The 144,179-nt window shown below is 46.9% G+C and overlaps 1 protein-coding gene across 1 annotated transcript; it reads left to right on the top strand.

Moving 5' to 3' along the window:
- The first annotated feature begins 36,354 nt into the window (after positions 1–36,354).
- Positions 36,355–137,788, top strand: NAGLU (N-acetyl-alpha-glucosaminidase). The gene is made up of 6 exons (XM_078645378.1): positions 36,355–36,888; positions 111,037–111,184; positions 112,777–112,923; positions 117,180–117,265; positions 135,419–135,675; positions 136,440–137,788. Exons 1-6 carry the CDS (start codon positions 36,476–36,478, stop codon positions 137,651–137,653), a joined length of 2,265 nt encoding a protein of 754 aa, XP_078501504.1. The 5' UTR covers positions 36,355–36,475; the 3' UTR covers positions 137,654–137,788.
- Positions 137,789–144,179: the final 6,391 nt, after the last annotated feature.

Below are 144,179 nucleotides of genomic sequence, written 5' to 3'. Positions count from 1 at the left end.
CCACTACAAAAAAATCGGTAAACAACCTTTACAACGCAGTCATTACATCGCACTACATTTACATAGCAGTCATTACATCGCAACATCCTTTACATCTCATGTCATTACAACGCAGCCATTACACTGCATGTCACTACAACGCATGTCATTACAATGCATGTCACTACAACGCAAGCATTACATCGCAAGTCATTACAACGCATACAATTACAATGCATAGTACCCTTACACTATCCGACACTTACCCTACTGTTGCACTCACTGGAGTTAGAATAGTAATTGTTACCCCTACACTATCCAAAACTTACCCTACTGTTGCACTCACTGGAGTTAGAATAGTAATTTTTACCCCTACACTTAACAACACTTACCCTACAGTTGCACTCACTGGAGTTAGAATATTAAATATTACCCCTATACTATCCAACACTTACCTTAAATGCAATGTAATGGTGTGCATTGTAATGGTATGCGCTGGAAAGGTATAATGCGATGTAATGGAATGCGTTGTAAAGGTAGTTTCTGAAAATGCGATGTAATGGCATTCTATGTAAAAGAATGCTTTGTAAAGGATGTTGCGATGTAAAAACTGCATTGTAAAGGCATGCATTGTAATGTCATACATTCCAAAAATCTTCAAAGAGGACTGAGTAGTTTGGATTTTGTCAGTACATGAATGACACTTCACATTGTATTTAAAGAACATTATTTTCTCTGCTTAGCACACTATTATATGTTGTACTTTATAATGAAGTTAAAGTGTGTTTGACAAACATATATGCACTGATGACAAGATGACAAGTCAGTGTAACAACAAGCCCTCCGATCTTCACACTCAGTTGCTGCTGGATGAATAATGTTCCTGCTGTTAGTGAGCGACGACGCTTTCAGGGTCGGCGAAGATGCGACCCGATTCACCGGTCACGATGCGTGGTGTGGTCAGGCTTGGCACCTGTGTCTCTCTCTGGCTGGGATGTCTAGCATGCACGCACTTATGGGGTGGGCACAGCGGTGTGTGAGTGTGCCTTTGGCTGTGGTTTTTGTGGGTCGACAGTCTAGTTCGCTTCCTGGGGGCTGGGTCATGCCTCACAGTAGCCCTTCAGTGTCGAGAGATCATCTTAAGGCACATTGTATCTGCTAGTCTTGCCCGGCAGGACCGGAATGGCTGTAGCGGGCACCGGGCAATTCCCCAGTGGGCCGTAGGGCTGGTTTTATGCCTGTGGGGGCCGGGTTTGTCTCACTGGGGGCTGGTTTTGCAGCAATGCTGAAATATCGTCCCCTGTGACAAAAGCGGGAGCAGTGCTTCTTGCTAGCAACTCCCCTGCTCCCAGGACCGGTCTTTCAGCAATCTGATTGCTGTTCCCAGTCTGGCCTGGCACCGCACAGTATAGCCTTGGCCTGTGAATAGGCTGACGGGTGCGGATCACAGGTGCCAAGGCATAGCCACAGCACTTGGGCCAGGTAAGTAAACAATGGCACCTGGGGCAGGGCAGGTAGTGACTGCTGCTCACAATGCTCTGTTAGAGTGCAGGCCTCTGCAGAGCCAGTTCATTTAAGTGCCACAGCCTTATGTTGTTTCTCTAACAAGGACCATCACCGTCCTGTTATGTTGTCCTTCTAGGTGTGGTGATTAGCCTTCGGTAAGTGGGGCCTTTGTGTATTGTGGCTGACAGTCCTACATTTTACATATATTTTATGAAATTGCATCTCCCATCCTGCTACCCGCAAATAGTCACTGCAGGATGCCAGATGTCCTGCATGTTGGCTCCCTGCCACTTTTAACTTCCTCAAAAATAACCAACTTTAATTCTTTCAGCCCATTATGAGCTGTAAAAGAGGTAGCTGTAGGAGGCTGTGGGGAGGAGGTGCAGCACAGGAAAGGTTCTGTACCTTACAGCTTCAGGACCAGAGCCAGCTTTAGAGAAGTGAAACCAGCCACATGTCGATAGACAGCCATCAATGTGTGAATGAAAACCAAGGCGGGGGTTTATCCCATAACATTTATTTCTTACTCTAGACCTGTTTCAAAGTGCTGACATGAGGCATGATCAGAGTATGACCTGCTCAGGATCAAACAGTTTGGTAGAGTAATAGACCTGGGATTATTGCACACTGCAACTTGCTACAAAAGCTACACATTCAACAACACTTTGCATTTAAATACTCTCAGTCGTGCCAACAGGGGCTGTGGAATAAGTGTAGACGTGATTGCTTAAGAGTACAGAGTTAGTCCAAATAGGAGACTGGGATTAGAAGCCACATGTTCCTGGTTCTACATTTCTAACTATTCCACAAGACCACAACTTGGATGGCAGTGATCATGATGACATGGAATGGAGGCTGCCCTTAACCGGGAAATGTCACTGTGCTTTGGGCCTTGTTTGTCTTTAGAATACAGTGTTTAGTTACATCATATTTAGACTAACAAGTGGTAAAGCTGGAGATTATATGTCAAGTATCCTAGTTTTGTGGCTAAAAAATACCCAATGCACCAGGCCCTGTGGACACTTGGCTTTATTCACAGGAAATACTGATATTTACCATTGGTGTTTCAAAAGTGTAAGATTATTTCATTTCATTTGAATATCACAGTGGTTCATTTTCTAAACCGCTCTCTCAACGTTGCAATATTGAGCAGTCAAGGCTCACTGCAAGAGGATGCAAAGGGGTTCGAACTCGAGTACAGAATGACTAGTAAGCACTCTTGATAAGCTCACTGTCCAGCTAAGTTATATCTTTTATGATGAACTGATTACGAGGAGGGTAATTTAGAATGAAACAACAAGAATGTGCTATGTGGCTCATAGTCCCCCAACTCCCCCACACATGTCTTCAGGTGTCTTTGTGCACAATGTCTCTTGGCTTGTCCTGCGAAATGCTAAAGAAAAGTTGGCCACCCTAAAGCTCATGCCCAGGCTGCATAATGTGGCTGGAGGCAGGTGTAACTCCAGATGGTGATCGCACCTTAAGTGTAACGAGGCATTTCCACTTGGGCAGGCAGGACAGGCCTTGGGAATTGGGACCGGCGTGGCCCTCTTGAGCAGCAGCAGGCACTTTAGAAGCGGTGCCATTGCAGGGGAAGGTGTGCCGACCGGGCACTGGCACTCCCTGAATCAGGGAGAGAGAGAGAGGCTGCTGCCACCTCTTGAGGAATATGACACGTTACATTGCATGCTTTTTTAACGCATGCCATTACAAAGCGGTAATTACAACAGCCGCATTGTAACAACGCATGCCATTACAACACAAGTCGGAACAACGACTTGCTCTGGGGGTGCGCTGGATGTTGGAATAGTATAATTTACTATTGCAACTCCAGTCTGTGCAACAGTAGGGAAGGTGTTGGATTCAACACCTTCTGACGCCTAGAGCAAGTCGTTGTTCAGACTTGCGTTGTAATGGTATGCGTTGTAACAACGCGGTCGTTGTAACGACCACATTGTAATGGAGTGCGTTATTCGTGGTAAACGATGTTTACCCCTCTCCAGGCGATGCTACAGCAACAATGCCGCAAAGGTGGTAGTCTGGCAGCAAATCTGTAATTATCTATCTTTTTATTCTTGTCCTGGAGCATTTCATCTTCCTATTCAGTAAGGAAGCTAGTGTGTCATGGGCCCAAGTGCAAGGAAGGAAACTGACCCCTGACCACTCTTTGAGCTGTGAAATGCAACAACAATCAGGGTTCAGTGGGCTCCTCAGGCCTCTGGCCTTCGGTGCCGCTGCACCAATGGAGGTATGTCTATATTCCTACACTGCTATGAGAGAGCAGATCCCTCAAGAGGCAATAAGCCAGTCAGCCTCAATGTTGTAACCCTCCATTACCTCTTCTTTTAAGTTTGAAGGTTAAAGTTAATTAACATTTGATATATAATATTCACTGAGATTACGATGAAATAAAACAATGCAATAGAAGAGAAATAGTTAAATATCCCATAAATATTAGGTAGATGTACTATCATTGCTAAAACATGACATACAAATATAAATTAAAATCCTGTTCTATTTCAATAGTACATTTATTTATTTTACATTTTAAAAAGTTTTTTATATAGCGCAAACATGACCCAAGAGGGTATCAGAGCGCTTTACAAATAGTCATGAATAAATCTAAGGAGACAAGTAAGGCAAAAAGAAAAAACATAATTAAAAAGAAATCATGGGGGTTTGGGTACCGTGTCAATCTGGGGGTTATGTGCATTAGCATATGTGTGTTGACGTGTCCAGAAAAGTTGTCACAGGTCTCCAAAGGAGATTTTTTTTATAGCAAGAGATATTGGATTACTGTATGCTCTGTTTAGTTTGTGTTTATAACAAACAACATACCACCATGCTTAAAAAGATATATTGGAAGAGTCTTTCCATGGCTTGGTAATCTGCTGAAAGTCGACTGCAAGAAGCAAATCCATGATATCAAGCTTATTAGGATGTGAAGACCAATCCTCTGAGAGACTGCCCAAAAATATTTTTGTTAAAAATAAAATATATTGGTTTCCAGACTTGCAACCAAAATCTATATGTAGGTGGGCACTCAAACAACATATGTTTAAGGGTAGAGGGTGAGAAGTTACAAGACCAACAAGAGGAGGGGATTGTTGAATTTATTTTGTATTAAGTGTTTGGGGTATTTAATATTCTGTTATATATGATGAATAAAGTTAGAAAATTATTACCTGCCCTACAAGATTGAATTTGAATTTAAAATTATTTGTAAGAGCGCGCGTATACCAGCGGTTTCTTGGCGCTACAACTAACGAACTACCGGGGGGAAGAAGGAGGGAGGGGGCCGTGAGGGATTATTCAAAGGACTTCTTGAATAGGTGGGCCTTGAGTTGTTTCCGGAATTGAGGATGCAAAGTGAGGGATCGAATTTCCAGAGGAAGAGAATTCCACAATGACGGGGCCAGAGTGGCAAATTTAGAGCCTCCCCACTTCTTTCTTCGGAAACGTGGAATCCTAAGGAGGGCCTGGGAGGACGAACGGAGCTCTCTACACGGAACATAATGGGTAATCTCAGAAGAGATAAAAGCTGGGGCTGAACCTAGCAAGGAAGGTGATGGAAGCGATCTTAAATTGGACCCGGGCTCGTACAGGCAGCCAGTGTAGAGATTTCAGAAGGGGGGTGGAGTGGTGAAATTTCGGGAGATTAAAGACCAGGCGGGCCGCCTGGTTCTGTATAAGTTGGAGACGCCGTAAACTATATGTAGGAATACCCGCATATAGGGCGTTACCATAGTCCAGGCGGGACACCACCATGGCCAGGATGATGAGTTTGAGGGCAGAAAAGGAAAAAAAATGGGACACCCTGCGTATAGTACGCAGTGCGAGAAAAGAAGCAGAAACCACAGAGCTTTATGTATTTAAGTCAAATCTCTGTAACCTCTTCTGATCTTTTCAAAACTGATAAATAGCAGCTGCAGACTTTAAAACGCATGTGCGACGTTACACTGATCCTGGGCTTTACATAACATGGAAAACAGCAACTGGACTCCTCCAGCAGCCTGCCCTCTCCCCTAAGGACCACATTATCATTGCCACCCACTCCGACGGTGGTCCCATCAGCCTGCCCTGCCCCCAGCCATTTAAATTAATGGAGTTCTGTCAACTCCTCTCTAAGCCATTACAAAAGGAGCCCCAAATGCAGCCCTATAGACACCACTCTAATTCAACATGCCCTCCACTCTGACATCACTGCAGAGCTTTTGCCTTGAGGGGGAAAAAGATCTGGCTGGCGCAGCAGATGTGTAGCAGGCCCTCTCCAAAGTGAACCCCTCCCCACCAGGTAAAAAACACAGATTCGGTTCACTTTAACACCGAGCAGAAAGTTGGTATTTCTTTCAGCTGCTCTATGTTCTATCTTTTTCTCTTTCCTATCCCCTAAGTCTAGTAAGGTAACCCCAAAACACACACCCTAACGCCAGCCACCTGTGTTATTTTTGTAGAATGCTTGCCGGGTTCATCCTCTGTCATAACGTGGTAGATGTTCTGCTCGCAGGACGGCAAGTGCATTAGAGCCACAGCATTTCACCTAACTGTGGATGGGTCATACACCACATTGTCACAAAGTACCATGTGAGCCAAAACTTAAAAGCCCTTCATAGTTTTCCACAGCCCGTTTATCTTAGTATCAACAGTAGAGGTGCTTACACAGTCTGATGAAGGTAGGCCAAGTCCTGAAGGCATCCTCGGACAACCCCCAACTTACATCCACAAACTGTAAGGAGTAGGATTAAGCAGAGAGTGCAATAAAGGCACATGAAAGACACATCTTCCTGAGCCTCACTTGGCTACCAAGGGTTGGCATTAGTAAAGGTTTACTTGGCATGTATACAGTATTGGTCAGGACTTCAAAGGAGACAGACATATGAACACATAGGAAAAGCATAGCCTGGAGTTGTTGTTTTCATAGGGATATTTCATAGTTAGAAGGCAGATGATCAAGGTACAAGAAAAACACAGAACATTGCACCATGCACTACACACATGGGTCACATTTGGGGCCTGCTTGCCATGTCCATCCTCTACCAGAATGTGGTAGATGTTCTGTTCGCAGTATAGTATGTGCATTACAGTGACAGCACTTCACGTATCGGTGAATGGCACATACACCACGTTGTCACAGAATACCCTCTGCACAAAGACACAAAGCCCTTAGTAGTTTCGTAAGTGTTCTATAGGGAACGTGGGACCACCCCCCATTCAGCATGTTTACCCCTTAGTTTCAGAAGTAGATATGCTCACGCAATCTGAGGAATGTATACCAAGTCCAGAAGGCATCCTTGGACACCCCCAACATACATCCACAAACAGAAAGGAGTTAGATTTTGCACAGCGAATGTGCTAAAGGCACATGAAAGACTTATCTTCTTGAGCCTCAGGTGGCTGCCATAGTGAGGAAATAGTAAAGATTCACTTGATTCATATATGTAATTAGTCAGGACTTCGAGATAGGAGACATGATCAGGTTTTCATATATAAATAGCATCTGGAGAAGGCAGATTGTGAAAGTAGGAGAGAGACACAAAACACTGCATCCGGCACTAAACACATGGGTAGTATTTGTGGCATGCTTGCTTTAGTGTTTTGCAAATAAAAGAATGCTGGAATTCTTTTGGTTCCCACTGTACACCATAGGCCTGTGACGTAAATGTTGGAGTGATGACTTGAAGGCAGGCTTGATATGTTGAGTTCTGACTTGCAAGCAGTGGAATAAAAATGTGTAAAACTACTTTCCGTGTGTGGCATGGTTATTGGTGAGTACCTGGACTGGGAGGATGCTACAGCTGGTTACGAGATAGGGGATATGAAGCCCGTACATTGAAAGTGCTCTTTGAGAAAGCTTGCCGTGGTCCAGCAAACTGCTCGTGTGTGCCATGTGTGCCACAGTCGAAGTGCAGAATCAATGCTGGCACCAGTGGAAATATATGTAAAAACAAGGACCCCCTGACAATGAGAAACTTCTAGGACAGGGAAAAACAATATGTGGGTATCATCCTAGACAGTATGCAATGCAATCAACAATAGAATAATAGAACATTTCAAACTAACAAAAACATGTACAGGAAAATATATCTTTTTATTCTGATTATTGAAATAGATATTTCATAAAACAATACATATAAAAATCGATTGTAAATCGCAGTGGTGTGCAAATGAAACAGTACATTAAAATAATCATCAGATAAAAAAACACGTAAATACACTCAATCCAATAAAAAGGTTGTGGCTGAGCTAGTGTCTCATTCTTCGACGCGCGTTTCGGCGTGTGAGGACGCCTTCATCAGGAAATTGTTTATGTAGGCCACAATATTCCTAGGTCTGCAAGGATCTATATGATTAGTCAGCATGACATGGAATGCTGGAGGGTTTGATCATGGTGGTCAACATTTAAATAGGTAAATGTGCTGCTAGGCCAGTGTAGATGGAAAGGCTTCAGAGCGGGAGCAGCACTTGATAAATTCAAATGGGTAAATGAACAGCCAGGATAGGGAAGGTGGTGATCTTCGATATAGTATTGTGAAGCTGCCAATGGTAAAAAATATATCACGTAACCTTGTGGGAAGTGTTCAAGCGGCGCAGCAATACTTCTAACAAACAAGGATAATTGTCTGAGGCTGGCAGAATGCCGTGAGGACGATGCTGGTGGCAGCTCCCTCGGCTCTGATCTGCCCTAGTAAATTGTAAATGCCAGCCTGTGTAAATGCCAGCCTGTGGAAAAACACTATTGGTGGCCTGGAACTGAATGAAAAGGTCGCAACTTAAATGTACTACATTATTATGCAAATGAATGCCATACGCTATACAGGGAAAGAACGCTAAAGGCGTATGCCACCAGGTTACAAAAGCAGTGCACAGCAATTGTTCAATACAATTCAAACAGAAATTCATGTGCTATGAAGCTCATGAATTTGTATGTATGAAGAAACATTTAAGCACAAAGCCAACCAAATATAATGTTATCTGCTTTCATGGAGCAGTATTGTACCAAATTTGTCTACTTACATAAGTGACTAAAGAGAGTAGTCATGACACAGAGTGCTGCAGATATGCCCCAGAAAGAAGGTTGGGTTGGGTTAGCTGAGTTGTACCTAAAACAAGCAGATCACCACCAAAGCTGTAGGGGCTCAAAAGAGCTCCCTAGATTGCCATCAAGCAGAGAGCTCCGATGGAGATCCAGGGCGAAATCCAAGTGCCAAAAATCATTAAGGCTGACCCCGAAGCCAGCATGTCATAAGGTGCTACAGAAGCTCTGTTTGATCAAGTTCCATATGAAGTGCTTGAGAGACCACTATTGTCCACAAATGTATATACAACAGCTGCATTCTTAAAAGTGCCATCTGCTTTTGATACTGCCAAAAACACAATATTGGCAATAGATGAACTGCATGGATAAAGACTTTTGAAAATGTAATAGATGTACTAGATGAAGAGGTTGATAAACAATTGTAAAGTATCTGAGGAACATGGCTGGTGAAGGAGTCAAAGAATCCATGAAAAAGATCCCAGAATAAGGTGAAGTGACGTATGATCAAATCAAAACAGCCTTGAGTGTCAAGTATAATCCAGTGCCAAATGTAGATTATAAAAAATACATATTCAGTTTAAAAAAGTCAGAGACCAGGAGAAACCATTGATGAGTTTGTTGAGGGACAGGATGTTCTGTTGAAGCACTGTAAATTCAATGAATTTAATAATGAGGAATTGATGGATGTCTGTCAGATTCCTTTCGACAATGAATGCTGAAAAAAACTCTGAGCTTAGAACAGGTCCTCAACACTGTTGGCACTGAAAAGCATGCTGATCTTCAAGTGACTGACATGGATGCTGGAGTTGCCCAAAGTGCGTCAGTCTTGAGCATGAAAAGTAAGTCAAAGTACAAGGCAGAGGGACACAAGTGGATGTTTCCACAGAAAAAATAAAATGTGTTACAGATGTGGACTGTCGCTTGCACATGAAGGTAAATGTCCCGCCATTAGACAGATATGCATCGGTTGTGGTAAAGCGAACCATTTCATGACAACTTGCAAGGCGAGCAGAAAATTAAGGGCATCATAGCAACAAGACAAAATAGCCGACTTAACACTACCTCAGCGATGTTCTACGTGCTCCCATGAAGCAAAGCAGTCACATAAACTGAGGCAAATCAACACCAACCGAAGTCGATTGGCATCTAAATCATGGACAAAGAGTTCCTCAGCATCAGTTTACAGTGAAACTGACAATGACAATTGTGCAATGTCTATGTATACTTCAGACAAGCATGCACATTTGGGACTATTTGAATGTGAGGAAAAACACAAAGTGAAGAAAAATCGACATGAAAAAGCACCAAAAACATTCAAACATGGCTCAAAGATCACTCTGAACATAAATGGGTGTTTGATACATTCATAATTGACAGAGGTGCATCGATAAATATCAAGCCTGAGGAGAAGTATCTCTGTTACCACAACTTACAAAGTCAAAGTCTACAGTGTACAAATGGGCTGCCTCAATGCCCTTCAAGATTCAAGGTTTGTTTGTAGTGACGATGAAATATAAAAATACTGTGGTACAAGCGCCTATTCATGTACTTCAAGGAACAGCTTCAAATGCCTGTTTGCTGAGTTTCAAAACTGCTGCTGATATGGGATTGATAACAGTGAACTACCATATGAATGCTCATAATGAAATTATAAGTCAATTTCCTTCATTATTTCATGGGTTAGGAAAACTCAAAGCAATGAAAGTAAAGTTACTTATAAATGAGGATGTTCGTCCTGTAGCTCAAAGATACAGACGAATGGCGTTTCACTCGCAAGAAGTTATTGAAAAGGAACTTAACTTGCTACTTAAATATGACATCATTGAACGCTCCACTGGTCCAACACCATGGGTTTCTCCCATTGTAGTAGTGCTTAAAAGACATTTAAGGAGCTGTATGCTTATGCGGTGACATGCTTCAGTCCAACAAGGCGATTAAGCGAGAAAGACATCTAGTTCCACACATTGCTTGTATGATAACTCAACTGAATGGTGCAAAGTTCTTTTCCTAACTCGCCTTAATGACAGTGACAACTGGCATCTAAAGGGGGAGCTGGATGCATGCGCAAAAATAAAATAGACAAATAAAAACTTTTCTGAATGCAACACTCAGGTCTCATGACGACCGGCCAAGAAGACATGAGCACTTTAAACAGTGCCATGTCAGCCCACCATTCTCCATTCTCCCTGTTGAGTGACATGCCGCGGTCACTCAGTAGTGGCCCGACCTCGTCCTGACGCTCTTTTTGGAACGGGGAAAAACATAAAATGGTAAGAAATTACCATTTTATTTTTCAGCAGTTTGGAGGGATTTTAAGAGGGGCAATTCTCCTACACTCCAACGGAGGAGCCACAGTGGCTTAAATAAAGGATATCACCAATTAGAACTAAAGAAAAATCCGGGTACATTACAACCTTTTCTATGCATATTGGTCTGTTTCACTGTAGGAGATTGAGTTTTGGTGTATCCTCTGCTGCAGAACTTTTCCAAGATGTCATTTAATGTATCATACAGCCTGCAGTAAATGCATTTAACTATAGTGATGACATATTGGTTTTCGGAGCCACAGAGAAAGAGCATGACAAAGCTTTCATGCAAGTATGTTTGTTGCTGAACAATGCAGGCTTAACTCTGAATACTGACAAATGTAAATTCCAAAAGAAATTGGCCATGTCTTTTCTCACGGGGGTATGAAGTCCAATCCAGCTAAAGTGTAAGCAACGTCTACTGCAATTCTCCCACAAGACATTTCTATTATACGATGTTTTCTTGGAATGACCAGTTACTGTTCTAGATACATAAGGGACTTTGCAATGGCCAGTGCTCCATTACGAGAACTGACAAAAAAGAATGTGTATTTTTATGGGTCACATAAATGTGAGAAGAGCTGCCAAAAAATAAAGCAAGATTTTGAGAGTGCCACTGAAATGGCATACTTTGATCCCAAAAATACAGTGAGGTTAGGCGCAATCCTTGCACAGCACAACGTACAGCCAAATGCCAGGAAACATATCGTGGCATAGGCTAGTAAAATCCTTTCACAAACGGAACATGCTGATTAGCAACCTGAGAAAGAAAGTTTGGCGGTGGTCTGTGCTTGTGAATTTTTCTATGTCTTTTTCTACGGAAAGCCTTTCACAGTAGTGACGGATCATCAATTACTGTTGACGATATTTTGCAATCCCAAAGCCAAAATGCCTCCTCGAATTGAATGTTGGGGTTTGAGGTTACAAGAATACAACTATACATACAATTCATCATTGTCCAGAGAAAGATCTGAATCTGCTGATTATTTTTCAAGAGTGCCATTGCACTGTCCCTTGTACCCAATCTAAGAGAGCGGAGGCCTACATCAGTTTTATTGTAAAATTTAGTACACCAGCTGCCATGTATTTGAAACAAATTGTCACTACCATGAGCCAAGATTGTGACATGTTGAAGTTAAAAGACATTATTACTCATCAATTGTGGAACCAGCAGTTTAGACTTTTCACCGGTGACAGTGAGTATTTGAAGTAAAGAAATGTAAGAGATGAACTTTCAGTGACTCAAGAAGGCCTCATTCTGCGAGGTACTTGAATTGTGATTCCCAAGAGTCTACGACAACAAGTGAATGACGTCGCACATGTGGGACATCGAGGAATGGTTGCCACCAAGAGAGATCTCCATGACCGAGTCTGGTTTCCTTATCTCGATGAAAGGCTCAAAAACTAATTAAAGACTTGTCATGTATGCAAATATCTTCATATCAAGTTAGTCAGCACCCTTGGAACATGTCAGAATTGCCACATCATATTTGGGAGAGGATTGTTTTTGAGTTCATTGGTCCTCTTGAGAATGGACATCATCTTCTAGTCATTGGTGATTAATTATCCTGTTTTTCTATTGGTAGAAGACCTTTCATCAACTACACATGAAAAGATTATTCAAAGATTAAATGGCATCTTTGGAACATGAGGTGTACCTGCAATCTTAAAATCTGACAACAGCCCACCTTTTAATAGTTAAGACTTCAAAGACTTTCCAAATCACATCAATGTAAAGCATGAAAAAAGCACTCTTCTTCGGCTCCAGGCCAATGCCCTGGTAGAATGGTTTTGAGTTCTCTAAAGAAAGCTGTTCAGCCTTGCTGCATTTGAGAAGCTTGACATCAAAGTTATTTTAAACACTATTCTTCAAGCTTACCGTTCGCCCCCTCGCTCAATGACGGGGTAAAGCCCTGTGACTCTCAATGGTTGGAAGAGGTAATGGACGAACCTCAGATCCATGGATTAGAAAGACATTCATACTATGGACTTTGGTCACAAACATAAAATGAAAATATTTGCTGACAGACAATGTCATATGAAAGATGTCACCTTTACAGAGGAGATGAGTGCTTGTCAGAAGCAGAAAAAGAAAGTCTGCAAGTCACTAACACCAAAGGACACATGTGACTGCCCAGCATCTTAGGAAGTCCCTTATGAGTGATTCCTCTCATTTTCAACATGTGGCCGATCATTCACCAAACATCGATGTCAATGTAGAGACTGGTCCCAACAGAATGTTAATGACTCTGTGTCTGCTGATGATTCCACCTCACCTGTGCAGATCACAGACACTGCGACTGCTAGTGCCCGGTTTCCAGCGACCTGATCAGGACATGTGCTTCAGGCACCACAACGATTAATTGAAGAATTATAATTGCCTGTATATCTATGATCAACTGTGTGTTTATTCATTTATTTATTTGTGTACATATTTATTTAGTTATCTATTTTGATATATTTTTTTTTTTACTTTTTATTTAACAAAGTGGGAGATGTAGTAACTTGAAAATGAAAGAACGCTGGAACTCTTTTGGTTCCCACTGTACTGTACACTGTAGGCCTGTGACGTAAGTGTCAGAGGGGTGAGTTTGAGACAGGCGTAGAATGTTGAGTTCTGACTTACATGCAGTGGAATAAAGACATGTAAAACTACTCTCCATGTGTGGCGTGTTATTGGCGAGTACCTGACCTGGTACCACGCTACCTTTGCCATGTTCATCCTCCATGGTAGATGTTCTCCTCTTCATATGACACGTACCTTACAGTAACAGCACTGCACATAATGGTGGACAGGAAATATGCCACCTTGTCACATAGTACTCTGTGCACCAAACACTAAAGCCCTTAGTAGTTGGGAAGTGCTTATTAGGAAACCTAGGACAATCGTCCCCAGCATGTTTATCTTGGTTTTAAATGTAGATGTGCTCACACAGTCCAAGGAATGTAAGCCAAGTTCCAAAGGCATCATTGGACAATCCTCAACTTACATCCACAAACTAGAAAGAGTTGGATTTAGCAGAGAGAATGCCCTAAAGGCACATGAAAAACACGTCTTCCTGAGCCTGAGGAGGCTGTCATGGGAGGGAGGAGTTAGTAAAGGTTCACTTAGGAGACATACCGTATAACTTTGGACTTTGAGGGAGGCAGATGCATAACAAATAGTAAAGACTTAGTAGTCTAGGTTTATTTTTATTGGGGTGTCGTGAAGCTTGTTGAGGCACCAACAGACCAAATATCTGGCGACATGTGTGCAAAGGTTTCCTGGTGGTGTGTTTATATGTAAGTTGGTCTGGGTAAGAGGCAATGGGATTTGTGGATAAGTTCTGCGGCGTATGCATGTAATAGGCTCTTGTAGGGCGACAGTATATTGAAGTGATGTAATGTTGTCTTGTATTGGGGCTGTGCCTGCAGTATGAATGGCACTGTGTGTGGTGTGTGAAAGGTGAATGAATGGCCTGCAAAGTGGTATCATTTTTATCAGGGCAAGAGTGAGAATGCTGGGTGGTAGGAATTTGTGGAACCCTCCAGATTCCGGATGTTTCTGCTACAGAAATGAGAGTAAAATGCCTGATTTTGGCCGAGGTCTGAGGTTTGAAGGGCATTGTGACTATGACAATTGGGTCAGATCTATGCAAGGCCCAGTAACGCTGGACTCCCCTAGGTGTCTAGTCTTCAGAAATGTCAGGATTTGATAGATGCCCCTGGGGGCAACCATCTGTCAGAGTGCACTCTCCCCTAATGAAATGTGAGGATAATGTGTGTTTTAGCCCCACTTTGAGGGTTACAATGGCTTTTTGGTAAACAACAACACACAAATCACACCACCCTGAACTCCTCCCTGGTCTCTAGTTTTTAGAAATGGCTGGGTTTGGTAGGTTTCCCTGGGTAGCAGCTTTGCTCAGGCCCAAATTCCGTAGCTACGCACATTAAACAAGCACTGGCATAGCCAATAGGTCTCACCTTTGGGACCTTATAATTGTTTAGCCAGAGCTATTAGCTTTGCCAATGTCTTTAAGCTATGCTGTAGAGCATTGTGGCTGCTGTGCAGCATGTTGAAAAGTTACAATAAAGAAGTGCAGTGCTGATGCTGAGTTGGGGCTGTGCTGATGGTGGTGTGCTGATGTTAAGGTGATGCTCCACTGGTGCTGCACTGATGCTAAGGTGGTGCTGGGTGAGGCTGAGGTGGTGGTGCTGTGCTGGTGCTCAGGTGGCGCTGAGTGATGCTGAGTTGGTGCTGTGCTGAGGTGAAGTTGCGCTGATGCTGAGGTGGTGATGTGCTGATGTGATGCTGCCTTGGTGCTGAATTGCTACTGAGGTGAGGCTGAGCTGGTGCTGTGGGAAGGCTGTGCTGATGGTGGTGCACTGAAGCAGAGGTAGTGCTGTGCTGATGCTGTGATGGTGCTGAGCTGATGTTGAGGGGATGTGCCACTGGTGCTGAGGCAGTGCTGCGTTGAGGTGGTGCCGTGCGGATGCTGAGATGGTGCTGTGCTGATGCTGTGGTGGTGCTGCGCTGATGCTAAGGTGTGGCACGCTGATGCTGAGGTGGTGCTGGGCTGAATCTGATATGGAGCTGCACCGGTGCTGAGGTGGTGCTGAGTGATACTGAGGTGGTGGTGTGCGCATGCTATGGTGGTACTCAGGTGGTGCTGGGTCATGCTGAGGTTGTGCTGCACTGGTACGGAAGTGGTGCTGTGCTAATGCTAACGTGGTGCTGCATTGGTGATGAGGTGGTGCTGTGCTGATGCTGAGTTGGTGATGTGCACAGATGCTGAGGTGGTGCTGTGGTGGTGTTGAGTGATGCTGAGGAGATGCTGCACTAGTGCTGAAGTAGTGCTCAGTGATGCTGTGATGGTGCTGAGTGATGCTGTGGTGGTGCTAGGTCATACTGAGGTAGTGCGTTGCACTGGTGCTTAGGTGGTGCTCAACTGGTGCTCAGTTGGTGCTGTGCTGAGGTGCTGCAGCTCTGATTCTGAGGTAGTGCTGTGCTAACGTGTAGCTGCATTGTTGCTGAGGTGGGGCTGCACTGGTGGTGCAGCACTGATGAGGAGGTGGTGTTGTGCTGAGATGGTGCTGTGCTGATACTGAGGTGGTGCTGTAGTGGTGCTCAGATAATGCTGAGCGATGCTGAGGTGGTACTGAGTGATGCTGAGGTGGTGGTGCTGCGCTGGTGCTCATGTGGTGCTGAGTGATGCTGAGTTGGTGCTGTTCTGAGATGATTATGCACTGATGCTGAAGTGGTGTTGCATTGGTGCTGAATTTCTGCTGAGGTGGGATTGCTCTAGTGCTGAGGTGGGGCTACGGTGGTGCAGAGGTGGGGGTGCGCTTGTGGTGGTGCCCTGATGTGCAGCTGGTGCTGTGCTAATGCCGATATGGTGCTGTGCTGATGTTGAGGTGATGCTGAGGTGCTGTTTAACTGGTGCTGCGCTGGTGCTGAAGTGGTTGTGGTGCACTGATGAGAAGGCAGTGCTGTTCTAATGCTGAGATGGTACTGTGCTGGTGGTGCTGTGGTGGTGCTAAGGTGACATTTTGCTGATGCTAAAGTGGTGCTGTGCTGATGTTAAGCTGGTGCTTTGCTGATTCTAAGGTGGTGCTGCGCTGATGCAGAGGTAGCTCTGCACTGGTGCTAAGGAGGTGCTGAGTGATACTGAGGTGGTAATGTGCTTGTGTGGAGCTGGTGCTCAGGTGGTGCTGAGTGATACTGAGGTGGTGCTGAGGGATACTGAGGTGCTGCTGAGTGATGCCTCTGTAGTTATCTGGTGGTGCTCCACTGATGCTGTGGTGGGGCTGTGCTAGTGCTGCATGAGTAGATGCTGCACTGGTGCTGAGGTGGTGCTGAGTGATGCTGTGGTGGTACTCAGTGATGCTGTGATGGTGATGAGAGATGCTGTTGTGGTGCTGAGTCATGCTGTGGTGGTGGTGGTGTGCTGGTGCTCGGGTGGTGCTGAGCAGGTGCTCAGGTTGTGTTGAGTGATTCTGAGTTGGTGTTGTGCTGAGATGAAGCTACGCTGATGTTGAGGCGGGGAGGAGCTGATGCTGAAGTGGTCTGCATTGGTGCTGAGGTGGGGCTGCACTGGTGCAATGGTGAGGCTGTACTGGTGGTGGTGCACTGATGTAGAGGTGGTGCTGTGCTGATGCTGAGATGGTGCTGTGTGGATGCTGAACTGGTGCTGTGGTGGTGCTCAGATGGTGCTTTGCTGATGCTGAGGTGGTGCTGAGTGATGATCTGGTGGTGCTGAGTGATGCTGTAGGAGTTCTGAGTCATACTGTAGTGGTGCTGAGTCGTTCTAAGGTGGGACTGTACTGGTGGTGCTGCACTGATGCAGAGGTGGTGCTGAGTTGATGCTGAGATGGTGCTGTGCTAACGCTGAGGTGGTGCTGTGGTGGTGCTCAGGTGGTGCTGTGCTGATGCTGAGGTGGTGCTGGGTGATGCTGTGGTGGTGCATGAAAGTGAGCAAGGGACTCACGTCTGAGCATACCCTGCCACACTTATGGCGGCCAAAAGCGGTACAAAAGGGGGTGGTGATGGACGGAGCATCTGAATCAATCAAACACTCACACCCAGTCAAAAGATCTGGGTTTAATCCATCACCGTTCTTTAGCCCACTCTGCCACCCCAGTTCAGACATGGCTATATGCAAATCAGTCTGACCCTGTGCCTCATGGGAACAGTCCAGCCCGAACTGCCAAGCCATGTCTTCCCTGGACCGGAAACAAGCTTACGAGGACCGGTTTCTGGCATTCCAGCCATCTGGGCCAGGATGGCGGCATAACTGTATCTACTGCTGCATTAATAACACTGGTCAGAAGGGCGCCCAGAGATCTACCTTACTCAAAAAAAGGTCAGGTGGTATCCCATCGGGACCCAGGGCCTTATTTCGGGTCAAACCTCCAGTCCCTACCTTAATCTCATCCACAGTGAAACTTGTTGGGGTAATATTTTGTTCCCTCCTATTGTCCTCCGACTGAGCTTCGTCTGAGAGGTGATTGTAAAGCCAATAAAAATACTCCCGCCATTCCCCCGGCAAGATATTGTTAGCTAGCCTGGGTTTGTTTGCCTCTTGGAAACAAGGATTTTTTATAACTTTCCAAAAGGCGGTCGTGTCTTTTAACTCCATTGCCTCCCTCAGATCCTCCTTTTTGTTTACATTGTATATAAATAGACTGGATCAGGCACTTAGCACTTTAAAGGTTGACACACCAAGGATTGGCTCTCGAGGGATCCTCGTCACGCACTCCCAAAGGACTGCAGATTTTGATAGACGGCTTTGCTTCTTTCATGGAGAACTTAGATTTGTCCCCCAATCTGTCTAAATCCTATATCATGGAAGTGGGCAAAAGACCTAGCAAAATGTACAATTATACTATTGGTTCACATCGCATGGGAAAGGTGCACTCTTTTACGTATATGGGGATTTTATTTGATGGCCGTCTAAATTTTAAAAATGAATTTCGTTGTGTACACTGCATCACCAAATGTGATGCAGTGCGCGCAATGAAATTCGTTTTATTTATTTATATGTTTACTTACCTGTTAAAGTCCGTAATCCATACATTACTACCCCCCACCCTGCCCCTCCCCCTCCCCACATCACCGCCCTGCAGTTACACCTACTACCGGCTGTGGCTGCTCAATATCCCATGGCTAAAAGGAGACCCTCGAGGGAATAGGATGTGCAGACCTTTTTACTAACCCGGCAGGATATACAGCATCTATAGAGATGAAGGGACCATGTGGCTGCAACCAACGGTCTCCACAGGGTACCCTTCACTTTGTTTTATTATGTCCCTTCTATTCACAACCTAGGTGCCTCTTTTTAAAGAGAATTTTGAAGAAAGCAAGATTTAAACAGGCACGGGTGGCCTTGTTATTTCTAAAACTGTCCTTAGATGCTTTGACCCTGTTTCTGTACTGTAAATTTTTAAGGGTAGTGGTCAGGCTTAGAGCAACAAGGGGCATTGGGAGAACATAGGTTGCCTGGCATGTTATTCTTTTTATGGTTTTATGAATGAATTGGCTGAGGGGAGGGATACTTGTCTATTGATGTATCGAATATGTGTCATGTAGAATTTTAGATTGTTGATCTGGTTTTGTTTTTTAACTTTGATGTATTTTACTTGTACTTTTATGGTATTCTTTTATACCGAATAAAGTAATGTGATTGATTGTAAAGGAACCTCGCATGACATGCCACGTTTGAAGAGCACGAGGAGGCATCCCTTGATATTGGTTTTATTTCACCAACAATTGAAACCTAAAAGAAAGTATCAAAAGTTGAAAGCATGCAACTTAAAGCTGCTTTCATTCTTATAAAGCGGAGCAGTAACGGCAAGTTTACCTCTTTAACCATATCCAAATAATAACGCTGGCAAAAGCACAATGTAAATAGGTTTATCTTATTGTTGGCCATCTTCTTAAACTACACTTTCGTTAAGTAAGTATATTATTTAAGGCTTGGACATTTGAGCTAATGAGATCAAAAATGTTATATGATGAAAAACATAGCCTTCGGCTGAAAAAGTGCTTGTGATACCAAGACAGTGGAAAACAAGATAAGGACATGATTTTCAGCATTCAGTGGAGCGCATTTGGAAAGTCAAAACAAGCCCAGGCAAGAAGAAAAGTAGTGCGCCAAAACGAACATATTGCCAATAGTGAAGTGATCTATGTAACAGGGCCAGTCTCCGGGACGTGACCAAAACAGCAAAAGGAGGGTCAAATGTACACTATTCACCAATGAAAACAAAGTAATTTAGAAGAGCACATGAAGGGACATATCAAAACAAATGGGCATGTTGAAAGCCCATACACTAGTTACAGCATGTCTCGAGAGACAGCTCATGCGCTGCCTAGGCGAGAGCTAAAACAAGAATTTGCAATGCAATACGTCTTGCATTGGTGAAAGTTAGAGCAATTGGTGTTGTAAATGTGAAATTATGTTTTTTGGTTTAGAGTTGGCAGAGCCATTTTGTATTGATCTGACCTCAATTTGTCAAGAGGCTACAAGCTGAGTTTGGAGGGTAGATAATAAGCTGCGGCCATAACAGAAAAGGTCCGGTAGCGGAAGTCCTGCTTAATTTGGCTTTAAAGTAATGGAAGAGGAAAGGGCTGCAACTGAGAGCGTGTGAAGGGATAAATGCTGTGCAGGAATGGGAGTTTGGAATGCTGCCGCATAAAAGAAAATTAACGAGTTGATTAAATAAAAGCTGTGCATGGTGATTTACGAAATGCAGCGGGTTAGCTAGTATTGGGGCAAGCTACTTAAAACATTTAGAACGGGGAGGAATGCTTCCAGGTCCTTCTGCTTGAATGCCAAATAGTTTAAGCAGCTGGTGGGAGAGGAAATAGGGGCTGTGAGGAGGATGGGTAGGGAGTGCATATGAGGCTGGCTGTCTGCAGAGGCTCGGGATCGACTCCTGGGAGCGTCCTGGTACTGACAACCATTTGAACACACATATGGGAATTGTTTATTTTCTTTATTAAGAAAATTAGTTATAACCATTTTAAGTACATGTTTTAAGCAATGTGCTTTTGTATAATGCAAAATGTGCAGCCTAACGGAGAAGCTGGTGTTGTTTTGCTGTGGTGAAGGACACAGTAGTTTTGAATCATTTGGTGCTCTGACTTAATACAGCGCTCATGCTAGACGCGGTACAGCCACAAGTTCTGCCTCGGCGTGGCTGGCTACTACGAGCGTTGGTGAGCTGTCCTCACTTTACTGCGCTGCCCTGCTTTTGGCTTTCTCTTACCTGATTCCGTTGTTAAAGATATAGTGCAATGCGCGCACAGGAAAAAATAAACGGTGACTTGGGCGAGCCCCGCCACCAAAAGAGAAGACGCGTGGCCGCCATTGTTAAAGATCAAGCATGCTACATACCGCGCTGCAAGCTGCACAAATAATTATATATATAATGTTGCCTTGCAGGCACTTTTACAGAGCACACCCAAAATTACAAGAACAGTTAGAAGAACAACATGTCGGGAAGTGGAGTTGGGGATATATTAAAGAACCCAAGAAATCAACGTGGAATTTTTGTTCTAAGTGTTGTTGCAATTACCTCTACACTGTTTAATTCTACTCTATACTTGTGCACAGGACTATTGCTAATGTTGTGTGTGGTTGGTTTGTTCGCCACAAAGTAAGGGGTTAGTAGGGTTGGCCCTTTCCTGTAGGCACCGTAACCAAATAGCTTACATTTGGAGAAGGGAGTCCCGCAGAGCTCGGACCTCAGCCCCTCCCTGTTCAATCTTTACATGTCCCCATTGGCGGAGATTGTCCAGGGTTTTGGAGTAGATGTAGTTTCCTAAGCTGATGATACCCAGCTATTGATTTCTCTATCACAGGCGCCTGGAGGGGAGGCTTCAAATTTCAGAGCCTGTATGCAGGAGCTTTCCTTCTGGATGGATCATAACTGCCTGAAATTGAATGGAAGCAAGACGGAGGTGCTTGTGATAGGAGGTAAAAACTCTAGCTGGACCTCGGAATGGTGGCCTCTGAGTTTGGGTCCTACTCCCACCCCCTGTATGGAGGCAAAAAAGCTGGGGGTGTGGGTGGATCCCACTCTCTCGTATGAGGGTCACATCCAGAGAGTGGTGGGAAAAGGGTTTGGCGTCTTAACTAAACTTCGTAAGACGCTGGATCTTCTCCCATTAGAGGCTAGGAGGACGCTGGTACACACTCTAATTACGTCTCGCCTGGACTAACCAAATGTGCTCTATTTGGGGGCCTCGGCTAAGGGCCTGGGTAGACTGCAAATTCTACAGAATGCCACAGCTAGGCTGACTCTCATGCAGCCAAGGAGAGCGTCTTCAAAGAAAGCACTTGACATGGTGCATTGGCTTCCGGTCAAGAAAAGAGCACTGTTTAAAACTTTGGTGATATGCCATCGGATAGTGTATGGCAAGGGCCCGGTATATTTAACAGATTTAGTCACCAAATACTCGCCCAGTAGGTGTCTCAGAACTAGCGGGATGGGCCAACTAATCACTCCGAAAATAAAGAGGGCGAAAATGGGTGGCCGTTCTTTTCGCTGTCTGGCTGCTTGCAATTGGAACAGACTACCTATCTCTCTGAGGTTGGAGTGTTCCGAAACCCAATTCCGCAAGATTTAGAAGACCTACCTGTTTGTGGCATAGTTCTCTAGTTTGTTGTCTGCTGCTGTCGCTCACCCAGCGCGGGGACACGCCGAGATGGCGTAACCAGGCGCTTTATAAGCTGTATTATTATTATTATTATTATTATTATTATTAGATTAATCCAACAAGAATTTGCAGAGCGCCTGCATCTCCTAAATACTAAAACCCTAGTTTCTGGCAGTAGTAATTTTGTGACATTCCCATGTGGACTCACCTAGGCGTCTAGTTTCTAGAAAAGTCTGGGTTTATTGGTTTACCTGGGTGTTGGCTGAGCTCTAGCCCAAAATTCACAGCAACCCACACTGAAAGAAAGGATTGGTTTTGAGTGGAATTTTTTATCTGGACCATGTCCTTTTGTGGGTGCTGGACCAACCTACACAACGGGGTGTAGCGATAATGGGGTAGTGCTTTTATCAGGAGACATGTGGGATTGTTGGTTGGTAAGAAATCTGTGAATGCCCACATATTCTGGAACTTCTCCCCACAGAAATGTGACAAAAATGTGTATCTCTACACAAAGTTTGAAGTTTGTAGGGGCTTCTAAAAAAGAAAAACATTGTAAGATCCACATGAGTCACAACCACCCTGGAATCCCCAGAGTGTCTAGTTTTTAGAAATGTCTGGGTTTGGTAGAGTTCCCTGGTTTGCAGCCAAGCTCATGCCCAAAAGCCACAGCTCCAAATATTGCAAAACAAGGGTCGGTTTTGAGTGGAAAAATTTGATGTGTACATGTTGCGTTTTGGGGCCTTTCTTGTTGCCGCACTAGGCTCACCCATACAAGTGGGAAAGCGCTTTTATCAGGAGATGTACAGGAACGGGGACGTTTAGGAAATTGGTGGATCCCTTCAGATTCTGAAATGTAAGGGAAATGTTTGTTTTTAGCCAAAGTTGGAGATTTGCACAGACTTCTGGGTAAAAAGTTAATGATATCGGCAAGAGTCACATCACCCTGGACTACCCCTGTTGGCTAGTAATTAGAAATGTCCGGGGTTTACAGGTTTCTCTTGGTGGTAGCGGAGTTTGGCCCAAAAACAGCAGCTACACTTATTGCAAAAAAAGGGTTGGTTATGAGTAAAATAGTTTGAGCTGTTTGTGTTGCATTTTGGGACATTTCCTGGTTAGAGCGCAAGGCCCACCCACACAAGTGAGGTTGCAATTTTGTCATAAGAAGTATGAGAATATTCGGCGTTAGGAAATTTGTGGCTCTCCACAGATTCTTAAACTTTGGCTCACAGAAATTAGAGTAAAATGTATGTTTTGGCCAACGTTTGAGGTTTACTCGAAATGTTAAGCAGTGTGCATGAAAGAACACATTTTGCAAAATGTCCTCTGAATCAAATGATAATATAGGTAACCCCAAATTCAGAGGTTTACAAATAATCCCTGTTCCTAAACTCAGTATCTAGTGCACATTTCAGAAACACATAGGTTTCCTTCATACCCATTTTTCATTCATTACATTTTGCTATATGAATTGCTGCAGGGTCGGTGCACAAAGAAAAATCATTAGAAGCTGTAGTTCAGTTGTTGGCTCTGGGTATCATGCATTTCTGGAAACCTACATACCATATATATTTTTGTGACCAAAAGGGTCTAATAGAAATATTGGTGTACTAGCAGCCCGTCCCGACGTTGTCCAGGTATGAAATAGAATGTGTGTAATGTGTGTATTTGGCAAGGGCAATTTATTTAAAAATCTCGCGGTAGACAAAATATTTTGTTTCATAAGAATAGGGACGGAGAAGGCCCAGCTGCAGCCCTGGTTGATGTTAGCAGGCGCGTGTAATTAGTGTAGTGATCCGCCGCCTGAGCCTGGCTACAGCCCTGGTTGATGTTAGCAGGCGCGTGTAATGTCGTTGAATGAGAGAGTTATCAGCCGCGGGTATACGTGTTGAAGGGGAATATGTTCTGTATTACATGAAATGACTCATCAATGTTATGTCATTGGGCTGTAATTACAATTTATAATACTTGTATATAATCACGTGTACATGAAATATGATGCACTCTGTAAAGAAATAGAAAAATGTAATTTATAAAAAAAAGATATAAAAATGTGAACAAAATCCCTCTTATACAACGAATAAAATTGAAACAGAGAAATGAATCATGATAATATTCAGCAAAGGGAACATTTGCGAAAAAAGAACATTGCTTTTTCATTTGCAGGCCCGTCCAGGATGAGAGTGACAGACAGACACGGAAGCAGAATCTTCGACGACCCCAACGACCTGCACCGATACCTACGAGACCCGGAACCAGAGGAGATGGAGCTGCCGAGCCCAGGGGCAAAGAGAAGGGCATCCTCTGACGAAACACACGAAGGAGCTGAATAAGAAGGAGTGCTTTTGAAGGAACATGTGTATCGCAGACAACCATGTACAGGAGCAACAGCAACCACCGAGACTCTTGACTGCTACGAACAATAACCTGGAGTACCAAGCATGCGCAACCATGCAAGGAGACTCTGACAGTGACAACAACTTACCTCAAAAAAAAGGGAATCTACCTCATACGATATCAACATACTACCTCAGAGGGCCGCAGAACGAGTTTTGGCCACAGCCAACGGGATACAGAACATGCCGTAAGCCACCAAACAGCAAGAACAACCATACCTACCTCAGCAAAGCCACGGCGGCCAGGGGAAGAACGGGCGGGCAATCCGCTGATCATATCCTTTTCTTTTGAAATTGACCATGAGGGGCGGGGGTTTTTCTTTCTTTTTTTTGGCTAACATGCTAAGGACTAAAAGACTCAGGAAGAACTTGGGGGAGGGGAGTGTGAGGACCCTTGCTGTCGCACACCCGGTTTACTACTGACGGGGGGGAGGGGGGAGGGAGGGAGGGGGTCGGGCCAGGGGGGGGAGTGAAGTCGGCGGATATGATAGTACATGGCAGAGCCGCCGGTTGCGTCATGAACAAAGGACCTAGAATCTTGCCTTTCTCCACAGGCACCCTATACTTTTCCTATTTCTTTTTTCCCATCCAGCACCCCGGGGGGGGGCCGCAGAACGCAAAGCACATGCGACGAAGCCAAACCACCATGATAAATCCAACTAGAGCGGGCCTGTCCACTGACTTGAAGGTAGTGTCCATGAATGTTAAAGGACTGAACCACCCAGTCAAACGTAGGAAAATCCTAGACTACTTGTCCAAACTAAAGGGAGATGTGTACATGCTCCAAGAGACCAAGCTCTCCAAAGAGGAGGCGAATCTACTCAAAGCCAGATGGATAGGGGAGGTACTCTGCTCACCGGCAAAAGGGAAAAAAAGAGGAGTAATAACTATCCTGAGCAAGAAGGCCAACATGACAACACTAGCAGTAGACACTGATGAAGATGGCCGCATGCTCATAGCAAGCGTCCAGAGAGGAGGCGACACAATCCACATGGTCAATATCTATGGTCCGAACTCGGAAGACAAGCAATTCTGGCTGGGAGTGGACAGCAAGCTATCAGATCTCCCCCAAGAGGACCTCCTGATCACAGCCGGGGATATGAACAAGACGATGGACCAGGCAACAGACAGACACCCAAACAGACCAAGTCACAACTCCAACAACAACAACAACACCCTGAAAGACCTATGCACCAAACATCAACTGGCAGACCCGTGGAGGCTCCAACACCCGACAGCGCGAGAATACACCTTCTACTCACACCCACATAACTCCTACAGCAGGATCGACTACATACTGATGTCCAACACACACACGCACCTCATAGAAGACACGGAGATAGCCGCAATCACTGTCTCAGACCACGCTCACATAACACTCACTCTAAGTGAGAAACACAATGAGAACCCAACGAGGAGGTGGAGACTGAACGATGACATCCTCCAGAACAGAGAGAACGTCAAAGAAATTGAAGCCACAATCAAGGAGTACCTCGAACACAACGACAATGGCGAGGTAGGGAAAGACACTGTATGGGATGCCCTCAAAGCGACAATAAGGGGGAATTTGATAAACATCAAGGCCAGGATGAACAGAGGGCGGAACAAAAAACTCCGTGAGCTCGAGGAGGAAATAACAGCACTGGAGAGAGGTCACTGTGCTAACATAACGGACAAAAACACGCTCACTTTGCTCACAAAAAAGAAATACGAGCTGAACAAGATCCTAAGCGAAAGAGCGGGCTCCTGGTTGACGAAGTTCAAGTCAGTCAACCTATGTGCAGCAAACAAAGCAGGGAAACAGCTAGCGTCCTACTTAAAGGCAAAACAGAGGCAACACACGATAGCAGCAATAACGGACCGCACGAACAAATCCCAAACAACGAACAAAGGAATACTAGAGGTTTTCAGACAATTTTACCAAGAACTGTACACTGAGGATCAAAACTTGAGCAAAGATGCAGGACGCGACCTACTCAGTAAAACCAATCTGCCGAAGCTGGACGAGGCGGAAAGGGAATCGCTCGAAGCTGATATCTCGGAGGAAGAGATTGGAATTGCCATAAGCCAACTGAAACGGAACAAGGCGCCAGGACCAGATGGTTACTCGGCGACATTCTATAAAACCTTCAGCGAACACATCAAGACACTGATGGCACAAACATACTCCACATGCATCCAGAAAGGGAGGATGACGGAGTCCATGTGCGAGGCCAACATCACCATAATTCCCAAGGAGGGGAAAGACCCACAATATCCCCAGAACTACAGACCAATATCGCTAATAAACGTCGACTGCAAGATCTACGCAAAAGTCTTAGCCAACAGACTAAACAGGATCCTGCCGAACATCATCCACCCCTCACAAGTGGGATATATAAAGAACAGACTGTCGCAGGACAACACAAGGTTACTGTGCCACCTGATCAACCACACAGCAAGCAGCAACGAGCAGGCAGTCATGATAGCGCTGGATGCGGAGAAGGCGTTTGACAGAGTCTCGTGGCCCTTCCTGGGTAACTGTCTGGGAGCGTTTGGCCTAGGCAGGAAGTACACGGCGATGGTCATGGCCCTCTACAACAAACCGAAGGCGAAAATAGTGGTAAACGGGAGCGCATCCCAAACGCTCACGCTGGGTAGAGGAACCAGACAAGGATGCCCCCTCTCCCCCGGACTATTCCTGCTCGCACTAGAGCCCCTGCTAGCCAGAATCAGGGACAACACCGAGATAACAGGCGTAAAGCTCAAGAGAAAGACCGTCAAACTAGCAGCATACGCCGACGACATCCTAATCACAACAGCGAACCCATCCACGTCGATAAAAGCTCTGATGGCCACAATAGGTGAATACGCAGAAGCCTCAGGCTACAAACTCAATAAGGAGAAATCGGAGTGTAAGCCAATGAATGTCCATACCACAAGAGAAGTCCTAGGCGATTCCGGCCTAGCATGGCAAACGAAACCTCTGAAATACCTAGGGCTCCACTTTGGGAGAGACCTCACGTCAACCCTGCAACACAACGAGGACCTCACGCTGAAGAAGATAAAGGAGAGACTGGAGTTATGGTCACCAAAGTTCATCAGCTGGTGGGGACGCATTGAAACGATCAAAATGATGATAACACCGGTAATTAACTACACGCTATCAATGCTACCACTTCCAATGACAGAGACTTTTCACAAAAAATTGGACCAGCTCATAAACATCTTCCTGTGGAAAAACAAGAAGCCAAGGATAAGCCTACAAAAACTAAGACTGTCAAGAGACCTCGGAGGCCTTAACCTGGCGAACTTCAAGACATACCAGACGGCTTGTCTGGCGAGACAGGGTATCGCCTGGGTAGATGCCACACAAACGTACAGGCCAGTATGGCTGGAGGTCGAACAAGACATCCTAGGAGGACTCAAGCCAATAGCACTCCTAACAGCGAACCGGCACCCACTGAAAACGAGCGCCATACTAAAACACACCAGAGATGCCCTGCTGAAAGTGGACAGGCACATGGCGCAGAAACTGAAGGGCACTGCTTGGGAATCCATCTGGTTCAACACTAAAGTGACCTACCAAGGGGCGACACTGCGCAATGATACGTGGATTGGAGAAGGCATCAGCACGCCCAGTCAATTGGAAACAAAGAAAAAACCGCTGACGTTCCAGAACGTGCAGCAGCTACATGACCTCCCGAACCAAGAGTTCTATAACTTCCTAAAAATTAAGACAGCAATAACAAAGGCCAACCTATGCGGAGGAGAGCCGGGGATCATCAAGTATCTGCAGCTCATCGACTCAGCAGGCCATCAAACGGCAAAAATCTATAAACTACTCAGCCCATCCAAGATGGCGCAGAACAAAAAAGCAACCAACACATGGGAGATGCGCCTGGGCAGGCAATTAAATGAAAAGGAGCGAGCGATAATGTGGAGTTCAGCGACAACAAACAAAATCACCCCACAACTAGCGCAAACAAAATACTGGCTGCTCCACAACGCATACTGGACGCCATCCAAACTCCACAAGGTCGGCATAGCAGACTCAGACAAATGCTGGAACTGTCTGAAAGAGGAAGGGACCCTCGAACACCTTATCTTCACCTGCGTGAAAGTCAGGAAGTTCTGGGCACAAATCAACACTTTCCTGAACGATATGCTCAAAACACATCTGGAGATCAGCTTCGTCAGCCTGGCGACTGAGCACCTAACAGCGAACCTAAAAAGTAAAGAAGAAAGAGAACTCCTAGACCTACTTCTCACAGCAGCCCTCAAAATGATCCTAACGAACTGGAAAAACACAGCCAAAGCAAGCTTTAAAACATGGATCAACTGGATTACCTTCCTGAGGGGAGCCGACAACATCACAGGCACCTTCTCGAAAGAACACAAAGCCAAGCTGCACATGTGGGACCCGCTTGATGAGCTCCTGAGGACGACCCAATAAAGGACAATCAAAGACAACTACGTGCGCCCCCCCCCCCCCCTCTCTTCTCATTTCTTCTCCAGTGGAGGGAGAACAATAGATATATATGACCGTCGTCTGTGTACCTATATCTGTATATATATATTTTTGTACGACCTTCTTTTGTAAACCAATAAAAAAAATTCTAATTAAAAAAAAAGATAATATTCAGCAGCAATTTATTTAACTGCCCAGCGTCTAAATGTGTAGTTAATATATATGCACGTAACCCGGTGCGATTTCTGTTTTTCTAAAAGGTACCATATATCTCCATGGTAATCTGATGCCTTTCTTCTAGTCCTGAGACTGGAAGATCTTGATATAATATGTACATGCGCAACTACATGCTCAACTACATCAGATAACATTTTAATGTCATTAAATTGCCCCTTGTGAAAGAAATCAGGCACTAAGGAAAGCTTTTAGCAGACTAATGGATGTTTAATGCAAAATTAGCAAACAAGCATCAAAAGTATTCTAAGTGCAATTTGCCATTTCAACAGACCACTGCTTCGCGATCTAATCAGTGGGAGCACATATTGCTCAAATCTGAGTGTTTCCGTGCTTCATTTACTAACTGTTCTCAGTGCAACGAGCAAAGGACAGAACACGCAACAAAACAGAAACTTCAGACGGACAACAACGAGCTTGTGCTAGCTCTTCTTATGGGAAGAATGTGAGAAGATCTTGCTATTGCAAAAGGGCTGACTTCACTAAATCTACAGTTTTCGCTTGGTTATGCCAATTTCAGAACAAGACCATGCTTACTTTAAAAGACAGTTGAAACGTACAACACGAGATAGCAAGATGGCAGTATATTTACAATGTGTGTTAATGTGCAGTAATGCTAGGACTTTGGAAGTGCTGTCAGCATTCATTAAAAAAATGCAATTGTTATTTCAGACAACTAGATAGAGAGATCCTTGTATAACCAAAATTATGCTTTCATTGTGTCTTGTCCAAAGTCCCTATGTTCTTAGGTCAACAGAGGTACAATCTTGTAGACTGTGATATCAGACTGCAGATATGTGCGTATGTGTAAATGTAAGGGCATGCACTCATATATGGCATGAATACATGCATGACTCTTACATGACCTCAGTCATGAGTGCTGGCATTACCACAGTTCTAAACACCTGTACGATAACTACGCAACCACATGGGCGATCATGTGCATGATCAATTTATTAACCACTTCTGGACACATAGCATGACAGATTGCATAACATAATATCATGACAGTTTTGTCAAATCTATATAGTAGATTGCATGACAAATCTCATGTCAGGCTGTGTACAATCACTTGACAACTGTGTGATAAAGAACATGAGAAATGTTAACTTTATATGCACAACAAAATGGCTAATGTTCTAAGCATCCTATGGAGTAATATGCTACCCTTTCTGTAAAGTGCCTCAGCTCCTTGTCAGGAATAGAAAGAGATGAATAAATGTGACTAAAGTACATGATTACCATGCAAAAAGAACTAGTGATGGACAGAATGCAGAACAATGTCATAGATTCACCCCAGTTGAGAGATCTGGGCCTAAATCCATCGTTTTTTTGCTCACCATGCCATTCCAGTTTGGACCCGGCCATATGCACATCGGTCTTGACCCTGCGCCCAATGGAAACAGTCCAGCCCAAACTGCCAGGCCAGGTCCTCCCTGGACTGGAAACAAGCATCCTAGGACCGGTTTCGGGATTTCACCCCTCTTCAGCCAGGATAGCTTGATTCCAGTGGCATGGAGAGCACGGGACCCAATTCTGGGCATACCTGTCCCACTCGGGGTGACAGATGCAAAAAGAACAATTGATGGACAGAATGCAGAACAATGTCATACATTCACCCCAGTACAGAGATCTGGGCCTAAATCCATTGTTTTTTTGCTCACCATGCCATTCCAGTTTGTACCCAGCCATATGCAAATCAGTCTTGACCCTGTGCCCCATGGGAACAGTCTAGCCTGAACTGCCAAGCCAGGTCCTCCCTGGACTGGAAACAAGCATCCTAGGACCGGTTTCGGGGTTTCACGCCTCTTCAGCAAGGATAGCTTGATTCCAGTGGCATGGAGAGAAGGAGACCCACGTCTGGGCCAGAATGCAGAACAATGTCATACATTCACCCCAGTACAGAGATCTGGGCCTAAATCCACCGTGTTTTTGCTCACCATGCCATTCCAGTTTGGACCCAGCCATATGAAAATAAGTCTTGACCCTGTGCCCAATGGGAACAGTCCAGCCCAAACTGCCAGGTCAGGTCCTCCCTGGACTGGAAACAAGCATCCTAGGACTGGTTTGGGGGTTTCACCCCTCTTCAGCCAGGATAGCTTGATTCCAGTGGCATGGGGAGCACGGGACCCAGGTCTGGGCATACCAGTCCCACTCGGGGTGACAAATGCAAAAAGAACAAGTGATGGACAGAATGCAGAACAATGTCATACATTTACCCAGTACAGAGATCTGGGCGTAAATCCATTGTTTTTTGCTCACCATGCCATTCCAGTTTGGGCCCAGCCATACGCAAATCAGTCTTGACCCTGCACTCAATGGGAACAGTCCAGCCCGAACTGCCAGGCCAGGTCCTCCCTGGACTGGAAACAAGCATTCTAGGACCGATTTCGGGGTTTCACCCCTCTTCAACCAGGATAGCTTGATTCCAGTGGCATGGAGAGCACGGGACTCACGTCCGTGCATACCTGTTCCACTCGGGGTGACAAATGCAAAAAGAACTATTGATGGACAGAATGCAAAACAATGCCATACATTCACCGCAGTACAGAGATCTGGGCCTAAATCCATCGTTTTTTTGCTCACCATGCCATTCCAGTTTGGACCCAGCCAAATGCACATCAGTCTTGACCCTGCGCCCAATGGAAAAAGTTCTGCCCAAACTGCGAGGCCAGGTCCTCCCTGGACTGGAAACAAGCATCCTAGGACCACGTCTGGGCATACCTGTCCCACTTGGGGTGACAGATGCAAAAAGAACAATTGATGGACAGAATGCAGAACAATGTCATACATTCAGCCCAGTACAGAGATCTGGGCCTAAATCCATCGTTTTTTTGCTCACCATGCCATTCCAGTTTGGGCACAGCCATATGCAAATCAGTATTGACCCTGTGCTCAATGGGAGCAGTCCAGCCCGAACTGCCAGGCCAGGTCCTCCCTGGACTGGAAACAAGCATCCTAGGACCGATTTCGGGGTTTCACCACTCTTCAGCCAGGATAGCTTGATTCCAGTGGCATGGAGAACACGGGAGCCACGTCTGGGCATACCTGTCCCACTCAGGGTGACAGATGCAAAACGAACAATTGATGGACAGAAGGCAGAACAATGTCATACATTCACCCCAGTACAGAGATCTGGGCCTAAGTCCATCGTTTTTTTTGCTCACCATGCCATTCCAGTTTGGGCACAGCCATATGCAAATCAGTATTGACCCTGTGCTCAATGGGAGCAGTCCAGCCCGAACTGCCAGGCCAGGTCCTCCCTGGACTGGAAACAAGCATCCTAGGACCGATTTCGGGGTTTCACCCCTCTTCAACCAGGATAGCTTGATTCCAGTGGCATGGAGAGCACGGGACTCACGTCTGGGCATACCCGTCCCACTCGGGGTGACAAATGCAAAAAAAACTATTGATGGACAGAATGCAGAACAATGTCATACATTCACCCCAGTACAGAGATCTGGGCCTAAATCCATCGTTTTTTTGTTCACCATGCCATTCCAGTTTGGGCACAGCCATATGCAAATCAGTATTGACCCTGTGCTCAATGGGAGCAGTCCAGCCCGAACTGCCAGGCCAGGTCCTCCCTGGACTGGAAACAAGCATCCTAGGACCGATTTCGGGGTTTCACCACTCTTCAGCCAGGATAGCTTGATTCCAGTGGCATGGAGAACACGGGAGCCACGTCTGGGCATACCTGTCCCACTCAGGGTGACAGATGCAAAAAGAACAATTGATGGACAGAAGGCAGAACAATGTCATACATTCACCCCAGTACAGAGATCTGGGCCTAAGTCCATCGTTTTTTTTGCTCACCATGCCATTCCAGTTTGGGCACAGCCATATGCAAATCAGTATTGACCCTGTGCTCAATGGGAGCAGTCCAGCCCGAACTGCCAGGCCAGGTCCTCCCTGGACTGGAAACAAGCATCCTAGGACCGATTTCGGGGTTTCACCCCTCTTCAACCAGGATAGCTTGATACCAGTGGAATGGAGAGCACGGGACTCACGTCTGAGCATACCTGTCCCACTCGAGGGGACAAATGCAAAAAGAACTATTGATGGACAGAATGCAGAACAATGTCATACATTCAACCTAGTACAGAGATCTGGGCCTAAATCCTTTGGTTTTTTGCTCACCATGCCATTCCAGTTTGGACCCAGCCATATGCACATCAGTCTTGACCCTGCGCCCAATGGAAACATTCCAGCCCAAACTGCCAGGCCAGGTCCTCCCTGGAGTGGAAACAAGCATCCTAGAACCGGTTTTGGGGTTTCACCACTCTTCAGCCAGGATAGTTTGATTCCAGTGGCATGGAGAACACGGGACCCACGTCTGGGCATACCTGTCCCTCTCAGGGTGACAGATGCAAAAAGAACAATTGATGGACAGAAGGCATAACAATGTCATACATTCACCCCAGTACAGAGATCTGGGCCTAAATCCTTCGTTTTTTTCCTCACCATGCCATTCCAGTTTGAACCCAGCCATATGCAAATCAGTCTTGACCCTGTGCCCCATGGGAACAGTTAAGCCTGAACTGCCAGGCCAGGTCCTCCCTGGACTGGAAACAAGCATCCTAGGACCGATTTCGGGGTTTCACCCCTCTTCAGCCAGGATAGCTTGATTCCAGTGGCATGGAGAGCACGGGACCCTAGTCTGGGCACACCTGTCCCACTAGGGGTGACAGATGCAAAAAGAACAATTGATGAACAGAATGCAGAACAATGTCATACGTTCAGTACAGAGATCTGGGCCTAAATCCATCATTTTTTTGCTCACTGTGCCATTCCAGTTTGGACCCAGCCATATGCAAATCAGTCTTGACCCTGCCCCCAATGGGAACAGTCCAGCCCGAGCTGCCTGGCCAGGTCCTCCATGGTCTGGACACAAGCATCCTAGGACTGGTTTCAGGGTTTCACCCCTCTTCAGCCAGGATAGCTTGATTCCAGTGGCATGGAGATCACGGGACTCACGTCTGAGCATATCCGTCCCACTCGGGGTGACAAATGCGAAAAGAACTATTGATGAACAGAATACAGAACAATGTCATACATTCACCCTAGTACCGAATTCTGGGCTTAAATCCACCGTGTTTTTGCTCACCATGCCATTCCAGTTTGGCACCAGCCATATGCAAATCAGTCTTGACCCTGTGCCCAATGGGAACAGTCCAACCCGAACTGCCAGGTCAGGTCCTCCCTGGAGTGGAAACAAGCATCCTAGGACTGGTTTTGGGGTTTCACCCCTCTTCAGCCAGGATAGCTTGATTCCAGTGTGGCATGGAGAGCACGGGACCCATGTCTGGGCATACCCGTCCCACTCGGGTGACAAATGCAAAAAGAACAAGTGATGGACAGAATGCAGAACAATGTCATACATTCATCCCAGTACCCGAGATCTGGGCCTAAATTCATCGTTTTTTTTGCTCACCATGCCATTCCAGTTTGGACCCAGCCATATGCAAATCTGTCATGACCCTGTGCCCAATGGGAACAGTCCAGCCCGAACTGCCAGGCCAGGTCCTCCCTGGACTGGAAACAAGCAGCCTAGGACCGGTTTCGGGGTTTAACCCCTCTTCAGCCAGGATAGCTTGATTCCAGTGGTATGGAGAGCACAGGACTCACGTCTGAGCATACCCGTCCCACTTGGGGTGACAAATGCAAAAAGAACTATTGATTGACAGAATGCAAAAAACGTGGGTCTCTTGCTCACTTTGCCACTGGATTCAAGCTAGCCTGGCTGATGAAGGCTGATTAGCCAGAAACCGGTCCCAGGATGCGAGTTTCCGGTCCAGGGAAGACATGGCTTGGCAGTTGGGGCTGGACTGTTCCCATGAGGCACAGGGTCAGACTGATTTGCATATGGCCATGTCTGAACTGGGGTGGCGGAGTGAGCTAAAGAATGATGATGGATTAAACCCAGATCAGTTGACTGGGGTGACTGCTTGCCATGTTCAACACTCTGTCCATCATCCCCTTTGGTTTTGTACATGATTACCATTTCATAGTGGTGCAGGAAAGATTTTTCAGAGTGGGGGTGCTGCCTTTAACATTAGATGACTGAAGTCCTAGGGATTGTGAAAAATCAGAGTGTCAGACAAAGAACAAGCGTAGCAAATGTTTTCAGCAGGAGAGTTGTAGGGGTGTAATATGTAGCTGGTGGTTCATTTTGGAGCACACTGTTGCAAATATATCACTAGAGCATGGTGTCTCAACTATAGACCGGACATTTGCAATTGAAATGGCCTCTAAATTTAAACTGGAATGCAGTTTTACTGATATAATTATATAGTGCATAAATGCTGATGTGCAGAAAAGATTTCACAAAATATTTCATGTGCCCAATCCCAAGTGTATTGGTCTGTTTTTATCTAAAATCTTTGCTCCCATCACACTTCTGAATTATAAAAAGAAAATGTGGTTTCCTTATATATATTCTTAAATATCTGTACAGTTCATGTGTAGATATGTCATTTTTTCCCAATTACATAACACATTTTAAACTGCAGCATTCCCTTTCACACTCCCTACACCCTAGCAACGTTATCACATTGTTTTCTTTACAAAATCTTCTCACTTTCCAGTCAGAGAAAGAAAAGAAAATACCATTCTCCATGTTAAAAAGAGTAAGCAGCAATTTGTCTGAAAACATGGCCTGACATTTGACTCGTCTTTGAAGCACAGCAAATGTGGCTAGATAAAAACAACATTTAAAAGCATGTGCATTGCCTATTCACCTTCTAAACTCCGGCATAGTTATTTTCGGGGGTGCTCAGCATACCTCGCACCCATACGTCCAACGCCTGAGTCCATTTGTGTACTGTGTACACTGTGTGAGAACCCCTAAATACGTTTTGAATAGGACACAGACTTTGCGATTGGTATTGCATAGGAGCACCGTGTGCCATTCACGTTCCTTACCATAAGTTTTAGAGGTGCAGAGAATTATAGTTTATTATCTACTTTGTGCACGAGGCAAGTTTTGCAAGGATTTAATAAAGGAATTAACACATCCTCAGATGCGCACACACCCTTCAAACAGTGAGCAGAAGAGATTAAGAGCTGTCTGGAGAGCCAATCGGATCATGCTTCTCAGAGGCAGCCCATACTTTGCTCGCCACAGCCTATCACAAGCCGCCGTAGAAGAAGGAAGAGGCTTAACTTTGTTACTCCAGGGACCTCCCCAGCTTCAGCTTCAGCTCCCAGAGCCTGTTGCTGCAGCTGGGCTTACAGTGCCCAGAAGCCCAGATCCAGGAGGCTGGTAACGAGAATGCTGCTAGGTGGCGCTACCCACTTGTAGAATGGTCTAGATCGAAGTGGTAATTAACTTATTTAACTTCTTTGCAATCCGGTTCTCTTTGGGGCGTCCTGCACCGGCGGTAATCAGGATTGCGGGAGTTGGTGCAGTTGACACCGCTCAGGAAGATGCACGGTTTCCCCATCTTTGCCCACGCCCTGCTGGCACTGGCGGCGGCGGCCGCGGGCATGGAGTTTGCCACCCTGGTGCATCTGAAGCCCCAGGCGGCCGATGCCACTCAGACCCAGGCTGTGGAGGAGCTGCTGCGCCGCCTCATCGGGGGCCGGGCGGCTGACTTCGTGCTGCAGGTGAACAGCTCCCTGGCGGCCCGGGAAGAGGGGGCAGACACCTACCAGCTCCGCACGCTGCCCGGCGGGAAGCTGCAGGTGACGGGCAGCACCGGGGTGGCAGCCGCCGCCGGCATCTATAGCTACCTGAAGTACTCCTGCGGGTGCCACATCTCCTGGTCTGCAGCGCAGCTGCGGGTGCCCTCACCCTTGCCCCCCGTGAAGGGCACCGTGACCGTCACCGCCCCCAACAGGTAAGGGCAGAGTGTTACAAGCACCATCAATGTTTAACGTATGCCTCTGAGCCTCGTGTACCTCAATTACCATCTCCCATTTAGGAGAAACTATAACCAACTTCCTTGCAACCATACACTGGCGGAAACTGGTCACCTGGCCACGTCAGGGATATGAAGCGCTATACAAATTCTGCAATCACAGTACAGTATATAGTCGACTCATGGCGCTGTACGCCATTGAAGGGTATACTGTTACATACAATAATAGATATAGACTGCACTTTTCATAGTGGTATCACCAGGGTAGACTATGGGAAGATGATGCACGTTATTACTATTCCATAACAGTATAATGGGGATTTGGGGGGGTGGCCGACCAACGGGAGGCTCGCCCCCCCGGGGAAGTTTGGGGCACCAGGGGAGGGGGGGGGAGGGGGAAGCTTGTCACATGGGGATCGCCGTAGCGGCGTTTTTTGGGCTGGTTGGGCGGTTTGGGCTCCTTTTGGGCTGCAGCTGGGCTGGGGGCTATATAGCCGGCCATTTTGTGTCACCGCGCACGTTTGTGGTGCGGTGACACAGCAGCCAGGTCGCAGATTAATTTTGTGGCGTAGGAGTTGAGGCCCAGCGGACTGTGTGGCGGCGGTGCGCGGTTTTTCCGAGCCGTTTGTCACGCGTGGGCGTGTGGGGTGCTCGGCGGTGTGCGGAGCGGTGAACTGTGTCGGCGGTAGGGGGCGTGCAGGAAATCGATGGCGGCGACGGACCCGCGTGTGTTGGAGGCGCTGCGGCTATTGGAAGAAGCGGGCCGCATGGACTTGATGCGGCCCGACTTCAAGGTGAGGCCGCCGCGGCGCGCTGCCATCGGCGCCGCGGCAGCTGTGGCGGCGTGCGACCCGCCGAGGTCGCGGGCTGTGCAGCGGGGGGGGAAGGGGGGGGCGGGGGGGCGAAAGGGGGCGGCCGGGCGGCGGAAAAGGCTCCTGCAAATGGAAAGGGGGGGCGCGGAAGGCCCGGCAGGCGGGGCGGAAGAGGCCGTTAGTATTTGTGACAGGGGGGGAGGGGGGGTGGGGGGAGGACGCGAGGAGGTGGGAGCAGTGATGGAGGCACGGCCGGGTGGCCTGGAGGGTGTGGGGGAGGGGGGTGGGGCCCGGATAGTTTTGGCTGGGGAGGGTGGGAGCACTGGAGGGGGGGGGGGCGGGGGTATGAGAGTGCGGCGGGGCCCGTGGGGGGGGGTGGGTCCAAGTGGCAGTGGAGAGCACGGGGAGCTGGTGGAGGTAGGGCTGGGGGGGGCGGTTTCGCCGCTGCTCATTGAGGAGACAGATGTGGAGGAAGAAGGGGTGGGGGGTGGGGGGGGGGAAGACACGGAGCTGGACTGGGGTGGGTCATCGGCGGAGGAGGGGGGGGTAGGGGCGAGGGGGTGGTCGTCGCCGAGGCAGGAGGGCCGGGGGGGGGAGAGGGGCCGGGGTGGAGGGCGGGGTGGGTCGGAGGCGCTGGGAGGCGTGAGGGGAGGCGGCGGCTCGACCGGCGAGGGGGGTGGGTCGGGGTGGGCCGGTGGGAGGGGCGGGTTTGAGGAGGGGGCCAGGAGCAGGGTTGGGGGTCCGGGCGGACTGGTGGCGAGTTTTGGGGGGGTGCGGGGGGCAGTGGCGTGGCCTGGGGGGAGGCAGGGGGAGTGGGGCGTGGAAGGGGGGTGGGGCCGAGTTGGGGTTTCGGGGGGTGGGGCGGTCCGGGGGGATGGGCGGGGGAAGGGGGTTGGGAGCTAGGAGGAGGGAGTGTCCCGTCGCGGCGCGGAGGTCATTCGGCGGGATGGGGGAGGGGTGCGGCGATGGGGTGGGGGTTTGGCGGAGGGGGCAGCGCGTGGGGGGGCGACGGGGGTTGTTTTTACCCTGGCATGCTGGACTCCACCTTTTTTCCTTGGCAGGAGCTGTTGGTAAGGCGCTCGGGGGAGCAGCATGCGGCTCCCACCCACCGAGTGGATGGGCCGGCTCTGTTTGGTGCGGACGGCCGAGCTCCAGCGAGGGACCTGGCTCAGGGACTTGGCGATGGAGGCGAGACGCGTCTCCACCGGCCCCTTCCCGATGGGTCTCTACGGCCGCCGGGGGTGGGGGAGTACGGATGGACACGACTATTTCTGAGTTGCCTGCGAGTGTGGTGCATAGGAGGGGGAGTGTGGACTTGATGGATTTAATGCGGGTGTGTCGTGAGAGAGCGGGTTTGAGCCGGGTGGAACACCAGTTGGGGGGCCGGGGTGGTGTGGTGCCGGCGGATGGTGAGTCTGAGGAGGAGGGAGAGATTCGGGAGGATGGGGGGGCTGGTAATGGTGTTGGAAGTGTATTTCAGGTGCCGGCACGGCAGGAAGCACCCAGAGTGACGGCCCCCTCGGCTCCACTGGTTAGGCGGCGGGATCCAGCAAGGACGCCGACCTTGACGCCAGGTAAGACAGGTGACGGCGCGGGGAGCGCTAAGAGGCGTTGTGTGCAGGTGTCCGTGGGGTCTGGGGGCGATGGGGAGGATGGGTGGCGGCTGGTGCGGGGACGGTATGTACAGGACGCGGGAGTCGGTACGGAAGGCGCGGTGTCGGGCGGGGCTGCGCCGGGCGCGGGAAGCGGGGTTGAGGCGGCGGGCGACAAGGTGTCGGGCGGAAAGGAGGCGGCGGGGGGAAGTAAGGAGAGTTGTGTGATTCCGGTGCGGAAGCTGCCGTACATGGGGTTGACCAAGCCGCTGGGGGCACATCTTTCCGCGGCTACGAAGGAGAAGATTTGGAAGGGGGAGTACATCGATATTTTGAAGCTGCTGCATAGGGAGTTGACATCGAAGGAAGGGTCAAAAGAGGAGGAGCAAGAGTTGGCTAGGCGCCCGAAGGTTCCCCTGACACTGGACAATTGGTCTGCGGCGTTCCTCATTTACGCGAGCGTGTATTGCGAGAAATTCCCGGACAGGTGCGTCGCGCTGTTTAAATACATGGACGTGGTCCGGAGGGCGCAGGTGACATACGGCGGGTATGCTTGGTCGCACTACGATGAGGAGTTTCGGGCGCGCATGGCGGGGGACCCGGAGGCCCAGTGGGGGGAACTGGATTCCGACCTATACCAGCAGACGATGGGAGGGGCCAAGTTTGGCCGCACCATCTACACGGCCAGCGGTTTGCCGCTGGCGTCCCCCCCCTTTGCGGCGCGCCCCACCCGTGGGGGGGTGGGTCAGGGTGCCTCCGGCAGCCAGGCCGCGGTCGGGGCCTGTTGGGATTTCAATAGGGGTGCCTGCGGGCGGGCGGCGTGCCGTTTCCGGCATGAGTGCTCTTCGTGCGGACGGAACCATCCGGTGCTGCGGTGTTGGGGCACCGGGGGCCCCCCAGGCCAGCTGCCTCCGCAGGGAGGTGGATTTGCCAGAGGGGGTTCAGGCGGGGGGAGGGGTGGGGGTAGAGGGGGGGGAGCAGGGGCTCTGGGAAAAGGCTCGTACGCCGGTTAGAATCGAGCGGATGGAGCCCTGGTTGGCGGCGTATCCGCGGGCGGAGGATGCTGCAGTGCTGCGCCGGGGTTTTCGGGAGGGTTTTCGGTTGGGGTACGAAGGTCCCCGAATTGCTCGCTGGGCGGACGATTTGAAATCAGTGAACGCGCACAAGGGCATAGTGAGAGAGAAATTGTTCAAGGAGGTCAGAGAAGGGCGGATGGCGGGCCCCTTCACGGCGCCGCCTCTGCCAGGGTTGATCATTTCCCCCATCGGGGTGGTGCCTAAGAAGGAGGAAGGGCAGTTCCGACTGATACAGCACTTGTCCTGGCCGGAGGGGGAGTCGGTCAATGCGTACATTTCGGCGGATTTGGCGTCTGTGACGTATTCGTCGGTGGACGTGGCGCGACGTCTGGTTGCGGCGGCGGGGCAGGGCGCGCTGTTGGCAAAATGCGACATCAAGTCGGCCTTCCGACTCCTTCCGGTGCACCCGGCGGATTACCAGTTGCTGGGGATCCAGTTTCAAGGTCACATCTTTGTGGATAAAGCGCTGCCGATGGGGTGTTCCATTTCATGCGCACTGTTTGAGCGGTTCAGCTCCTTCATTCAGTGGGTTTTTTCCAGGCGCACAGGCTCGGAGTCAGTGACGCACTATCTGGATGATTTCTTCCTGGTGGGGCGGCCCGGTGCGGCGGACTGTCAGCGGCTGCTGGATGGTTTGGCCGGGTTGATGGGGGACTTTGGGGTTCCCTTGGCGCCAGAGAAGACGTGCGGTCCCAGTACGGTGTTGTCCTTTCTCGGTATCGAGCTCGACTCGGTCGCCATGGAAGCACGCCTGCCGGAAGACAAACGGGTGGCGATGTTGGATTTGGTGGGTGGCATGTTGGCGAGGAGGAAGGTGACGGTGCGGGACGTACAGGTGTTGTTGGGACATTTGAATTTTGCGTGCCGCGTGGTGCGGGCCGGACGGACGTTTTGCCGGCGTCTGGGGCTGGCGCTGTCGGGTTTGCCATTGCCACATCACCATGTGCGCCTCTCGGCAGGGATGAAGGAGGACCTGCGCATGTGGCGGGCTTTCTTGGAGCGTTTCAATGGGGTGCCGATGGCGCCGGCGGAGGACTGGGAGTGGGAGGTCACCATGTACTCGGATGCGGCGGGCGTCGGAGGTTTCGGTCTGTACTGGGAGGGAAAATGGTGTGCGGAGCAGTGGCCCGACCACTGGCAGGCGGGCGGGAGGAGCATTGCGTTCCTGGAGTTGTTCCCCTTGGTGGTGGCGGTCACGGTGTGGGCAGGGGCGTTGGCACACAAGAGGGTGCTTTTTCGAGTGGACAACATGGCCGTCGTGCAGGTGGTGAACAGGCAGTCGGCTCGGGATCCGCAGGTGCTGAAACTGATGCGGGTGTTTGTCTTGCGGTGCTTGGAAAATGACATACTGTTTCAGGTGCGCCACGTTCCCGGTGTGGACAATGACATTGCTGATGCCTTGTCTCGTTCACAGTGGGAGAGGTTCCATGGGCTAGCCACGGCGGCGGAGGAAGTCAGGACGCCGGTGCCGGAAGAACTGTGGTCGGTAGGCGAGGCCGGGTCTTTCAGTTGGTGAAGACGTCGGTGGCTGTGTCTACGTGGAAGGCTTACGAGCTAGCATGGGAAGAATTCCTGCGGTCAGGTGCGGTGCGGTGTGGGGACAGGTGGCAGCGCGAGGAACAGGTGGTAAGATTCATGCTGGCGCTCATGGACAGGGGCTTGTCGCGGGTGTCGATTGCGGGAAAGTTGTCGGCGGTGGCTTTCATGGGGAAGATGTGGTGGGGTTACCCTCCGTCGGCAGGGGAGCTGGGAACCAGGCTGCTGGAGGGGTGGGCGAGGGAGAGTGGGGCGACGGTGCGGCTGCGCCGTCCCATCACGGCGGTTTTGCTGGCAGGAGTGATTGGCGCGCTACCAGAGGTGTGCAGGGATGTGGGCGAGACGGTGCGTTTCTCTACATTGATGTCATGGCTTTTCTTTGGGGCTTTTCGAGTGTCGGAGCTGCTGGGCGCGAGGGGGAGGCGGGGGGTGTTGTGGGGAGAGGTGGAGGTGCGGGCCCAGGAGGTGGCAGTGTGTTTGAGACGCTCGAAGACGGACCAGCGGGGGGTTGGTACTTGGGTGGTGCTGGGGCCGGGCGACAGGGAGGGGGTGTGCCCGGCGGTGTGGGGCAGGAGGTTGATGGCTGAAAGTGGCGTGACGGAGGGGGAGGTTTTTGGGCGGGGTGGGGGGGGAGGAGTGACGGCGTCTCAAGCATTGTGGGTCTTGCGGCGGGCACTGCGGGTCCTGGGGGAGGATCCCCTGGCGTTCGGGACGCATTCTTTTCGGATCGGGGCGGCGACGGAGGCGGCACGGAGGGGTTGGGGTAAGGAAGAGATACAGAGGCTGGGTCGGTGGAAATCGGACTGTTACAGGACGTATGTGCGGTTGAGGGAGGCGGATGGTGCGGTGTCGCAATGATTCCCGATTTTCATATATGTGTCTTTGCAGGTGCTGTGGCGGGGCCGGATGTGGCTGTCCTGAATTTGTTTATTGTGGGACATTCGTTCGTCAAGCGGGCAGAACGAGCGGAGTGGGACAGGCATCAGGCGCTCCATTTGGGATTGGATCCGGGGTTGTATAGATGTCATTGGAGGGGGAAAGGGGGTAGGCGTTGGCATGAGTTATTGCCGTTGTTAAACACGTTGGTGAAAGGGGGGGTGTGCCCGGATGTGGTGGTAATTCACCTGGGCGAGAACGACTTGGTGCAGTGCAAGGGTTTGGCGCTACTCAAGCAAATGAGACAGGACCTGCAGGAAATCAGGAGGCAATGGGCGGGCTGCCATGTCATATGGTCGGAGTTTATTCCCAGGCGGGTGTGGAGGGGAGCTGAGCGCCCAGGAGCCATAGACAGGGCTCGTAGGAAGATCAATCGTGAGATGCGCGCTTTCTGCGCCAGGGAGGGGGTGGGGAGGATGGAGCACCCGGAGTTGCGCTATGGTGCAAACTATTTCTTCTTGGAGGATGGGGTCCACCTGTCCAGGTACGGCATGGAGCTGTATATAGTGCAGCTAAAGGAGGCTTTAGATGGGGCCCTGGGGGTGGTCAGGTATCCCAGGAGACAGGAGTCCTAAGGGGGGGGTCGAAAGTCGTAAGCGACTTTCGAGTGGCGCTGTCCTAAGGAAATAGGGTGGTGTGGCTGGAGGCCTGGGACTACATGGTAGCGGGGGTTGGGGTCATGGAGGTCATTAGGGGCATCTAGTAGAGGGGCAGGTTGATGAGCGTATGTTATTGTATTACTGTTGCAATGTTCGGGTTTACATTTAGGGGTGGGGGTGGGGGGCTGTTAGGCAGTTGTTAATTAGTGAGCAGTAGTTTTGTTCGGCACAGGCCAAGGGGGATGTGTTATACGTGCACCTGATTCCAATAAAAGCGGCCTTTTTCACACACTTCTGGTGTCAGTGTCTTTGCTTCCCCCCCCCTCACCTACTGGTGTGCCCCAATGGGGATTTGGGGGGGTGGCCGACCAACGGGAGGCTCGCCCCCCCGGGGAAGTTTGGGGCACCAGGGGAGGGGGGGGGAGGGGGAAGCTTGTCACATGGGGATCGCCGTAGCGGCGTTTTTTGGGCTGGTTGGGCGGTTTGGGCTCCTTTTGGGCTGCAGCTGGGCTGGGGGCTATATAGCCGGCCATTTTGTGTCACCGCGCACGTTTGTGGTGCGGTGACACAGCAGCCAGGTCGCAGATTAATTTTGTCCCTTCCTCCCTCCCTTTTGCACGTTTTTTTCGGCATTTTTAGTCCCGAGGGTTGTTTCCCTTTGCGGGGGGGGGGTCGGGGATATGGTCCTGAGGGGCTTTTTTGGTTGATGGTGCACTGTTTAGGTTTGAGGTTGTGTTTTTTGTCGCTGGAACAGGTGCGTTGTGGGGGCGCTGTCCTAAGGAAATAGGGTGGTGTGGCTGGAGGCCTGGGACTGCATGGTAGCGGGGTTGGGGTCATGGAGGTCATTAGGGGCATCTAGTAGAGGGGCAGGTTGATGAGCGTATGTTGTTGTATTACTGTTGCAATGTTCGGGTTTACATTTAGGGGTGGGGGTGGGGGGCTGTTAGGCAGTTGTTAATTAGTGAGCAGTAGTTTTGTTCGGCACAGGCCAAGGGGGATGTGTTATACGTGCACCTGATTCCAATAAAAGCGGCCTTTTTCACACACTTCTGGTGTCAGTGTCTTTGCTTCCCCCCCCCTCACCTACTGGTGTGCCCCAAAGGTCAATTTTAGCAGAGTGACGTCTAGGCACTTCAGCAACATGCCTCTGATAAGGTAATACGTCGAAGGTCGTGGAATGCGCAGCACAATCTGCCTCACCTCACACTGCCTGTTCATGTTTCCCCAACCTGGTCACACTGTATAGGCCCAATGTCCTTAGCATTGTCTGTACAATGTAGTTCACTCTTCTTTTTCTGTGTCCATGTGCCCCAATCTCCTTGCATTTCGTCCATTTTCGCCTAGTTCATAATTCTATTCATGTTGTGTTATACAGATTTGTAGAACGCAATATCACCCGGTGCGGTATCCATGTGCACTGTCAGTGTATCACAGCAGTGGAAACCCCTCCTCTTCGCCACACGAGAACAGTACAAGCAACCCTACCCTCCCGCACCCAGGCTGTAATGGATTACTCCTCCCCTTGTCTGTTTACGAGAATGCTGGACGCATTACACGGTAATAGCGGAAGCATCCACGCTGCACATTCCATGTGAAATTTTTGAAGTCGGTAATTCATGCTAGAAAACTGGGGTACTCAATAAACCGGCCTATCTGGCTTTTTACATAATCACTTCTTACAATAAACTATCAGAGTTACCAATAAGTTTTCATCATTAATGCATTCGTCGTTTTGCTCATGACACATTCTTTGCTCTTATTTGGTTTTTCCACATGCAGCTACAACTAAATCTATTTCATACATGCCTGTACTGCTGAGGAATAAAATAAGTGCATCTTTATTTTACCCGTACTTGACAAAAATGACTTCACACTGCTCTTCATAATTGGGGTGATGTGAGCCCCTCACACTCCTGATGGTCTAATGATAGCAGCTGCTCTTTGTAGCAGGCTTTCCCCTGTGTCTCTTTCACCCTTTCTCCCCCACCATAACTGGTCAAAACCTGAAATAGGTTATATGTCCCTTTCAGAGAATAAAATAGCTCCCTAGGTTTTTTTTAGACTTTTTTATTTTCTATAAACCAATCTTATTGGCATCTTCAAGTTCTTGAACGTTACATAGATTGTTTAAAAAGACAACAGTACATGTTTTACGTCTATCTAATAATCGGATCCCTGACAGAATATCGACCGTCAAAATATCGACTTGCAAATATATCGAGGTAAAAATATAGAATGACAGAATATCGACTTCCTATCTACAAACAGGTAAGTACAAAAATATCGACTCCAAAATATCGGTAGGAAAAAATATAGAAAGTCAAAATATCGAATTTTTTAAATATCTTAAAAGTAATTTTAAAGTAATATATTAATAAATATAATTAATTTAAACATACTTAAAATACTTAAATAAACTTAAAATTAATAAATAATTAATGTTACTTTAAAAAAATGTTAAAACATATACATATATATATATATATATATATATCACAGCAATCTCTTCACAAAAAGAGCAGAGGCCACATCGGGGGATGGCTGGAGAACACCTTAATTTCAAACTTGCACAGGCGTATGCATTTCGGCCATTACAGCCTTCGTCAGCGCCCTCAATAATTCAGGTGACTTTACCCTTCCAATCACATTAAATAATGTCCTGCCCCATGCTGGTTGGACATGGAAGGCCCCACCCATGATGAAATCGCTCGCAAGAGAGCTCACGTCGTCTTAGTGCACTCCAAGTCCCATAATGCACAGCAAATTCAGGTAGGTGATGCGGGGGTGTTGTAATTTTTGGGCCTCAGCTGGTCTCTGTGTAGTTAGGGTAGCCAAATTCCTGTTTTTGCAGCAGAACTTCTGGCGCTCTCCTGGGTCCCCACACCGCACAGCCCACCGGTCCGTCGATTGTAGCAGGGGCAGAAGAAGCAGTCCTTTTCCGCCCAACGAGAGGTTAATAACCTCCTCACTGCTTTCTCTTCGTGCCGAGCAGGCGGGCCTCAGTAAATCCGATACCTCGGAGTCTGTAATTGCCGTAGCAGTGTGCCAAAAAATTACCCAGGCCAACTTGATGTGCGGGGGCCCCTGTAACGCGCTCTTGGCTAGCGCGAAAAATATCACAGCAATCTCTTCACAAAAAGAGCAGAGGCCACATCGGGGGACGGCTGGAGAACACCTTTATTTCAAACTTGCACAGGCGTATGCATTTCGGCCATTACAGCCTTCGTCAGCGCCCTCAATAATTCAGGTGACTTTACCCTTCCAATCACATTAATATATATATATATATACATATTATTAACAAAACATATACAATATTTTTTCCGACAGTAGGGCAAGCATTGGATAATGAGAGGGTAAAAATTACTATTACCACTCTAGAGAGAGTAACAGTAGGGAAAGCATTGGATAGCGTAGGGGTAAAAATTACTATTCCCACTCAAGAGAGTGCAACAGTAGGGAAAGCGTTGGATAGCGTAGGGAAAAAATTACTATTCCTACTACAGAGAGTGCAACAGTAGGAAAAGCGTTGGATAGCGTAGGGGTAACAATTACTATTCCAACTCCAGAGAGTGCAACAGTAGGGCAAGCATTGGATAATGAGAGGGTAAAAATTACTATTACCACTCTAGAGAGAGTAACAGTAGGGAAAGCATTGGATAGCGTAGGGGTAAAAATTACTATTCCCACTCCAGAGAGTGCAACAGTAGGGAAAGCGTTGGATAGCGTAGGGGTAAAAATTACTATTCCAACTCCAGAGAGTGCAACAGTAGGGAAAACGTTGGATAGCTTAGGGGTAAAAATTACTATTCCCACTCCAGTGAGTGCAACAGTAGGGAAAGCGTTGGATAGCGTAGGGGTAAAAATTACTATTCCCACTCCAGTGAGTGCAATAGTAGGGAAAGTAAATACTTCATATATAAATATAAATAACATAAATATCAATTTCAATTACAAAATAATTAAATTATTTTAAAATTGTATAAAATATATTAATTATTCAATTAAAATTACAAATAAAAATTAACTAATAATAAAAATTACCTACTAATACTAATTATTTACCAATTACCAATAAATTAATTTACAATATAAAAATTAAAAAAAATTAAACACAAAAAACTATATAATATAATTACTTACAATTAAATTACTTCCCACCCTATTCCCCTATAAATCCACAACCCACTACAGAAAATAAATTACTAAAATTAACATATTTATCAATTAATCAATTGCAATTATTTACCAATTATATTTTAATTAATTACCAATTAATAATTAATTAACAAGTAATTCAAAATAATTAACAATAAATAAATTGATATATTTAATTAATTATTATTAAATTACTTCCCACCCTATTCCCCTATAAACCCACAATCCGCTACAGAAAATAAATTATTAAAATTAAGATATTTATCAATTAATCAATTAAAATTAACTACCAATTATATTTTAATTAATTACCAATTAATAATTAATTAACAATTAATTCTAAATAAATAACAATAAATAAATTAACATATTTAATTAATTATAATTAAATTACTTCCCACCCTATTCCCCTATAAACCCACAACCCGCTACAGAATTATATTACACAAAAAACAATAAATAATATTAACTTACCTTAAATTCGATATTTTTGTTGTCTATATTATGTCTAGTCGATATAATGTCCATTCTATATTTTTGATTCGATATTATGTCCATTCTATTCGATATTAAAATTTTCTAGTCGATATTTTTGTTGTCTATATTATGTCTAGTCAGTATTATGTCCATTCTATATTTTTTACTCGATATTGTGTCTAGTCGATATTAAAAACTCGATATTATGACTCTATACCCTAATAATCATTTACATCTTTGCGTTATTCATTATACATGCTAATATAATAAATATATATACGTTGAGGCATGGATTCACATTGTTCTACAACACTCGTCTTCTCATGAAGCTCACAAATAATTTATTTATGTTAATACCCATTCTAACCTCTAACCCCCGACCCCCCCAAAAAAACCAATTAACACTTGGGGCCATATTATGCAAGTGCCCCGGGGGCGTAACGGCCCGGATGCTTGCTTGCGCTTTGCACGTCCCGGGGAACTTTGGTATTACAGAAGAGGCCGCAGATGTTTATTCAACCCCTTCTGTAATACTGATAGCTCTAGCGCTTTATAGATGAAAACATGCTACGACCGCCTCCCTACATGAGCTTAACCCTCTTGCATTTAGTTTCTTGTGTAGGAGTTTCCCGCGATCCTCTAAAGTGGCTTTGCTAAGGCGCAATATGTGAATAATGTCCTTCAAGGCTTTTCCACAAAACCTCCAAGATCCCTGGCCTTTTGTTCTACCCCAGGTAGGGTAGTGCTTTAAGGCTGCCAATATCCCCAGTCTGTATTATAGGAACTGTTCCTTTGTATGCTTACTATGGGGTATCACTAGATAGCCTTGGGGGACACCTTCGTGTAGATGCTGAGTGTTAGTCCCCTATGGCTCCGTCTTGCCAGAGGTTGCTTGTCTTCCAAAAAAAGGGTTTGGTGTTTAATTTGACTATATTTTAGCCCGTTACGGCTCAGGTTGAGGGCCATAGCGGATGAAAGACAGAAGGTAGGGAGACACTGATGTAAAACGGCTCTCATGGGTGAGCAGTCTCTCCCTTGTATTACCAACCAAAGGTGATAGCCTAGAGAGCCCTCCCTTGCGAGTTTGAGTCCTTGACAACAGTTCACGATGACCGCTTGCTGGTCCAGAGTTTGTTTTACTCGGCCGAGCTCCAGCCTAAGTTTTGCAGGGGATGTGTATGATAAAAGGTGGAAGATGGACCTGTACATTTTCAACACTGTGTTATCCAGCACGGTGACTAGGAAACAACATAATGCCTAACAGCTTTTCCTACTGAAATGTGGTGTCGGAGAATATGGTCATCTTAAATCCTGAATCAATAAGTGAGTTCAGGCCAATCTCATCCACATTTCCCTTGATATATATGGGCCACTGTAGTTGCTGTATTCCATTGCATCATCAATTTCATTACGATTTGGTGCATATTATAGGCTTGCTGGCCCCCCAGTGCTCCCCCATTTCAAGTATCTGGCTGACCTCCATATTCATCCCATCTTTGGGTAATTGTATGATGTTGTACAGATATTGGGTCAAGGTAAACCCTCTATCCTACCTCACCCACTTGTCAAGACCAATATGTAGTATCTTGGTATTCTCTATGCTGTCCTTCTCTACCTCTAATAGAATGTTCATGTGATGCATCTATCAGAATGTTGGTGATCTGCCTGAGAGTTCACAGTTGGCTGGGCTGAGCATCCATCATGGATGCTCCTGGTGGGGTCTCTCTATACATCTTGGATTAAAGCATCTATTAATTACTACATCACTTGTGGACTTCTCATCATTACACAATAATTAGGCTACTATGCTGGAGATCTGAATTTAGAAGTGTGAAAATCAAGAATGCAGCTGCTGAATCTGAAGTCACAGGTTTTGGCCATATTTCGGGGGGGGGGGGGGGATTGCCAAATAGTCAAAAGCTTAATACAACATTTCTATAAACTAGTGACTGGATCACCAACATCCCAAAGTTGACCAAAGGGTCTGCATTTGATGTGATTTGCAGCCTAACATAACTGGAGTCAGGATAAAGCTAAAACAGCACAACAGGCTCCCTATGTAGAACTGTGGCTTAAAATCACAAACTCAAAAAACCCCAGAATAAATGGAGAAAATGAGGTAAATAGCAGTGCAGGTTCTTAATCCCTGCTCTCTGTTTGCAACCACTGACAGGGCTGGCCACACCTTCAATACCTACGAACATTTAGCCAGCTCCCAACCGATTGGGCCATTCACCTGTCAAAATGATGGTGACACTTTTTTAGGAGCCTCCCTAATGTAGTGGCTCCCACAACCGTTACTGTCACTAACTGGTTCAACCTATGACCGATCCTCATCAATGTATTTATGGCAAAGTTGGCCTGCATCTGATGAAACAATGACAATAGATAGCACATGTACTTTAATAACTACCATCTACACTTCAGACTGCACCCGTAATTTTCTTCAAACTTCCTTGCCCATTGATCCCCAAAAAAATGTAGTCATGAACGATACCTTCAAAGTCTCCTCTGACCCTCCATGTGGGGCCTCCTGAGATCTGACCAGCTGTTCTGCCTTGAAAACTGCAAGAGTATCTATGCCAGGCTCACAGCAATACTCTGCATAAGCTGAAGAGGTTACAGAACAATGTTGCCTGCAATACTTCAGTCTATAACTGTCGGCTTATGTCTCACCAGCCATGAAGGTTCTATTCTGGAAAGCAATTTGTGCCTCCAGATACCTATACAACACAATGCAGGTACGGGTACAGCATCTACATCATAGGTACTTGTAAAGTGGGAAGTTGAGTTGATAGTGACTACAGGGCACCCCTAAGTTACTGCCTGAAGTTGGCTGCTATTCTTGCTCTTATAGTTTTCTCCCTCCATTTCTGTTGCTGAATATTTCATTTTATTGTCATCTTATTCCACCTTTGAATTTTAGTGGGTCCTGTAGTTATTTTATTTTATTTTGCAAATTTGGGATGGTGGTGAAAGAGTGGAAGAAAGAAGCACAGGCTTCATTTTTTGGGGCAAAGGGGACACCACCTTGTGTTCCGTTTACCCTAATTAAATGTAGGCTATATGGCCAATAAAAGGGAACAAGGGACACCAAGTTGACCTTTTTAAATTACATCTCTTGCATCCATCCATTCTAGGCTCTTGCTGAGAAGCGGCGCAGCCGCAAGGAGAAGCATTGCCAAAGACAGTAGATCTAACTTTAATGTGCTATGCACCAGGGTTGGATTGGGATAAAAAATCGGCCCGGGCACGCTAAAAAAAAGTGCCTCACATTTGCACTAGGAATTTCCGCAAAACACTGCTTTGGCGGAATTTTATAACAAAAGGTGGGGGGAGGAATAACGTTATAAAAAATGCACAGATTAGTTTACACTGGTGAAAAACACCTGAAAACAAGTGAGGCCACTTTTGCTCAGGCCCCCTACCCCCGCTCAATATACATATATTAATGGTCCGGCCCAGAGAGAGAAAGGGAGTGACACCTCTGCCGTTGATAAAAGGGAGGTAATGGACGGACGCCCATCTACCTCCAGAAAGGCCACTCCAGCACCCACCGAGCCGCTGGTGGCATTAAATACGCAGAAACTGCCCAAATCGGCCCAGGCTGCTCAAAAAAGCGGCCCACAGCTGGAGCTCGGATACAAGCATGAGAGAGCCAGCAGAAATGTACAGGAAGTGCTATGGTTGTAAAGTACTCCCTCATGCAGTACAATGTAGGCACTTGAGTAGAGGTGAGAAGATGCATCTAATCAGAAAATACCATTAGATGAGAGATGAATACTCTACTGCGCTCACTCAGTATGTGGTTCCTTAAGTCTTAAGCAAATAGGTGAAAAATGCTGGTCGTAAACCGCCAGTGCATAAAGGGGTTACTCAAAGCTCACTCCATGTATATTGTAAGTCAGTTTGATGACTGCTAAACGGACAAGGTGCTTCCTTTATTGGGTACATGCCTCATGACTGGTGCCTGTGTGCATGAAGTGCGTGATGGTTAGTGCATGACTGCTACTTATAGCTAACTATGTACTATTGGCGTATTAGCCTTCCATAGCCCTAACAACAATTGACAACTGGTCCAGGTGAAACTAGGTCAGATTAGATAATGGTTCACTCTACATAGTCATTTAATCCGCTTTTTGGTTATGGGTGGGATCTCGAATAAGGCTGGTCTTGAGAACCTTCCTTGCTTGTGGCAGAGAGCATCCTTTGCTTCCATGGTGACTCAAGAACCATATCTCTTTTTCTTTTAGATCCTCTTTAAATATGAGCGCCTTTGGTACACCCCAGAATTAACAGCTTGTGCTTCTGGTTTACGATTATCAGTCTTGCAAAGCACTATGCTGCAACCTATTAATCCATACATGTCACCTGTTGTGCTCTGATACTACTATAGAGTCGAAAGCTGCACTGAAAATCCCCACTAAAAATTATTTTGTAGCTTTAGTTTTGACAATCAGTTTCTGGCACAGGACAGTTGTTTTGTGTGGATTGCGAGGACCTGTCCATATGGTATACCAAGAGTTCTTCTGAGACTGCCAGCTCCTGGTGCAAGTTGATGTTAGCAGGCTGTTATTAGCTCACATCTAGCTTGTGGTATTACTTTGTCATGCATCCTGGTATGTCTGTTTGATATGTTGGTACTCGCCCTCCAGTGTGGCTTAAATATCTCCACTTGTTTGATGGTCGATTATGATATATGTATGTGGTCTCTTCCAACAGGACATAATGGAGCAGGACCTAATGGAGGTGCATGTATGATAGCTGTGATGAGGAAAGTGATGGTCGTTTGCATAGCTATGGCACACGGGCTATTGCCTTACTGGATCCAAGTAGTTTTGAGTTCTGGAAGAGTAAAGACTGCAGGTTGATTACATGTTTTCACTTACAAGTGATCCCTCTATACATCATCCTTGTCCTCTACGTTAAAGGTGGTCCAGCTTCCACCTTCAGACCTGGTGAACATTTACTACGGGTGGCTCACTAATCCCCTTTTACTGGGTGACTGGACTTCTAGTATCTTACATATCTTACATCTAGGTAGTTGTTTGATCTCCTGTGCCTTCCTTGGGTCATTCTGCAGCATGTCACAGTGCTCGTTGCCTCCTCGTTCATCTGTTAGACATTCCACCCACACAGAGTGGGCATCCCTCCACTTCTGGTGCCATTGAACCAGGGAGGCATGCCGGGTGGCCGTAAACTTCCACCAGCCATGCTTAATTTTTTTCTACTGATTAGTGTCTAACTTTTGTTATACTCAGTCCGTTCTTTACTCCACGTGGCCATCTGGTTCAGGAAGTCCCTAGCTATCCATGCGTTTCCAGGTGAATGTTCACTTGGTGGGCACCCCTTATCTGGCTTAAAGTGCACTTCCCATCGCCTGTTGGGGTTTGTATAAAGGTCATCATAGTTCCTGGCAGCATTTTACTGATTTCTTAAGTGCCTTTAGCAGTTCCCGGGGTCCTAGCCCTCCTACTTTCCCTGTAAGGTCTGGAAGGTGAGAGAGCGCAAACTGACCTAAATGTATGAGTGCATCACACTTACCTGTAGTAAGCACAAATCATGAGGAGAAATGCCATGAGTGCTAATAGTATCTGCAATTATATTCTAAATGTATAGCTAATATAGAGATTTAAGTAGAAGTGGAACTAATACAGAAATGTGTGACACTATATGATTTTATTAGATATGATTATTCTTGAATCCATGTCGTATAGCTGTTAAAATGTAAGATGGTAGGTGGTTAAACGCAGAATGTGGTAGGCCTCAGGGCCAGAGCTAAAAGGGAAGGTGTTTCGTTTCACGACAAAGATTGTATTAATGTTTTGGTCATTGCATTAAATGGGCCAGGATTTATAAAAATGTTTACTGAATAATAGAATAAGAGTATTAACATGCTTTAATTAATGAAGAAGTTGAATGCCATAATCATTATGAGAAATATTGTAGGCCTGAAATGTTTTAACATTGATTTACACGTACATGTCTGGGCTGAGAAATGTTGCAAGCCTTTTTGGAAGTCTATGAGAGTTGGGTTCTTGGCTGCAGATATCTGTCTGCAAAGGAAAAGGGGGGATCCAATTATAAATGAATGAATAGAGGTCTGTTCAGTAGACGGCCCAGACATGGAGGAGGGTTCCGGAATGTTTGAGGGGTATCAGCGGGCCGGAGAAGAGTCTGAGAAGCAAGGTCAACTCTAACGTATGAGGCCCAATACAAAGCATCATGGAAAAAGCCAGAAGCTACACCACGTGAGGGGCGTCTCGCAAGGGGCGTCTCAAATGTTGTTGACTGTTTTGTATTAGGGACAGCACCCCTGGGTGGAGTTAGAGCAGATACCTGAGGACCCTTTAGAGAGCGGATGGGTAGGCAGAGAGGGGTCATGACTGGAGAACTATAGGTTTTCACCAAGAGACTTAGAGTGAGTGACTTCCCTTGGGGGTCATCCACTGCTGACACCTTTGTTAGGTTGGGACTTGGTTAAGTAGGGATACCATCTAGAGCAGGGTAGGGACAGCCTAACCTGTGCGTTTTCCTCCAACTTAAATGAAGGAGAGATATGCGTCAATGCTGATAGCTTTATTATTCTTAGAACTTGTGTTAGTGATTTCCGTTGCTCGTCTGAGGGCTTTCCGAGAGCACATGTATGTAATTGGACCTGTGTATCTCGTGAATCTCATTCTGAGATGCCTGTATTTGCAGCTTATCATATCCTTACAATAAACTTTTGAAAGCTAGAAGTTGTTTGTGATCTTTGGGAGCAGAGTCCTTTATTGGGTGAACTAGCTTGGAAATAGATGTACCTTGTACCTTAAAGACAGGCAACAAAGGTTCAGTCGACCAGATCGAGGTTTGGATCAATAGTGCTAAGGTATCGATCAAAATCTCGCCCTTCCAGTTGGTAGCTATAGAGGATGGTTGCCTTCTTGAGGACGGTAACCTAGGCCAGGTTAGCTTACCCCAAGGCCCCTAGAGATCGATGATCGGAAGAACAGCCCGCCGAAGAAGATCCGGATGACGTGAGACAGAAAAAGCAGCAGTATCGGTCGAGAGTGAGTATAAAGGGTTATGCGTGTTAGATTGCGGTGTTTTGTATTGTATCTATGTTGTAATGTCTGGCGGAGTTGAATGTCTGTAGAGTGACTGTGGAACAGGTTGTGAGCGCGCGCAACCGGTGGAAATCTTAAGTTCAAGGAGAGCTTAAGTGGTTCGGGTGTATCGGACACCCAGAGTAATTGTCAACTAGTGTGAAGGGGGTCATGAGGTACCATTGATCACCCGAAAGACCGAGATAGGGGGAACGTAAGAGTGAGTGCGTGAGTAACGGACGCTGGTCGGAAGTTACTGTGTGTGTAAGCAACCTATCAGAGAGACGATAGACATTTCGTCAGTTGTGTTGACAATTACAGATAGACTGTGGACGTACAGTCGAGAGAAGTGACCGCTTGGTCGGAAGTAGTCATTTTTCGGTGTATGAATGGGACGCATGCATAACCGGGAGACGAGTTGAGAAAGGAGGGGTGCTGCTGCGAAGCGGAGAAAAGTGACGTCAGAAAGTGTCGCGACGTGATTGGCCGACCGGAGAAAGACCGCGCTGTGATAGGCCAGCTAGCAAAGACGTCAGACAGGGTCGCGACGTGATTGGCCGACCGGAGAAAGACCGCGCTGCGATAGGCCAAGTTAGCAAAGCCGCGACAGGATTGGTGGATTGTCATCAGGAAGTAAACAGAGTAGCGAGGCTGGATATTGTGCGCATAATTATGAAGTGTTTTAAATGGTTGAAAGCGGTGTTTAAAAAAGAGAAGCGGGGATCGTATGAAGGGGAAGAAGCCCCGCCGGAGGGTACGCCAGCTCGTTACATGGCAGTGAATGTTGGGTTGCATACGATCCTCTGGATATCAGAATGGAGTAAGATTACGGAAGGAAATGAGGAACTGACGTTCCCGAAGTACGGGACGTTCAGATTAGAGGTGTTACATCGATTAAAATCAGTCATGACCTCAATGAGACCCTTGCCTAGACCGACCCAGTTTGAAGCCCTTGAAGCATGGATTAGGGCAGCGCATGAAAAGAATATGAACAGACGACAAGAAAGGGTGAAACGATCGGTAAGGGCAGTGCAGGATGCCAGGTGGGATGCGGATGCTAAAAGATGGAGAGTGCATAACTTGGAAGTAAATAAACTGTACCCAGTGTTAGAGGTGCCCGTAAATAAAAGCCCCCTAGAAGAAGATGATGAGAGCGAAACAGAGGACAGCCTGATAAACAGATTATTGACAGACAGGCCACCCCCGTATAATAGAGCAGGGGGAGAGGTTGAGCATACAGAAGGAGAAAAGGGGGGCAATGCAGGAGAGCATAGACCGCTTCCCAGTTCAGAGTGGGATCCTGAGGCAAAGAAAGAGTTGTCCCAGCCTAGTCAGGTGCAACAGGTGGTCGGTAGGTTTGTGGTACAAAGAGCGCCGGAAACGGAAAGCGCCACATCCTACACATTACCAGATGCACTACAGGTACCTGTTACCATAGGTCCTATAATATCGATATATGACCAAGAGAGAGCAAGAGGGGAAGAACGGGTACGGAAAGACAGAGAAAGAGCAGAGAAGGCAAGGAGGAACGATACGATTAATTCCCCAAGTCAGATGCCGATACCCAGAGAGTGGAGCACCCCGATGCACACAGTAGGGGACCCAGGAGGAGATCCTGGGGGCCCTAGATGGCCAGTGGATCTGAGGGGATCTGGACGAAAATCCTTTCAAGAGCTAAATGAGTACATGAAGCAGTGGGATGAGGCAGTGAAGGCTCAAAAGTGCATCATAGCTGCGGAAGCTGAGAGGGAAAGTCAGGACAGCCGAGCTCGGACTCACTGCGGGGCTGGGGAGAGCAGCCCGGAGTGGGACTGTAGAGAGAGAGAGAGTAGGGGAGTCACCCATTGGGCCCGGAGTGGAGATAGAACAGACCTGGAAAACGGGGGCCCCGGGAGTGGAGGGGTGGCGCGCCCAATATTCAGTGAAGGGGAGAGGAGAGCACAAGAGTACAGAGACAGCTTTAAGTGTCCACACTGTGTGCCTGGCACCAGAGAACTGAACGAGAATTGTGAGAGGTCGCACCATAGACCCTGTGATGACGGAAATGAGCGCAGCCCAGGGAATATGGGGAACCAGGAAGGATCGTATCGGATACTGAGCGATACGAGACAAAGGGAGAGTAGCGACCAGAGGGAAAATAACAGAGAGGTGTACGGGGAGAGGAGAGAAGAAGAAGAGAGTGGGCAGAGCAAGAGTAGGGGTAACAGGCCCGTGTTCCATCACCTTCCAAGATCGGATGGCCGAGCATGGGACCTGGAGAGATGGGAGCAAGGGAGGGCACCCATTAATTCTCCCGAGCCCAAACGCAGAGCTCGAAGTTGGGATGGTAGGGAGACCAGTGAGCCCCCTTCGAAAGACATATTGCGAGCTGAGATAAAAGCCAAGAGACTTGATGTCGCCAGCTTAAGGTCAGACCTGGATGACATGGTAGATGGTACCCTGCCTTTAGAAAGAATGGAAATGTATGAGCAGGATGAAATACTGTATATGGCAAAGGACATCACTCGAAAGGCGAGAGCAGTCCATGAGAAGTTAGTCGAACTAGCAGGCAAATATATGGTGGATCTGTCAAGAACCAAAGCATTACAGGGTAACCACAGGCTACATTACACAGATCGAGACCTAGATGAGAGGAGAACGATTGGGCTGAAAACGCACATAAGGGAACTGATCGCTGGAATAAGGACATGGAGGGCACTAGATAAGTGGGAAGAGAGGTGGTCCAAGAAAGGGACCGGCAGGAGAAGCACGCTTGGTATGACACCAGGACTGCAGGGAATAGAGGCATACCCTTTGCGGGAAGTCGCAAATGGGAACTATGTGCATGTCCCTTGGAGTAGGGGAGATTTAGCTGCTTTTACCACCTCCTTCCCCAAATTGCGGGAAAACCCTGTGGAGTGGTACAAGCAAGTCGAGAGGTTTGTAAAAATCTCAAAGGTCCTATGGATAGATCTGAACACGCTGTTTGACATTGTAGTACCTGGAGATCTGTGGACAGCATGCAAGGTTAGCGCTGAGTGGCCCACAACGGAGCCAGAGAGAGATGCTAAGACTAATGGGCCGTCCGAGATTGTGATGGCAAAATTCGAGAGAGTGATGACTTGGCTGAAAGAGAAAGTGCCAATGCAAGACATAGATTGGGTCAGAATAGACCGAACAAGACAGGAACCCAAAGAGACAGTCCACGAATATTACGAGAGATTGCTGAAGGCGTTTAAACAGTATAGCGGCTTGGATGTAATGGATCCAAAGGACATAGGGCAATTTGTGTCCAAGTTCGTCCTGGGACTGAGACCGGATATTAGTTTAATGATTCAGCAACACTCGATTTGTTGGCAAAGTAAACCCCTAGATGAAATACTGAGATATGCCAGGTACTGCTGTGATGAGATAGACTCCAAGGCTAAGAAACTAAAAGAAAAGTTGATGGTGGTACAGATGCAGGCAGCAGGAAAGGGGGGACCGCAGCAACAGCAGCAAGGAACAGGTACAGGAGGAAAGAAGCAGTACAGTCAGAACAAGGGCAATGAGGAGAGTTCTACCTTTAGACCCAGAATAGACATAGCTGCCTTGAAGAAAACGACTAGGTGCCACCAGTGTAACGAGGTGGGGCATTGGAAACGCGAGTGTCCCTACAATGTAGAGGTAGGAGAACAAGAGATAGAGGAGGAAGAGGTCCAGAGCGCACCTACAAGAGGGGCGACGCCATACCAAGGAAAGGTGCTCAAAGGGGGGGGGGCTCCTCCCCGAGCCCAGTTCCCGCAGCCTCCTCGAGTAGGGACTGTGGGTAAGACCTATAGACAAATGCCCCTGTTTGTGGAAGGTGAAGAGTGCTATTATGTGGACCCATTAACCGGACAGAGAGTGGAAAGAGAAGACTGCACCCTTGGGGCAGCCTTAGAGGTGGATCAGAGGGGACCCTATGTCGAAGCAGAAGTAGCAGGGTGCCCTACGACATTTCTGGTGGACACAGGAGCCACTAGATCCACGATCAGATCAGCTGCAGTTCCAGACCTGCCCATGTCTGGAGAGACCATACAAGTGGTAGGGGTCGCAAATAGGAGAATAACCAGCCAATTGACAGAACCGGTACAGGTGAAAATAGGGAAGTACAGCGATGAACACCAATTTGTGGTTTGCGATTCAAGCCCTGTGTGTCTGCTAGGGAGAGACCTGTTGTGTAAATTGAATTGTACAATATACTGTACACCTCAGGGAGTGGAGGTGTTGACCAATGATGATGACGCAGATTTCAAAGTTGCAAACTCAAGGATATGCGTGGAGCTGTACCCTACTTTGACAGTAGATGAGCTCCCCTGGGACTTGAGGGAGACAGTGGCACCAGAAGTATGGGACTTCACTGGGGAAGAGATAGGTTTGGTCAAAGGGGTGGACCCAGTGAAAATTGTAGTGAAACCGCATGCTGAGTTCCCAAGAACACCCCAATATAAATTGACTCCAGAAACGATTGCAGGTATAAAACCCGTGATCGAGTCCATGATTAAACAGGGAATACTGAAAGAAATCGTGGGTAGTCCATGCAACTCCCCGATTATGGGTCTGCAGAAACCAAATGGGAAATTTCGGATAGTGCAGGACCTTCGAAAGATTAATAACATAGTCGTTTCGTGTTGTCCAGTGGTACCGAATCCATCAGTGATACTGTTTCAGATTCCATTTCAAGCAGAGTGGTTCACAGTGATCGATCTTTGTCAGGCTTTCTTTTCGATCCCTCTGGACGAAGAAAGCCATTTTCTTTTCGCATTTAAGCTGGAAAATCGCGTCCTAACATGGTGTCGTATCCCTCAGGGGTATACAGAGAGTCCATCGATCTTTAACCAGCTTTTGAAGAAAAATCTTGAAAGTCTAGTGCTGCCCCAGAAGTCAGTTCTGGTCCAGTACATAGACGACCTCCTCGTGGCGTCAGAAACAGAAGAAGCTTGCAGGGAGGACTCCATTGCTTTGTTAAATCACCTAGCTGCCAATGGGCACAAGGTGTCCCCGGGAAAATTGCAGTACTGCCTGACAGAAGTGCAGTACTTAGGACACAGAATAGAGAAAGGCAAACGAAAGGTGTCACCAGACAGGATAGAGGCGATCATGAAAATGAATGCGCCTAAGACACAGAGAGAGGTCAGGATGTTTCTAGGGATGGTGGGTTATTGCCGACAGTGGATCGCGAACTTTTCACTGAAAGCAAAACCCTTGCAAAAACTGACGCACAAGGAGGTGAGCGATCCGGTACCATGGGACAAAGACTGTTTGATGGCATTCTTACAGCTGCGAGAGGACCTGTGTCGTGCTCCGGCATTGGGAATGCCTGATTACAATAAACAATTTTTTCTTTACTGTTGTGAGAGAGAAGGTTGTGCGTTGTCTGTGTTAGTCCAAATCCATGGGAATGCCCGTAGACCAGTTGCTTATTTCTCGGCTACTTTAGACCCAGTAGCCGCAGCGTTGCCCGGATGTCTCAAATCCGTTGCTGCAACGGGTGTCAGCATTGAAAGATGTGAAAATATCGTCATGGGGCACCCGTTAGAGGTGTGCGTGCCCCATTCTGTTGAACTGTTGATGACCAGGACCAAAACACAGCATCTGACCAACAGCAGGCTCACGCGATATGAGCAAGTTATTCTTGCTGCAGAGAATGTGACCCTCAAGAGATGCTCTGTTTTGAACCCTGCCACCTTGATGCCACTTCCAAATGATATCGAGGATGATGATGAATGTACAGACCATGACTGCCTCGATGTGACTGAACTATGCACCAAACCCAGACCCGACATCGTAGATGAGCCACTGACCGACCCAGATGAAATTTTCTTTGTCGATGGCTCATGTGTAAGAGACGAAGTTGGGCAGTTGAGAGCGGCTTACGCTGTTTGTACAATTGCTGGAGTTGTGGAAGCTGGGTGCCTGGAAGGAGTACACTCCGCTCAGGTAGCCGAGATTATTGCCCTGACACGTGCTTGCTTAGCAAGCAATCAAATTCGAGTCACCATATACACCGACAGCCAATATGGTTATGGGGTAGTTCATGATTACGGGCAGTTATGGTCTCAAAGAGGGTTCATGACCTCTTCAGGCTCTCCCATTCGCAATGGAGAGTTTGTGCGCCTGTTGTTAGAGGCGTTGCAATGCCCAGCAGGTATCGCAGTTGTAAAGTGCACCGCACATACCAGAAATGAGGACTTTGTTTCAAAAGGCAATAGATATGCAGATGAAGTTGCGCGGTATTGCGCGGAACAGGGGTACTCTTTCACAGAAGTGGAAGTGGGTGGAATAAATGTAAGAACTGAATTAGCCATGATACTGGAAACTGTTGATACTTGGGACGAACTGTCAAACATGCAAGAAAATGCTCCTGATTCTGAAAAAGAAACATGGGAAAAGGCAGGATGTGTAATGGGTGAGTCCCATTTTTGGGTCTCAGCAGACGGCAGAGCAGTGTTGCCCAATGAGATGGTGAGTCCAATGGCTAGACTCATACATGGTCCCGTACACTTAGGGAGAGATGCTATGCTGAGAGTGTTTAGACAGACTTGGTACAATCCTAAGTTTAGAATAGCCGCAGAAGCAGTGTGCCAGCGTTGTGTGACCTGCCAGCAGCTGAACGTAGGAAAAAGAACACCAGTTGCACTAAGTCACATAGGAAGGTCTGGAGGTCCATTCAATCGAATGCAGATAGATTTCATTGAAATGCCAAGGTGCAACCGCCTCCGCTATGTCCTGGTGGTTGTTTGTGTGTTCTCCAGATGGGTTGAGGCATACCCTACACGTAGGTGCGACACCCTCACAGTGGCCAAGTTACTGCTCAGGGAACTCATTCCGCGCTTCGGGGTGCCGGCCTTTTTGGAATCAGATAGGGGAACGCATTTTAACAGCGAGCTTGTGAAGATGATTTGTGTAGCGCTAAATATTGATCAGAAGTTGCATTGCAGTTACCGACCAGAAGCCTCAGGGATTGTGGAGCAGATCAATGGCACGATCAAGGCCAGGATAGCGAAAGTGTGCTCCTCAACGACCCTGAGTTGGCCTGATGCCCTGCCATTGGTTCTCATGAGCCTTCGTAGTACCCCAGACAGAAGAACGGGGTTGTCACCACATGAGGTGTTAATGGGGAGAGCAATGAGGCTGCCATCTGTCCCAACTGCTGCACTGTTAAATATCACAGATGATATGATCCTGGACTATTGTAAGGGGCTGTCTGACGCCATTCGTTCTGTGTCCCTTCAGGTGCAGGCTGCCGAGGTTCCAGCGTGCCAGGGCCCGTGCCATGACCTGTATCCTGGGGACTGGGTCCTGGTGAAAAAACACGTGAGAAGAAGCTGTCTGGATGTTCGTTGGCGTGGGCCCTTCCAGATCATCCTGATCACGAACACAGCTGTGAAGGTGGGAGGCCTGCCCAATTGGATCCACGCGTCACATACGCGAAGGGTTCCAGCACCTCTGGAAGAAACAGCTCCTCTCTCGGATAGACGTCCAGCAGAGGACCGAGAAGCCATAGAGGGGGCTAGCCAAGCTGTAGAGGTGCCAGCGGAAGCAGGGGAAGAGTCTGACCAAGCTGAGGACGGTCAGTACAACAGTGAAACAGACGACGCTACAGAAGGAGAAAGTAGCTGGGAGTACGAGTCAGACACTGACCGGTCTGAAAGAGAGAGAGAACAGACAAGAAGGAGAAGGAGTAGAAGGGCACGTGGAGAAGCAAATTGGCCGCAAAGAAGGAGCTCTAGCCTGAGGTCAACTCCAGAAGTAACCCTTCCTCCGATATCAGAAGACTCAGATCCGAAAGAAGGTGCTCAGGGCGCTGAAGCACCAGACCGAAGAAGGTCAAGAAGAGTGCGTGTGCCTAACAGAAGATACTCCACACCTGAGTGGACATATCTGGTGACAAATGTCTGTGAAACCGGAGACAGGGAGGATCCGAGCGGTGGTGGTGTCCAGTTCTGAGCCCATTATCACCGTGGAAATACGACTGTTGGTACCCGGTGTCGAACAAGAAGGGTCACTAACATTCATGCTCCCCAGACCTCCCCGCCTCAGCAAGTTAAAACACATGTTTCTTTCAGAATTGCAATTCCCCGACTTTGGTACAACGATAACAGCACATGAAGAGCACAATCTTCGCTTGGAAATATTGAACTATGCTATTGAAGCTGCAACAACAAACCTGATAGTAGACTGTTAAGGACTTTGTAAATAAAGCAAGCAGAAAAAGAAGATTACCTAGCGCCCAGGAAGCAGAGAATATTAGGGAACTTCCCTTGAGTTGATGGAGAAGGGCTAGGGTTGTCTTTATTGAACTGTTAAAGGACTTTTGCGGAAAAGGTTGTCAGCTTCCAGTTGTGTGGATTCTAAAGACAAAAGGATTAAAAAGAGACTGTAAAGGAATGAGAGGAAAAGAACTTTTTGCTAAGATAAGAGAGAGCCATATTGTCTGACGAAATGGAGGCCGGCACCCAGAACCGCAGAGCTAAATGTATAATAGGTACACTAATAGTAGGAGTGATAATATTAATAGCTTTAGTGGTAACAATTTCTTATGTAAAGGGACATGAGGAAGAGGCAAAGGTAACTGATGTGAAATCTGTAGAAACGCTTACACCCACTGTTGCTGGTGAAAAAGGGGAAAACACTCAAGAGAAAGCGTTATTAGCTGCAGAAGCCCGCAGGTTACACGTAGATGAGTCCCAAGGAGACTTTAGGTCAAATGCTTATGCTAAACTCTTATATGAATACGTGGATGCCATGGAGGTTAAGGATTGCTACGTCTGCATGCAGTTGCCGGCGTCTGTAGATGAAGGAATTCGATATCATCACCTCCCGCTGACATATGGCATTACATGTAGCTTATTGCTTAGTATATTTTATGAGAGAGATAGTTTTGAATACTATTTCTCCAATTATGATTCAGTGTTGCCAGAAGTCCCAAATTATAAGCAGATGAACAAATGGGATTACTGGAAGAGTGAAGACAGATTGGCCAAGTTCTTCATTCCTTGGATTACCTTAGATACTTCACATGCCCGTAGAAATAACCTGACATGCAAGGTGTCAGAAGTCGAGAAGAAGTTCATAGGGCAGGTGGATGATCGTTACAGGAGACAAAAGATTTTGAAAAAATCAGGACAATGGAAAACAGATTGGACCGAGGAAGAGAAGGCACACAAGAGAAAGGGTAGTAGTGGTCCAATAGCTTTAGATAAAACGCAGAGAGGAAAGCTATGTCTTCACCGAGCCAAAACGTATTATGAAAATGTATACGTTGGAGAAGTCGACTGTGAACATGCTTTCAATATAGAGTACTATACTAAAGATTTCCTGAAGGGAATGCAAGTGATTCCAAATGTGTATTTTGTATGTGGAAGAAATGCCTACGTGAGACTACCTGATAACTGGTATGGATCATGTTACTTAGCAATTGTCTTCCCCAAAATATATCATGCACAAGACTTAGTGATCATTGAGGGCAAGACATCTTCGAGGGGAAGGAGAGATGTAGGAGATGCCGAAATGGTTGGAGATGTCTTTGGAGCTATGTTCCCTCTTTTAGGTCTAATCCTTAATGATGTTAAAATTAGACGGCTGGCAACAGTCGTCGACAGGTTGTCTGCCAGCACTGCTCAGTCCTTAATGCTGGTAGAAGGAGAGATGCAATCGATAAGGGCTATGGTTCTTCAGAACCGTCTTGCATTAGATGTCCTACTAGCAAAAGAGGGCGGAGTCTGTAAGGCTTTGAAGGTCCAGGAATGTTGCACTTACATTCCAGACAATTCAAAACCCCTTGAGAAGGTTATTAGGAACATAACTGATATTCACAAGGAGATCGAAGACTTGAGTAAAGAAAATGTCTGGGAAAAGGTGGGCCACGGAATGAGTGCAGTTGGTGGGTGGATTTCTACCTTAGGCAAAAGCTTTGTGTGGTATATTCTAAAACCTGTCATCATAATATTGATCTGTGGGATCATATTGTGGGGATTGGTGAGGGTATTCAAATGGTACAGAGCAAGAAGGTCAGAAAGGGCCCAAAGAGAACAGCTGCAGAGATTGGCTGCCATACAAGATAATCAGTACAGGAGCCTGAGGGCTCTGGAAGCGCAGAGAATGCCAGCAATAACTGCAGTCTAAATGTTAGTGATGACCCCGAGAGGTCATCAAAGGGGGGAACTGAGAGAGCGCAAACTGACCTAAATGTATGAGTGCATCACACTTACCTGTAGTAAGCACAAATCATGAGGAGAAATGCCATGAGTGCTAATAGTATCTGCAATTATATTCTAAATGTATAGCTAATATAGAGATTTAAGTAGAAGTGGAACTAATACAGAAATGTGTGACACTATATGATTTTATTAGATATGATTATTCTTGAATCCATGTCGTATAGCTGTTAAAATGTAAGATGGTAGGTGGTTAAACGCAGAATGTGGTAGGCCTCAGGGCCAGAGCTAAAAGGGAAGGTGTTTCGTTTCACGACAAAGATTGTATTAATGTTTTGGTCATTGCATTAAATGGGCCAGGATTTATAAAAATGTTTACTGAATAATAGAATAAGAGTATTAACATGCTTTAATTAATGAAGAAGTTGAATGCCATAATCATTATGAGAAATATTGTAGGCCTGAAATGTTTTAACATTGATTTACACGTACATGTCTGGGCTGAGAAATGTTGCAAGCCTTTTTGGAAGTCTATGAGAGTTGGGTTCTTGGCTGCAGATATCTGTCTGCAAAGGAAAAGGGGGGATCCAATTATAAATGAATGAATAGAGGTCTGTTCAGTAGACGGCCCAGACATGGAGGAGGGTTCCGGAATGTTTGAGGGGTATCAGCGGGCCGGAGAAGAGTCTGAGAAGCAAGGTCAACTCTAACGTATGAGGCCCAATACAAAGCATCATGGAAAAAGCCAGAAGCTACACCACGTGAGGGGCGTCTCGCAAGGGGCGTCTCAAATGTTGTTGACTGTTTTGTATTAGGGACAGCACCCCTGGGTGGAGTTAGAGCAGATACCTGAGGACCCTTTAGAGAGCGGATGGGTAGGCAGAGAGGGGTCATGACTGGAGAACTATAGGTTTTCACCAAGAGACTTAGAGTGAGTGACTTCCCTTGGGGGTCATCCACTGCTGACACCTTTGTTAGGTTGGGACTTGGTTAAGTAGGGATACCATCTAGAGCAGGGTAGGGACAGCCTAACCTGTGCGTTTTCCTCCAACTTAAATGAAGGAGAGATATGCGTCAATGCTGATAGCTTTATTATTCTTAGAACTTGTGTTAGTGATTTCCGTTGCTCGTCTGAGGGCTTTCCGAGAGCACATGTATGTAATTGGACCTGTGTATCTCGTGAATCTCATTCTGAGATGCCTGTATTTGCAGCTTATCATATCCTTACAATAAACTTTTGAAAGCTAGAAGTTGTTTGTGATCTTTGGGAGCAGAGTCCTTTATTGGGTGAACTAGCTTGGAAATAGATGTACCTTGTACCTTAAAGACAGGCAACAAAGGTTCAGTCGACCAGATCGAGGTTTGGATCAATAGTGCTAAGGTATCGATCAAAATCTCGCCCTTCCAAAGGCATGCTGCGGTGGGTGCTTTGTAAAGGATCGTGTGCCTTCACCTCAGTCATTTGACATGTAATATGCAAGGGTTGCAGTTAAGACTCCTGCAGTTTGAGGTCACTCAGGACAAAGATTGGAATTAACAATCTGAGACTTTTAATAGGCTGGTCCTCTGATGTTTGGCGGGAGGGTGTAACAGATGAACTGATGTGGGGAATGAGTGTGTTAATTCACTCAATCTCAGAAATTAGTTTGAGTGTGCTGTGTGAGTACAGGTGAGTGAGAACGTGAAGTCCATTCGGAGTACGGGGGAGTGACAACGCGAAGTCCATGACACAAAACACATGACACAAAATGCTGAAAGTTTTGTCACCTGTGTTGAACTACTTGAAAACATTATGCGCAATAACTTTTGAAGATGGTGTCCATCATTTGGTTGGTCTCATAGTTGAAAACACTTGTTCAACATGCTTTTGTACTATCCCCTTATTGTCCTCAGTGTGCCTGTATATTTCACAAGTCCACTGCTCTCTAGGAGCGGGAGAGGACCTCTCTTTTCAAGAACTTTTCTTCAAAATGGGTCCAAGCAGTTGATTTCGGAAGCGCCATTTTCCCAATGAGACATTTGGGCTTCGCGTTGAAGGAGACCTTTTTCTGAGGGTTTGCTGGTAGAATCTTATAGACCTGTAATATACAGTTTTTTAGATGTCGCGAAAAGCCCTCATTTTACCGTCTGGTCGTGACGCGATAAATTAGGGGATGGGCGAAGTCGCTTTTGTTTCAAACTTTGCAAAGTTGTATGGAAAACCTTCCTACTTTATTAAACGTCAAACTGTTGGAAAATTGTGCCTTTTGTGACAGTTGTTGTTGCAATAACTAACATGTGAGAGAAGAAGACTGCGTATATTTTCAAATGAAAATGGTAATAATTAGACTAAATATTATGTTGCATTGAGTAGAAAGCGGATTTAACTGGTGGCTGCTCAGATTCGCCAAGGTAGAAAATCGGGAAGTTGTAGTGCTTGCTCTTGCACAGCGACTGGAATCATTATTTTTCTGTCGCAGTAAATGCATTATGTGCCACTTTGAAAAAGTGTGATTCTGCAGGCCCTATTTCACGACTGACCGCTAGAAATCTGTTATATTACCGAACCAGCGATTGAAAGTGGCACTTAACTCCGAGTAGTGGTTGAATATTGTATTATCCAAGTAAATACTTAGCCTATTATTTTCTCTTATTCTTGCTCTATCTCTCGTTCTTGTCTCTCTTTTCCCCTCTTTTCTACTCTTTCACTGTTTAGTTTCTTCATAAATATTTTGCTGTGTTTCTAATCCTTCCCTCCCTCGCATTCCAATCTTGGGTTTTTAATGTCCCTGCTGGGGGTACCCTCTCTTAGCGCCAATCGATGCCAGATGCTCTCTTCTTGGCTTGTTTCAGAAGGCCGGAAATGTTCTGGAGGCTGTTATCTGCCCCCTGGGGTCGTTGAAACGTTCCGATGCCTATCGTTTACTGGCTCAGCCAGAGGACAAGCTTTCAACAGTTTTGCGAACAGAACCCACAAAAATTTAAGATAGAGAAAGCAGATAAACAAGCATTGGAAATGCAATAGGTCTCGCAATAGAATAGTTAGACTTTTTTCTTTTTGCAAATGGATGAGTGGCGTTGCGTGGATGAGTGGCGTTGCGTGGATGAGTGGCGTTGCATGGATGAGTGGCGTTGCGTGGATGAGTGGCGTTGCGTGGATGAGTGGCGTGTGTGAGTGGCGTTGCGTGTGTGAGTGGCGTTGCGTGTGTGAGTGGCGTAGCGTGTGTGAGTGGCGTAGCGTGTGTGAGTGGCGTAGCGTGTGTGAGTGGCGTTGCGTGTGTGAGTGGCGTTGCGTGTGTGAGTGGCGTTGCGTGTGTGAGTGGCGTTGCGTGTGTGAGTGGCGTTGCGTGGATGAGTGGGGTTGGAATGCAATAAGTATAGCATTAGAAAAGTTGTAGTTATTGGTGAGGGTGAGGGTGATTGAGGGTAAGGGGGTGAGGGTGATTGAGGGTAAGGGGGTGAGGGTGAGGGGTTTAGGGTGAGTGAGGGTGAGGTGTTGAGGGGGTGAGTGAGGGTGAGTGAGTGTGAGGGAGGGTGAGTGAGGGAGAGGGGTTGAGGGTGGGTGAGGGGTTGAGGGTGAGAGGGTGAGTGAGGGTAAGGGTGAGGAGTTGAGTGTGAGTGAGGGTGAGGGTGATTGAGTGTGAGGTGTTGAGGGAGGGTGAGGGTGAGTGAGGGTGAGGGTGAGGTGTTGAGGGTGAGTGAGGGTGAGGAGTTGAGGGTGAGGGTTAGTGAGTGTGAGGGGTTGAGTGTGAGTGTGGGTGAGGGTGAGTGAGGGTGAGGGGTTGAGGGTGAGTGAGGGTGAGGGTGAGGCTGAGAGGTTGAGGGTAAGTGAGGGTGAGTGATGGTGAGGCAGAGGGGGTGAGGGTAAGTGAGGGTGAGTGAGAGTGAGGGTGAGTGAGGGGTTGAGGGTGAACGGTTGAGGGTGAGTGAGGGTGAGGGTGAAGTGTTGAGGGTGAGTGAGGGTGAGGGGTTGAGAGTGAGTGAGGGTGAGGCGTTGAGGGTGAGTGAGGGTGAGGGTGAGGGTGAGTGATGGTGAGTGAGGGTGGGTGAGGGTGAGTGAGGGTGAGTGAGGGTGAGTGAGGGTGAGTGAGGGTGAGTGAGGGTGAGTGAGGGTGAGGGGTTGAGGGTGAGTGAGGGTGAATGGTTGATAGTGATTGAGGATGAGGATTTGAGGGTGAGTGAGGGGTTGAGGCTGAGTGAGGGTGAGGGTGATTGAGGGTAAGGGTTTGAGGCTGAGTGAGGGTGAGGGTGAGGGGTTGAGTGTGAGTGAGGGTGAGGGTGATTGAGGGTGAGGTGTTGAGGGTGAGTGAGGGTGAGTGAGAGTGAGTGAGGGTGTGTGAGGGTGAGGGCTTGAGGGTGAGTGAGGGTGAGGGTGAGTGAGGGTGAGTGAGTGTGAATGAGGGTGAGTGAGGGTGAGTGAGGGTGAGTGAGGGTCATTGAGGGTGAGTGAGGGTGAGGGTGATTGAGGGTGAGTGAGGGTGAGGGTGAGTGAGGGTAAGTGAGGGTGAGGGTGAGTGAGGGTGATTGAGGGTGAGTGAGGGTGAGTGAGTGTGAGGGAGGGTGAGTGAGGGAGAGGGGTTGAGGGTGGGTGAGGGGTTGAGGGTGAGAGGGTGAGTGAGGGTGAGGGTGAGGAGTTGTGTGTGAGTGAGGGTGAGGGTGATTGAGTGTGAGGTGTTGAGGGAGGGTGAGGGTGAGTGAGGGTGAGGGTGAGGTGTTGAGGGTGAGTGAGGGTGAGGAGTTGAGGGTGAGGGTTAGTGAGTGTGAGGGGTTGAGTGTGAGTGTGGGTGAGGGTGAGTGAGGGTGAGGGGTTGAGGGTGAGTGAGGGTGAGGCTGAGAGGTTGAGGGTAAGTGAGGGTGAGTGATGGTGAGGCAGAGGGGGTGAGGGTAAGTGAGGGTGAGTGAGAGTGAGGGTGAGTGAGGGGTTGAGGGTGAACGGTTGAGGGTGAGTGAGGGTGAGGGTGAAGTGTTGAGGGTGAGTGAGGGTGAGGGGTTGAGAGTGAGTGAGGGTGAGGCGTTGAGGGTGAGTGAGGGTGAGGGTGAGTGTGGGTGAGGGTGAGTGAGGGTGGGTGAGGGTGAGTGAGGGTGAGTGAGGGTGAGTGAGGGTGAGGGGTTGAGGGTGAGTGAGGGTGAAGTGTTGAGAGTGATTGAGGATGAGGATTTGAGGGTGAGTGGGGGGTTGAGGCTGAGTGAGGGTGAGGGTGATTGAGGGTAAGGGTTTGAGGCTGAGTGAGGGTGAGGGTGAGGGGTTGAGTGTGAGTGAGGGTGAGGGTGATTGAGGGTGAGGTGTTGAGGGTGAGTGAGGGTGAGTGAGAGTGAGTGAGGGTGAGTGAGGGTGAGGGCTTGAGGGTGAGTGAGGGTGAGTGAGTGTGAATGAGGGTGAGTGACGGTGAGTGAGGGTGAGTGAGGGTGATTGAGGGTGAGTGAGGGTGAGGGTGATTGAGGGTGAGTGAGGGTGAGTGAGGGTGAGGGTGAGTGAGGGTAAGTGAGGGTGAGTGAGGGTGATTGAGGGTGAGTGAGGGTGAGTGATGGTGATGTGTTGAGGGTGATAGAGAGTTATAGAGGGTGAGGGGTTGATGTTGAAAAATTTTTTTGTTAATAAAATGTCTGACGGAAATCGCCACCTTAACGCTACCTACATTTACCAGGTTAGCGTTCTAGTTTATTTTTTTCTTTTCCCTACCGTTACGTTTTATTTTTGATGGACATTTTTTTTAGCCAATCGGAGCGCGACGTTTTTGACGTCGCGTTCCGATTAGCATACGTAATCGGTGGAATTCTCCAGAACATGGAGAATAGCCGGATGCGGAAGGCGTGTTCCTGTACGTGTGCTGTTGGTGCGTCGTAGGATAGGTAAGAGATTCCCTCGACGTGTTTTTTTAATATAATGTAAAGTAGTATTGATAGTATGCATAAAATAGTTAATAATTACGAGTGTATTTATATAAATAGTGACATATTTTGTTAGCGATTGTAATTATTTTAGTTATTTATGTAATTTATATGCAATTAAGTGTTTTATTTACTACATATAGTATATTTAAGTTAACGAATGAATAGGAGTGTATTTTTAATACTGTTGACATTGTATTTTTTTGTTTGTAATATTTCGAAATGATTATTATGTCGTGTAATTAAAGTCTTGTTTTTATTATTCGATATGTAATGTATTTATTTTCTTAAAGTGTTATGTAATGTATTATTAGCAGTTGTTTGTAATTTGACGTACAAGAGCTGTTCATTGAGTTTCTAAGTACTCTTTTCGCCATGAATATTGTACACTTAAAATGTATTAATTGTATTACGATTTCTTTTGTGAAGCTAAGAGACATATGTAATGTTTATTGATTATTTTTTGCGCTGAATCCAAGTTGCGTAATATGTTTTTAATACTTGATGTAATTCCGTGTGATGAAGTGCTATTGTTATATGCCTACGGCTTTTTGTGTAACTCATGACAATTGTGTTTAATCCGTCCGATTTACGGGATGAATAGTGCTTGTTTATTACCCAAGTTAAAAATAGGCTCTTTTACTTTTGTGTTTGTACATCCTAGTCCTCGCATCCTGACTGATATTTCTTCGTTCTTTTGTTGGTGTTATTTTGTCCTAATAATTGTTGGTTTGGTGACCTGAAGCTTGATAAACATCATTGCGCGTATTTTTACTTTGGTTGTTATTTTCTAGGATGTCTTTCTGTTGCGTATCTTGAGTATGTATTTGCAGGGTGAATTAGGCTGTTAGTTTATTAGGGTGAATTAGGACTCAGGATTTCTATCTTGGAGTTAGAGTGTGGATTAGGATAGTTTATTTCTATTATTCCTTTTGTTGTTGTATGTGTGTGTGTGTGAGGGTGAGTGAGGGTGTGTGAAGCTGAGGGTGTGTGACGGTGTGTGAGGGAAGCTTGCACTGCTGCTGTCGGTGCTGTACCTGTTCCATGTGTAAGGGAAGCTTGCACTGCTGTTGCCTGTGCCGTACCTGCTCCGTGTGTGAGGGAAGCTTGCACTGCTGCCGCCTGTGCTGTACCTGATCTATGTGTGAGGGAAGCTTGCACTGCTGCCGCCTGTGCTGTACCTGATCTATGTGTGAGGGAAGCTTGCACTGCTGCTGCCTGTGCTGTACCTGATCTATGTCTGAGGGAAGCTTGCACTGCTGCTGTCGGTGCTGTACCTGTTCCATGTGTAAGTGAAGCTTGCACTGCTGCCGCCTGTGCTGTACCTGATGTATGTGTGAGGGAAGCTTGCACTGCTGCCGCCTGTGCTGTACCTGATCTATGTTTGAGGGAAGCTTGCACTGCTGCTGCCTGTGCTGTACCTGATCTATGTCTGAGGGAAGCTTGCACTGCTGCTGTCGGTGCTGTACCTGTTCCATGTGTAAGGGAAGCTTGCACTGCTGTTGCCTGTGCTGTACATGCTCCGTGTGTGAGGGAAGCTTGCACTGCTGCCGCCTGTGCTGTACCTGATCTATGTGTGAGGGAAGCTTGCACTGCTGCCGCCTGTGCTGTACCTGATCTATGTGTGAGGGAAGCTTGCACTGCTGCCGCCTGTGCTGTACCTGATCTATGTCTGAGGGAAGCTTGCACTGCTGCTGTCGGTGCTGTACCTGTTCCATGTGTAAGGGAAGCTTGCACTGCTGCCGCCTGTGCTGTACCTGATGTATGTGTGAGGGAAGCTTGCACTGCTGCCGCCTGTGCTGTACCTGATCTATGTGTGAGGGAAGGTTGCACTGTTGCTGCCTGTGCTGTACCTGCTCTGTGTGTGAGGGAAGCTTGCACTGTTGCTGCCTGTGCTGTACCTGCTCCGTGTTTGAGGGAAGCTTGCATTGCTGTTGCCTGTGCTGTACCTGCTCCGTGTGTGATGGAAGCTTGCACTGTTGCTGCCTGTGCTGTACCTGCACTGTGTGTGAGGGAAGCTTGGACTGTTGCTGCCTGTGCCTCACCAAGATTTGTCTAAGTAAATGGAGAGGGGGGAGAGAGTTGGAAGAGAGAGTGAAAGAGGCAGAAACGTGTAGAGGAATAGAAAGAGAGAAGGGATCTGTAACCTGAGAGATGTGGCATAACAGAACGCTCGCTAGTGCGGGCACTGCTGCTCGGGGTATCGGCGCGATTTGTGTAAGTGGGTGACTGAAGCAGAGTGGGTGAATATATATGTCTGATGATAGTGGATGTCTGATGATTGCATGTCTGCTGGGGTGCAGGGTCAGTACAAGTGAAGCTGTAAGTTGGTGTGTGTCAGAACTGGTTGCCTCGGGGCCAACGAAGTCTGTTGCGAGGAGTGGGGGGCAGCCTTTGATGTGCGAGAGAGCTGCCGTGAAAGGCATGTAATTAGGGGGGAGGAGAAGTGGCGCTGGGGTGAATGGAGGGAAGGCAGAGAAGGGGAGGGGGGATGAATGTGACCCGGCGGGCAGGGGAGGGGGTGAGCGGGGAGAGCGGCATGAAGGTGTGAAAGCAGCAGGGGCCTGGAGTGGGGCTAAGATAACTGAGACGGCGGGCAGGGGAGGGGGTGAGCTGTGAGAGCGGCATGAGGGTGTGAAAGCAGCAGGGGCCTGGAATGGGGCTAAGATACCTGAAGCCACTCGACACGGCAGGCAGGGGAGGGGGCGTAGCGGGGGTGTGGGAGGAGTGCGTCTGAGGGATGTTAGCGCTGAATCCAACTTGCGTAATATGTTTTCTATATTTGATGTAAATCCGTGTGATGAACTGCTATTGTTATATGCCTACGGCTTTGTGTGTAACTCGTGACAATTGTGTTTAATCCGTCCCATTTACCGGATGAATAGTGCTTGTTTATTACCCAAGTTAAAAATAGGCTGTTTTACTTTTGGGTTTGTACATCCTCGTCCTCGCATCCTGACCGAGATTTCTTCGTTCTTTTGTTGGTGTTCTGTTGTCCTAATAATTGTTAGTTTGGTGACCTGAAGCTTGAAAAACATCATTGCGCGTATTTTTACTTAGGTTGTTATTTTCTAGGATGTCTTTCTGTTGCGTATCTTGAGGGTGTATTTGTAGGGTGAATTAGGCTGTTAGTTTATTAGGGTGAATTAGGACTCAGGATTTAAATCTAGAAGTTAGAGTGTGGATTAGGATAGTTTATTTCTATTCTTCTTTTTGTTTTGTATGTGTGTGTGTGTGTGTGTGTGTGAGGGTGAGTGAGGGTGTGTGAAGCTGAGGGTGTGTGACGGTGTGTGAGGGAAGCTTGCACTGCTGCTGTCGGTGGTGTACCTGTTCCATGTGTAAGGGAAGCTTGCACTGCTGCCGCCTGTGCTGTACCTGATCTATGTGTGAGGGAAGCTTGCACTGCTGTTGGCTGTGTTGTACCTGTTCCGTGTTTGAGTGAAGCTTGCATTGCCGTTGCCTGTGCTGTACCTGCTCCGTGTGTGATGGAACCTTGCACTGCTGCCGCCTGTGCTGTACCTGATCTATGTGTGAGGGAAGCTTGCACTGCTGCTGTCGGTGCTGTACCTGTTCCATGTGTAAGGGAAGCTTGCACTGCTGTTGGCTGTGCTGTACCTGCTCCGTGTTTGAGTGAAGCTTGCATTGCCGTTGCCTGTGCTGTACCTGCTCCGTGTGTGATGGAAGCTTGCACTGCTGCCGCCTGTGCTGTACCTGATCTATGTGTGAGGGAAGCTTGCACTGCTGCTGTCGGTGCTGTACCTGTTCCATGTGTAAGGGAAGCTTGCACTGCTGTTGCCTGTGCTGTACCTGCTCCGTGTTTGAGTGAAGCTTGCATTGCCGTTGCCTGTGCTATACCTGCTCCGTGTGTGATGGAAGCTTGCACTGCTGCTGTCGGTGCTGTACCTGTTGCATGTGTAAGGGAAGCTTGCACTGCTGCCGCCTGTGCTGCACCTGATCTATGTGTGAGGGAAGCTTGCACTGCTGTTGCCTGTGCTGTACCTGCTCCGTGTGTGATGGAACCTTGCACTGCTGCCGCCTGTGCTGTACCTGATCTATGTGTGAGGGAAGCTTGCACTGCTGCTGTCGGTGCTGTACCTGTTCCATGTGTAAGGGAAGCTTGCACTGCTGTTGCCTGTGCTGTACCTGCTCCGTGTTTGAGTGAAGCTTGCATTGCCGTTGCCTGTGCTATACCTGCTCCGTGTGTGATGGAAGCTTGCACTGCTGCTGTCGGTGCTGTACCTGTTCCATGTGTAAGGGAAGCTTGCACTGCTGCCGCCTGTGCTGTACCTGATCTATGTGTGAGGGAAGCTTGCACTGCTGCTGCCTGTGCTGTACCTGCTCTGTGTGTGAGGGAAGCTTGCACTGCTGCCGCCTGTGCTGTACCTGATCTATGTGTGAGGGAAGCTTGCACTGCTGCCGCCTGTGCTGTACCTGATCTATGTGTGAGGGAAGCTTGCACTGCTGCTGTCGGTGCTGTACCTGTTCCATGTGTAAGGGAAGCTTGCACTGCTGTTGGCTGTGCTGTACCTGCTCCGTGTGTGATGGAACCTTGCACTGCTGCCGCCTGTGCTGTACCTGATCTATGTGTGAGGGAAGCTTGCACTGCTGCTGTCGGTGCTGTACCTGTTCCATGTGTAAGGGAAGCTTGCACTGCTGTTGCCTGTGCTGTACCTGCTCCGTGTTTGAGTGAAGCTTGCATTGCCGTTGCCTGTGCTATACCTGCTCCGTGTGTGATGGAAGCTTGCACTGCTGCTGTCGGTGCTGTACCTGTTCCATGTGTAAGGGAAGCTTGCACTGCTGCCGCCTGTGCTGTACCTGATCTATGTGTGAGGGAAGCTTGCACTGCTGCTGCCTGTGCTGTACCTGCTCTGTGTGTGAGGGAAGCTTGCACTGCTGCCGCCTGTGCTGTACCTGATCTATGTGTGAGGGAAGCTTGCACTGCTGCCGCCTGTGCTGTACCTGATCTATGTGTGAGGGAAGCTTGCACTGCTGCTGTCGGTGCTGTACCTGTTCCATGTGTAAGGGAAGCTTGCACTGCTGTTGGCTGTGCTGTACCTGCTCCGTGTGTGAGGGAAGCTTGCACTGCTGCCGCCTGTGCTGTACCTGATGTATGTGTGAGGGAAGCTTGCACTGCCGCTGTCGGTGCTGTACCTGTTCCATGTGTAAGGGAAGCTTGCACTGCTGTTGGCTGTGCTGTACCTGCTCCGTGTGTGAGGGAAGCTTGCACTGCTGCCGCCTGTGCTGTACCTGATGTATGTGTGAGGGAAGCTTGCACTGCTGCTGTCGGTGCTGTACCTGTTCCATGTGTAAGGGAAGCTTGCACTGCTGTTGGCTGTGCTGTACCTGCTCCGTGTTTGAGTGAAGCTTGCATTGCCGTTGCCTGTGCTGTACCTGCTCCGTGTGTGATGGAAGCTTGCACTGCTGCCGCCTGTGCTGTACCTGATCTATGTGTGAGGGAAGCTTGCACTGCTGCTGTCGGTGCTGTACCTGTTCCATGTGTAAGGGAAGCTTGCACTGCTGTTGCCTGTGCTGTACCTGCTCCGTGTTTGAGTGAAGCTTGCATTGCCGTTGCCTGTGCTATACCTGCTCCGTGTGTGATGGAAGCTTGCACTGCTGCTGTCGGTGCTGTACCTGTTCCATGTGTAAGGGAAGCTTGCACTGCTGTTGGCTGTGCTGTACCTGCTCCGTGTGTGAGGGAAGCTTGCACTGCTGCCACCTGTGCTGTACCTGATCTATGTGTGAGGGAAGCTTGCACTGCTGCTGTCGGTGCTGTACCTGTTCCATGTGTAAGGGAAGATTGCACTGCTGTTGTCTGTGCTGTACCTGCTCCGTGTTTGAGTGAAGCTTGCATTGCCGTTGCCTGTGCTGTACCTGCTCCGTGTGTGATGGAAGCTTGCACTGCTGCCGCCTGTGCTGTACCTGATCTATGTGTGAGGGAAGCTTGCACTGCTGCTGTCGGTGCTGTACCTGTTCCATGTGTAAGGGAAGCTTGCACTGCTGTTGCCTGTGCTGTACCTGCTCCGTGTTTGAGTGAAGCTTGCATTGCCGTTGCCTGTGCTATACCTGCTCCGTGTGTGATGGAAGCTTGCACTGCTGCTGTCGGTGCTGTACCTGTTGCATGTGTAAGGGAAGCTTGCACTGCTGCCGCCTGTGCTGCACCTGATCTATGTGTAAGGGAAGCTTGCACTGCTGCTGCCTGTGCTGTACCTGCTCTGTGTGTGAGGGAAGCTTGCACTGCTGCCGCCTGTGCTGTACCTGATCTATGTGTGAGGGAAGATTGCACTGCTGCTGTCGGTGCTGTACCTGTTCCATGTGTAAGGGAAGCTTGCACTGCTGTTGCCTGTGCTGTACCTGCTCCGTGTTTGAGTGAAGCTTGCATTGCCGTTGCCTGTGCTGTACCAGCTCCGTGTGTGATGGAAGATTGCGAGATCTGGCATAACGGAAGGATTGGTAGTGCGTGCACCGCTGCTTGGGGTATCTGCGAGATTTGTGTAAGTAAATGGAGAGGGGGGTGAGAGTTGGAAGAGAGAGTGAAACAGGCAGAAACGTGGAGAGTTAAAAGAAAGAGGGAATGAATCTAAGCTGCGAGATGTGGCATAACAGAAGGATTGGTAGTGCGTGCACCGCTGCTTGGGGTATCTGCGAGATTTGTGTAAGTAAATGGAGAGGGGGGTGAGAGTTGGAAGAGAGAGTGAAACAGGCAGAAACGTGGAGAGTTAAAAGAAAGAGGGAATGAATCTAAGCTGCGAGATGTGGCATAACAGAAGGATTTGTAGTGCGTGCACCGCTGCTTGGGGTACGACAAACAGGAGATGGTGACTAAAGTTTCAACCATGAGGTTGGAAGGCAGTGAAGTGAAATGTGAGGAGGCACCTCTTCAAATTGTAAAACAGACGGAGGGCATTGCTGTGGGGAGGGGGTGTAGGAGAAATGCACATGGCGGGCAGGGGAGGGGGCGGAGCGGGGAGAGCGGCATGTGGGTGTGAAGAAGCCGGGGCCTTTGAAGTGAAGCTAAGCTTCACTTCAAAAGGTGTCGGAGGAATGCGGCAGAGGGAACAGACGGCGATTGCGGCTGAGGGAACTGATGTGCACGAGCTTTTAAGCTCAATGCACATGCGCATTGAGCTTAAAAGTCACGGGCACTGCAAGGAATCGCCAGGATTCCTTGCTTCTTAGTTAAAGCTTGTTTAAGCCGCAATAGGCTCGCAAGCTCGATGCGCATGCGCATCGACAGGCGAGACCTAAAAAGGCAGGAAGAGGTGGGGGTAATTAACGGGAGGAGCAACGCTGAGCATGCAGGTAGGCGGGTATTTGGAGAAGGAGGGCAGGGGTAGCACACACACACACACACACACACACAGACCGAGAAAGCACAAGTACTCCCAAAGAGATCTGAAAGAAAATCAAACAAGCATTCGCATAGCCTTTGACAATGTCTTTAAGCCATGGGAATAGGACACTAAAAAACAAAACAAGCATTGGCAAAGCCAATAGGTCTCGCAATGGCTTTGCTGTTTTTTCTTCTTAATTACAAATCCAAGTTGGATTGGTGAATTAAAAAATGTAACACGATAATTTTTTTTAGGAGGTAGTAACACAGAGGACCCGTGTGGGGGAACCAACACAAAGGCTGCAGGTGGGAATGAAGCATAACTGGGGCAAGCAACATGGAGAGCGGGGGCAGAAGCAACGCAGAAGGCACATGTAGGGGAAGAAATATGGAGGGCGGGTAGGAAGCAACATGGGCGATGAAGAGGAATGGGGAGCTTTTACGAGAAGCACACGTGGGCGAACACAATACTGAGGGAGGGATACAAGCACACAGGCGAGAGAGCAACAGCAGTACACGAGGGACTCATCGGGAAACACGTGCATTCTTGTACAGTGCTTACTGTTCCATTCGACTCCAACCTTAAATGAGCTACTGCCGGGGAGTAGCATTAAAAACGCGTGAAGCTAATGAGCTCAAAGAAATCAATTAAAGGCGTTAAAAGAGGTCGACTCAGAAGGCAAACAAATAGTTTATTCATTTTCCTCCAAAAACCGCCTACACGTGTACACAAGTTGCTGCATCTCAGGGTTCACCCCTATACCATTCACTCGTCACAAGAATGCAATCTGCCGAATTTTGTGAAATATGGATGAGGTACCACAATACAGTTAGAAAGTCAGGTACATCGATGGGCGTGCCACACCCCAGCAACGGAGCCAATGGAGCACGTCTTTCACACAAGACACCTCCAGTCAGCCATAAATTATAGAAACTTTAGTTATTTAATTTATCTGAGAACTCTGCCAAGTTAACCACCAACTCAAGAATCAAGAAATAAAACACAAAAATGGAATGTGGGCTATTTAGGAAGCAAACAAAACAAGCGGAGGCGAAAGCACGGCGCGTTGTCTCGAAATAGAAACCTGACCCACGAGGAATGCAGCTGCCACCCTGCGCGCCGCTGCTCCCTCTAGAGAGCAAAACGCTGTGGGATTGAACATTACGAAAGAGGTGGGACATTCACCCCCTTTTAGCCATTTGCATGCTTTCATTATTGAAAGACACACGCAAAAGCCAATCCAATGTGTAGGAGGAGTCATACCCACACGGAGTAAACACAAGCAGCCTCGCAGAGCAGCGCATGCGCGCTGCTAGGCGCGACCTAAAAAGTGCTATGACTCAGCCAGCACTTGCCATGTCATAGCACTTTTTTATGGTGGGTGGGCAACACAGACAGCGGACGGTGCAGGTGGGAGGGATGAAGCAACACAGGTGGATGGGATTTCAAAGCAGAAGAAGCAACAAGAGCACGGGGTGGGTGGGAAGAAGGGACAGGAGCGCAGGGTGGGAGGGGAAGAAGGAACAGGAGCACAGGGTTTGAGGGGAAGAAGCAACAAGAGCACAGGAGAGGGGAAGAAGGAACAAGAGCACCGGTTGGGAGGGATAGGAGGGGAAGAAGCAACAAGAGCACGGGTGGGAGAGGAAGAAGCAACAAGAGCACAGGAGTGAGAGGAGAAATGAAGCAAGAGAGGTGGGGAACAACATAGAACAGGTAATGGTGGGAGGAGAAGAAGCTAAACAGAGCACTGGGGTGGAAGGGGAAGAAGCAACGCAGATAACTTTGCAATTGTAAATGCATTTACATAGCACTTACTACCCCTGACTAGAAGTGCTTTATGGAGAGTAGCATGCTTGTGCGAGACCCAAGGTTAGTGGTTAATCCAGTCGTTATTGTAAGTTATTACGATTAGTCATGTGCTCTCAAGAAAACATTGCATGCATTTACTCCAGTTATTTTGTGATTAATTATATTAATACCAGTTTGGTGTGATTATTAGTGGAGGTTACGTGGTTTTGGGTGAATAGTTGATGAAATAGGCTGGTGGAGGTTAGGTCATTTTATGTATTTGGGGTACAGATTTAAAGAATGACAGATTGTGATCAGTAGAAAGAGGTGTCAGCCTGTTGCAGAATTGCAATAAGAGAGGTCCAAGCAGACAGACATGAGACTTAGAGAGGGCTATAGTGAGAAATATAAGGCATGCAGAGGATGAAAGGTAAGAAGAGGGTCACTGAAGAAAAGAAGAAGAGGACTCAAGCAGGAGTAAGTCAAAGTAAATTTTTCATGCAGGAATTTTTTGGGAGATTAGTGGGAGAGTATATCTGAGATAGCCAGCAATCTGAGGATGTAAAAAGAGATTGCATTATGCATAGTGCTCCATATCTGGGGCAGACGGCTTAGACATGCGAGTCCAAGTATACACATCATTTAAACATTAGAAACCCAAACCTGCTGTGTGCCAAGCCTAGGGCAGACATTTTAAACATAGTTTGGAGTACCCCAACCGTGGCACAGGGTCTGTATGATGCACAACAGCAGTTGGCGCAGAAAAAAGAAAATGTCTTGTTTAATGGTCTTCCCTCACTATTCTCTATTATAGGTTTTTTCACTCACTAAAAAGATCTATTTGACACTGGCTCGGAGTATCTTACCAATACACAGTGAGATTTATACCCTTTTTTGTTGCCTGTTCTCATTCTAGATTGTATCTCCAGGACAAGACAAAAATCACTGATATGACAGGTGCCTACAGCTAAATTCCAAGGGTATGTTGTGTGTGTTTGTGTATGTGCCCAGTGTAACATATGAATTGTACGTAAGAGTGAAGCAGAGTAATGGAGTCCAGTGGGTTCTATTTAGGAACACCCATGCCTGTTCCTGTGAACAAGAGGGGGGTTATGTTATTTTCCCAGTCGGTGGAAGTGTATCAGGAGAGAAGCAACAGGGATACTGAAGTGGGTACAAAAGGAGAGTGGGCTTCCATAGAAATTAGATTGGTCCTCTTGATGAGAGGGCCTGCTGTTAAGCCTACCGGTTGGGGTGGGATGGAAAGAAACAAATAAAGAAAATAGTAGCTGAATCACAGCGCGAACAGTGGTGGACAGTAGAGGACACTTGTCAAACTAATTCCATCGGTAGTTGATCCATGCTTCAGACGAAAGAGGAGGAAGTGAATCCAGTATGCACTGGCCGGTTAGGAGGCAGCAAAGAAGATTGACAGTGAAACCAATGAATGGTAAGCAATGGACGGGCTCCAAGCCCCTCATTGTAAACAATTGCCCTCACAGTGACGAGATCTAAAAAGTAGGTCCCTGAATGCAAGCAATGGAAGGACGCATGTCGTCCATTCATACTACAGTAAAAACCAAATGTTTTGGAGGCAGAATCAACCAAGAAGCATGGTAATAAGATTGGCAAGAAAGTCATACAATAAATAGCAAGAGGCTGACTCAACGCTAACTGTATCTATATTTTAATGTGTTAGTGACAATAGGTCTACAATAAGAACAGCTAAAGCTGTCTTTAGGCAAGTCCTAGAAAGACTTCTCTGTCAGTGCTTGTTTACTTTTGTGGCATGCTCGAGGTGACCGCTCTCAGTCATTAGAAAGAGATTGCCTGCTTGCGAAGTCCAGCTTGAGCAGAGTAACACATGGATGGTCTGATGTTTTTCATTCAAAGCATACGGAGGGATACAGGAGACCACAGTCAATTAGTGAAGTCTTTTTGTAGAGACCAATCAAAAGCTAAATTGTCTTTCTTGAACACTGACTACCTAACCCTAGAATGTAGCTCATGGCACACAATTAGAAACATGAGAGGGTCCCTGAACCATTACATCTAGGGAGAAGAAGGCAGGGTACATATGAACAACAACAACAGAAACCTCTCCTTAATATTCAATTACAAATTCAGGAATTTCCTCCATCATCAAAGAAATACATTGTCCCACTACCACATTAATTATTCATCTTTTTATTTATCAAAAATATTTGTATTTTATTCTTTTTTTGTAGCTGTATAAATATATTCATTTGTTTTCAAGTTTGTATACAAAATGTCAACAAGATTGGAGCACAAAGAGCAGCTAAAATATAAGTCTCATAGTGCACTCAAACACCACCAGACACACAACTAACAATCATACACAACACAATCATACTCCATAACACAACTAAGCTAAAACATTCAATACATATTAAAATTAATTTGATAAATACATTGTAACCAACAGTAGAAGGGAAGCGCCTCATGGCACACAACAACATTTAAATGTCTGTAAATGAACTGTGCACAAATTTCAGAAGATATTAGTTTTAGGAAGGCACAAATAAAGCACTTTTTGTGTGATTCTGAAGTGTGCTGGAAACAAATATTTAAATACGTTAAGAACACATCAATACACTAGATGATGACATTTCTACAAATTATCATTTGTGCGATGTATAGTTTTATCAGTAAAACAGAATGTCTGTGCAAATGTCATGGTCATTTCAATTTAAACATGGGTTATCTGTAATGGCAGTGCACTACCACACCATGCACACTCCACTCCAGTCCAATCCACTATGCACCATACTACTCCAATGTACTTCACTCTTCAACACTTTACTCTACGACACTCTACTCCACTCTAGGCACTCCATGACTCTCTACTCTATGCCACTCCACTCTATGCTACTCTACTTTTTAACACTCTGAGCCATTTCACTCTAGGCCACTCTACTCTTCTCTATGACACTCCACTGGACTTACTTACTAAAGGATTTTTTCTAGCGCAAAGCTAAATCTAAATGTCTGTAAATGAACTGTGCAAATGTTTCAGATGTTTAGCATAAAATGGTTTGAATTTCCAAAACCCATTACAGGCTGATATTTCAGTGTTATATCATGTGGTCTTGGAGATACTTATTGCTAATTCTATTACCTTGATGCCATGGGCATTGCTGCTATGGTCGTTACCCATGTAAAGACATTGCACATTGACAAGCCTTTTTTACATTACAACCGGCAACCGTGGCGTATGCACTGAAATGAACATTGCTGATAATCTATCATAGTGTGCCACTAATTTAATCTTGTCTGATGTGGTCACTATTACAACATTCATAATATTAGTAGCTCGCTATGATTTTTATTGAACAAAAGTAGCTCTTATTACAGAAAAGTTTGAGATTCCATTGCCACACATTACTTTTTGTGTGCTGTATAGTTTAATCAGTAAAACAGGATGTCTGTGCAAATGTAATGGCCATTTCAATTGAAAATGTGTTGTCTGTAATGGCAGTGAGCTACTACACCATGCATACACCACTCTATGCCATCCTACGCCCACCACTCTACTCCACTTTGTGCCACTCCATTCTATCCCATACTACTCTACTTCACGCCACACTACTCTACTACACGCTATGCCACTCCACTCTACGCCAATCTAGACCACTCTATTCCACTTTACTGCACTCCACTCTATGCCACACCATGCCACTCTATTCTTCTCCACTCTACTTTACGACACTCTGCCACTTAACTCTTGGCCACTCTGCTCCTCTCTACGACACTCCACTCTATGCCATTTTCTGCCTCTGTACGACACTCTACGCCACTCCACTCTACTACACTCTACACCACTCCACACTACGCCACTCCATTTTATGATACTTTACTCCACTCTATGCCCTTCCACGCTACGCCCCTCCACTCTGCCGCTTCACTCTATTACCCTATACTCCACTTTGTGCCACCTGACTCTACGCCACTTAACTCTATGCCACTCTACTGCACTCTGACACTCCACTCTCTGACACTTTACTCCACTCTACGCTAATCCACTCTGACACTTAACTCAATCTACGCTAATCCACTCTGACACTTTACTCCACTCTACGCTACTCTACTCTCTAACACTTTATTCCACTGCCCTCTACTGCACTAACCCTATCCACTCTGCGACACTTCATGCCACTCTAAAACACTTCACTCTACAACACTTTATTCCACTGAGCAACACTTTACTCTACACTACAACACTTTAATCCTCTCTAAACCATTCCACTCCCTCCACTCTCTGTGCCCCTCCACTCCCTGCGCCCCTCCACTTTAGCCACCCTACTCCACTCTACGCTACTCCACTCTACAATACTCCAATGTATGTCATTCCACTCTGTGACTCTCTGCGCCATTCTAGGCAACTCCCTCTATACACTCCATTCTACTCCACTCCACAGCACACTACTCCACTCTACGCCACTCCAGGCTATGATACTCTATGCCCTTCCACTCCATGCCCCTCCACTCTGCCCAACAACACTGCACTTGGCTCCATGACCCCCTACTCAACAACAGTGCATGACACTCCTCTCCACTCTGCTCCACGACGCTCCACTCCCTGCCACTCTATGGCACTCTACGCCACTCTTCTTTACTCTACAACACTCCAGTGCACGCCACTGTCCTCGACTCCACTAATCTTTAGTCATGCTGAACAGCAGCCACACTGATGTACAATATGGCTAAAAAACACATTGGCAAAGCCAGTAACTCTTGCAAGGGCTAGACCTATTGGCTTTGCCAGTGCCAGTTCTTTTGCCCACTACAGCATACAATACCGGCAATGGGTCACTCCACTTTACCAGTTGACTGACTGCTCTGTGATGGACCGGATTCTTCTCTTTCACAATGGGACATCCTCGAAGTGTAGTACCTTCAGGGACCCCTATGGCAATAGGTGCGCTTTAAAACCCCAAAAATATTTTTGCCTTTAGCCAGTGTTTGTTTCTTGTATTTTGTTTCTTGATTGGCAAGGGCCTCATAGCATTCCCAGCAATAAAGTTTTACAAAAATTGTGACAAGATGAGCACTGACTAAGTCAAAACGTTGGCAGCCAATGTAGACATATTGGCTTTGCCAATGCGTGTTTAAATATCTTAGTTGGTTAAGGCACCTAGGGGCACATGCATCAATATTGCATTTGCGATTCCTTAATTGCGAAAAATAAGGAATCGCAACTAAGGAATTGCAAACTGCAATGCATTAAGAAATCGCTAAAAGATAGCGATTTCTTAAAATTCCTTAATTGTGATTCTCTAATTGAGAATCGCAATTAAGGAATACCTCCCCATTCATTCCTATGGGCCTAGAGGCCCATAGGAATGAATAGAAAGACATTCTCAATTTACAATTCACCATTAGAAATTTGCAAATTGAGAATGCAATTTCTAGGGTGCAGGGGTGTCCAAAGGACACCCTGTTGCACCCCTGAAATCTGCCAAGGGCATGTGTGTTTGTAAAATGGAACTTTGAAAAATGCACTTTAGTGCATTTTTCAAAGTTTTCGCAAATTACCATTAAGGGCAACTTCAGGGTAATTTGCTCCCCTTATTTGCGAATTCGCAAATTTTTAAAGTTTGATGCATTGCATTTAAGGAATCTCAATTAGAGATTCCTTAAATACAATCGCAATTTAAGAAAACGCAATTTTGCGATTTCTTAAATTGCGAAAATTACAAAAATGTCAATGCATCCCAAAAATTGGAATTGCATTCGCAAACGGCCGAATTTTGCGATTCACACCATTTGCGAATGCAATTTCCATTGATGCAGGTGGCCCTTACTGCATAGATGTTTTTTTTGTGTGTACAGCAATTTTTAGGTGATAATAACAGTAAGATAACTATTTCATGGAGAGGTCTGTGTTTTGGCTAGTCATTGTGTTGCCTCATAAAGTAGCATAAAGGGTTAATGTGCCTGCTGCAAAGCACATTAGGGAACATGCTGATCACAGATATGTATTTTATGTAGATAGGTAAGCAGTTAACTGGTTTTGAAACAGATCGTTTTGTTACTTGCAGTTCATAAGTTGCAATACTTCTCGTTTAGCACACTGAGCTGTGAAACAGCATCAAGGAGCTATATGCAAACTGCAAGGCATGGGTTTGGAAAGCTTATTGTTTTTTTCCCTCCTAATCTGTCTTTATTATAAGGTTGTTAAAAAGGGTTCCTTTGGTCATTAATAAAGTCATTAGTATAGACAGCCCCAACCACTGTGGTATGTTTTAAATCCTAAGGGCCTCATTACGATCACGGTCGGAGGAGCATCCAACCGGCATCGTTATCCAGCAGGTGTCCGACCAACTACATGTCGGTGGTTCCACCTTCCTGATTACAATGCGACCACCATGCAGGCGATCAGAAGACCACTTTTGCATTGCGGCTTGAGCTGCAGCCCTAGAATATGGCCGCAGCACAAACCGCAATGCAAAAAGGCAGTTTTCAAACATTCATGCACCGTGTGGCAGGCATCATGTGGTGCCTGCCACTTGGTCCATAGATGTTTGGGGGTGCACCACAAGTGTCCCCTGGGACTATACCGGAGGCCCACGGAGGACGGTGGCCCTGCTAGGGGCCCCCAGAGTCCCATTCCGGTTACCGTTTCATGGTGGTCGGACTGCCATGAAAAGGCAGTTGTAATGGGCCATTGTAATCCCTATGGCGGTGCCACCGCAGGTACCGCCCCTATTGTAGAAGATATGATCCGGCCACCGTCGGAAGCATCAATCGGTCCCTCTAACCGATGCAGTCCAACTGACCGCATTGTAATGCAGTGGTCGGACCGCTCTGCTGGATGACAGTCGGACCGCCACCTACGGCCTGTCACTGGTGGTCCGAACGACATCCTAATCAAATCTTTGTTTTTCCTGACCATACTGTTTTTTACATATAATACCCATCGTATATGTATGTCAACTCCTACGTTGTTTTTTTTGGTTTTTTTTAAATTTGTTTTTATTGTTGCATCATCAAGCATGAGTACAGAGTAAATCATCTGCTGGCGTGGCGTCAACATTCAGCCGCGGTCAGCTGGTCGCGCAACTTTTCTGTACATAAAACCTGTGTTATTTGGCATTTCATCCACCGAACATTGCAGACCAATCAAACAAGTATTCAGGCAGGATACAGGAAACAAACTCCGCAAGGGAGAAAGAAGATTAACAATCGACATGTGAGTCCCCGCCATAGGGATCGTTGCATCGGGGTCCGTATAGTTCGCATAGCGGTGGTGCCAGGTAACTGGGGGGACGGAACTGTGGGAGGGAGCACATAGGCGGTAGCAAGAGCATAGCAGAAAGAGACGGGTGACGGGCGTTGGGTGGCAAGGGGGGTCCATAGTATTCGCTCATAGTGAGGCAGAGCGCCAGAGGGCGGGGCGTCCCTTGCATGCGGGTAGAGGGATGGCCGACATGGGGGCGGGGTGTTGGCTAGGGGGCGCGGAGTACCGGAGTCCGGCACAGGCAGATGGGCATCAGTCAAGGATTATGGGCTCGGTCGAGTGGGCGGGCGGGGGGGGGGGGGAACAGTCGGGGTCAACTCCTACGTTGTAACAGTCATTATTGTATGTGACGTTTCCTTTACATTGGTTTACACACTTGCATGATTTATTGTCTCTGTATAATGTGTTGGTAAATTAAAGCACTCTGACACCCAACAGTAGGATGACAAGCGCTCAAAAAGAATTCAATAAAAGTTGGGGCTATTTAAATCATTATTTTTGTAATTACTCATACATACACATAAGCTGACACTCTTACAGTGCTTTCCTTTCTCTTCTAAGCATGGGTAGAACAAAGTTAAAAACTTGCCTTTAAAGTACCTCCTTTGCATTGGCATCTAGGCGTTAGGCTCTAAATAATTCCCATGATGATTATAATCAAACAAAAAGGGCTGATGACCCTTTAAATCAAGCCTTTGTTTGGGTCCAGCTTGAAGTGAAAATGAATTCCATTGAAATTACTTTTTGCACCGGGGCAAATTGTGCATATCTCACTGCATCCATCCCTGAACCAGCTCAATAATAGCTATCAGATTTGGGCTTCGACATCCTTCTCATTCTCTGCACTGGAAGTCAGACATTACTGTACAGAGATGGGTGAATGTGACTTGGTGCCCCGCATAGGTTCGACTGTACGCCCTTTGCAAGTCGAATAGTTCAGTGGGCTAATTCACCCGTTGCAGAGATGGACTGTATGTGTGCGAATAGCTGATGACCCTACTCTGCTTTTCATCCGCCCTTGTATTTTTTGTTTTAATATATTTAAAATGTTATTTCCGAGGTGGAACTATTGAGTACTGGCTAATAGTAACAACAGCTAATCACGGGAAAAAACCTGAAGATCTGGCACCAAACGTTGCATGAAAAATTGGCTGAAGGATTAATTTTCGTTTCTTCTTTTCATCTTTTCGCGTTCTCTCTGCCCGCCCATTTACTTGCCTTCAATTGCTGTTGTTGTGGTCCTGTGTCTTAGTAAAGTTTGAGAAACCTGACACTATACAACTCTACTCTTTGTTTGCTGGTGGCTGCGGCTGTGCATATTTCTTCTCAGGCGTTTTGAAAAGACGAACAATTAGCCCAGCGGCGGACTGGCCTGGTGCCGAGTTCTGTGTCTCTCAGCAGGCCAGTGTCTAGCCTGCAAAGTTGGTAGGGCTGAGGGGATGTCAGTCTCGTCCTTCTACATGGGCAAGGGTGCTCAGTCCTGCAGACTTGACAAATGAACTGGCTGCTCTGAAGCCCCTAATGTCATATTATCGCCCATATTCTGGTGCAGTAGGATTCAGACTTCTCACTTGTGGCTTTTGGCAGGTGAGATACAATACAAACACAAGGAGATGATGGACGGAGCGCTGAATCTACAGTGAATATACAATAGCAAGGCCCCATCGGGCAGCATGTGACTCCCCTCATGCGGAACACTGACAACAGACAAACCACAATGTCACGTGATTGTAAAGGCGTGATCGGGCTCTGGCTTCACGCATCAGTCAGTCCGTTTTGGGGGATTTCCAAGAGGAAGTGGAAGTAGTCACAGCGTGGATTGGGTGGTGCAGGAGTGTGTGCGTAAGAGCAAGCGGTCCTCTTTATTGCTGCAACTCACCATGTGTCTTCTAGTGTTTTGTTTTTGGTAACACATTGTTTTATTATTTACTCTGAATGGGGCTTTGCGGGGGGTGGCCGACCGGAGGGAGTCTCGCCCCCCCCCCCCTGGGGAATATTGGGGCCCCGGGAGGAAAGGGGGAGGGGACAGAAAAGACAAGGGGACAGGAAGCCAGGATTGGGCTGGTTGGGCTCCTTGGGGTTATTTTGGGCTGGCTTGGGCTACTTTTGGGCTGGGGGGTATAAGAACGCCATTTTGGGTCACTGTATACCATTTTGTGGACAGTGACCCAGCAGCCGAGTTAGGCAGGAGAGTTGTTGTGGAGTTTTGTTGCAGTGTAGGGAGTAGGAGGGTTTTAGCGGCGGAGGTTGGCCGAGCATTTCTTGAATTTAGTTGGACTTTGTGGTCGTGTGGTTTAGCAAGCGGCAGGGCAGCGGGTCTTGTGGTCGGCGACGCGGACGGCTGGAGCGGCGTTACCTGGTGTACGGCATGGCGGCGAAGGCGCTTTCGGATCCACGAGTGCAGGAGGCTCTGCGCCTCTTGGGGGAAGAGGGCAGGATGGACCTGCTGCGTGGAGATGTCCGGGTAAGGCCTCCGCGGCGCGCTGCAGATAGCGCCGCGGTGGCGGCCTGCGAGCCGCCAAGGTCGCGGACGAGGAAGGAGGAGGGAGCGGGGAAGGAAGGAGGAGCGACGCACGACGGCGGTAGGCGGGTTACTGGGGCGCCGGACCGGGGTAAAGGGCCGGGGAAGAAGCGAGGAGGAGCGCGGAAGGCGCCGCTGCAGTTCGTGGAGGGGGCGGGTGGGCGAGGGGGGGCGGACTGCGAGGTGGAGGCGGTCGGGGCACTGGAGGGAGGCGCGGGGGGAGATAAGGGGGCTGCCAGTGGAGTGAGGGGGTGCACGGAAGAAGAGGAGGAGTGCCAGGATGGAGGGGTTGGCGGGGGGGAAGGGGGGCAGGAGCCCGTGGTGCAGGAAGGGGGTGTGCCCGGGGGGGAGGGGGTATCGGGGGGTTGCCTGGCTGCCAAGGTGTGGGGAGTGAGGGGGTGGGGGGAGGGGGGCCGGCCCAGGGTGCGGACGGGGGGTGGGGCTGGGGGGCCAGCTGGAGGGGGGGTGGCTCGCCGTTGCTGATTGAGGAATCGGAGGGGGAGGGGGGAGAGCGACCTGGATTGGGGGTCATCGTCGGAGGGGGAGGGGGGCGTGGTGGGGCCCAGCAGGACGGTGTCACCACGGGGGGGTGAGGGTGGATGGAGGGCAGGGGGGATGCGGCAAGGGGGGGCGGGGGAGGGGTGAGGCGTTGCCACGGGGGGTGGGGGAGGGGTTGGTATGGAGAGTGGAGTCACGAGGGTGGGGGGTGGCGGAGGGTAGCGGGGGTGGGTCGCGGGGATGTGGGGCGTGTGGGGGGTTGGAGGTGGGCGCGAGGGGGACGGGGGGTGTGGGGGGATGTGGTGGGGGAAGGGGGGTGGGGGGACGACCGGCGCGACGGGGAGGGCATTCGGCGGCCTGGGGGAGGGGCGCGTCAGGAGGTTGGGGGGGCGAGGGGGTGAGTTTTCCTCGGCTTGCTGGACTTCCCCGCTTTTTTCTTGGCAGGAGCAGTTGGCAGGGGGCTCGGGTGAGCAGCATGCGGCTCCATCCCGCCGAGAGGATGGGCCGGCTCTGCCTTGTACGGGCGGTCGCGCTCCACCGAGGGGCCATGCACGTGAGGACAGCGGATGGCAGGGCCATAGGTCTCCGCCGCCCCCCTCCCGATGGGTCGAGACGGCCGCCGGGGGACGGGGATGGAGCGCGAATGTGTCAGGCTACACGGATTACCAAGCAGAGAGTGGGAAGAGGGAGAGCGTGGACTTGGGGGCGCTGATGAGGGCGTGCAGGGACAAGGCAGGTTTGAGCAGGGTGAGCACAGGAGGTGGCCAGGTGAGGCATTGGGGGATAGAGAAGGATGCGGGGAGATGGAGTCAGAGGAGGAAGGGGAGCTTCGGGAGGGGGAGGGGGTAACGAGTAATGCTGTTGGAAGTATTTTGCAGGTACGCCCCCGGCAGGCGGTGCCGCGAGGGACGGCCCCCCCAGCGGAAATGGTTAGGCGGGGGAATCCAGTGCGGACGCCAGTCTTGACGCCAGGTAAGGCCGGTGCACGGTTGGGGAGTGGCTTGGGCGGGCCTCATGGAGGCCTGGTGTCTGGGGGTGCGGATGCCGGAGGAGGCCAGGTGTCTGTGGGTACGGATGCTAGGGGAGGGGATTTGGTGATATTGGTGAAGGGTAGGTATGTGATGGATGCCGGGGTGTGTACGGAGGCGAAAGAGGCGGCGGGAGACGCGGCGTCGGTGAGCACTGGGATGGGAGATGCGGTGAAGTCCGGAGGGTCGTCGGCGTCTGGCGTCGGGGCGAAGGAGAGTTGTGATGTGCCGGTCAGGAAGCTGCCTTATATGGGGGTAGCGAAACCACTGGGGGCGCACTTGTCACTGGCAACTAAGGAGAAGATCTGGAAAGGAGAGTATGTGGAGATTTTGAAGCTGCTTCACGGGGAAATGATGGCCAAGGAGGGTTCGAAGGAGGAGGAACAGGAGTTAGCTAGGCGCCCCAAGGTGCCAGTGACCATTGAGAATTGGTTGGCTGCTTTCCTGATATACGCCAGTGTATACTGCGAAAAGTATCCGGACAGGTCGGTCGCTTTGTTCAAATATATGGATGTGGTGCGGCGGGCGCAAGTGGCGTACGGAGGTTACGCTTGGTCGCATTACGACGAGGAGTTCCGGGCGCGCATGGCGTCGGATCCAGAGGCGAAGTGGGGAGAGTTGGATGCGGACTTGTATCAGCAGACGATGAGTGGGGCGAAGTTTGGCCGCGCCATCTACACGGCCAGTGGCTTCCGCTGGCGCCGCAGCATCGGGGCCTGCTGGGACTTCAATAAGGGGTCCTGTCTCAGGCAAGTGTGCCGTTTTCGGCACAAATGCTCCATGTGCGGGAGGAGACACCCAGTGGTGCGCTGCTGGGGGCTCGGGGGAGGGCCCGCACAGGGGCAGCAGCTGGCGTCAGCTCCCGGTGGGGGGAGAGGGGGCAGCAGGGGGGGGCGGTGCCATGGGAAAAGGCTCGTACACCGGTTAGGCTGGACAGGCTCGAACCTCTCTTTGCGGCTTATCCGCAGGCGGACGATGCGGCTGTGCTGCGTCGGGGCTTCAGGGAGGGTTTTCGGTTGGGGTACGAGGGTCCGCGGATCGCTCGGTGGGCGGAGAATCTGAAGTCCGTGAACGCGCACAGAGGTATCGTCCGGGAGAAGCTTTTCAAGGAGGTGAAGGAAGGGAGGATGGTGGGTCCTTTTCATGAGCCGCCCCTGCCGGACTTGATCATTTCACCGATTGGAGTGGTTCCAAAAAAGGAGCCGAGTGAGTTTCGAATGATCCAGCATCTATCATGGCCGGAGGGCACGTCGGTGAATGATTATATCTCGGCGGATTTGGCGTCGGTGTCGTACTCGTCCGTGGACGTGGCGAGGAGGCTGGTGACGGCGGCGGGTCTGGGTGCACTCATGGCAAAATGTGATGTAAAATCTGCGTTTAGGTTGTTGCCGGTGCATCCGGCGGATCACCAATTGCTGGGGATCCAGTTTGACGGCCTCATTTTCGTGGATAGAGCGCTTCCCATGGGGTGCTCCGTGTCGTGTGCTTTGTTTGAGAGGTTCAGCTCCTTCTTGCAGTGGGCTTTTTCCTGGCGCACAGGCTCTGAGGCGCTGACGCACTACCTGGACGACTTCTTCCTGGTCGGTCGGCCCGGTTCGACGGACTGCCAGCAGCAGCTGGACAGTTTTACGGACTTGATGGGTTACCTGGGGGTTCCCTTGGCGCCGGAGAAGACTCAGGGTCCCAGCACGGTGCTGTCCTTCCTCGGTATAGAGCTCGACTCAGCGGCCATGGAAGCACGCCTACCGGAGGACAAGCGGGTGGTGATGATGGACTTGGGCGGGGCGGACGTTTTGCCGTCGGCTGAGGCTGGCATTGTCTGGTCTGACGTTGCCACACCATCACGTACGCCTGTCGGCGGGTTCGAGAGAGGACTTGAGCATGTGGCTGGCTTTTCTGGGGCGTTTTAATGGAGTGACCATGGCGCCCCTGGAGGACTGGGAGTGGGACGTCACGATGTCATCGGACGCGGCGGGAGTCGGCGGCTTCGGTCTTTACTGGGCGGGGAGATGGTGCGCGGAGCAGTGGCCAGCTCATTGGCAGGCGGGGGGAAGGAGTATCGCGTTCCTGGAGCTTTTTCCGTTGGTGATGGCTGTGACAGTGTGGGCGCAGGATCTGGCACACAAGCGAGTCTTGTTCAGGGTGGACAATATGTTGGTGGTGCAGGTGGTGAATCGGCAGTCCGCGAGGGAGCCACAGGTGCTGAAGTTGATGCGCGTTTTCGTCTTGAAGTGCTTGGAGCATGACATTTTGTTTCAAGCTCAGCATGTACCGGGGATGGACAATGACATTGTGGATGCTTTGTCTCGTTCACAGTGGCAGAGGTTCCATGGGCTAGCCACGGAGGCGGCCGCAGTCAAGACGCAGGTGCCGGAGGAGCTTTGGTTGGTGGGAGAGCGCGGGTCGTTCAGTTGGTGAAGGCGTCTCTGGCGGCGTCCACGTGGAAGACTTATGAACAGGCTTGGCTGGAGTTTATACGTTTTGGAGCGGTAAGGCAACGTGGCAAGTGGCGTCGGGAGGAGCAGGTGGTGCGGTTCATGCTCGGTTTGATGGACAAGGGGCTGGCGAGGGTGACGATTGCGGGGAAGTTGGCAGGGGTGGCGTTCATGGGGAAGCTCTGGTGGGGTTATGCGCCTTCGGCGGGAGAGTTGGGGGGGCGTCTTTTGGAGGGTTGGGAGAGGGAGAAAGGGGTGCGGGTGCGGCAGCGACGTCCTATTACGGATTTGATGCTGGAAGTCTTGGTGCGCCGCCTACCGGGGGTGTGCAGGGATCAGGCGGAGACGGTTTTGTTTTCCACGCTGATGTCGTGGATGTTTTTTGGAGCGTTCCGGGTGTCGGAGTTGGTGGGGTTGCAAGGACGGCCGGGTGTGAAGTGGGGGTAGGCCGGGAGGTGGCGGTGCGTCTGCGACGGTCGAAGACTGTTCAGCGTGGAGAGGGTACTTGGGTGGTGCTGGGTCCTGGGGGGTCAGAGGCGGTGTGTCCTGCGGAGTGGGGGAGACGACTGGCGAGAGGGCAGGCGCAGGACGGTGCGGAGGTTTTTGGCCGGGGAGAGGCCGGTCGGGTGACGGCGGCTCAGCTGCTGTGGGTCCTGAGGCACGCCCTACGGTCTATGGGTGAGGACCCGAAGGATTTCGGGACGCATTCCTTCCGCATTGGTGCGGCGACGGAGGCGGCGCGAAAGGGTTGGGGTAAGGAGGAGATCAAAAGCCTGGGACGCTGGAAATCGGACTGTTATAGGACGTATGTCAGGATGCGGGGGGTAGGAGTGGAGTGAGGTTGACGTGCTTGGCCCATTGCTTACATATGTCTCTTTGCAGGTGCGGTGGCGGGGCCTGCTGCGACAGCGATGAGCATTTACGTGGTGGGCCATTCCTTTGTTAAGAGAGCAGAGAGGGCCGAATGGGAGAAACACAGGAACCTCAATTTGGAGTTAGAGGGGAAAAGGGGGCATGCGTTGGCACAAGTTGGTGCCGGCCTTAAACAATGTTGTGCGGGGGGGGGGGGGGGAGGGCGGTCTGTCCGGATGTGGTAGTCATCCACTTGGGTGAAAATGATTTGGTGCAGTGTAAGGGACTGGCACTTGTGAAACAAATGAAGAGGGATTTGCTGGCAGTGTGCGGGGTGTTATGTCATTTGGTCGGAATTCATTCCCAGACGATGCTGGAAAGGGGCAGAGAGGCCGGCGGCTATTGACAGGACACGGAGGAAAATTAACAGGGAGATGAGGGCTTTTTGTGAGAAAGAAGGTTTGGGTAGGATGGAGCACCCGGAGCTGAGGTATGGAGCGGTGTATTTTTTCAGGGAGGATGGCGTGCATTTGTCCCGATATGGGATGGAGCTTTATATTGTGCAGCTGAAGTAGGCAGTAGATCGGGCCGTTGGGGTGCGCAGGTATCCAAAGGTGCAGGGGCCCTAGGGGGGGCTCGAAAGCCGTACAGGGGCTTTCGAGTGGTGCTTTTTCCTAGTTAAGGGGGAGGTAGGATAGGAGGAATGAGGTTTCCTGGACAGAGGGGGAGGGAGTGTACATACGGCAAGTGTTTAAACAGTTGAGGCAGGCGTTTGGTTAGTTGGTACTTATGTTTATGTTGTTTGCGGGGGAAATTTTTAGGGGTGGGGGTTTGGTCAGGTATGTGTATATTTAGTTAGGTCTAGTTTTGTACGGCAAAGGATGTGGTATTGTGTTAAGATGCACCTGTTCCCAATAAAGCGGCCTTTATCACACCTTATATTGTCTCCGGTCGGTCTATCCCCTCCCCGTCTCCCGATGGGCCCCAATGGGGCTTTGCGGGGGGTGGCCGACCGGAGGGAGGCTCGCCCCCCTGGGGAATTTTGGGGCCCCGGGAGGAAAGGGGGGGGGGGACAGAAAAGACAAGGGGACAGGAAGCCAGGATTGGGCTGGTTGGGCTCCTTGGGGTTATTTTGGGCTGGCTTGGGCTACTTTTGGGCTGGGGGGTATAAGAACGGCCATTTTGGGTCACTGTACACCATTTTGTGGACAGTGACCCAGCAGCCGAGTTAGGCAGGAGAGTTGTTGTCCCGCCCGCCCTATGAGGCATGGTTTTCGGGTGGGTTTGAGCGGGGGTTGTTTCCTGGTTTCTGGGGGTTGTGTTTTGGAGGGGTTTTGTTGGGAGCAGGTGCGCTCTTTGGTTAGGTCGGCTGGGAGCTGATGTCGCTGGGGGCAGGTGCTGATAAATTGTTGTTGGGGTGGCGCTTTTTCCTAGTTAAGGGGGGGTAGGATAGGAGGAATGAGGTTTCCTGGACAGAGGGGGAGGGAGTGTACATATGGCAAGTGTTTAAACAGTTGAGGCAGGCGTTTGGGTAGTTGGTACTTATGTTTATGTTGTTTGCGGGGGAACTTTTTAGGGGTGGTGGTGGGGGTTTGGTTAGGTATGTGTATATTTAGTTAGGTCTAGTTTTGTACGGCAAAGGCCAAGGATGTGGTATTGTGTTAAGATGCACCTGTTCCCAATAAAGAGGCCTTTATCACACCTTATATTGTCTCCGGTCGGTCTTTCCCCTCCCCGTCTCCCGATGGGCCCCAAAGAACACATACATGTTGATTGCACCAAACATGTATGCATCCCCATTTTGTTTGATCGAAGAGGTGGGTACCCGTATCTGCTACTCCATTGAATACCCCCTTTACATTTCACCGTTGCAGTTCAGACATCTACCTGGTGGGTGGGTTACCCCCTCTTCCCCACACCCCAACTCCCTCCAATGAGATACCACCCCCATGCAGCGAGTTGAATGGTCTCCCTTGCTTTGGCAGTTTCAAATTTTCTCTACTCTGTTGTTAGAACACTTAGTTTATTAGTTAGTACGTGAATGTCACAATAAAAATATTGTCAAAACAGTGTTGCTCTTTATACAATATATGGGAGTTTACACCACAAGCATGAAAGCCTTGTTAGAAGAACATTGGAATGTTGGGATCTCCATTGAAAGCAATGGAGTGCTCCGGACTTCTAATGGCCGGTAGAAGCCCAGAGCTCCAACATTCCAATGTTGTTGTTCACATCTGTTGCTGTGAACAAAGGCCTCATGGAGCTCAAGGGGATTTCATTGCCTTTGGACTTGTGCGGTCTTCGTTTTATTTGTTAAAACATCCTGCTGTCTTTTAGCAGAATGTTCTAATAGCCGTAGTTGGGCTATACCGGCATTACATTCCTGCTCCCTTGTTAAAGGCCTGAGCCGAATGCCATGGCTGACGCTATAAGGCTATATTGGGATCTGTTGCCTCTGTGTCTTTCATGGCCAGCTGTTTCCCACCCTGGAGTGTTGGTACTGTGTGGAATGCGAGGGATGTCATCCTCTATGTATGTGAAGATCAGTTGGAAGAGGTGGCTAAGTGAGCAGCTACTCCGCTCCTGGTCGGGTATGTAGACGGACGGTGTCCCTTACCACTAATAAAGGAGCTACCTACATGAACACAGGAGTACAGCTTCTTTATACAGACTGTGTCTAATTTCACTATTATAGTTGACTTGTGATGTCTCCTGTCACCTGTAATTATGTAATTAGGTACCTGCTGAACTGTAATCATGCTGTCATAATGCCTGCTGCCAGAGCCAGCAGCCAGGGTGGAAGCAAGGTCACGTAACATAATTACAGAAAACAAGACTTTATTTTTTCTTCATTTGAACTGTTTTTCTCAAATTTACAGTGATCATCCGCAAGAACATTTATGGTAACATCTTTTTTTTTTCTCCATATAGTTCATTACATGAATGATAGATTGTTGTAAATAAAGATGGATTCTCTGAGTTATACGTTATAGGTTTATTTGACTTAGTTACAGGTTACAAGTAACGCCCCACCAGAAGCAAGCATCCTTGCTACTCAGCCCACGCTCATCAACTGACTCTCTCCAAGCACAAACACTCCTCAACATTCAATGACCTCACATGCTGGCTGAGAGGCAGGTAACGTAGAACTATGGAGGATGCATAGTAACCAAGACAAGTCACAACATAGATCCTCTGCAATTTTTTACACATTTTGAACTTCAGTATGTTTTCAAATTAGAGACATTGACCTTATTATAATTTCATTTTGTTTGCATTAAATTGCTAACTGCTTTTGGGTGTGTCTAATTTCTCAACTGATTCTGCTTTTATTCTATTTTTTTTATATGCAAACATACTTTCTCTTTAATCCAAAAGAGTTCATCTATATGGTCACAGAACTATTGGTTGACTTTAGCTATTCTTATAATTAGGGCTCCTGATTTTATGGTATGCGTTTTTCTGACTTTTCCAGTTGTATTTATCCATATTTATTTGTTGCTCAATCTATCTGCAATTATCCTTATTTTCAGTTTTGTGAGAAAATTAAGCTGCAACTAAGTTTCTCCATATATATAACTAAATAAATGTATTTTTGTACCTCCTACGAACAGTGACAAGACTGGAGGCACACTGGCCCTCGTATAGGTTATTGAAGCCACTTGCAGAAGTCTCAGAGTAGCGAGAGGTGATGGAGGAGGCCACAGTTGCTTGTAGATGGAACGGTGTAGTGATTGCATTTAGACTTCAAAGACACAGACTCCTCAGTGGAGTGAGCTGATCGCTGGACACTAGTCCAGGGAAATTGAGTTTTTTTAATAGGCATGGTGGTCCTATTTACTTCTTCCTTAGTTTTGGGGTACATCTAAAGACCCAGCTTCTGATTTCAGCCCTCTTCCTTTTCAACAAAGTACCGAAAACTCTAATTTGGTTTGCTGCATTTGGAAGAAGTAAAGCCAGTCTAGGAACTTATTCAGATATAACATTGTTTTTACTTTGGAATAGGTCTATTGAAAAGCTACAACATATGAACATTGCCGACATCAGTTTAAGAAATCCTCACATAGAATTTACTTCCAATATCCCAAAATGTTAAATTGCATTTCTGGATGTTTTGGTTAAGATTGATGGTAACACAATAGCTACCAATATCTTTAGAAAGCAAACTGATGGAAATAATGCTCTGCACTACCAATGTTTTCATCCTATGGCATTAAAGCAACAGTTACCCTTTTCTCATTTTATTGAGACTCAAGAGAATAATTTCCAATAATGCTTGTTACATACCTGCCACACAAGAACAAAAAGCAAGGTCCTGCTTGCGTGAATACCCCGAAATTGTTCTTACTTCAGCTGAAAAAAGATTGTTTAATAAGACTAGGCAGGATTTGCTAGCACACCATCCAAAAATGACTCCATCCAGATTAGTCATTGTATCAAAATGTTCAACAGTGAGTGCTACCATCAAAGGAATGATATATAAAAGGTGGGAAATTCTTCAAATGGGAAAAGACTTCGGTTATCTGTTCCTAGAGAAACCAACGTTTGCACATACCAAAGATCTAAAAACATCAAATAAATCCTAATGGGCTCCAAAGTGGAATGTACAACTTCTGGTTAAGGCCTAAGGAAATGCAACAATTGTGTACATTGTAATAACCTAATCGAAGGAAATGTGCTGACGCATCCCATGACAGGAGAATGCATTGTCTTGAAACCCTCGGCCACATGTGGGCACAAAGTATTGTATATAGTCTGTAAAATGTGTGTGGGGGTTGTTGTACATAGGCAAAACAGAAAAGAAAATTAATATTTGCAGATCCGAGCATAAAAGCAACATCTGAAGCAATCATTTAAATTCTAGTGTGGCCACACATTGGCACAATATCAGCCAACTTCGATTTCAAGTGTTGGAAAAAGTGGAAAACTCACCTGCGATTGATGATAACAAACGTCTTCTGCAAAAAGAGCTCATTTGGATTGAACCGTAAACACTTTGCAACCAAGATATGAATGACGGAACTGAAATGGCTCGCTTCCTGTAAATTTCACAGGGCCCATGTTGTTTTAGACCTCATTAGACTTAGACTTAGGCTTAAATCTGCTCTGCTCTTACAGCGCCGGGACACCTCCTAGATGAGGTAGCTGTTCGCGCTATACAAAAATCTGTATTATTATTATTATTATATATTGAAATACCATTGTTGTATATTATGCCACTTAGGGTTGCTTTCATTTCAACATTACTATGTTGATTTATGCATCAGTAGGTATATTTTAAAATGTTTCTAGATTAACATGGTTACTATTGTTGAAAACTTCACGCTATCACGCCTCTTTTTGATGGGCACTAGCCAGTGTAGTTCTACCCTGTCGACACAATTCTAAAGAGTACAGACAACCACTCTAATATGGCCGCCACATTTGCACATCAAACAGCGGGTGTTTGTGTCAGGAACGATACATGGGTGAGTGAAGAACTTGCATTTTGGTTGCTGACTAACTTCACTTACCCGTTTAGTGAAATGCTGCAGGTTCATTATACATTGTTAAGATTGAGTACATTTTAGCCATATTCGCGATGACATGCACAAACGAAGTTCATGGTTTTCAGAAGAGCATGTCAACATTGGGCTGTTTGATGTTCGTAGAACAGTTCCAGATGACTCCAAACATGTAGTATTTTGTTGTTTTGATTTCTAGTAATCGCACAAATGCACTGGGTTTGGTTGTTTGGTCTTCAGACTGAAATGAAGGTATCATGCATCCAGAAAACATACAAATATAGTGTTGCAGTTGGTAACACTGAGAAGTTGACACCATTTGCTGACTTTGTCGGACCTTCCTTAAATGTTTTGTTTTATGTGTTTGTGTTTTAGGTGTCTCCCTGAAGAAGGGCCATAGGGTCCGATATGCATTGGGGTACAACAATGGTGTTCACCCTATAAACCCTATAGATTGAAGAGTATTAGTCCAGCTATGAGCATTTTAAATGGGATGCTGAATGTAAATTGCACAATTTTGCAATCGTGAATTTGAAAATTGAGCCTTGATTATTACACAAATTGGATTGATGAACTGAAGTTCCATAACAATATTGTAATAAAGTCATGACTGCAAGAATACATTTCTGTGAATGTAATAATAGATAAAAGCAAACATTGAGGTGGATATTTAGAATCAAGATGTCGTGCCAGTGACCAACCAAATATGTTGGAACATTAACCAGTTTGGAGAAGCCAAGAGTGTACAATTATTCAATTATGTTTTCCTTTGAGTTAGAGTTATCCACTCAGATGTTCAAATCTAAAAGCAACTCTGGCCAGATTTGCGATTGAGAATATATATTGGGCGAGATAAAAGGGTTCAGAAGGGAAAAGGATAATATTTTGTGTTTTTTATTTATTTATTAACATGGATGGTAGATCACTGCATATATGAAGGGTGTAGTTAGGTTAGTGACCATCTCTAATGACAGATACTCAAAGGAATCAAAAGAATGTCCACAACGCTCTTTGAAGGAGATCAGGTAGTAGTAAACCAAGACCACCCCGCTTCCCGTGCTCTGCTCCCTGTTCTCATGTAGGATATTGTAGTTGGAAGTTAGGAGATTAATTATGAAAAGCTTGGAGGAATGTTAAATGCGGTGTCTTTCATAGCCAGTATCTTGATGTCATACGAGGAGACAACGAATGCCATATGCCTTTTTAGTTACTGCTCTTCTCTTGGGGTGTGTCCATTAAGTCTTAAGATTGTAAGTGAATGGGAGAGGATTTCTGGATTTAGTATAGAGGAGCAAGTTGCTCAGAATATCCCACAAGCTATGGTGTGTGGAAAATGATGAAGAAAGATCAATGGCCACTGGGAGGGTGCCAAAGAGTCGAAGAGAGTGGATCCGCTCCTTATAGGACCAATTCTTGTGTTGTTGAGATTTTGTTGGTTGCAAGAAGGATCTAAAGAGGATGATGCAGTAGAAACATATTTTTGTGTTTTTTAATCAGAAGTGGTTGCTTTGAAAATTTTGAACATTAGACTGGTTTCCTTGAATCATTATCATACAGTTGTTAAGAATATTTATAATGAGCATATTATTTAATGTTTTCTGAGAATGAATACGTTTTAAAGAGAAAGCATGTCCGAGCGATAAAGTTTTCATCCGTGCAGTAGTGTCTGAGCTGTAAAACAGGACAGCTGTTATATTATTGTGGTTTGGGTGCTGGTAGTTTGATAATAATGTCTCTGGATGTACTTGCAGGCTGTTTCTTTCGAATGTCTTATTCCGTTTATCATTTTTACTGTTGCAGTCTACAGTATTTCATAACTCCAAGGTTCTTATCTGTAGAGACATTTTTGTGGTATGCTTTGGGGGGTTGGCTTGGAACTGACAGATCTTCGGAGAAAGATTTCTTCTAACTAAGGTTGAGGCCCGGCAAAGTACTTTTGATTATCAGTTTGTTCTACTTTTTCCTCGATCCTCTTCCTTTCACTTATGCTTCTCCTGTCTCTCTTCTCTCTCCTCCATCAAAGGTCTTATGGTATTGTGTTTTGACAGGATTGTATATCTTTTGTTAGTGATGCCACAATGCACCTCTTGATTTCTTACGAGAGGCAAACGTACCTCATGCACTTCTAAAAGCAGGGTGGGAAACATGCAAACTCGACTGGAGGTTCTTGTCATTGTTTCTGTCTATCCATCATCCAACCACTCCCTCCCTCACTGGGACAGTCTGCCTCATCTGTGCAGCCAACTAATATTGTGGTGCTTTTGACACAAGTAGCAAGACGCCACTCCATCATGGACTCATTTTAGCTGGAGAACCAGTTGACATTATTTCACTAATATTAACTTGATGCAATCAAAATCTATTCCGGTGAACTCAAATCATACATTCATCGACACTTGCATCTACGTTAATTACATTTCTATGGTGCTTTGTGCTGTAGTGGCCTATGGCTGAAAACTTGAGGATAACTCATAATAAAGGTGCATCACACTTCTCTGATGGGTACCTGGTACTATATAGGTGACTCAGAGATGTACTTGAGTGGAAGTTACATCGTGCAAAAGTATCACTTTCAACTATAACCAGATGGGTCATTCTTCAGGCTGAAGGACCACTACATGATCTAGACTGTGGACTCTACAAAGAAACTACATTTTCCAGCACCTATCTGTGGGGTGCACTCTTATTTGGATTGTTGACGATCCCTTGTTGCTAGTCTGGTATGCTTCCAGCATATGGAGGATTGCATCAACTCCAGTAGATTGATGTCCAAGACTCCTATTACCCCAGATGGTAAATGTTCTTTCTAGTTGTCCAGTTTTGATGCAGACTTACTGTTCCTCAACCTGGCTTCCAGCATAGTGTGTCCAAGAGACTCTAGCAGCAGTGGTCATATCAGAGCTGTGAGGACCAGGCACCCTCATGGGGTCATGTGGTAGCAGTTCAAGCAGCTACACTTGTGTTAGACCCCACATCTGCTCTGGACCCATAGCATTTCGTCAGATACTTCTCTGGGTGTAACACTCGGCATGTGAATTAGAAGCTTCTATCTCCCTTGCCACATATTTCAAACTCCACCATCTCTTTGTAAAAACACTCTCAAAACAGGCAGACCTCATACCCATCATATTCATCCTTATGTGCTCAGAAAACACAGGCCTTTCTGAGCAGTCGCACTTGCTTTCCCCATAGGCTGTGAATTCCTTCACTACAGCAGGCCCTGACTCTTGTCATTCGCCAACTCACTCCACATGGTCCGTACACCTTTTGTCTTGTGACAGTCATTATTTTGTCATTTTAATGTGTTGTGAAAGTTGTAGTATTAGTTTGCTCCCACTGACCTAATTGGACTGTTGACAAAAGAACAGCATTGGAAACATGGTGTTCTGCCAACATATATAGTACAGTCTTCTCTGTCGGTGCCGGGTCTGGACACACAAGCTGTCTTGCACGTATCTGCCTCCTTTCTCTCTCTTGCTCCCCCATTTCTCTTTATGTCCCGGTCTCTCTGTGTCGTCGACAAATTCCAGGAGCCACGTGCAGTAGCCTGAATTGTCCTCAGTTGATCCCTGTCCCTACTGAGGTCACAGTTGTAAGGATTGCTCTTCTCAACCCTCCTGCGTACCCGTCGGACCACCAGATCCTGATGCTAGAATTATTATTTTAGGTTGGGCATGGTCTGAAATTGTGACTCCCACTAGAATATTAACCTAAAAATATAGATGTAAAGTCCAGAGACTTGCACATTCCCTCTAAACAAATCCCAATGTTCAGTGCATTGTCACTTAATTTAAATGAATTAATTAAATGAATGTTAAGCCAAGTTGGGAAAATTATATGTAAATTATGGCTTTGAGCAGAGGCTTCTTGGGCCATGTGGAGCGGGCAAGATTATGAACCTACAGCTCTCCGGCATGTCTCAAGCTCAGATTTGAACGGCTTTGATCAAACATCGACTAAATTGATCCTGACATGCCAGCTCATTAGAGGAATTTTGCTCTGGTGCCCTAGCAGGAGGGATCCTCTGCAAGTCTGAGCGAATTGCATGATTGCAAAAACAAACCAAAGGCGGAATTTGTTGTTCTTCTTTTTAGGCTTTTCTTGCGGAGTGGGACATTTCCGAACGCCCTCTCTAAATGCTTGTGATCTCAAGTTTTACCGAGTACTGGAACCTACCCAGATACTACTAGTGACATGAACGTTGCAAATTGTTATCATGATGGACAGTGAGCTGAAGAGGATATGACATTCTTGTCTCTTAATGGAAATTAAGCTGACTACTTATTAGTTCTGGGTTCTGAACGTTCAGCTGTCAAAGAGACCAATTGCTTACAATATACATGGAGAGGACTCTGGAACCACCCTCTTTCCAATAGCTTCCTTTGACCAGCCTGCTTCAGTGAGTGGCTTCAGACTTTGTCAGTCATGCCTTAGTCTGCACAGTGAGTTTTTATGTCTCTCCTAAGTGTATTATTTTGCTTACTCATGAGTGCCTGGTATTGAACTGCATAAGGGGCTACTTTGCAGCTATAGCCCTCTTTATTTGAAACAAAGAAAAGCAGGACTGTATCGAATTCTAGGGAGGTGTCAAACAACTCCTGTGATTTTCTTTTTTCTTGTCTGGCTTTAATATGCTTATGTTGCATGTGCTAGTAAATGAAACACACGACTATTGGTTTTGCCAGTGCTTGTTTAAGTTTTTGGTGATTGAAGCATGCATCCATTGCATGCAACCCCAGTGCTACTTCTAATAACTAATGGCGTATTATTTTTATTATTCCCTTCATCCATCTGAGCTCAGTTTTTTTTCTCGAAGTCTTTCACCAAATATTAGCAAGGCTTTGTGACTGTACACATTCACCTTATTCCTCGTTAGAAAAATTGTGAAACGTGCGAATGAAAAATGTCTATCAAGTTGAAGAAAGAGGCGTAGGCGCACAGCAATGTAAGATAAACACAGGTTGTATGGGGCAGTTAATGCAGTGAAGAAAGATAAAGGTGCTCCAACAGGTGACGTAACTAGCCAGAATACGTCCGATGAATAATAGCAAAAAGTGTGTTTACGTTCCACGTAACACACTTTTTGCAATGAAAAATGTCTGCCAAATTACTACCTGTGCCCTCATCCTGTTGTTTCCCGATTAACTTGTAGCCTGGAGGAATCGCTGTATAAAAGATCAGGACCAGACGTGTCCTGGTTAACCTGGTTTCTGTTAAACTGAGTGGCATTATCCTCTCTTTCTAAAAGAAGGGCAATTTCATCTGCAGGATTTGTTTATTGAGCAACAGTTTACTACCATAAAGTTTAGTGTAGACTCTGGTTAAGCTTTAAGGGTGATTGGCTCGGGTTCCCTTATTACTCACTTCACTTTGATAACTTTATTTCGGTCAAAGACCATAAAAGTGCAATAAAATATGTACAAGCAGGATAATAAAACATAAATACTTCAGAATAAAAAAGTTATTAAACGTTGGTTATCAAAGGAATAGTAAAGCATAAAAACAGTAGTCCATTATTCCTTATGGATAAATGCAGTTCTTCTCCGCCACATGCCGAATAAAAACCGGGAGACGGCAAAAACAATGAGAGGGACAGTGTCATAAGTTAGGACTCTACAGGCATGTACACAATGTCTAAAGCCCAGGTTTTTGCATAATGGGATAATCCAGCACTTCCGAATTTCACTGTATGCTGGGCAAAAAAAGAGGATATGTATAATGTCTTCCCTGGCGTGATTACAGGCAGGGCAATTAGCCTTCATCGTTTTTGTCCATCTGGATGTGAATGCCCCAACCGGTAAGGAGCCGTGCCTCAATTGAATATATAGTTTTCTTGCCAGTGGCGGCTGCACCAGGTCCAAAAGCGCCTCCATCCAGTATTCAACTTTTGTTATGAGGAACTCAGTGGACAATCTGCCCAGGGAAGTAGAACAGTGTAGCAGTTTGAGGTTATGGGATTTTACAGCTGCCACCAGTACAGTCCTCTGCATCCTCATACAGCTGTCCTCCGGTGTTTCCCAAAGTTGGGGAAGACCAATTTGGTAAAGGAGAGTCTTAACGTGTACCAACCAAGGTATATTCTTGTTCTTTAACTGCTCCAAAATAGTATTGAATTCTGCTCTAAATGGTTCAAGCTCCGGCACAGACCAGAGCCTTCTCCAATAGAGAAGAGGTCGAGCTGCCACCAGATCAGTAATAGGTTCCAGACCCAGGTCCAGGCGTAATGGTAGCAGGGGCGTGCTTTGTGGAAGACCAAACAGATGTCGCATGAAAGAGTGCTCGACTTTCATTAGATTACATGCATTGGTGTGTCCCCAGAGTTCAGCAGCATATAAGGCTGCAGACCTGACCTGTGTTTTGTATATCTCTAGGGCAGGGGTAGCCGGTTTAAAAGTTGAGGCCCTATGGAATCTGCCTACGCCACCCATAATCTGTGCAAGTCTCAAGGAGGATCTAGAGACTTGTTGGTCCCATGTAAAATATTCAGTCAAAGTCACCCCCAGATATATAAAGGTCTTAACTCACTCAAGTGGGGTTCCATTCAATGTGGGGTTTGGGCGGGTGCACCTCGGGGGGTTGAAGATCATAAACTTGGTTTTCTCCAAGTTGATCTCCAAGCCCCGCGAGGCGCAGAAGGAAACAAACCCGTCCAGAACCCGCTGGATGCCCGATGATGTCCGCGACAACAACAAAGTGTCGTCCGCGAACATCAAAGCGGGCACCCTACCAGTAGCCAGGCGTGGAGTATCGTTATCCCTGACACAATTGAGTCTATCTATCAGGCCATTGACATATAAGCTAAAGAGGGTAGGGGCCAGTACGCAACCCTGGCGTACTCCCCGGGTAACAGGGAAACGATCGGATAGTTCCCCGTTTTTCCCACACCTCACCTGGGCGTAGTTCCCAGTGTGAAGCCGGATTAAGGCATCTAGTAAGTAAGGAGGGAGACCAAGTTCCTCCAACACCGTCCAGAGCCTCTCCCAAGGGACCAGATCGAATGCGGCCCGCAGGTCCACAAAAACAAGGTAGAGGCTGGCACCCTCTACTCTTGCAGTTTTCCAGAATAGGACCTGGAGTCGAAAGATCTGGTCCAGAGTCGAGACCCCTGATCTAAAACCGGCTTGGAGGGTGGTCAAAGTTTTGTTTTCCTCCATCCAGCCCAGCAATCTCTCCAGCAGGATTCGGCCCATCAGCTTCTGGGTAGTATCGAGTAGACTAATTGGTCTATAATTTGATTGGGTGAGCGGACAGCCCTTTTTAAAAATTGGAACAATCTCGGCTCCCAGCCAAGTCTCTGGTACTGGGGAGCCCTGTAGGACAGCATTGAACAGAACCATCAGATATGGGGCCCAGATGTTTGGCTGAGAGCGCAAGAGATCTCCAGGGAGCTTATCCAGACCCGGGGCCTTATTCGGGAGCAGTTTCTCAATTGCCAGTTCAACTTCCCTGAGTGTAATATTATCTGAACTATAAGTGGGAGACCCAGAAGGGGCATCCCCTCTCACTATTGCGAGACAGGATCCAGGTCCAGGGCCCAAGACCTCCGGCAGTCTACACTCGTGCAGGGGGTCTGGGGCCATGGGAAGCTCAGGAGCCTGGCTGGAGCCATAGTTTTGACAGGGGGAAATCCCTGCACCCGGGGCCCCCAGCAGTCGACACTCGTGCGGGAGGTCCCGGGCCGTGCTAGTGCAGGAAATCGAAATCCCGGAGCCCAAGGCCCCCGGCAGTCGGCTCTCATGCAGGGGGTCTGGGGCAACCGAAATCTCAGAAGCCTGATTAAAGCCAAGATTATGACAGGGAGAAGACCCAGTGCCCGGGGCCCCCAGCAATGGACACTCATGCGGGAGGTCCCGGGCCGTGCGGGCACGTGGATCCAAACTCCTGGACCCCGGGGCCCCCGGCAGTCGGTTCTCGTGCCGGAGGTCCCGTGGTGCACAGGCCCGAGGCTCCGAAACCGGTTCTGACAGCCAAATCTTCTGCTGGCTTACGTTACCTATCCTAAATTACCCCTTTTTTGCATTTTTTAGACTCCATTATTCATCACGGGTATACCTAACGTGGGTGTCCAAACACGTAGTTTCCCGGCTTCCTGGACGCTGACTGGCACGATGGGCTAGTCTTTGGTGATCCATTGGTGCTGACGTGCCTCTGTTGCTCCAAATACTGTTGTAGTGGGCCGCACAGGAAACAGTAGACTGCTGTCAACATTCTCTCTCAAGGTGCGGAGACCGAGTTCAGAGGTAGATAGGTGAAGAGTAGTCTGGAAAGAGCAAGTCACCGCTTCCTACACTCCCCTCTAGTTCGCTACTAAACAAAGTGCAAATGCAATGTGAAAAATGTCAAATGAATGCCCTGCAACTTACTGACCAAATGCCCCAAAAAAATCCCCTTAACGAAGTAACGAAACCGCAAAAAATGCAAGTGCTTACTTAAAAACAAGGACATTTGAAGCACAAATTGTCCTTCAGTTGGGACTTGGAAGTCTTGTTTTTACCATTCTAAAATGAGGACTGCAAATCCCAGAATGCAAAGAAATTACTGGTCTGGAATCGATAGTCACCCATGAATTAGGGGAAAAAGGCAGCTATGTTAGTAGATGACAGCGGTTACTGTGCTAAGAAACTCATAACCAGCTCCATGTGAAAACTAATGTGCATGTTTGAGTGTTTGCGATGTGCATTCGTGTGTGTGTATGTGTGTGTATGGTTTGTGTGTGGAGACTGGTGCTGCAATGGGGAGGTGTCACCTTTACTTGAGCAGGGATGTAATGGCCAAACCTGCACGCTCAGCGGGAAAGGCATGTAACATATGGTTATTGAACAAGTTGACTCTTTTAAAACATTCAGTTTATCTATACCAATGCAAGATGAAATGCCTCCTTTTTGAACTGACAGGGGACATTCCCATTCAGGGCCCTATTTTACGTGGGGTCGCTTTTCCTATATGCCCCACAGTGGCAGTTCCTCAGCTAAGGTGGAGGAGCGTTGCCCCACTGCTTTTTGCAGTGTAAAAAAAGGAAAAATAAAATGATAATATCTCGAGGTTATTATCATTTTAGTTTTCCCCGTTGGCACCGTCTTTGTGGGGCTGGACTGCTCTCAGAGCAGGGGGAGGAGTGGTTTGCACACCCTAAGTGAGTATGAGTGCTTGGCCAGCCATTTTGGGGCACCCAAAACAGTCATGCGCACATACCGTGTATTCCATGCAGGCTGCATTACAGCCTGCTTTGGAGAACATGCCCACCCCTCCAACCCCTGGCTGAGCAGCGTGTCATGACGCTCAGACCATTCGCAATGCTGCATTGCAGCTTTGTGACTGGCTTTAGGGAGCCTGGGCACCCTGGTGCTTCCTGTCTCCCTCAAGAAGCCAGGAAGAGTAAGTAGGAGAGGTGGCGGCTAGCCGGCAGGTAAGTGATTTTTTTTTAACCCATCCTAACACCCCTCTCCTCGGCCCACTGTTGCTTCCAAGTAGCAGCCGCCACTGATGCCCCCCGGTGCAGCATTCAAAAGTTGCTTCTGCGCAGACCTGGATAGTTCACCCTATTCTCATGTATGTACTGCCTCCAGGACAGCAGCAAGCGTGCGCTGCCCTGGGAGCAGTGCATTCACTGCCATACAGAGCAGCTGCTTCCAAGCCACTTCTTGAGTGTCTGAGGGGTACATGGAACCTTGTTTCACCCATTGAGAGGGCTGCCCTCAGAGGGTGCACTAACAGTGCACCCCCTTTTTGTGGCTCACCGTCTAAGAGCAGATTTGTCTCGACGCCTGTGTCTGTAATAGTGCAAGTGCAAAGTGATCTTCTCATTTGAATGGGGCAGCACCCCCATCTAAATGAGGGAATACTCTCTGAAGATTGCGTTTGCGCTACATGTGCACCAGTGCTGTCTGTATTACAGAAGGGCTGCACAAGCTTTTGGGGCTCCTTCTGTAATACGCAAGTGCTTGGGAGCACATAAAAAGCGGGGGCACAAACCCGTTGCATCTCCCTGGATATTTTTAATACAGCCCTTTAAAGCTCAAAAACTCTTAATTTCCTTTACTGGAGTCCTTAGGAGGGTGTGAAAGAAGATGAAATGAACATTGCAAGATTTAGGATTTGCTTTTCAAAAAAATACTGTAATTTAAATCTGTTTTCTGCATTTTTTTTTAATTAGTTTGCGGTCTGTCTGCAAAGACAGAGTTCGCTTAAATTTGCTGTAGACTCCAAAAAACGCTAGAGTTAAATGCTAAAAGGCCAGGTGACAAAAATAAGAAAATCCTAGGCATGTCAATATTTTATTAAAAGGAAGAACATTTGAATAAATGAAGTTCGTGAGTGATATTGATCAAGACAAGCCCTAGATAAGAAGTGCATTAAACTAATGAAATGTGCATTTTGTGTTTGTGTTTGCATTTTATTATCATTGTTTTTAGATTTATTGTTAGAGTTAAAGTTGGCGACAAACTATGGTCCAACTTTACTGTTGTGGTAAGGTTAAGGAGTTGTTTTATGTGATGTATCTGTTTGTGTAGCAATTTTTCTTAGAGGAGGCTAGGCCTTCATGATGCTACCCTTAAATAAAGTCACTTCCAGCCGCAGTTCTGAGGTTATCTTGGTTTGTGTTCTAGGTTCCGGTACTACCAGAATGTGTGCACTTCAAGCTATTCCTTCGTATGGTGGGACTGGGAGCGTTGGGAGAAAGAGATCGACTGGATGGCTTTGAACGGCATCAATATGGCCCTCGCGTTCACTGGCCAAGAAGCCATCTGGCAGCGGGTTGAGTATTCCTAATAATGATAATATTGGCCTAATATTGACTTTCCATACAAATACAGTTGTATCTCTACACTCTAAAAGTAGGTGTTATTAGTTAATACCTACTGCATTAGTAATTTCAGAAGAATCAAAGACTTGCTTTGTAGGCCACATACTTATCCGTAACGTGGGGATTTCGCCCGAATGAACTGTTGTGTGCTCTTCTGTCTATGCATGACCTGTAAACAGAGAACATTCAAAAACGTTGGAAATAGTAGCAACCACAAAGGTATCTTTTTAAAAGTCTGTGTGTAGTAATGGCTTTTGGCTAATTGAAATGGCTGCTTTTCACCTCCCTCTCCTTTCCTCCAGATATCCTACACAAACAATTGATGTCTCCTTTTCCAAAAATTGTAGCAATCTATTTCTGCTCCACTAATTCGCCCATGCTGAATGTTTCCCTTTCCAAGAATGCAACCCCTACTAGGCCATTCTGCCATACTAGGGGAAGGAGAATAGATGCATCTTTCTGATGCTGAGTTACACATCTCACTAGGGTCGAGATGTATCCTTTCTATGAGTAAACCAGGGATGTGAAATTTGCACGCAAGACTGGTTTGCAAATGGGATTGATGTAAAGTGGCCTTTGTACAAATAGGTTGCTTCACAAACTCTCCATTTGCAAGGGGTGTGATTGCCTGTTAATGCAACGAGGGAAGCCGGCGAGGCACAGCAGATTTGCCTTTGCTTTCCAAAACTGGAATCATATGTTTTTTAAGCAGCGTAAGATACAAGTGCTGCGTTGCAATTTTTGTGCCCATTTAGGAAGACTTCGGGAGGAGCAGGTCCCCTAGAAACATTAACTGCCTGCCCACCCTACCTCACCCAACCCGCCGCCCCCTTTCAAGGCTGCCAACAAAATTTGAGGAGTCTTAAAAGGATACCTTCCTTTTTGCAAATTAGTTACAACCCCAACTGATAGGCAATAAAATATCAATGTTCGTAATCACAGTTGCTGTCACAAATCACTGATAAATTTCTTTCTGACTTAAAAAATAGTGTGGTTGCTTCTTTCATGCCCCCTCCCCCACCTGCGATTCCAAAAGGATCGCAAAAGTCATTGTACGAAATGGCTGACTCATAAATGTCTTTTGTTCATTAAGAAAAGTCCTTTCGTGGTTGCAGACCTTGGGATTTAGCAAATCGCAGGGTTTGTAACCACGGATGGGCTTTATACATCTGGCCCAATGTATTATCTCAAGTTGAAGGGTGCGGCAAGCTATTGTGGGTAGCCTTAAAACAATTCCCCACATTACTCTTGTTCTTTTTCTGTGTTGTTGTTTATTACAATCCAGGTCAGAACAATAAAGTTGGCTCAGTGAATCCACATGCTTAGAAGTTGGTCAGTAACTATAGCTACTTATTCTTTATTAATTGACTGACTGATTTTGAAGACCGTGGGCCATTCCAAGGAGTTGCCTATTCCAAGGCTAGACCCCTGACGATTGGGCGAGGAAGAATGAACAATAAAAGATATGTCTTTCAGATTCTGGCTGAACACATTTACTTTGTATTCAGGAATATATATGTCTTTGTTTTTCCTATTGTTTTAGGTTTATTTAAGCTTGGGATTAAACCAGTCAGAAATCGATGAGTTCTTTACAGGACCGGCGTTTCTAGCCTGGGGACGGATGGGGAACCTTCATACATGGGCAGGCCCGCTTCCTCTGTCCTGGAATTTAAAACAGTTGTATTTACAGGTAAGTGGCAAAATGAGCATTTTTTAAATGTGGAGATGTGTATGGCATTTTACAGAAGATTTCAAATTGTCACAGCACTGCTAACAGGCTACAAATTACACAGACTGTCTGGGCATAGGTTTAGATGGCAGTAGTCTCCTCCACTCTCAGGATGTTTGAATTACATCTGCATTCACTGTTATAATACTACAGAGTAGTTATGAAGTGGAGGCTAGAAGGTTTTGAGGTCTACAGTTCACAGTGGGGTTCAGTGTGAATCCTGTATACAGATGTAAACAATGACCACTGAGTTTTGTATTGTATAGAACATCTCACCTCTGACCACGCGCTGACGTACTTTGGACGTTCAGTATTATGGCTGGCGAAGAGCAATGAAAGCATGTTGAATTGCAGTATCACCTTTGTGGGCAGTTTTGTGGTGCAATGCTCTTATCCGGACACTGGTTGCTGCATCTAAGTGTATAGTAGGTGATAGAGGAGTGAGGGATAGAGTACATGCACATGTATGCATTTCTGCTGTCTCTGCTTTTGTGCGGTTGCCGGATCAGCCCTCACTGTTTAAGTTACCTGTTGTGACACATTTCCTTAAGGGCTTGCAACATTTGTTCCCTCCAACCCCTTTTAGCATGCCCCAATGGGATCTCAATTTAGTCCTTGAATTTCTTATGAGCTCCCCATTTGAGCTCCTAGGCAGCTGTCATCTGAGACGTCTGACTTGTTAGATTGTGTTCTTAGTGGCCATTACATTGGCCATGAGGGTCCGTGAGCTTCAAGCTCTTAGATTTAACCCTTCTCTATACTAGCTTTTACCTGGACAAACTGATTCTTCGGACTTGCGGCTCCTTTCTACCAATGGTCGAGACTCCATTCCACGTCGGCCAAGACATCACATTACATACATTTTTCGCTTCAGCTCATACTTCTATGGAAGGGGGAAGGCTCCACGGTTGGTACCCGAAAATAGTTCTTTCTTTTTAAATTGATCATACCAAACATCACCGGGTGAATGAACAACAAGTTATCTGATCACAAGAGTGAAAAAAACCAGGGCTGTGCAGAAAATAACCATCTCTTGATAGATTGTACTTTGCACTACACACTAGCTAAGAAGCAGCCGAGCTTGTGGGTCCATTCTACCAGGGCCGAGGTCGCTACTACTGTGTTAACATGCAGAGTATCTGACCTGGAAATCTGCCAAGCTCCTACATGGCGTCATTCCACATTTTCACTAAGCACTACTGCTTGGACAGTCCGGTTCATCAAGTCTGGCATTTTGCCTATTCGTTCCTCCTGGATTTCCTGGTTTGAGCCAGTTTTCAAACCCACCTCTGTGGAGGTATTGCTTTGGTATCTATTATAAGGTTCTTTATCAGAAGAACAAGTTGCGTTCCTTCGTACCGCTTTTTCTGGTTGAGACTCTTATCTAACTTCCGATTCCTCACTGACTCTCACATCCTCCCGATCTGCAAAATTGCTCTTAAGCCAAAAGCTCCTGTTAGGTACTGCACACTGATCTCACATCATTCAGTCATGGCTCCACGTTTTTGGCACAGAAAAAGTCCAGAAAGAAACTGTCAGTGTACCGGGTTGGCTCTAATAGGGGCACCTCGCTTCTCACTTCCAACGCGGTTGACTCCACCTACAAGCACACAGTGGTACTGCTCAAGATCTTCGGGGTAAAGTCTTTTGCCTGGGGATTATTCTAAGGTGAGCAATCTGCAGTTCAAGAGTTTCTACCAGAAATTGGGTTATCAAAGGCTAGTAACTTGTTCAACATTGCCAGATGCAAAACATTTTTTTTTATAAGTTGAGTTCCCATTCTCTTAACACGAAATAAGGCTTCGCCCTATGTTGAAGGAGTTGACTCCTTTCACAATGATGGTTGTTGAATTATATATTTTAATTGAGGTGCATAATAATATTTATCCAGCATAACTCCTGTGTATATGGATATAGAAGAGGGACTCGTTTCATGCAAACTGCTTTAAAAACCGTCTATTTGGGGTGCGGCGGAGTTTTTAGCCTTTCGGTGACTCTCGGCTGAGAAACCTGCCTTGGCTTGTGAGATTCCCGTTGTGAATCCTGTTCCTCCCTGATGTGAGACCCAGTCCCGAGGTGAGGTGGAGAAGGACGAGGCCGGAACAGCTAAGATGGCGGAGAGCGCCCTCGTACGCACACCTCACCCGGGCAGAGAAGCCGCTATACGAGAGAGTCCTGGGGTCTGGCGACACGAGAGCGAGCCCACGTCCAGAGATGTTTTGGCTGCGTTAACAACTCTGCATGAGTCCCTGATCCGGGGACGCCCGGGATCTGGGCAGGAGGATGGCCGCCATTGTTGTCCCGCCGCTCCACATGGGTATGGGTGCATCACAAGGAAGCGCCGATGTGCCCGCCTTTGCGTCAGTGATGAACGTTCCAGCTGCGCCTACGTTTGTGGAGACGCCGATAGACCCGGTCCGTGAAACCGCTTTGGATTGCTCTGTTGTGTTTGGGAGTGACTCGTCGGGGCCCTTATCTGTACGGCGACAGAAGAAACAACGTCGATCCATAGTTTGGGTTGCCCCGGCGGCGTTTCAACACTTGTCGGATTGTGTGACCTTCTCCTCCTGGCTGGTGAGACTCTGTTCTGCCTGGGAGATGTTTCCGGTATCGGTGCTGCCACAGACGGAGTTCCGCCATGCTTACTTGGCTGGGATTTGGGGCCTACAGTCCCATGGAGTATTGGCGTTTCCCGGACCGCCCGGTTCGGTTGGACCCACCACACTGTACTGTATGCCGCTTGCTGAATGGCCGTCTGTGGGTACTATTGATAGAGAAGGCCAGGGTTGATATCGTTTAGGATATGATGGAACACATTGTTGGCAGACGGTGTTTTGGAGGGACACTCCGCGGGGCTGTTACCGATTGAATTTATGATTCTTGCTTACTGTGGCTATTCTGACTTTGCTTCTGACGTATATTGTGCGCGATAGGTGAGGGGGGGGCGGGTGGTCTGATCGGTGGCCCTTCTTCATATTTTTTCCTTTCCTTTTTATTCTTTTTATTCTATATTTCGGGTCTCTTCTTTAGGGCGATAGGCACGCTGCTGGGGGGGGTAGGCCGTAGCCTTCTGCAGGGGTGCAGGGTGGGGGGTAGGGGGAAGAGGGTTGTTTATTTGTTCTTCCTTTGTCTCTATGGCCCTTTGCCTTTTCTTTTTCTGGGTGTCGTCGCCTTCATGTTTCCTACAATCTGTTTTGGTTTTAAGGGCTGGGGTGCTGATTCGACATGACGTGTATGTGTTGTTTACAATTATCCTGACTCGTATGCCTTGCCCCTGTGTCCTCAAGTGTATTCGCACTCATTGCGGGTTTCTGTTTTATGTTGCTATTGTAGGATCATGTGCGACCGTCTGGCACTTCTTCTGATATTTTTTCTGTTTTATTTTTCTTCATTGTAAAATTGACCTTCTTAATTCCTGCTTATCACGCTGTACGCTTAAATACGAGTTGTATCCTGGATACTTACCTGACCCCGGCTTATGGACCGCTGTTTCTTTTTTATATTGCTTTGTTGACCTTACGAATTGACTAGCAGCCGGCCGGGATGGTTGTAGGCCCATGCTTGTATTTATGTGAAGTGATAATAAAGGTTTAAAAAAAACAACAACAAAAAAAAAACGTCTATTTGGTCTTTTAAGAGCTGAACTTAATACAAAAGACCAATAAAAAGACCCAGTAGAGGTGATGGAGATAGCTTCCAGCCTGAAGCAATGGTAAAAAGTTGTTTTGCATTTTTCGTGTTAAAGCAGAATCTGTAAGAGTTCTGTTAAAGAATGGCGAGACGTTTGTGTGGGGTAAAGAACAGGAAGGAGATTTCAGTCAAGGGAATAATGTGCATATCATGTCAGCATGGATACCTTCGTTAAGGTGATAATGTATCGTTGTTTTCAAAAAAACTTCCTGGTCACCTAAACTATCTGCTTCCTAACCTTTTTTACAAGGAGGTATAAATGGATATCTGCCTCCTGATAGCCTGATGAAACATGCCAATCGTATAAAAGTGGTAACAAAAAACAATATGCTGTAATTGTTTTTTTCTGGGGGGAGGGATTTGTCAGTACGTGACAGTGGGGTCCTGGAAGTGTCTGGGATTAATAGTTGTATAAAATGTGAGAAAGCCAAGCCATCTACTCTGGATATTTTTTCAGTTCTTCTCTTCAAGAAATGTTTTGCTCCACTGATTTTTGTTTTCTTAGTATGTCCTTTTCTCCACACTAGTACAGGATCCTGGCAAGGATGAGGTCGTTGGGGATGATTCCAGTGCTGCCAGCCTTTGCGGGACACGTTCCACGCGGGATTCTAAGGTACGTGTCACATCACATATATATATATTTAGGCCGATAAGATGACTGGTGGCGGCAAAGTTTAAGAGCTTTTGCATCCTTATTTCCATACGCTCAGGTTACAGACCAGTAACTAAATGCAAATGTCACAGTAGGAGGACACTGCTTTTCTGCAGTGGTGCCTCAGAGGAGGAGTGGTGGTGGTGGGGGGTGTTCGAAGGGAAGGTTGTTGGACAGGCATGCACCACTGTCTAGGACAGTGGTTCTTAACCTGTCGTCTGGAGACGCCTGGGGATTCGCAAATCCTATTAAAGGGGCCTGTGCCTGATTTAAAAAATAAAATACTAGTAACAGATTTATTAAGTGTATATCCGTAGAGAAGTAGAATTTTGAATTTAAGAAATGTGAAGGCGTTTAAAATTAAAGGCTAAAAATTAAGTTGGTATCCTCAGATTGATTTGTGGGAGCACTGCAAGGACGTCAAACATAATCTAGTATGGACAATGGAAACCGCCATTACAACGTGTGGCATTACAACACATATGCCTTTTCCACGCATGCCTTTACAAAATATTTCATTGTAAAGGCATAAATGGTAAAGGCATATGTGTTTTACATGTAAGTATAGGGTTTAGGGTGGGTTTGGGCTTTGGGGTCGAGAGGTATAGGTTTTGGGGTGCCATGGTTAATTTTAGAGTGGATATAGGTTTTGGGGTGCCAAGGTTAATTTTAGGATTTAGGGTGGTTTTGGGTTGCCAAGGGTAATTTTAAGTTTTAGGGTGGGTATGGATTTTGGGGTAGCAAGGGTAACTTTAGGGTTCAGGGTCAGTTTGGGTTTTGGGGTAGCAAGGGTAATTTTAGGGATCAGGGTCTGTTTAGGTTTTGAGGTGCTACGGATAATTTTATAGTTCAGGGTGAATTTGGGTTTTGGGGTGCCCAGGTTCATTTTAGGGTTCAGGGTGGGTTTGGGTTTTAGGGTGCCATGGGTAATTTTAGAGTTCAGGGTGGGTTTGGGTTTTAGGGTGCCCATGGTAATGTTAGGGTGGGTTTGGGTTTTGGGGTGCTAAGGGTAATTTTAGGGTTCAGGCTGGGGATGGGGTTTGGGGTGCTATGGGTAATTTTGGCATTCAGAGTGAATATGGCTTTCGGGGTGCTAAGGGTAATTATGGGGTTCAGGGTGTGTTTGTGGGTGCCAAGGGTAATTTTAGGGATTAGGTGGGATGGGTATTGGAGTGCAAAGTGTAATTTGTGGGTGCTAAGGGTATTTAAATATATATATATATATATATATATATATATATATATATATATATATATATTATATATATATATTAATATATATATATACATATATATATGTATATATATATATATATATATATATATACCATTACTTAACCACTTTTACCAAGTATATGCCTTTACTACGCATGCCTTTGTGTTGTAATGGCATGCGTGGTAAAGGCATATGTGATGTAAAAGGGTGTGTTGTAACTGCACTTGCGTTGGTACAACCTCGTTGTAATGGCATGCATTGTGTTGGCATGCGATGTAACGTCATATATTCATGGACAATGGCTGGCATCAATTGAATTTAGAACAGCTCCAAACGTTATACTTTGTGTATTCATTTTGTGAATGCTTGTTTCCGTAATTTTGTGTATTGTTTTGCATTTCAAATCATTGAAATTGCTGGGCCGGGTCCACAGAGTTCAATAATGATTAGGGCTCCTGGTCTTATGGTATTTCTTTTTTTAACATTTCCGGCTTTATTTATCCATATTCATTTTTGGGCCATTTTATCTGTGTATATATATATCCATATTTATTTTGTGTTTTGCTTTGAATGAAGTTGTAAAACTGCATTTCCACATTTATTTAACTGGTAGAAACACACTCATACTTTGATGTCTGTTGTGTTTTAGCTATTTAAGCGGCCTTACATAACAATACATCCACTGGTAAATACTAGCATTATACCACAAATGTATATTGGCACATGCCGTTATTCAAAATGTCATCCTGTTTTTTTTAATTTCCCATGCTTTTCATCTGCTCAGCTGTTGGGCTAGAATTCTTGAAAGACTGCATGGAGAGTCACTTAAAAGCAGCACAATTTTCTGTATTTATCCACTTTTAAAAATAAATGCAGCCAGAATACACGTTGTTTTCTGTAAAAACGGAAAACAGGGAGCCTTAATAATGATTAAGCAGGAGTCCCCAGATTTCAGAAAAGATTAAGGGGCAAGGGTTTCCACAGAATTCAAAGGTTGAGAACCACTGCTCTAGAACAAACTCTTCGTTGCATAAGTTCCTCCAACGTGAGGAATCTGGAAGCAAACTCTTAAGGTGGTCTGCACCTGAAATGTAGTAGCCGAAGTCCAGAGAGCACAACTCAAAACTGGGCCGGACACTTGGTTGGGCACCGACCTGTATTGTGTTTTTATGTCTAGGTTGTAAAAACTTTTAGAAAATCAGCAAAAGTTTTTATTATTTTCTGTTTTGAAATATAAACTTAAAATAAGAACAAATTAATTCAAAAATATTTTAAACTATTTCAACAGTTTTAGATGATCATGAAAGCAAATATTAGCGCAGTTGTGACCATGAAAAAAGAAAAAGAAGACAGTTGATTTTACACAAGTTTATCAGAAGGGCAAGTATTTTTCGCAGAGAAAGATAGCTACTTTGCATCAGGTCGGTGCGCAATGTAGAAAACTCCAGCCTCCGTGAGCCATGGAATCCAGGCAATCACAACGTCGGTTGGAGTGTGGGTGTGAACAGGATGGTTTTACAGAGAAATCAGACTTTTGTGAACAGCAGTGTTATCTGGTGGATGAGGCTGGTAAAGACCTCTGACCTCCTGGTCCGGGACATGCTCCCCCCCGCAGCTACGCTGTTAAGTGCCACCACTCGGGTACTGTGTTCTGTGCGCTGTTTGCTCAGGTAGGTTTTCGAGGCCCTCCTCCACCCGCAGGCTCCTGCCTGCGCCTCATCCCTGGTGGTCCAGTGGGAGAGCCTTGCTCTTCTGCTGGCCACATTTGTCTGTGTCTGTCTTTGTGCTGTTTTTCTGTCGCTCTGTGCCCATTTTATGTCTTCTATCTAGCCTCCTCACTCTATCTCTATTGTGCGTGTCTTTATTGTGCCAGTAATTGTACCTGTGTTCTTATTTATTTTATTTATTTTGGAATTTTGTAAAGCGCTTAGCTACGCTCACCGGCGTGTCCCTGCTCTGAGATTGCTTGAGTGCAAGAGAGGAGGAGCTAGGACAGAGCTAGACGAAACAGATGTGTTTTGAGGGCTCTGCAAAATTTGGCCTCAGAAGGTTCAAGGTGGGGAACGATCTGCCCCCCATGCGGGATCTGCGGATTTTGGGGACTGTGACCAAGCCAGTGTCAGAAGATCTAAGCATCCGCTCTGGTCTGTAGGGGGTAATAAGACCATTAAGAGGGGCGGGTGCTCTGCCTCCCAGAATACGCTGGCATACGCAGAGGGCCTTGTATTTGATCCTTTCACAGATTAGCAGCCAGTGAAGGGTCTTTAAGGCCGCTTTGGAGGAAGTTCGCCTCGGGAGCCTTAGCACCAACCGGGCTGTTGCGTTCTGCAATACCTGGAGATGGTTAAGACTACTGACCGTACTGCCCAGGTAATGGAGATTAGCATAATCGAACCTTGATGTTACCAGGGCATGCACAAGGGTCTGTCTGTCTCCAACAGGGAGCATGTCAAGGAACTTACGCAAGGTTTTGAGTATTCCAAAACACATTCCCACTACCCGATTGATCTGGGGCGTAAACGATAGTTCGGAGTCAAATAGTACCCCTAGGTTTTTAGCCTGTTGAACAGGCATAGGTGTCGGGCCCAGGCAGTCTGGCCACCATGCTGAGGACCACACAGATGGACCCCTCCCCACCACGAGCACCTCAGTCTTGGAGCCATGCAACTTCAGGCAGTTGTTAGACATCCAGGAGGCTAGCTCCTGCATGCAGGCACTGAAGTTGGCGGCCGCAGTGTCGGGCGCCCGTGATAGGGAGATGGCCAGCTGCGTGTCGTCCGCATAAGATACAAGTTGGATACCATATCTCTCCACAATAGTGGCTACAGGAGATGCATACAGGTTGAACAGGGTGGGGCTTAGGGCAGAGCCCTGGGGAACCCCTTGATCAAGATAGAACAGACTGGAATAGTGTTCTCCCTGTCTAACCTGGAAGCCTCTTTCCGTCAGAAAGGATTGTAGCCATCTAAGTGCCCTCCCATTGATTCCTCCCTTATTGAGACACTGTAGCAAGATGGAATGTGCTACAGTGTCAAAGGCGGCACTCTGGTCAAGCAAGATGAGTGCCATAGTTTGACCCTAATCAACTCCTTGCCTGACGGTCTCGGTGGCCAGAAGCAGCGCAGACTCCGTAGAGTGGCGAGGACGGAATCCAAACTGCGTAGGGTGGAGGAGAATGGATTCATCCACAAAGGTCATAATTTGGGAATTGACCACCTTTTCTGCCACCTTGGCCATATAAGGGAGAAGAGAAATGGGTCTCAAATTGTCCAACCTAAGGTTAGATTTTTTTGGAGCGGAAGTACAATCGCTTGCTTCCATTTTTTGGGTACAATGCAGGTCTTAAAAGAGATGTCAAGAACATCTCTAATATAAGGTTCTAAGGTTTCGATGCTTCCACCAAGGAGTTTCGGTGATGCAGGGTCACAAGGGGACCCGGATTTGATCGAGCGACAAATCCGCTGCAGCTCATTAGGGGATGGAATAACAAAATTGCATAGTCTATTAGTGCCTGCATCTAAATTAGGGAGTTCCCTGAACTCAGTTGGCTTATCTTTACCCCCTGTGAAAGCAGAATAGATGTTAGCCACTTTATCAGAGAAGTACGAAGCAATACGATTACAGGACTCGACTGAGCTCTGTGTTGTTCAGTCATTTTCTGTCTCCGTGCCTGTTTTGCCCTCTGTGCTCCTCGCGTCGCCGCTGCAGCCCACGCGCCCCCCCCTTGCCGGTTCTCGCTTCCCACCTCCCAGCTGCTCTTCCCTTCCCTACTTAATGGTGGCCGCTGCAAGGGAGTGCGCGCAAGACCTCTGACCTCCTGGTCAGGGCCCTGCTCTCCCCCCTGCAGCTCCACTGTTAAGTGCCACCGCTCCGGCACTATGCTCTGTGCGCTGTTTGCTCAGGCAGGTGTTTGAGGCCCTCCTCCAGCCGCAGTCTCCTGCCTGCGCCTCATCCCTGGTGGTCCAGTGGGAGAGCCTTGCTCTTCTGCTGGCCACTGTTGTCTTTGTGCAGTTTTTCTGTGCCCGTTTTCTGTCTTCCTTCTAGCCTCCTCACTCTATCTCTATTGTGCCTGCCTTTATTGTGCCAGTAATTTACCTGTTTTCTCTGTGTTGTCTAGCCGTTTTCTGTCTCCTTGCCTGTTTTGCCCTCTATGCCCTTCCCGCTGCTGTTGCCCCGTGGCCCCTCCCCCCTGCCAGCAACCGCTTCCCGCCTTTCAGCTGCGCTCCCCCCTCCCCTACTTAATGGCGGCCGTGCTGCTGGTGCGCCAAAGGCAAGCCCATCTGCGCCCGTCCGCGGCCCAGCCAGCGCAAGGATCCCTGGATCTACGACCTCCCGCCGCTACAACTCCGCCGCCCTCAACCCCGGAAGGAACAGCTGCCAGAGATCGACACCAAACTCCACCCACGGCCAATTTTCCTGCCGACAATGCCAACAATCCTTCACCATCGACAGCCCCCCCCGATCGTCGAACCCACACCGGATGCCCGTACCACAGATGCCCTGAGTTGCATCCTCCTCAACGTGCGCACCCTACACAGACAAGCTGTAGATATCAGGGACCTGCTCGACACCCTCTCGCCAGACGTTGCCATCTTCACTGAAACATGGACCAATGCCACCTTTCCCACCACCATCGCCAACAGATACACGATCCAGAGAAAGGACTGCCCCCACCGCCCAGGAGGAGGACTCGCCATCACGCACAAGAGCTCCCTCTGACTCCTCCAGCACGAGCGACCCCCCTCTCCAACACAGAGCACCTCCACTTCCACTCGCCTAAAGACCCCCTGAGCCCCACGCCTCTTCTGCCACCACCATCACCAACCTCGTCGCACCCCACACCATCGCCTCCATGGACTACATTCTCATTGGAGACCTGAACTTCCACGTTGACAACCGCATCAACCCTAACTCAACCACCCTCCTGGATAACCTTGCCAACCTCAGACTAAAGCAGCTCGTCAACACCCCCACTAACAAGGCCGGACACATCCTCAACCCCACTCTCACAGGAGGGACAAACATCCACTCCAGCCACACCTCGCAACCCCTCAGGACAGACCACCACTGTGTACACTTCACCTTCACCACTACCACCATACCTGCACCCGCCACGAAGGAACTGGAGCCAGGTCACTGAGGAACACCTCCACACCACCCTCTGCCACGACTCCCCCCTCCACCACGACCGACACCAACTCTGCAGCCAAAGAACTACACCGCTGGATCACCAGCTGTGCAGACAAGCTTGCACCCCTCCAGACAACGCCCCCCCGGAGGCCACCTGGTTCACCACCGACCTCCAGGAAGCCAGTCGCTCCGAGAAACGCTGGAGAAACAGGAAAACCACCAAAGACCAGAACACCTACAGGAACGCCATGACTGAATACCACCAGCGCATAAGAGACACCAAGAGGACCTTTTTCCAGAATAAAATCCACACCAACGCCAGCAACACAAAGGAACTCTTCAAAGTCATACAACAGTTCACCACCAAACCTGCCAGCAAAGTCACGGACTTCACACCATCCCAGGACCTCTGCAACAAACTCAGCTCCTACTTCTACCTGAAAATCAAGGCCCTCTACGACAACTTAAGCGAACAGACTCCACCCTCCTCGCTGCCATCACAACCAGCCCACCATCACCACCTGGAAACCGGTTACCACCAAGGATACTGCCACAACCATGATGAACACCCACTCAGGAGCCCCCACGGACCCCTGCCCGCCGCACATCTACCACAGAGCCACCACCACCATAGCACCTGAACTATGCCGAACCATTAACGCCTCCTTCGAATCAAGCATCTTCCCTGACGACTGGAAGCAGGCAGAGGTCAAGCCCCTCATCGTGAAACCCTCGGCAGACCCAACGGACCTGAAAAACTACCGGCACATCTCACTCCTTCCCTTCGCAGCCAAAGTCAGCAAGAGATTCGTCAACTCCCAGTTGACCACCTTCATCAAAGAGAACGCCATTCTTTACTCCTCCCAGTCCAGATTCCACAGCACCGAGACCACCCTCCTCGCCGCCACCAATGACATCCGCATGCTACTCGACCTGGGACACACCACGGTCCTCATCCTACTAGACCTCTCCGCAGCCTCCGACACTGTCTCCCACCGCACTCTCACCATCAGACTCCACGATGCTGGAATATGGGGAACCGCCCTCGACTTGATCCGCTCCTTTCTCCCCGGCAGAACCCAAAGGATCAGACTTCCACCCTTCCTCTCTGAACCCACAGAGATCAACTGCAGAGTACCCCAAGGATCCTTGCTAAACCCCACACTCTTCAACATCTACATGGCCCCCGTCGCCGCCATCATTAGACAGCATGGGCTAAACATAGTGTCCTACGCCGACGACACGCTACTTATCCTCTCTCTCATGAAAAACCCTGAAGACACCAGATTAAGCTTCCAGGAAGGAATGAAAGATGTTGCGGCCTAGATTAGGAACAGTTGCCTAAAGCTTAACTCGGAGAAGACGGAGGTCCTCGTCCTTGGACCCTCCTCCACTGTATGGGACAACACCTGGTGGCCCTCTGCCCTCGGAATCCCCCTCACTCTGACAGACCACGCCCGAAACCTCAGCATCATTCTAGACTTCTCCCTCACCATGACCCACCAGATCAACGCCGTCGCCTCCACCTGCTTTAACTCCATCCGCATCCTCCGCAAGACCTTTAAGTGGATCCCCCCCTGAATGCAGAAAGACCGTCACCCACGCACTCATAACCAGCAGACTGGACTACAGTAACGCCCTTTATATCGGAATCAACAAGTCCCTGCTACACAAGCTCCAAACCATCCAGAACACCGCAGCTAGACCCGTCCCCAGAACCCCCCCCCGACATGAGCACATGTCCCAGCACCTACGAGACATCCATTGGCTCCCCATCAAGAAGAGAGTAACCGTCAAGCTACTCACCCACACCTACAAATACCTCCACAACATCGGACCGAAATACCTCAACGAAAGAGTCTCCTTCCACATACCCAAAACGAACTTCCGCTCCGCCGACCTCGCCCTGGCAGAGACCCCAACCTCTGCAGAAACAGAGCGGTGGAAGAGCCTTCTCCTACGTCGCAGCGAAGGCATGGATCAAGTTCCCAGTCCACATCAGACACTCCCCCACTCTGCACACCTTCAGGAAGAGCCTCAAGACCTGGCTCTTCATCTGACTCGGAGCTGCACCCCCCCACCCCCGCCCCAACGCCTTGGGACCCTCATGGGTGAGTAGCGGCCTTTAAAAAACCCTGATTGATTGATTTATAACTGCCTCAGAACATGAGAAAATGCCCAGCCGTAGTGTCGACGCAGACAACACTGTCTACAAATTGCCTGCTCAATAATCTGTGTGTGATTCTTTATTCACATTTGACTGTGGGCACTTTTTAAAAATTAAAAATAGATAGTTCGAGGCATATGAGCTGTAGATCATTGACTTTTGCATAGATCGCCATCTGGTGTTAGGCTTGGATGTTTGCACTTTGTTATTGTAGAAGTCTTTGTAGTCACAAGATAGGTGACTCCTCCTTTGGTTAGTAGTGCGCATGGGCATTGAGTCCATCTCCAGATTGTTTTTTCCCGCCATCGGGTTCGGATGTGATTTGCTGCGCTCCGGGTCAGTGTCTTATTCGATCCCTCTTCGACTTGCAAAGCTCTCACCGCTCAACGGTATTGTTTTGATCGTTATCTCCTTCGACGCGTATCCCAAGAACCAACAAAATCTTCGAGTTCGGTCGTCGACGCGGGCTGTTAGGCCGATCGATGCCATCAAAACCAGCATATGGAAAGGACTCATTCAAAAAATGCAAGTGTGGTGCTAAATTCCCACACACAGATCTTCACAAGGTCTGCAACCTTTGCCTCTCTCCAGAACACGAGAGTCAACACTGCCAGGCCTGTGCTTTCTTCAGGTCCAAGAAAACCATACGTGATTGTCGGGCTCGATGCAGGCCCCCGATAATCCTGAACCAGAGACAGGAGATGAACAGGCCAGCATCTCCAAAGCCGATGAATCGGACTCAAAAGATCAGACAATTATTCCAGGTCAATGGGGTGTAGTACTGAGATCGACGCCCCTGTCCTGAAAAAACACAAGGCTTCGGTAACACTTTCACCTTCGGGTCTGGGTCAACACCGTGACAATACTCCAGAAGCCCCGCCTTCAGTCCATAAAGCCTTCAGGCAGCTCTGGATCGAGCTAGCCACACCACTGTACCGAGAAACCATCTTCGGCACCGAAACAGAAACTCAAGGTGCCATCGACCCCAGACTGTTCGGCACCAAAACATAGTCAACCCAAGGATTTGGATATGAAAAAACATTCTAAACCTTCGGAGCCGAAGAAAATTTCGGAGTCGAAAACTCCACCTAAGCAGATGGAGACTAAGACCCCTCTTAAAGCTAAAGACGACAAACCAAAGCACCACTCGGAGCCTAAGTCCTCGGTGCCGAAAAAAGACAGTGGATCAAAAGAACTGTTTCATCCAGATCCACAGGATCCTAAACAAAAAACACTCTATATCGACTCTGTTACTGGTGAAGTCACGTCTATACCACCTAAAAAGAGAAAATTGGACACCTCCGAGACACCTGAGATACCCTTGAAGAAAAAAAGACACAGCCACTTCACCTAGGAGGCCTTTCTCTCCACTTCCAAAGCTTCTAAACATAATACTCTCTCCAGCACACTCTCCAGTGCCGCCCCTTTCACCTGCACCACAAGATGATGATGAGGATATAGGAGGTGGGCATGAGGATGAGGACATAAACCCACCACATGATAATGATGATACTGATGATGACACCCAAAGTATCCCACCTCATGACTCTTGGGATGATTATAATGTCCCAGATGTACCTGAGCAAGATGTATGTCCCTCTAGGCCATCCCCTCCAGATGACAACATAGGGTTTGTGCAACTAATAAATAGAGCTGCACAATATCATGGGGTGCAACTCCACTCAGACCCTTTGGAGGAAGATTTTTTACTAGAGACCTTCTCGCAGCCTCACCAATCAACAAATACTCTCCCTATACTAAAAGGGATGATTAAATATGCCCCTGAAGTTTTTAAAGATCCTGTTAGGGCTAGAGTGCTCAATCCTAGAATTAAAAAAATATATAAATCAGCTCCAAGCGATCCAGCTTACATTAAGAGTCAACTCCCTCTGGATTCTGTAGTAGTGATAAATGCCCGTAAACAGGCAAATTCTCAAACCACAGGTGATGCCCCTCCGCCAGACAAGGAGTCTAAATTATTAAACGCATCCAATAAAAGGGTTGCGTCACAGGCAGCAAATTTTTGGCATATTGCCAATTCACAGGCTCTACTAGCACGGTATGACGGGGCTCATAATGATGAGCTTGAAAAGCGCATGCAACATCTTCCAGACCAATATAAAACCAAGGAAAATGATCTCATACAAGAGGAAAAGTTGATCACAAATACCTCTATTAAATGTGCCCTTGATGCAGCGGATACTGCATCTCGCACAATCAATACAAGTGTGTTAGTACGTAGACATGCTTGGTTACACATATCTGGTTTTAAACAGGAGGTGCAGTCTACCATCCTGAATCAACCTTTGGATCACCTAACTGAAATTAGCTCCCAACCCATCATCCTTTGCATCAACAGTCAAAATATTTGTAGTGGTATGCGAGAAAGGGCCCACACGCACTGCCTTTAATAGTGGCGTCCTTGAGAGGCATAAATGCTGCACTTTATTCTAGTAATTAGACAAATTTGAAATCCTTCATTTGAAATGGCGCAGCATCGCAGAATATTTAAGAAATCTAGAACAAAACCGGCTCAAGCCTAAAAAGGACCTTAATTGGTCATTGTGGGTAGGTTGGCATACCTACCCAGTAGCTTGGCATGAACATTCTTTTGGAAAATACCCTTCTAAAAAATGTTTTGTCCATGATGTTCTACATCATTTGACAAAAAGCCACAATTGTGACACTGGAACGCCATTCCGGTCTCGTCAAGCCTCACTTTGTGTGTCATAACTGAAGCAGCAGAGACAAACACACCATCCTGAATATCCACCAATACCAAGAATACGCTTACATAAAACATGAATACACTTTTAGAATATTAATGCAGCAGGTTTTAATCCAGATAATATTCTGATGTGTATATGAACACCGCATAATTAGAGATAAAATTTGTCGCATATATGGAACCTTTCAACTGGTGGTGCGTACAATCTGTGATATTTCGTTTTTAAATTGAGGGTGTTCAAAAACTCTGTACCCTCTAACATCACCAACATATTCTAAATGAGTGGTGCTGGATGGCAATTTACCGAAATCTGCTTGGTATTAGAACAACGGGCCACTCACAGTTCTCAAATTTCCAGATTTATTGTGCTGTAAAACTATCAGGGAAACTCATAACTGCAATGACCACAGGCTCAATCACCCCTTACAAGAATATGTTTATCATTTTACGTCTCTTCGGTCCACTAAAAGGAACATATAATGAAAATATTAGAAAACCCAGAAACTTTGAGAAAACCCCCCTTTGAATGTGTTTAATGTGCTGTCTAGCAAGCCCTCCACCAATGTCATGCAATACAACGGAATCTCCTCATAATTGTCACAAAAGCTATTTTTTGGGGCATTAGAATGGAAAGAAATGCGCAATTACTTTAGTGAAACAAACACATACTGACACGTTCTGGTAATAGAAACAAAACCCAGAATTCTCCTTTTCCTGGAATCAAACGGCTGTTATAAAATAACCTGTCTGAACAGTTTTTGTCCTCTATATGTTTAGGCACCTAACATTGCTAAAACAACATTAGCTAGAATAGTAAAAGGTACTTCTGAATCTACTATAACTTATACCTTTCCGCACTTTTAAACACACACGAGAAATGGAAAATGTTCTGAATTTAAACCAACCTTTACCGAATGTGTATCCAAATGACTTCTCAAATTAAGAATAACTACTCTTAGAACTATTATTATCTGAAAATTTGCCCCATCAAACTAATTTTAATGAATATATATTCAGCTTCAAACTGTGGCTACTTCAGCATCGGACACTATCAACATCGGGTGTTTTAAAATCAAAATTAGAATGTTCCACAGTTTTGCTAATATTAATAGTGCCTGCTAAAGCGGATTGCAACCTCTGAGGATTTGGTCTTGAATTGTTGTTGAAGCGCCAAATAATAGCTTTGTCACAAATGGACATTATCTTGGTCTTGCCAAAGTCACAGCAGCTAGCCAGAAGCCTGAGCGCGAGCATACAAGTCCACTGGTCGATTAACCATCCGATGATGAATATTTCCATAACAATATGGGTCCTCTGTAAATTGAAGTTTCATCCTATTCAGAGCCTCTGTGAATGAATCCTATTCTGTGATTCAGGGTTCAGGGAGTGGAGTGTGAAAGAGGTACATGGGAAAACACTGGCAAAAACGATTTTTGCATTTAAAAATGAGAAAGGCAATGTAATGGATAATTTGGTGGTCATTCTACCACTGTATAGAAATGCGAGCAGTAGAGGCAACCTTTTATAAGTTTGTGGATTATTATAATTTTACAGAGTTGTGCAAAACTGCAGCTAAGGCCAGATTTGAGCTAGGTCAATGGCAGATGTTATGGTTTTAATTAACTAAACAATAAAGACTAAATTCAAATTCAAATTCAATGGCAGATGTAATAAATGAGTAGAAAGAATTTGATTTGTGTCGTGTGATACATTTGAAGATTCCAAGTATAGGTTGGTGATTGCTCCGTCATGATGTTAGTGGTGCTTGGTGTACCGTTGTGTCAAGTGAAGCTGTACATCAAGAGGTGGAAGATAAAGAATTAGGAATGTTACAGAAATCAGCTTGAATATATATGGAACTAGTTATATTGAGGCATAAAATTCAAAGATCGTTGATAATCCGGGTAGACCTATGTTGCAAAGAAAGGGGGTCCCAGTTTTGGGATGTATATACTAGGAAGAGTTGCTTTTGGAGTTGCGACCGAGTGCAGATGATCATGTCCATGTGATGAAAAGTGATTTACTTACAGGTGAACTTGAAACCAGGGACTCGTGTGTTTAATAATAACCTGATCTCTAATATATCGAGGCATCCAAATGGTTGGAACAAATTATGGTGTCAAAATTAGGATGTGTGTTGACCGTAGGGACTTAAACTAATGGACCGCTCTCCGTTGTTTACCAGCTTAAAGGGACAACCGCTGCAATATGGTAACTACGGAGAGAAAGAAAGATGAGAGAGCGATATTCCTCTCTTTAGAAACATCGCAGAAGCGGCACTAATAAAAGCATCGCGGGACAGTAGTCTGCACATCGCAGCTTTTACAAAGTGGAAGCACCGTCCCTGAACATTACTGCAAGTTTGGAATAAATCACGCTATTGAGCAAATATATTATTTTCAATGCACGTTCTCAATGACTGTGTTGGTGAATTCTGGGGCCTGTGGTACATTTCTGCAGGCACGTGATCACTAGTTTGAAATAAAGAGCCCACCTGTGACCAAGGCGTATATGACGCCAAAACGCTTAAGGAGTTCGAGCGTGGACTGCCGGTGATGTGACGAATAAAGTCATCTGCTCCTTAAGCCGATGTTGGGCTCATTTTTCCTGTGGCAAACCCGCATAGATCCAGGATCTCCATTCCTGGCAATGAGCCCGCCCTGCAGGACCGGGGGCCCCCAGCAAAGTAGAGGTGTTTTCTTGAATGTTTAGTGAGGGGGCATGGACCGCTCTCCGTTTTTTACCAGCTCAAAGGGACAACCGCTTCAATATGGTGACTATGGAGAGAAAGGGAGATGAGAGCGGGAGATTCCTCTCTTTGGCAACATCGCAGAAGCAGCACTAATAAAAGCATCGCGGGACAGTAGTCTGCACATCGCAGCTTTTACAAAGTGGATGCACCGTCCTTGAACATTATTGCAAGTTTGGAATAAATCTTCACGCTATTGAGCAAATATAGAATTTTCAATGCACTTTCTCAATGACTGCGTTGGTGCATTCTGGGGCCTGTAGTACATTTCTGCAGGCATGTGACCACTAGGTTTGAAATAAAGCACTCACCTGTGCTAAAGGCGTATATGACGCCGAAACGCGTTAGGAGTTCGAGCGTGGACTGCCGGTGATGTGACGAATAAAGTCAGCTGCTCCTTAAGTCGATGTTGGGCTCTTTTTTCCTGTGGCAAACCCGCATAGATCCAGAATCTCCATTCCTGGCAATGAACCCGCCCTACAGGACAGGGGCCCCCCAGCAAAGTGGAGGTGTTTTATTGAATATATATATATATATATATATATATATATATATATATATATATATATATATATATATATATATATATATATATATATATATATCACAGCCATCACTGAATATTAATGCCAATCACTTAGGCATGTTGCTTCCATAGTGGCTTACTGTCTGTGTGTCAACCTTCTTGTAGAGAACAAGGGTGAGCCACGATAGCCACGGTACTGATAGGTTCAAGACTGTGTTACTGTAGCACTGCACTATCTTTGTATGTGCCTCTGCGAAGATATTATGTCACCTGCAAAAGCTTCAGAGATATGCACCAAGAGTGTTCGGCTGGTCTGAAGAAATGGACCCATGTCACCTTTGTGTTGCAAAGAGGTAATTTTCTTCTAGTTGCCAAACAAGTACAATGGCAGTGTGTAGGCAGCTAGTTACGTTGGAGGACCAGGAGTAAACCTATTGCTTGGAGAACCTTCGGTTCACAGCAACAGAATGATTGGCTCCTCAAAATAAAAAGAAGGTTTTTAGGAGGCAAGATGCTTCAGGTTGCTGCGGTCAAAAAGTGGACTACCCTTCCACTGGATCATTTAAGGTTACCTACTTGACAGTTTGAAAGTGGCTAAAACTCTTCGTTTCTAGGCTTCCCCAATGTTACTTGAGTGACTTAGAGTGCTTCTCGTTCTTGTTGCCGTCAAACTTCTGCATACCAATGGGTTTCAGCGCTAATATGCCAGTGTGTCTGATGCCTCTGATTTGGGGGGAAAATATCAGTGAGGCTGTGCAGACGCTTGCATATCTGTTATCCCCTATTTCAGTGTTTTTGAGTTTTATGCTTTCAGGGGGTAAAATGAATTGCCTTCCATTTAGCAGCAACTTTGCAGAGGTGGTACAAGTATAATGGTGTTCTAGGCTAAATTCTATTTATTGTTTTTCATACGTAAAGCATTTTTTTAAACATTCAATGGAGAGGATTTATGTTTGATACAATGCCTTTATTCTAGTGAAATGTGCCTAGAGGGGACTGCAATTAGCTAACTGGTTATAGTTTTCTCAAGATGGTATTAGGAAAAGACAGGTGCGACTTATAAGTTAGAGTGCTTTTCTGAAACTGTACTTCTAGGCTTTTTTCTGGTCCAAATAAATGAGTAAGCTAGTTGTGCCTCCCTTTTGCCAGATATGAACAATTTGACTGATACCTAAAATAAAATTAACAAGTACTTCAGAGGACTGGCCAGCAAACGAAATAATTCAGATAAAATAACCAACAAGATACATGCATGATAATCTGAGTAGAGAAGGATGGAAGCGTGCTTCTGCCACCACTACCTGCTATTTTCTGGAAGGGGCATTGGCCAGTCTTATCATTGCGGATGCAAATTGCATGTTAAGTGGTTGTGGTCCTTCACAAACTTTTCCATATTGGGCTACAACGTTTTGGTATAGTCTTGGTTTGCACAATGTATGGATCGGGTGATTCTATAGTAGAGCATAAAGCCTACAAGTGATAGGAGAGGTGGCTGGTTTGTGGACTACTAATGCATTGTGATGTAGTATTCTTTAAAGAGGTGTGTCTTCTACTCTTTGTCAATGACTCTTTCAGTGACTATATGTTAATGAGAAATTCTATTTTGATGACTACCACTCCTCCATAAATGTTCAGGGACCTTCGTCTTCTATAGATATCAGTTGGTTTACATCCGTCTTCCACTCCTGTCTTGAAGACTGATCACCCACTTTCCAAACTTACTGTTATTTTTAACCATGTCATTGGGTTGCTCATGGCACAGTAACTTATAATAGCAAGTGGTACCGATATATAGATGCCACAGTACCTGTGCATTGATAAACCATAACATCATATTGCCCCCAACAGAATGAAAACAAGCGGGCAACCATAGCAGCCAATGAGAGCATTGTATCGAAGACACATCTCATGTAGAGAGCTCAGGTTCAAGCGTAATGTAATACAATCTATGGATCACAGCACTCTTTCATCAGAGTTATTAATGCCTAAAGATTTGTGTGGCAGTCGTTCAGCTCCTGAGGCGGAAGCAGCAGTGACCGGCCAGCCTAATGGGCCCCCTGGGATAAGTTCAGAACTCCTAATGGGGCATAGAGAGACCTTGTGATATGTATTCATGTCGTAGACCCCATTTTGAATCAAAACCATTGTATTTATCATTAAATGCCCCTAAAATGTGTCCCATTTCTATAATACTCCACATCTTAAAAACAAACTCAACAAGGGGGAGTTCCCTTTTTTTCAACTGGCAGCCATGGAAGTTGTAGCCTTGCCAAACGGTTCCACATCAATATTTTATCTGCCTTCGTTTGATATTTCAACAGTCGAGAGCATAACCCAAGCAGATCGGAAATGGATATCCAATAATTGTGTTCATAGCTGCTAAGATCTCAGTACAACATGGTTTAATGATTGGACAGTCCCAGCATATATGCCTAAAGTCCCCTAGGAATCCACAGCCTATCCAACACAGTGCTGACATCTGGGGGTAGTATTTATTTCTTCAATTTATTTTTAGTAGAGATAGTAGTCTTATGCTTTTTTGTAATTAGTCTCTCGCTACCCAATGTGCTATGTGTATTTTTGCAATATCTCTTCCCAGGGTCGACCACTGTTTATCATCTCTAGATTTCCCCAAAACCGCTGGCCAGCTTGCTAGAAATGTGTGCGTGATGCTCTAGTTGCCTGTAAGAGTATAGAGTAAAGTGTTATGTATCCTATGTGATTCCTCCATTGAAACATTTTTTTTTCAAGTGAGGCTGAGGTCCTGAGTGACTGCTTCTTTAATTTCCAGGTGCATCAGCCAGTGTCTCTCAGTTGTAAGTAATTCATCTAAATGAAATTTCGGTTTACTGGTAAAGAAAGAAAGTATCTCTGGTCTGAAAACAGACCCGAGAATGTTAACCAATTATCACGTTTCCATTAATCCAATGGGCCAGGATGTAAGGCTGTAGTGATGGCAAGGTTGTGACGGATGGGTGTAAGGGGTGGTGGGAATGGGACTTCTGATGTATGCTGTGTGAGATGATCCCAAACTTCTAGACCGTTGCATGTAGGTGTGTGCTCAAATAAGCATTTTCAGGTTGATCGTTCTTGGGTTTCCATGCCAGGTCCCAAATCATCCCCCCGGAAGTTGCTCTAGCCACACATAGTCAATGTTGATCTCAAACTCGCAGGGCCAATCTGGTATTACCCTCGGTTGCACTGCTCTGTAATATATAAAAAAGTCTGGGAGTGCTAAACCACCCTCGGCTCTTGACCTGTGAAGTATTGTATGCTAAGTGAGGTGTTCCTCCAAACTTACTCTTGCTGTTGTCCGCATTATCTAGATAATATTTCATGCCTTCGCTTCACATATTTATACCATTATTGTCGTCGTCAACTTCAGCCAGAAACATCTGCACATCATAATGCAAAACAATGCAGTGTTTTCAGAAGGCAGTAGGTTTGATCAGAGCCTTGTCAAGTAAAGGAATCTTTTCAGTAGTACAAGTTATCAGGGTTATGGACCTTAATAGAGTGGTGTTAATTTGGTTAAATCTAAACAGTCATTTACGTTGGTTTTTCTGACTCCAACTGTCTTGTTTACTTTACTGTGTAGGGTGTTTCCTGAAGTAAACGTGACCAAGCTCGGGAGCTGGAGTAACTTCGACTGCACCTACTCATGCAGCTACCTGCTAGACCCGGAGGATCCAATGTTCCAGGTGATCGGGGCGCTCTTCCTGAACGAGCAGACGAGGGAGTTTGGCACTGATCACATCTACAACGCCGACACTTTCAATGAGATGAGCCCAACCTCCTCTGACCCTACGTACCTGTCCAGCATAAGCTCTGCCATCTTCAAGTCCATGACCACTGGTAAACTTACTGCAAAAGAAAATTGCATGTTGAAAGCATTCACCACCGACTCCCAACTTTATTTAGTGTAGGCACACTTTGTGACCAAGCTCTGTTGTGTGAAGCTGTGGTTCTGCTCTTGCACCAAAGATAGATGATTTCCAAATGGCTACCAGTAGCAGCATTAATGTATGCCGCATGCAAATGAAATGTGTGTTTCAAGTAGACACACAGTCAAGGTAGCCGAGTATGAAACTCCTAGGACCCCAGAGAAGAATAACTTTAAAATCAGATCTCGCTGTAGTATGTATAGGTACAGCAAAATATAAAGTATATTTTTATTAAATTAAAGCATTTCTGAGTGAGGAACATGTCATCAAAATACATGGTGTGCAGGAGTTCGCCTTTTACATGTCCTCATCATTTGTGAAAGGTGTTAAAATGTTACATCTGCAAATAGTGACCTCTTCTGTGATTGTCAGCCTGGGATGTTGTCCACTGTAGGGCTCTCTTGGTAAATAATTAAGAGCACTGTTCTACATTATCAGTTGTGCATGCTGAGTTCTGAGAAGTTGGGCATTCTTACCAGTTTGGCCACTCTTTAGATTGAGAGCACTTTTTTTTTTACTACCCAAAGCTAGCTCCTCAAAGTTGTGTTCATGTTTTTTCGTTCAGTTGTTCCATGGGGTTGATCTTTTGTCTCCCTATCTGCAGTGCATACCTGTTATGTTCAAGGATTCATTAGCTACTTCAGTGATGTGATCTTTGTGTTTATTTCTCTGTAGTTGATCCTAATGCCATCTGGATGATGCAAGGCTGGCTGTTCATCAATGACCCAGGATTCTGGAAACCAGCGCAGATCCGCGCTCTTCTACATGGAGCACCCATTGGGCGGATTCTTGTTCTAGATCTGTTTGCAGAAACCATGCCAGTGTACCTCAATACAGAGTCTTTTTATGGGCAGCCCTTCATATGGTGCATGTTGCACAACTTTGGTGGCAACCATGGCTATTTTGGCAGTGTGGAGACAATCAACAGGGGTCCATTTGATGCTAAGCACTTTCCTAACTCCACCATGGTGGGCACTGGGCTAACACCAGAAGGAATTAACCAGAATGAAATGATTTATGAGTTGATGAATGAGATCGGATGGCGCCAGGAGCCAGTCATCCTATCTGAGTGGGTAGATGGCTACGTGCAGAGACGTTATGGAAGCAACAATGCAAATGCCCGGACGGCCTGGCAACTCCTCCTAAGGAGTGTTTTCAACTGCACTTTGTTGCTGAAAAACCACAACCATAGTCCTTTGGTCCGCCGTCCCTCTTTGAAAATGAACACCGATGTGTGGTACAACCAGAGTGATGTCTATGAGGCCTGGCGCCTGTTGCAGAATGCGTCCAGTGTGCTTGCTGCAAGTGATGCCTTTCTGTACGACTTGGTTGATGTCACAAGGCAAGCGGTGCAGCAGTTGGTCACCGACTATTACCTGGAAATAAAGCAAGCATATCGGAGCCATTCCCTGCCTGATTTGATGACCGCAGGTGGTGTCTTGGTGTATGACCTTATCCCCGAACTGGACATTCTGCTTTCAAGTGAACAACACTTCCTACTTGGCAGTTGGCTTTCAGATGCTCAATCCTTAGCCACTAGCGAGCAGGAAGCAGCACTATACGACCTGAATGCCCGAAACCAATTGACTCTGTGGGGTCCAACAGGAAACATTTTGGACTATGCCAACAAACAATATGGTGGACTGATCATGGACTACTATGGGATGCGCTGGGGCTTATTTGTTTCCACGCTAGTGGAATGCCTCAACACGGGGACACCGTTCCACCAGGATGAGTTCAACCAAGCTGTGTTCCTAGTGGAGAAGGGGTTTACTTTCAACAAGAAGAAATATCCCTCCATCCCTACTGGGAACACAGTTGAGATCGTGAAGAAGATATATCTGAAATACTATCCTCACCAACAGGAAAAACACAAAATGAAAAAATAGATATTTTTATTGGACAGACCGAGCCCAGTCAACGCACATGTGAAAAAAAATGTTTATAGCGACAATTGTATGGCAAGCAGGATTTTAAAAAGGAGATTAGGTTTTGCAGTGGCAGGAGTTATTGATTTACTTTTACTCAGGTCTTTAGAATTGGGCTTCTGCTTAGAAATTACAAACTCGGAGGGCTATTTTAGTCCATTTTACCACTGACAGCAGTCCATATTGCCAAAGACTGCATCTTGATTGGCTCCAAGTTGGACATATGAGAAGATGACCTTGGAATGGAATGCCCTGCCCAGCAATTGTTGCAGCAGTGCAGTCGGTTTTGCCTGCCACTGCCCATCCTCTTTGGTGGGTCGACCGGAGATAATGAAATCTATCTGGAATTTCTCAGATGCGCCCAACATGAAGAAGACCATGTAGGAAAATGACACTCCAGACGTCATGTAATTGTGATATTTCTGTACAGATTATCCTTCCTCTTATAGGTTTGTGCCAACCTGTATTTCTAGTTGGCAGCTTATCTGTAAGTACTTGGAAAGAAGCAGGCAGATGCAGTAATATGGGTGATCAGCAGATCACAAAAGGTGGTCTGACATCCTGCGATGCTTCATAGACTAAAGTGAGAGAATTCTACTCCTGATGTAATCATTTTCAACTGTCATTAAATTGAAGGAAAGACTGTCAATTAGGAGAAATGGGGATTACAGGTTAATATTTTTGGAAAGTAACTAAACTGGGCAGGAAAATTATTATTTCTTGAAATGTGTAATGCATCACGGAATAGCATGAAATATGTGTCCATTACCTCCTTGTTCATCTTCTTCATTCTAGCCCTAACAGAGTAAGCCTGTGCCTTGCTACACAGAAAGAGTTCATCAGTCCTAACCAGAATAAATATACAAAAAAAGGAACGCTTCCCTGGACCCCAATTTAGGGGCTCCTCTTTTTCTTAATTATCTTAAAGTAGGGATCAGCAGCCTAACCTCCTGTTTTTTGGGGCTGTTTATGGTCCTTTACATTGAGGGTCCAAAATAAGGTAAGTCATATGTTGATTGTGGGTCCTGCTTTATTTGTTCGTATTTATGTGCAGTCTGTAGACAAAATGAACATGGCTGTGCTGTAATGAACACTGGAGATTCCCTCTTTCCAATTGCAAGTTTATTGCAGCTGTGTCCTGCTCTAGTGGTCCTAACTGCACCATGGTTACTTTTTCCTCCTGCACATTTCTTTTGTTGATAGCAGGAAAAGGAAGCCTTACCACCATATGTTGAGTCATCACCTTGCTGGTAAGTGTTTGAGGCATGAGCAACACTTGCTCTCCCTCTAAAGATCAGGGTGACTGCCAGTGTCTGCAATTGTCTGATCCTAAAACGGCAATGCTCTTGCTAGATCTCGGAAAAGCCTGCAGTATCCTGCTATCATGGTGACCAGGTGATGAGAAAGTATTTGTTGGTTCCTATTTGGCTGAATTTGCAGGTTTTCTTTTTAATTCCAGATAAATTACTTCTAGCTAAAATATTGATTATGGAGCCACAACATCCTTAACAAGGCACCCCCATTCTATTTGTTCGGACTTTCCTGATGTACCTTCTCTGTGCAAGGTGTGGGTGGGCTACTGTCCCTGAAGAACCCTTATTTATGCTCAGACAGCAACAAAAGATTGAATATGGAGTAGTAGCAGCTTTATAGTAGGAGAGGAGTCCTCAACGTCAAAGGACCTCAGGTAGAAGACCTAGACGTTCAATGCAGGGTACAGATCAATTAATTTACATCTCCTCTGTAAAACAAATATGTTTTACTGAACCAGCATCCCAGACAGCAGAGGAGAAAGAGCCTTAATGTATTTCATTGCATAGTGTGATACACTGTCCCCTAGTAATTTCATGGGAATGCCTCCATCTTCCTCCAGTTAGATGGTGCCCCATCTAAGTGGTGGAATCCAGCTTCAGAGAACTGCAAAATCCTAGCTTATGTGACGTCTCAGTTCTCCCAGTCCCTGCAGCGGTGTTTGTTACCAAGAAACTGGGACTAGAATCCACCTCTAGCTCCCTCTCCCCTAATGCTACCCAAAGACACAAGCAGAAGGGCAAAAGGTGCAACTCTGGGAGCGAATTCTGCACCTAGCCTGTGAGATCCATTGGAAATGAGCAGTTCCTCCCAGTTGGAGGTCATTAGTTGTTGTCTAACGTGCCTAGTTACATTGTTGACCTTTTCACCAGGGTCATTCTGTTCTTACCTAAGGGTATATATGGAAAAGCATATATATCAACTAGCGGGGGTAGGGGATCTGTATCTAATACCAGCAGCCCTGCCTCAGGGTATTTGTCTCTGGAAAGACCCAGTCTCCTCTTATTGACAGCAGTTTATCTTCTGGGTGGCAGAGTGGGGCTGTTGATCAATTCATCAGTAGATCTGTGTCTGAGCCCCAGTCATCCATGGTCTTTTTGCATTAGCTGAGAATACTCCCCTACTTTTGCACTATTTATCCTACCTCCGGGGCAGGGCTATTAATGCCTTGCTTCTTCCATAGCCTCAGGTCAACTGTATTCATTTTCACAATTCCCTTTGATACTAAGGTTTCACAAGATTCAGAACAACCGTGTTGTGATTCTGACAATGCTACCAGACTGGCCTTGTCATTCTAATCCTTCACGTGTCTCCACATTGGCTGTTTGATGTTTTCAACGTATCCATCCCTCTCAGGGCCACTCTGTCGACTTGTCTGGGGATCTGGGGTTTGAAGTGATAGACTTCAATGCAGGACTATTCTGGTAAAGTCACTGTTGGTAGGCAGCAGTAAAGTTCTCCAGCAACTCTTAATTCATGCTCAACAAAAAATCTGGGGATTTGCCTCGATCGCGATCTCAATATGAAAGATCACGTCAATCTAACTGCTGGCTCTTGCTTCATGTTATTGGCATGTTACGACGAATCTTCCCTCTACTCCCAGATTCCGTGAGAAAAACCATAGTTCAGGCGATGGTTCTAAGCCGCCTGGACTATTGTAATGGCCTGCTGCTGTCAGCCAATGAGGCTTTCCTCAATAGACTGCAGGTAATGCAGAATACGGCGGCTCGGTTGGTTCTTCATGCTCCACCTCGAACCCCGTCTCGCCCCCTTCTTATGGAACTGCATTGGCTCCCCATCCGCCAACGTATTCTGTTCAAAACATGTTATATTACCCACAAGGCATTGGTCAATCTGGATCCCTCATATCTCGTTGAGAAATTTGTGCCTTACACCCCCTGCAGATCCCTTGGCTCGGGTGTCAAACACCTTCTGGTGGTACCACGAATCCGAAAGGCCAGACAAGGTGGAAAAGCTCTTTCCTACTGTGGCCCTCATCTGTGGAATGAACTCCCACTGCACCTGAGACAATGCGACGAACATCTGCAGTTTAGAAAAATGCTCAAGACATTCCTATTCTGTCATGACTGATCTGTCTTCCTCTTTGTCCCGGAATATACAGTCATCCCCTCACAGTTCCGCTAGCGCAGAGATACCCCTCAGGGGGTCGATTATAGCGCTATACAAACAATCACAAATACAAATACAAACATTGGCGTAATTTTGAAAGCTGCGGTTCATCTTGAGATTTACAGGTAGCATCTCATCATCCTACTATGGTTTTAGATTTTCTTTGAAATGGTTTTCTCCTAGAGCTGGCCGTTGTAAAGTTATGGTGTTAGTGGGCAGAAATTTGGGATTTTAGGGGTTCAGAACTTCAGTCAATATCTGAACTAGACTCCTACCTCGCAAAAGTTTTTTTTTTCTTTATAGGCAAGTGTTGCATTGGTCAGTTATACCCTGAAACCTTCCTTGGTTTTGTTCTACCTTCCAGCAGCCCTCTATTGAATCACAGGATTTTGTGGGTTTAATGTTTCATCAAAGTTTTGTTTTCGGTCGTTAGGTGTTCAAGGCTGTGTATTTGAGAAATCAGTGCCTAGTTATATACTGCTCCTTTTTGTGTTTTTTCTTTTGACTTAACACGGTAGTTTTTCGGCTGTGTTTCCTTTCTACCTAAAATTCCCAACACACGATTTGGCCTCAGTAGTGTTTTTTTACCTGTTCCATTCTCAGCTGAACAACAACTCCTCCATACTTCGGAAGGTCACAGTACTATTTCAAGTTATTGTGTTCATATGTCTCCCATCCGAAAAGTTGATTACCTATTGTCAAGGGGGCAAGTACATCGTCCCTCCATCATTGTTTTCATTGAGCCATTTTGTTTTGTATTACACAGCAGGGGTTGATCTACATGGACTGATCCAGGTTAGTTTCATTAGTGGTGATATATAAATTATTTCTGTGTAATAAGGCGGAAACTCATGCTGTTTTGACTTTGACAAGGAAGACCAGAACTCGGAGTAATGAAGATTACTGGTAAATAACTGGCTCATTAATCTCTGATGTAAACCATCAGCACAACATTCCAATGTTTATCTTCCATTTTTCCCCATTTTTAATGAGAACATGCTGCCTCAAAGAGTTGAATGTTCTAATGTGATAATAGCACATCTGCCAATGGCCAAAGCCAATGTTATGTCACTGTTGTAATCTGGGGGGAGAACAATTCTGTAACTACTGGTACACCAGTCAATGTTGACCTGTACTGCTTTACTACCGGTGTAAAGGATACATTTAGACCAAAAGGAACCTGTAATAACATAAATGAGATGGTTTTGTGACGTTAGAGTTCTAATGTACAGCAACACTGCTAACTCTCTCCACAGAATATACCAGCACTACCTGCCATGCTGCTGCAGGAAACCTTTTTAATCCTGCCATTTCCTCTGCTGTTGCTGGCTGAGGTAGAGGCAGAAATGGTACTTGTCTACTCTGTGACTATTGATTGGTACAAAGCGGGAATGATCCAGGAAATCATTGTTATACTTTCAAAGGGCTTGATCAGTATGATTTTAGTTTTGTGTCTCTTTTGTACTATTCGTTGCATTTTCTTTTGATAATGTATATCGGCTCCCTGAGTGATGTCCCTGCCACAAAGCTATGGTCTCTCGTCCACTCTCTTTCATGTGACATCACAGTGCAAGCGACATGACTGCATCATTGTTTGATAGCGTTTGAGAAAGTGGAAAAAGAAAATAGGATGTTGTACAAAGGACACGAGTACTGCAGAATGTCCCGCCTGATCAAGAGGCGCAGCCGACCCTAGAGGAATGGCGGCTAAATACCCCCTCCCCTTAGTGGGCGGCTCCCGACGGGAACAGCAGTGGATGGCGCGAAAAGGCAGCGCCAAAAATGTAGGGGGCAGAGAAGTGGCCCAAACAAGTTGATATTTTACCCCCTCAGTCAGGGAGAGGGGTGTTGCCACAGAGGAAGCCAGAATGGCGACCTAAGGAAGCAGGAGACATTCCTTTGTATTGTCTGGGGGCCGGTGTGAACCTAACCCCACCCATCCACACCAGGTAACGTGGGCATCACAGCCACAAAGAAGTCAAGGGGCAGGGTAGCTGCAAGGTGCAACAAGCATCCTTTTTAATTTGGATGGGGGGACAGCTGTCTCACAGGGCCCTCCAGGTGTTGCTTCCAGCAAGTCAACTAGAGGGTGCGGGATGTGGAAGTGCACGCTGCCAACAGGCCCTTAGGGCCAATCCCTGCACAGGTGCGTGGGCACCAAAGCTAGCAGCACAGGCTCTTTGGGGGAAAATGTGGGTGTAGGGGGTGCCGGTAGTAGGTAACCTGGCGAGCAGACGGGCCCCTGCACAAGATCATTCCAGGGGACCTCACATGTTGGTTCGGTTGACCAAACATGATCTCACTCATAGGCTCAACGTAGGATATGAAGGTACACGACTAGATCTGATTAAGAATGGCTATGCATCAGAGTCTATGTTAAGGTTAGCCATCCATCAAATTGTAAATAGTACTGTATGGGGTGTTATGAGGTTTCTGCGAATTAATTGTAAAAATGATATTGAAAAAGTTTTTGATGTGTGATGTTTTTGTTATAATAGATACGGCCAGGGGGTTTACGACCCAAACTCATTTATTACTATCACTGGGGAAAAATACAACAGGAAACATTGTCTAAATGATTTGGAGAACTTCTTAAAATGCTTGGTAGTGTCATTTCATGACCCACGAACTTTGAACATTGCCCGGAACCTAGGTAACAGGAAAAGTCATCAAGCAGAATCTCGCATTTCCGGTCATATAAAATTCATCAGTACTAAGAGGCCGCTAGTGACTGTAGTGGGCACCAATGCGCCTTGATACGATCACAATGTGTAAAATATAAGTGTGAACTGCCAATAATCTAGTTTTACAAATGCAGACAAAAAAAAATCCTGGTGATTGGCCTGTTTTTTGGAGGTAGCATTCTAAAGATCAGTAGGCCTTATTTCCTGTGCGTTTCATTTTAACTGTAAAATCGTATTGGATTCTTCCAGTGCTCGACAATCATTTTGTATGCAGATTTCAGGTGATGGAGAAAATGTTCCAGGAAGCAAAACTGCACACTGGAGCACCTTTTTTTATTTGAAGATGTAATGAAAAAATTGAC

Source organism: Lissotriton helveticus, chromosome 5_1, assembly GCF_964261635.1.
Source record: "Lissotriton helveticus chromosome 5_1, aLisHel1.1, whole genome shotgun sequence".
Taxonomy (NCBI): Eukaryota; Metazoa; Chordata; class Amphibia; order Caudata; family Salamandridae; genus Lissotriton; species Lissotriton helveticus.
The sequence above is the reverse complement of the archived record's forward strand: the minus strand, read 5'-3'. Positions and strand labels throughout refer to the sequence as shown.

What these genes read in the sequence shown, in the direction of transcription:
- NAGLU (XM_078645378.1), top strand. Translation starts at nt 36,476, where the DNA reads ATGCACGGTTTCCCCATCTTTGCCCACGCCCTGCTGGCACTGGCGGCG. An exon ending in TAAAACAGTTGTATTTACAG is followed by an intron (nt 112,924 to 117,179) that starts GTAAGTGGCAAA and finishes TCTCCACACTAG; the next exon opens with TACAGGATCCTGGCAAGGAT. An exon ending in GTTCCACGCGGGATTCTAAG is followed by an intron (nt 117,266 to 135,418) that starts GTACGTGTCACA and finishes TTTACTGTGTAG; the next exon opens with GGTGTTTCCTGAAGTAAACG.